At 39.1% G+C, this 144,179-nt stretch overlaps 1 long non-coding RNA gene across 2 annotated transcripts; it reads right to left on the bottom strand.

The window, feature by feature from the left end:
• Positions 1-31,470: 31,470 nt before the first annotated feature.
• Positions 31,471-98,163, bottom strand: LOC129060941 (uncharacterized). 2 transcript variants are annotated; one of them, XR_008527850.2, is made up of 7 exons: positions 98,035-98,163; positions 52,095-52,178; positions 37,181-37,287; positions 36,811-36,991; positions 34,311-34,394; positions 32,313-32,447; positions 31,471-31,989 (listed from the first exon to the last, which is right to left on the bottom strand). It is a non-coding gene; the product is annotated as an uncharacterized LOC129060941 (long non-coding RNA). The 2 variants fall into 2 exon arrangements; XR_008527851.2 differs by lacking the exon at positions 37,181-37,287.
• Positions 98,164-144,179: the final 46,016 nt, after the last annotated feature.

Below are 144,179 nucleotides of genomic sequence, written 5' to 3'. Positions count from 1 at the left end.
CCCAGAGGGTTTGGTGTGGGAACTTCTACACTGGAGCACAGCCAGGGATGCCTATCCCTCAAGGTTTGCTATGCTCCTCTGGGTGGTTTTACCCTTTGGGTGACCATTGGACCTGGACAAAGCAGGGCAATCTTGCCCATGGGACAGGGCCAGTTCAATCTGAGCTCCCCTCTGTCTGTTGGCCTTTCCTGGGGCCCCAGCCTGGCCATGCCCACTTGCAGTGCAGCCTCAGATGCCCAGCCAGGGTGCTTCCCAGGAGCCCTCATTATAGCTCCTTCACCAGCAGACTACTCCTAACTATTGGAGAGTTCCAGAAAATCAGCTCCTGCCAACATGCACCAACCTACCTGCAGCCTTTTCCCACTACAACCTCCAACTCTGCCAATATGCACTCACCCACGGCTGCCCCCCACTACTTTGCTGGCATGAGCACATTGGTGAACTTTGCCTCACCTCTCCCACTGGTGCATATTATGTGTGTACACCCTGCCACCCTCCCTACTGCTGGCACAAGCGTACTCTGCCACCCCACCCCCATTGGCACCTCACCCCCACTGATACAGAGGCAACCCACTACACCACTGCTGCATGTGCAAGTGTATGCACAGATGCTGGCACTCCACATCCTTCCCCAGCTGACACACATGCATCCCACCATGCCGTGGCAGCTACTGACATGGATCCCACTCCTGCCACCCCAAGGAAGCACTTTGGCTAGCACCTCTCATCAAATTGCTGTTGCTAGTGGACCAGGAACATCTGGGTCCCTAGTACAGCAGGTTCCTAACCTTGAGGGGCCAGAGAAAAAAGCAGGGGGCCTGGTACCAGTGCCCCAGAGTAAGAGTATGCAGCAAGGCAGTGCTGAGCGGAGACTTGCCCCCTTGAAATCTTCCAGAAATGAAGCCAGTTGACTGAACCCACCTTACACCACAATCAAACTCCCAAGGGCATCAAAGAAGATAAAAAGCAAAATACCCCATCCAAATGACAAGTAACTTTTAAGATTAAAGGAACATTAATACAGATGAGAAAGAACCAAGAATTCTGGCAACTCAAAAAGTCAGTTTCTTCTTACCTCCAAATGAGATAATGGTTACCTCCCCACTAGTTCCCCAACAATGGTTCTTAGCCAGACTGAAATAAGACATAGAATTCAAAATACGGACAGGAACAAAGATCATCAATACTCAGGAGAAAGTCTAAACCCAATCCAAAGAATCTAAGGAATACAATAAAATGATACAGGAGCTGAAAGACAAAATTGCCATTTTAAGAAAGAACTAAACTGATAAGATAGAGCTGAAAAACTCACTACAGGCATTTATAATACAATTGCAAGTATTAACAGCTGAATAGACCAAGCTGAGGAAAGAATCTCAGAGCCCAAAGACTGGTTCTTCAAATTAACTCAGTCAGACAAAAATAAAGAAAAAATAATTCAAAAGAATAAACAAAACCTCGGAAAAATATGGGATTATGTAAGGAGACCAATTCTATGACCCATTGGTGTCCCTGAAAGAGAGGAAGAAAGCAAGCAACTTGGAAAACATTTTCAAGGATATCGTCTACGAAGATTTCCCCAACCTCACTGGAGAGGCCAACATTCAAATTCAAGAAATGCCAAGAACCCTGTGAGATACTACTACACAAGACGACCATCCCCAAGACACATAGTCATCAGGTTCTCCAAGATCAAAATGAAAGAAAAAATATTAAAGGCAGCTAGAGAGAAGGGGCAGGTCACCAACACAGGGAACCCCATCAAGCTAATGGCAGACCTTTCAGCAGCAATCCTACAAGCCAGAAGAGATTAGGGACATATATTCAACATTATTAAAGGAAAGAAATTCTAACTGAAATTTCATATCCAGCCAAATTAAGCTTCATAAGTGAAGGAGAAATAAGATCACTTTCAGAAAAGCAAATGCTAAGGGAATTCATTACTACCAGACCAGCCTTACAAGACAGCCTTAAGGCAGTGCTAAATACGGCAACAAAAGACCATCATGGCCACCACAAAAACACACTTAAGTACAAAGACCATTGACGCTATAAAGCAACTACAAAATGAAGTCTGCGTAATAATCAGCTAACAGCATGATTACAGGATCAAATTCACACATATCAATATTAACTTTGACTGTAAATTGGCTAATTGCTTCAATTAAAATGCACAGAGCAGCAAGTTAGATAAAGAAGAAAGACACAACTGTATACTGTGTTCAAGAGACCCATCTCACATATAATGACATCCACTGGCTCAAAGTTAAGGGATACAGAAAAATCTGAACACTTGACCAAATGGACCTTACAGACATCTACAGAACTCTCCACTGAAAAATAATATAATCTTCATTCTTCTCATCTGCACATGGCACATACTCTAAAATTGATCATGCAATTGGCCGTAAAACAATCCTTAGCAAAGTCAAACAAGTCATACCAACCACACTCTTGGACCACAGCACAATAGAAACAGAAATCAATACTAAGATCACTCAAAACCATACAATTACATGGAAATTACACAACCTGCTCCTAAATGACTTTTGGGTAAACAATAAAACTATGGCAGAAATCAAGAAATTCTTTGAAACTAATGAGAATAAAGATGCAACATACTAGAATCTCTGAGACGAAGCTAAAACAGTGTTAAGAGGAAAATTTATAGTGCTAAATGCCCATATCAAAAAGTTCAAAAGATCTCAAATTAACAACCTAACATCACACCTAGAGGAACTAGAAAAACAAAAACGAATCAACCTCAAGGCTTGCAAAAGACAAGAAATAACTGAAATCAGCTGAACTGAATGAAATTGACAAGCAAAAAACCATCCAAAAGATTAATGAATCCAGGAAGTGGTTCTTTGAAAGAGTGAGATTGACAGGCAACTATCTAACCCAACAAAGAAAAAAGAGAAAAGATCCAAATAAACTCAATCACAAATGACAAAGGGGACATTACCACTGACTCCAAAGAAATACAAAAAGCCCTTAGAGACTATTACAAACACCTCTATGCACACAAGCAAGAAAACCTACAAGAAACTGACACATTGTGGAAACATACAACCTCCCAAGATTGAACCAAGAAGAAATTGAAACCATGAAAAGGCCAATAACAAGATCCAAAATTAAATCAGTAAAAAGCCTACCAACCAGAAAAAGCCCAGGACCAGAAGAATTAACTACCAAATTCTGCCAGATCTGTAAAGAAGAGCTGGTACCATTAGTAATTAAGCTACTCCAAAAAATTGAAGAGGACAAACTCCTCCCTAACTCATTCTATGAGTCCAGCATCATCCTGATACCAAAACCTGGCAGAGACACAACAAAAAAAATAAAACTTTAGGCCAATATCCTTGACTAACATATGTGAAAATCATCAACAAAATACTAGCAAACTGAATCCAGCAGCAAATCACAAAGCTAATCCATGATGATCAAGCAGGCTTTATTCCTGCGATGCAAGGTTGGTTAAACATATGCAAATCAATAGATGTGATTTATCACATAAACAGAACTAAAAATAAAAGCCATATGATCATCTAAATAGATGCAGAAAAGGCTTTTGATAAAATTCAACATCCCTTCATTAAAACATTCAATAACCCTGGCATTGAAGGAGCATACCTCTAAATAACAAGAGCCATCTATAACAAACCAACAACCAACATCATATTCAACAGGCAAAAGCTGGAAGCATTCCACTTGAGAACCAGAACAAGACAAGGATGCCCACTCTCTCCAGCCATATTCAACATAGTACTGGAAGTCGTCATCAGAGCAATCAGGCAAGAGAAAGAAATAAAAGGCATTCAAATAGGACAAGAGAAACTCAAACGATCTCTGTTCACAGATGGTATGATTTCATACTTAGAAAACACCATAGTCTCTGACCCAAAACTCCTATATCTGATAAATAACTTTAGCAAAGTTTCAGGATACAAAATAAATACACAAAAATCAGTAGCATTCCTGTACATTAACAACATCCAAGCTGAGGGCCAAATAAAGAATGCTACCCCATTCACAATAGCTCTAAAAAAAATGAAACACCTAGGAATACAGCTAATAAAGGAGGTAAAATATTTTTATGACAAGAATTATAAAACATTGCTGATAGAGAAAAGAGATGACACAAACAAATGGAAAAACACTCCATGCTCATGGATTGGAAGACAACATTGCTAAAATGACCATACTGACGAAAGCAATCTACAGATTCATTGCTATTTCTATCAAACTACTAATGACATTCTTCACAGAATTAGAAAAACACTTTCAAAATTCATATGGAACCAAAAAAGAGCCTAAGTAGCCAATGTAATCCTAAGCAAAAAGAACAAAGGCATCACTTTATCTTACTTCAAACTATATTACAAGGCTACAGTACCCAAAACAGCATGGCACTGGTACAAAAACAGATACATACACCAATGGAACAGAATACAGAGTCCAGAATTAAAGCCACACACCTACAACCATCTGAACTTATACAAAGTTGAAAAAAACAAGCAAGGGGGAAGGACTACCTACTCAATAAATGATGCTGGGATAACTGGCTAGCCATACACAGAAGATTGAAACTGGACCCCTTTCCCTACACCATATACAAAAATCAACTCAAGATGAATTAGACTTAAGTGTGAAACCTAAAACTATAAAAACCCTGGAAGATAACCTAGGAAATACCATTCTGGACATAGATCCTGGCAAAGATTTCATGACAAAGATGCCAAACGCAATTGCAACAGAAACAGAAATTGGCAAATGGGACCTAATTAAACTAAAGAGCTTATGCATGGCAAAAGAAACTATCAAACAGTAAACAGATTACCTACAGAATGGGAGAAAATATCTGCAAAGTATGCATCTGACAAGAGTTTAATATCCAGAATTTATAAGCAACGTAAACAAATTAACAAGCAAAAAATGAACAACCCCATTAAAAAGTGGGCAAAGTACATGAACAGGCGTTTTTCAAAAGAAGACATACATGCAGCCAACAAGCGTATGAAAATATGCTCAACATCACCAATCATTAGAGAAATACAAATCAAAACCACAATGAGACACCATCTCACACTAGTCAGAATGGCTATTATTAAAAAGTCAAAAAACAACAAATGCTGGCGAGGTTGTAAAGAAAAATGAATGTTCATACAATTCTGGTGAAAGTGTAAATTAGTTCAACCATTGTGGAAAGCAGTTTGGCTATTTCTCCAAAAACTGAGAAGAGAACTACCATTTGACACAGTAATCCCATTATTGGTTATATATCAAAAGGAATATAAATCATTCTATCATAAAGACACATGCACATGTATCATCATCACAGCACTAGTCACAATAGCAAAGACATGGAAATCAATCTAAATTCCCATCAATTGTAGACTGGATAAAGAAAATGTGGTACATATGCACTATGGAATACTATGCAGCCATAAAAAAGAATGAGATCACGTCCTTTGCAGCAGCATGGTTGGAGTTAGAGGCCCTTATCCTAAATGAACTAAACACAGGAAAAGAAAACAAAATACTGTATGTTCTCACTTATAAGTGAGAACTAAACATTGAGTACCTATGGGAACAAAGCAGGGAAGAATAGATACTGGGGCCTACTTGAGGATGCAGTGTGGGAGAAGGATAAGGATTGAAAAACTAACTATAGAGTACTCATGCTTATTACCTGGGTTTTGAAATAATCTGTACACCAAACCTCTGTGACTTGCAATTTACCTACATAACAAATCTGCACATATATTCTTGAAACTTAAATAAAAGTTAAAAAATAAAAGAATAGGCCAGGCATGATGGCTCATGCCTGTAACCCCAGGCACTTTGGGAGGCCGAGGCGGGCGAATCACCTGAGGTTAGGAGTTTGAGACCAGCCTGACCAACATGACGAAACCCCATCTTTACTAAAAATACAAAAATTAAATGGGCACAGTGGCACCTATAATCCCAGATACTCGGGGGGCTGAGGCAGGAGAATCACTTGAACCGGGGAGGCAGAGGTTGCAGTAAGCCAAGATCACACCACTGCACTCCAGCCTGGGTGACAGAGTGAGACTCTGCCTCAAAAAAATAAATAAATAAATAAATAATAAATAGAAAATTTCAAAGTTACAGTAGTTGATTCTGCCATCCATCTCTCCATAATTGATTCAAGAATTAGTTAGAAAAAAAGCATTAAAGACGTAGAAAGTGTGACCAGCATAATTAATCACCATGATATAATTGACAATTACAAAACACTAACTCCAATTATTGCAAAATGCATATTCTTTTCAAGTATAGCTGGTTCATTTATCAGGTCAGATCATATTAATGCATAAAACAATGTAAAAGGATCAAAATTGCATGGAATATTCTATGATTAAAATGGTATTAAATTAGAAATCAATATTACTGTGATATAGGAAAATCCTATATATCTGGAAATTAAATAGCATACTTCTACATAACTAATGAGTAATGAAATCACCAGAGAAATGAGAAAACATCTAGAACTTTAATGACAATTAAAACATCAAAATTAGTGAAGTTAGCCAAAGCAGTGCTTAGAGATAAACTTATGACTTTAAATGCTTATATTAGAAAAAAAGAAATATAAAAAGTCAATCAGCTAAGTATCCACCTTAAATAACTGGAAAATGTAGAGTAGGTAAATTGAAGGTAAGTAAAAGGAAGGAAAGAATAAAGAAAATAATAGAAATCAATAAAATAAAAAATGCAGACAATAGAAAACATTCACAAAGCCCAAAGCTGGTATTTTGAGAGGAAAAACAAAATTGACAACCCCCTAGCTAGACTAATAAAAAAAATTAAAGGGAGAACACAAATCACAAATACCAAGAATGAAAAGTATTTTATCATGGCAGATCCTACACATGTTAAAAAAGTAACTCCATCAACAAACCAATAAATTTGACAATTTACCTGAAAAAGACAATTTTTTCTAAAACATACTACTCACAAAATTGATACATGAAGAAGCAGGAAATCTGAATATAATTATTAGAGAAATTAAATTTGGTATCAAAAACATTCCTTACAAAAAAAAAAAAAAAACAACTGGAAGACCAGATGATTTTACTGGTGAATTCTACTGAACATTCAAGAAAGACATAATACCAGTCTTACATAAAATCTTTCAGATATTGGGATCCACTGCCCAGCAGAAGAGGGACACCTCTCCAACAAAATTATATGAGGCTAGTGTAATCCTAACACCAACGCCAGACCAAGACATTACAAATACCTCTCATAAATATAGATGCAAATGCCCTTGACAAAATATTAGTTAAATTCAACCGTGTATGAAAACAATAATAAATCATTAAGAAGTAAGTTTTATTCTCAGAGTACAAAGTTGGTTTAAGGATCAAAATTCAGTGGATATAATGAATTAAATTTACAGCATAAAGAAGAAAATCCATGACCATTTTAATAGATGCTATCCAGAATTAGACAGACTCAAGGTTAAGGGTGCAATACTCTGAAATGCCACGTCTGCTTAAGACTTCTAACATGAACTGCAACGAATCTTGCAAACTGCAAAGCCTCAGAGAACACTCCCTGAAAAACTGCCCTCACTTCGGGCCCCAGCAACAAGTTCAGGGGTCCTCAGGGCTGCTCTCACTTTTGACCATCTGGCTACAAATGTGGGGTCCCCACAGACTCCCTCTGGTTCTATAATTCACTATAATGACTCAGAGAACTCAATAGAGCACTATGCCATTACAAACCTTTATTACAGTGAAAGGATACAAATTAGAACCAGCCAAAGGAAGAAACGAATGGGACAAAGTCTCAAAGAGGTCCAGATGTAAAACTTTCATCGTCCTCAGGGACACATTACTCTCAGCATCCATGTGTATGTAGCAATACACTTGGAGTATTACCAACATAGGAAACTCACATGAACTTTGGTGTCCAGAGTTTTCACTGGGGTTTTATTACATACATATGATTGAATGAATCATTGCCCATGTGGTTGAACACAATCTCCATGTTCCCTTGGTTCTCAGAGATTAGGCTGATAAAACATAGCTTGAAGCCCTGATCTTCTTAATCCCATGGCTGGTCTTCCTGAAGAGGTCATCCCTCACTCTAAGTCACCTTGTTAGCAAAAACTATCATATATGGCCCAAGGAGCCCACTACCAATAACAAAGTAAGACACTTCTATCACTTAGAAAACTCCATGCTTTTAGAGGTAACCTCGCAGAAGCCAGAACAATAGCCAGACCTCTCTTTAGATGAGTAAAAATTTCTTACTAAATAGATGCATAAAAAGCATTTGACAAAATTCAACACCCATTCATAATATGAAAAAAAAAAAAAAACCTCTCAGTAAACTTGGATTACAGGGAATTTTCAAGTTTCTAAAGGACCTCAACAAAAAACCTGCATCCAACGTCACACTTCATAGTGAAACACAAATTATTTCCCTCATGAGATTGAGAAAAAGACAAGGATACCTGCTTTCATTACTTCTATTCCACATTGTGCTGGAGGCGCTAGTCATTGCAATTAGGCAAGAAAAAGAAATAAAGATGTGCAAGGAGGACATGAAATTTTACCTATTTGGAGATTATGTGATTATTTGTGAGGAAAATACCAGGAATCTACCAAGCAACTGGGCGAATAATTTGAACAGGTATTTAATAGAAGAAAGTTTGCAAATGGCCAATAAGCACCTGAAAAGATGCTTAACATCACTAGTAAGCAGGGAAAAGCAAATTAAAGTCACATTAAAATAGCACTGAACACCCATTGTATTGGCTAAAATTAAGAAGCTGGACCACATCAAGTATGGTTGTGAAACCACACTCAGTGAGGTTGTGAAAAAACTGGAACTGTCATACATTGCTGATGAGAAAGTAAAATTGTACAACTACTTTGGATAATGATTTGTCAATTTTGTAAAATGTTAAATATGTGCCTACTAAGGTATTTACCCTAGAGAAACAAAAAGACAGGTCCACACAAAGACATGTACAAAAGTGTTCATGGCAGCTCTATTTTCAGCAGCCCAAAACTAGAAACAATACAACTGTCCATCAACAGGCAAATGTATAAACAGACTATGGTATATCCATGCAATGGAATACTATTTAGCAATTAAAAATATAGTAACTATTGATACACACAACAATGTGAATGAAACTCAAAATCATTTTTCTCAGTTAAATAAATTGGACAAAACGTGGTAAAAGGAATCACACATCCCATATGATTTAATTTATACAAAAATCTAACAATGCAAACTTATCTATATTGACAGAAATTTAAAATATGTCACTTGATTATCTCTATATATGCAGAAGAGGCCTTTGATAAAATTCAGCAGCCCTTCATACTAAAAACATTCAATAAACTAGGTATTGATGGAATATATCTCAAAATAACAAGAGCTATTTATGACAAACCCACAGCCACTATCATACTGAATGGGAAAAAGCTGGAAGCATTCCCTTTGAAAACCAACACAAGACAAGGATGCCCTCTCTCACCACTCCTATTTGACATAGTACTGGAAGTTCTGGCCAGGGCAATCAGGCAAGAGAAAGAAATAAAGCGTATTCAAATAGGAAGAGAGGAAGTCAAATTTTCTCTATTTGCAGATGACATGATTGTATATTTAGAAAACCCCACTGTCTCAGCCCAAAAACTCCTTAAGCTGAGAAGCAACTTCAGCCAAGTCTCAGGATACAAAATCAATGTGCAAAAATCACAAGCATTCCTATACACCAATAATAGACAAACAGAGAGCCAAATCATAAGTGAACTCCCATTCACAATTGCTACAAAGAAAATAAAATACCTAGAATCCAACTTACAAGGGATGTGAAGGACCTCTTCAAGGAGAACTGCAAACCACTGCTCAACAAAATAAGATAGGACACAAACAAATGGAAAAATATTCCATGCTCATGGATAGGAAAAATCAATATCGTGAAAATGGCCATACTGCCCAAACTAATTTACAGATTCAATGCTATTCCCATCAAGCTACCAATGACTTTCTTCACTTAATTAGATAAAACTACTTTAAATTTCATATGGAACCAAAAAAGAGCCCATATAGCCAAGACAATCCTAAGCAAAAAGAACAAAGCTGGAGGTATCATGCTACCTGACTATGAACTATACTACAAGGCTACAGTAATCAAAAAAGCATGGTACTGGTACCAAAACAGATATATAGACCAACGGGAAGAGAGGCCTCAGATATAACACCACACACCTACAACCATCTGATCTTTGACCAACCTGACAAAAACAAGCAATGGGGAAAGGATTCCCTATTTGATAAATGGTGTTAGGAAAAATGGCTAGCCATATGCAGAAAACTGAAACTGGATCCCTTCCTTACACCTTATACAAAAATTAACTCAAGATGGATGAAAGACTTAAACGTAAGACCTAAAACCATAAAAACCCCTAGAAGAAAACCTAGGCAATACCATTCAGGACATAGACATGGGCAAAGACTTCATGACTAAAACACCAAAGCAATGGCAACAAAAGCTAAAATAGACAAATGGGATCTAATTAAACTAAAGGGCCTCTACACAGCAAAAGAAACTATCATCAGGTAAACAGGCAACCTACAAAACAGGAGAAAATTTTTACAATCTCTCTATCTGGCAAAGGGCTAATATCCAGAATCTACAAGGAACTTAACAAATCTACAGGAAAAAAACAATCCCACCAAAAAGTGGGTGAAGGATATGACCAGACGCTTCTCAAAAGAAGACATTTACGTGGCCAACAAACATATGAAAAAAAGCTCATCATCATTTGTCATTAAGGAAATGCAAATCAAAAGCACAGTGAGATACCATCTCACACCAGTTAGAATGGCAATCATTAAAAAGTCAAAAAACAGATGCTGCAGAGGATGTGGAGAAATAGGAACACTTTCACACTGTTGGTGGGAGTGGAAATTAGTTCAACCATTGTGGAAGACACTGTGGCAATCCCTCAAGGATCTAGAACCAGAAATACCATTTGACCCAGCAATCCCATTACTGAGTATATACCCAAAGGATTATAAATAATTCTACTATAAAGACACATATACACATATGTTTATTGCAGCACTATTTACAATAGCAAAGACTTGGAACCAACCCAAATGACCATCAATGATAGACTGGATAAAGCAAATGTGGCACACATATACCATGGAATGCTATGCAGCCATAAAAGAGAATGAGTTCATGTCCTTTGCAGGGATGTGGATGAAGCTGGAAACCATCAATCTCAGCAAACTAACACAAGAACAGAAAACCAAACACCTCATGTTCTCACTGATAAGTGGGAGCTGAACAATGAGAACACATGGACACAGAAAGGGGAATATCACACACCGGGGCCTGTCGGGGGTGGGGGTCAAGGGGAGGGAGAGCATTAGGAGAAATACCTAATGTAGAAAACGGATTGATGGGTGCAGCAAACCACCATGGCATATATATACCTATGTAACAAAACTGCACATTCTGCACATGTATCCCAGAACTTAAAGTATAATAAAAAATATATATATACATATATATGTTTGCTCAATAATGGGATGATTGATGTATTAAAAGGGCTCCAAAGGAAACTTTTGAGGGTGATAGAAATGTTTATTTGTATTATATGAACAGTTTCTCAAGTATATACATATGTCAAAACTGATAAAATTATACACTTTAAATATGTGCACTTCGATTACACATCAATTATGTTGGGAGAAAAAAAGCAAAAAAAAATAAAGCTTGTTTTGTCAGATCTGTCAATATTACCTTATATATATTCTTCATATATACATTTTATATATATTATTCTGTTTCAATGCTAAAATAGTTCTTTGTCATACTTAAGTGCGATGTTCATTATGACTTGATTTAAAAAAAAATAGCTGTTTACTCATAATAGAATTTAAGTGAGAACTTAGAAAACAAACTGACCTTAAAGGTACAGTGGAAGAACAGAGAGACTATTGAGTCATACTCATTTCTCATTTAGCATTTGGAAATAAAATTCTTAGTGAGCTAAAAATCTTCAGTGAGGAGAATTCACCTTTAACTGGTTAATTAGAAGTGCAGTAACATGCTTCTTTGTCAAAATGAGAGAGAAGTGTCTCAATTGCCCTGCAAGCATCTGGATGTGTCACAATTAGCTAATTATTGAGGACATTATTTTTGCACTTGATTAGATAGGCAGGTAGTCATTAGGAAAGAAAATGGTAGCCTCAAAAATCCAAATCCAGAACTCCTAGAAGTTAACTTTTGTTTTCATGTTTAAGTAAAGGAAAAAATATTGATAAGGGATGGGAGAAGAAAGGGGGTATGTTTATAGTCACCAATCACACTGTTTTAGAAAATTTTTGTTTGAATTGGGAACAAAAGTCATAGATTTTGCAGTTGTCCTTATTTCAAATATTCTGTTCTACTTCATTCACAAACCATCAAAACCTTTCCACATTTTAATTGTCTCCCCAACTTTTCTAGTATCCAAATGGACACAAACATATAAGTAAAAATGGTAACCAAAATATAATTCCTAGGTTAAAAAAAAAAAAAAGGTGTAGATAAGGCAAAATCATTCTAGATTCTGTTAGAAAATCCCTTAACAACAATATACTATCTGCTATTTTTGAGTGTTATGGTATCCCAAATCTTACTGGTCATTACCTCCTGACAATACAAGTTAATTTTGAAATACTGAATTTAGAGGTAGTTTGTGACTTTTCCACAGTGGGCCTAGACATGTCTCCCACTGAGCTGCATTGTCACAACAAAGAGAATCTAAGATGACCCATGGTATTCTATACAGGGAACATTTTAGAATTTGGCATCAGACTGTTAAAGCAAACTAAATATGGCCTGAGAAGGACTCTGTACTTCTATATCCGAGTACTTGTGGATGAACTTCAACCTAACTTAATAGGTAGACAAGATTGAAAACCTAATTTAGGAGTATGCATCTGTAACAATAGCTGAGTCTTGGCCAGTCCCAGCAGTCATACTTCAACCAGACATACACTGCCAAATGTTTAAACTGTGTTCAAATAACGCAAACACTGAGTTGTAACCAATCCAGCTGTTTCTGTACCTCACTTCCGATCTCTGCATGTCACATCCCTTTTTCTGTCTATAAATTTGTTCTGACCACAAGGGCATCCCTGGAGTCTCCCTCAATCTGCTGTGATTCTGGGGGCTGCCCGATTAATGAATCATTCATTGCTCAATTAAACTCCTTTAAATTCAACTGAAGTTTTTCTTTTAACTAGACCCAAAAGCAAATCAAGTCGTTTGCTTTTTAAAATACATTTAGTTGTTCAACTCTTTGAACTACAATTTTCTTATCATAACACGTACAAAGTAATGCCTGATTTGCAGTGTAAGTATTCAAACTATACTATATGTAGTTGCTGTCCATAAATTAAGATTTACTGTATTGAAATTCATGGAATAATTCCATAGTTTTGTATATCTTATATCCTCCAGTGTTTTGGGATCACTTGTTGCTTTGTTATTCAAATAAAATGACTCAAGTTTCCATTCCATGTAACTATTGTAGGCCCAAAACCATATCAAGTATTTCTGATGATTCCCTAGCGGTAAGGGCTTCCATTTCCTTTGTTGCTAACTGTAGTCCATTTTTTTGAATGCTAGTGATACAGGAGCTAAAGAGAAATTATTTAGGCAGTTAGTGAGGGTAAGAAAGTCCTCAGCAAGGTTTCCCTTTTAATAAAAAGCAGCCCCCAAATTATTTCTTTTCTAACAAAAAGAAGCCTGAAAAAATCAAGCTGCAGGTATAGATAAGCAAGCTAAATGATTGCAAAGGTAAATGTCGGCAGCTGTGCACACAGAAAAGGCTACCTGGGGGCCAGGCATGTTCAACATGGCGGCTCCATCTTCCCTTTTCTTTGTCAACCACAGGCACAGTAAGGAACAGAAAATATGGTGCCAGCCAGGTAGAGAATCCATCTGCATAATAAAAGATTAGGGTGGGATGGCCAACTTCTTCATGCTGGCCCGTCATGCCTGGTCCGACCAATCTCTCGGGCCCTATGTAAATCAGACACGACCTCCTCAGCTCGTCTATAAAACTCCATGCACTTCACCTTGAAACCTGAAGACCCACTCGGGAGCCTCTCTCTCAGCAGGAGAGAGAGCTATTCTCTTTTCTCTTTCCTCTTTCTTTTGCCTATTAAACCTCCACTCAAACTCATTTCTTGTGTGTCCACATCCTCAATTCCCTTGGCGTGAGATGACGAAACTTGAGTATTCACCCCAGACAAATGATGCCGCTTCACTAGCTCCAAACTTCCTCTTGACCAATTCCTTCTTCTTCACTTTCCATAGTTAATGTTCTTTCCTACAGACTTCACCCTTCATCCAAGCATGAAAACACCCCCTTCTCTTTCATTGCCATGAAACACTGCTAACATAAGGCTGTTGTGTATAATCAACTTCCACTCAAGGTTTAAACTGAGAAATATTTATGAATATATTCTTATATGTGTAAAATATGATATACAAAATGCCATCACTCTGGCTCAGAGCTCTGAAATGGAGTTGGGAAGGACTCCATTCTAAGAAGGACTACATGCACGACCTATAGCCTTGCAAATTAAAAAAATTTAAATTTGAATTTAAAAACCTTGCAAAAAAAATAAACAAAAAGAATCAAAACTTGCCATGAACTTCTGAACTGGGTCATACTTCCATGATCATATCCTGAGAAATGACTAAACTTTACCATTGCTGCAGCTCCTGAATGACCAGTGAACTATGAACTCGTGTACTAAGCCAGCCACCTCCACCAATGATAATTCTTTCAGAATAACTTGTGTAATCACCCTTATCTTCCTTTTAAAAATCCCTACTCCTTTTCCTCTCTTTGAATCACAATTTGGCCTCTAGCTGAATCTGTGTCTCCCAAATTGCAATTCCTAAGACGCCAATCAATGCCTTGTCTTACAGTGTTGCAGTCTGATCTTTTGCCTCATCTTGGTTAACATATGCAGACACCAATAACTGCTAATCCCATAACCATTATCTGAAAAATAGCCCTGATTGTTATTCACCTCCATCTACCATTTTTGCCTAAATAGTCAATTACAATAAACTGATTAATTTTCACCCCATGCCTACTCTGTGGTGTTAAGTGGGTCCCATTACCTTCTTCTCTTTTGTAAAAGGAAACAAAGAACTCATAAGGTATAAGCCCAAGTCATAAAAGTCCACTTTGTGACAAAAATAACCTAATAGATGAGTCCCTTCATTAGATGGCATTAGTGCAACTACACTATTCTTTCATGCAAAAATATTTCTCAATGGCCTGCAAAATGCAGAGTAGTACAGTGCTAGGTTTTAGAAATAATGGTAAATAAAACAGTAATGATTCTTGCCCTGATAGAGCAGGTAGTCCTGTGAATATAGTCACATAAAATAAAACTGGAAAGGACTTTGGAAATCATTTGTCACCCAAAAGACCACCAGGATGGCTAAGTAGTAGAAAGGAGAGCTTTACTGGTGATAGCGGTTTGCAAACCAAGAAGAGAGTCTGGCCGGGCACAGTGGCTCACGCCTGTAATCCCAGCACTTTGGAAGGCCGACGCGGGAGGCGAATCACGAGGTCAGGAGTTCGATACCAGCCTGGCCAACATGGTGAAACCCCATCTCCAGTAAAAATACAAAAAATTAGCTAGGCATAGTGGCGGACACCTGTAATCCCAGCTACCAGGGAGGCTGAGGTGGAGGTTACAGTGAGCCGTGATCATGCCACTGCACTCCAGCCTAGGCAACAGAGCAAGACTCCGTCTCAAAAAAAAAAAAAAAAAAAAAGAGACAGAGTCTCCAGTGTGTACAGAAGGTACTCTTTCCTCAAAAAACAGAAAGGGCAGGTTGGGTTTTATGCCTCACAGGGGCTGTAATACACAACAGAGTCATACATATTCAGCAGGTTTGGGGAAAAGCTACACATTTTTATGAAATCAATTGAGCACATGTGCAACAGGCAAACATATATGTAGCATACATCCCATGTTCACTTGGGGCAGGGTTTTACCAATAAAATGAGGTGGAATTTGGCTTTTTATGTCAAAAGGCTTACTAAAGGACAGAAAGACAGTTCATGGCACAGTCTCTATAAGCAGGCCAAAACTGGCTTAAGGTCTGCAGTTGCTTATTAGGAAAGAATGTTTGTAAGGCCATTCCTCTTTAGTGGGTCTGGGTTGAAAAAATCAGAGTTAGGAGGGGTCTGATAACTGACTGGCCTGATAGCTTCTATTGCTAGGGGGTTTTGCAAGAGTTTAGTTTTTCTTATGGCCAAAGGAGTTTAGGAAGTTGCCATACAGGCCAATCCCTGAATCCTCCACTCTCCATCCGTAGCTAACTTTTGTTTCCTTAACCTTAGGGTCCATGTTAGTTGATACAGAGGTGTTTATTTTAGCCTCTCAGATCACATAACAAAAACCCCTCAAGTTACCAATGAAGCCCACAGAAGTGAAATTACTTGTTTAAGGCCACACAAGTTGGTGACTAAACCCAGATTTGCATCTTCATTATGAAGAACTTAATCTCATCTTTAACATCATGTAATTGTATTTATACAACCTGCACAGTTTGAGTTTCAGACATCCAATGGGGGTCTTGGTACTTATCCCCTTTAGATAAGGGGGGGACTACAGTATTTTAACTCTTGGTGTATGACTTTTCCTTTTCTACAGCTAATTTGAGTCTTATTACAGTTGACACACCCAATGCTGTGCTTGTCATAGGTACTCAATGACTGGGTATATTAACCCATGTATTATTTTTTGGTTTAGCAGGGGAAAAAGTCATCATTACTGCTATCCCCAGTCACCACTGTGGTTTGCTCTAGTTAAACTGAGGACTCTTCCTGAGAATTTGATCCAGGACATGTTTTTTTAAAACTCGTATTTCATAGCTTCCAGCTGTTCTTTATACTATTAATGGTAACTCAGGGCTAATAGTCAATTTAAATTTAGCACAGCACATTAGTGAGTTTTTGGATATGCAAATGATGGCTGTTATTGAAAGATTTTTTTTTTACCTAAGGCTGAATTTTAATGAATCTTTGTCACTCACACATTCCCGTCTTTTACTGTTATGTGGTCTAGCAGAGTAAAAAATGTTTCCACTCCTCTAAATGCTTTTTCATCACCATACTTTCTCCAACTCTTTCCTGAACTCATCTCTTTCTTGCAATATCTTCCTAATGACAGCCCATAACAACCAATACACACTCCTAACACACTGCTTTGCTACAGGCTCAATAAACACCAGACTGACTTCAGATTTTCTCAGGTTGATGGTTCTAGCAAAAATATTGTCACTGAATAAGATGGAACTCTAGTTCTTCTGCCTGTGATGTCAATTTTCTCACTACCCAACTGCTAAGCCAATGCCATATATTATAGGTTTTTGTTACAATAGCACGCCACTTAAATAACATAGGAATTTACCTCAAAATCAACACCAGCCACTCTAACCTATGAATTCCAAAATTTCACTACCAAAGCTTATTTCTCAGTCACATAAAATGTATTTGTTGCCAGGAGGAAACTCCATTCCATGCAGTCATTCAAGGCCCAGATAGACAAAGGTCATGCCATCTTCTACATATATATAGCTTGCATGGTTTCCAAGATTGCCCTGGGTATTGTCATCCCCTGGAATATTGGGAAGAAAACATGGAGAGTCATGAAGATTTTATGGACCAGATCTGAAAAATTATATGCATAGTTTATCCCTATAGAGTCCATAAGCAAGAACTCCATTACCTGGCCATAATTAACTTCTTGGCAGGCTTAGAAGTGTAGTCTGGCCATGGCCCAGAAGGAAAAAGAGCCATATTTAAAGAATCTCTCATCCTTGTTATTGATATGGAGACTCATGGACTTGGAATAAACTTTATAACTTCATGACTTGAAAAGCAATACCTTATAGTGGAAGGAGCTTGGCCTTTGACATCAGACAGATCTAGGCTCAGCCACTCACTAAGTATGTGAACTTGACTGAGTTTATTCACCTCTCTGAAACTTGATTTTTTCATCTGTAAAATGGTACTATAGCACCTACTTCATAGAGCTATAATGAAATGTAAGTGAAATACTATATTTAAGACTTCATTAAGTACTTGCCACAATATAAATGCTCCAAAACTATAAGCTACTGTTTATATCAGAATTACAAGTACTTAACTAAGTACTTGCCACAATATAAATGCTCCAAAACTATAAGCTACTATTTATATCAGAATTACAGGAAGAATTTTTTCAGGGATCAGGAGTACAACCTGATATCAGTTTTACTTTCCTTATTTACACAAAATTTTTTAATTTTTTCAACAATGGTGACAAGAACACACAATGGAGAAAGGACAGTCTCTTCCATAAATAATGATGGGAAAACTGGATATTCATATGCAGAAGAATGAAACTACATCTCTACCTCTCACCATATACAAAAATCAACTCAAAATGGATTGAAGACTTAAATATAAAACCTGAAACTAGAAGAAAACATAGGGGAAAGCTCCATAACATTGGTCTGGGCAGAGATTTCTTGGCTAGGACCCCTAAAGCATAGGCAATGACAAAGGAACTTGCATTGAACTAAAAGGCACAGCAAAGGAAACAATTAATAGGATGAGGAGACAACCCACAGATTGGGAGAAAATATTTGCAAATTACACACTGGAAAAGGGGCTAATATCCAAAATCTATAAGGAACTCCATTTAGTCAATAACAAGAAAACAAACACCCTAGTGAAAAGATGGGCAAATGACTTGAATAGACATTTCTCAAAAGAAGACATTGAAATGGCATATATACATATATAGTTTTTTGTTTTTTTGTTTTTTTGAGATGAAGTCTCACTCTGTCACCCAGGCTGGAGTACGGTGACATGATCTCAGCTCACTGCAACCTCTGCTGCCCCAATTCAAGCAATTCTCCTGCCTCAGCCTCCTGAGTAGCTGGGATTACAGGCGTCTGCTACCACACCTGGCTAATTTTTGTAGTTTTTAGTAGAGACAGGGTTTCACCATCTTGGCCATGCTGGTCTTGAACTCCTGACCTCGTGATCCACCCACCTTGGCCTCCCAAAGTGCTGGGATTACAGGCATGATCCACCGTGCCTGGCCTAATAGATATATTTTTAAATGCACAACATTACTAATCATCAGAGAGATGCAAATTAAAACCACAGTGATTACTATTGCACACATGTAAAAATAGCTATTATCAAAAAGATGAAAGATAACAAATGTTGTCCAGGACATGAAGAAAAGGGAACACTGTTGGTGATACTGTAAATTAGTGCAGCCATTATGGAAAACAGTATGAAGTTTCCCCAAAAAGCTGAAATTAGAATTACCATATGATTCAGCAATCCCACTATTGGGTATATACTCAAAGGAATTGAAATCAGTATGCCAAAGACATGCCTGCATTTCCATGTTCATTACAGCATTATTCACAATAGCCAAGATATGGAATCAACCTAGGTGTCTATCAATGGATGAGTGGAGTTTTAAAATGTGATATATATACACAATGGAATACAATTTGGCCTTGAAAAGTCAGGAAATTCTGTCATTTGCAACAACGTGGATGAACCTAGAGGACAGTATTTTGAGTGAAATAAACCAGGCACGGAGAGACAAATACCATATGATATCATTTATATGCAGAATCAAAAAAAGTCAGACTCATGGAAATAAACCAGGCACAGAGAGACAAATACCATATGATCTCATTTATATGCGGAATCAAAAAAAGTCAGACTCTGTAATCCCAGCACTTTGGGAGTCCAAGGCGGGCAGATCACGACATCAGGAGATCAAGACCATCCTGGCTAACACAGTGAAACCCCGTCTCTACTAAAAAATACAAAAAAATAGCCAGGCGTGGCAGCGGGCGCCTGTAGTCCCAGCTACTTGGGAGGCTAAGGCAGGAGAATGGCGTGAACCCAGGAAGCGGAGCTGGCAGTGAGCCGAGATCGTGCCACTGCACTCTAGCCTGGGCGACACAGCAAGACTCTGTCCCCCAAAAAAAAAAAGTCAGATTCATGGAAGTAGACAACAGAATAGAGGTTACCAGAGGCTGGGGATTGGGGTGGGACAGGAAAAGACAAGACACTGGTCAACAAGTATGAATTTACAGTTAAAAGATAGAAGTTCTGGTGTTCTATTGCACAGCACAGTGTTATAGTTAATAATAATGTATGGTATATTTCAAAAGAGGTAAAAGGGAGGATTTTATTTTATTTTTATTTTTATTTTTTTGAGATAGAGTCTCACTCTTGTCACCCAGGCTGGAGAGCAGTGCCGCGATCTCAGCTCACTACAACCTCTGCCTTCCTGGGTTCAAGCCATTCTCCTGCCTCAGCCTCCCAAGTAGCTCGGATTACAGGCACCTGTCACCATGCCCGGCTAATTTTTGTATTTTTATTGGAGATGGGGTTTCGCCATGTTGGCCAGGTTGGTGTCAAACTCCTGACCTCAGGTGATTTGCCCACCTTGGCCTCCCAAAGTGCTGGAAATACAGACGTGAGCCACCGCACCTGGCAAGAGAGGATTTTAAATGTTCTCACTACAAAGAAATGATAAATATTTGAGATGACAGATATGCTAATTAGCCTGACAATCATTCCACAATGCATACATGTATTGAAACATCACATTGTATCCCATAAATATATACAATTATTACTTGTCAATTAAAAATAAAATGAAACTTTTAAAAAATTACCTGACACAAGGTAAATGTCCCAAAAATATAAGCTACTACACACCTCAGAATTATTAAAAGAATTTTGTGATGAATCAGAAGTACAACCTCATATCAGATTTACCTTCCTTAAACAAAACTTTTTAACTTAGCACTGCTAATTGTGAAATTTGCAGTTATCAAATCAATTCTTCCTACTATGAAGAAATAATTTGGCTCCCAAAAATCAATGGAAAGGAATTTGAATATTTTTATTTTACTTTTTTACCTTTTATTTCACTAGCTTTAGGGTACAAGTAGATTTTGGTTATATAGATGAATTGTATAGTGGTGAAGTCTGAGATTTTAGTGCACCCCACACTCAAGTAGTGTACACTGTACCCAATAGGTAGTTTTTTATCCTTCACTGCCCTCCCAGTCTCCTCACTTCTGAGTCTCCAATGACCATTATAACATTCTATAGGCCTTTACGTACCCACAGCTTAGCTCCTACTTATAAGTGAGAAGCTATTTCACTTAGAATAATGGCTTCCAACTCCATCCAAGTTGCTGTGAAAGATATTATTTCATTCTTTTTTATGGATGAGTAGTGTTTCGTGTATATATACCACATTTTCTTTATCTACTTGTCAGCTGATAGACACCCAGGTTGGTTCCATATCTTTGCAATTGTGGATTGTGCTGTGATAAACATATGCATGCGGGTGTCCTTTTGATATAATGACTTCTTTTCCTTTGGGTAGATTCCGATTGCTGGGTCAAATGGTAATCTGCTTTAAGCTCTTTGAGAAATCTCCATACTGTCTAGTGGAAGAGAATTTGAAGCAGTTTATATAAAGATAAATGTTGGTTTACAGATGTTCTAAGTAAAATAAAACAATAAATCATTTAAAAATACTTGCTTAAGAGTCAGAATTTGTAACTTTGTAGTGGTGTACCTCAAGGTGGCAGAGATATTTCTACTTAAGGAAAGTTGACAAGGTTTGTTATCTTGCTTTTGTCTCAAGATAAAATTATCTGGGGGGGACAAAAACTAAAGCATTTTCTTTCACTTACAAATAGAAAATTATTGCCTATGAGCAAGAACAGGCCCCAAACACCACACACTCCAGGTGACCAAAGCTTCAGAAGTCTTCATGAATCTCAAGAAAAGCTCATGGCGCTCATACCTGTGATCATATCCTGCCCAGGAATGTGCACTGCCTCTTTGCACCAAAGCAATAAACCGGTATTGTTGCTATGTGTAGATTTTATTTATACTGAGATTTCGGGAAGATCATTCTCCAGCACCCACTGTTTCTCTTTTCCATCTATGGACTGAACGTTTAGTTCTTGATTGTCTTAAGAATGTTTACTCATTCCCAGATGCTGGTTTTGTTCCATTTGGCAGAAGGAGAGACAGAGGAGGGTGCTTAGGCACAAGAGAGGCAGATGACATGGCAGTATTTTCTTTCTCTATTTTGGTACAGTAGTGATATTCACAGGGTATGACTCAATTTATGAAGCTGCTATGTTGACTCATGAAAATCGGTTTTTTCCCAACTTCTGTCCTCCTTATCATTGCTCTAAGGATGAGAGTTTAAAGCTATTTGGGATCATCTACTGACAACAACTGTCTTTGGAATTATCTTAAAATGCTAAATGCCTACATGTAAAGTTGAAAGACTTATATCAAGGCAATGTCCTAGCCACAGTGGGAAATAAGCCCAAACAGGAAATGAATATGAATTCATTCTGATCACATTAAGTAGGAAAATCTGGGCACACAGTGGGAAGAGCTTAGCTAGGTACAGCAAAGGGTTGGCAAGGATTAATCTTATTTTGGTACTGTGAGTATTAAGCAGGCTAACATCAGGCTCAAGATCAACCACTTGGTAGTTAGGAAGAGCTTCACTAAGCTTGGTTATACCCCCAAAAAGCACTTCTATTACAAGGCAGCATGTTGAGGAACCCCTCAATGAAGACTTTAACCATGGATAAAAACTAGTAAGTAAACCTTTCTTGATACCTTCACTTTTACAGTGCCCTACAACTGTTAGGACTTTGTATGAGTACATTTTGTTTATGCTTCACAATAATCCTATAAAATCTCATATTAGAGATCACTAACCCCATTTTCAGGTGGTAGAACCTAGGTCTCTTAAACTGTCAAGGTTGGTTTCATATCTTTGCAATTGTTAAAACGAAAGATCCAGAGCTAGAATTCAGCTCTCCTAACTCCTGGCCCAGTAATTTCAAGCAGTTGTCTCTCCTTCATAAAGGGAAAGCATCTTCCATTCTCACAGGAAGTGCCATAACATTCAATCAGGCTTGAATTCCACTGGAGGGCATGTAGTATATGTAACCTCCCCTGAGGCCCTCCACAGAAGAGACTCTGCCCTCCCAGACATGTCAGCACTAGGGTCCCCGTTTTCCAGGTCTCTGTTATTCCCTGGAGTCTGGATAGGAGCCCTGAGCAACACAAATCATAACAGGTCCGAGGAGCAAAATGTCATGTCATTTTTCCTCACCACGAGCATTTGCTTTTTGCACGGCCTTTGGGAATCCCACAGATTCAATTTGGTTCATTTCAACAAATACATAAGGAGAATTTAGTCTTTCATCCTAATAACCAACCTGTCAGTCAAAATGAATAGGAATATGAGGAACAGAGAAGATCTCAAGGACTAATATTGTTTGTAAGCCACTTGTGGTGAAAAGTATTTTCCAGAGATGACCACAGCAGCGTCTCCCATCTCACCTCCCTTCTTACCATGTAATCATCACATTAAGTGGTGGGTCTGCTGGTTCCTGTTCAGATGAATATGGGTGAAACTTTACAATAGCTTTTACCAATAGGGTACAACAAAAATTAACCTATCTGCTAGATCATTAAAACGCCATTCACTTTTACCTTGTTCTCTTGGGGCACTCGCTCACAAAACCCAGTCTCCATGCTATGAGGAAGCACAAACTACCACACAAAGAGACTCAATGAAGATGCCACCTGTAAATACTCTAGTCAGACAGCCCAGCTGAGGTCTCAGGCAAACATGAGCATCAACCACCAGACACGTGAGTGACATGCTCCAAATATTTCTAGCGTCCAGCTATTGAGTCACTCCAACTTCAAGATGGAGCCAAGATCCCTTCTTAGGGGCCTACAGTTCCCCACTCCAGGCATGGAAATAAAGGAAAATCTTGATTTCCTTCAAGGAAAATTCCAAGCACCTAGCCAGCCTTGAAAAGTAAACAAGCAACCTGATAAGGAAAAAGGTAATAGTAGCTTAAGTCAATAGCCAGGGAAGTTAGAGTCACAAGATATTTGGTTCCAGTACAGAAACTAATGATCACATCTTAACATATGTCCCTGTCTTGTATTTCAGAAACGTGGACTCCCATCAAATGGATCCATCAGCAGGGAGACCTCAGGAAAGAGAGAATTTGGGGACTGAACTCTGACTGCGATTCTTTTTTCTTCCTGAGGGGCCCAGAGCTCACACCTGTGAGCTGGAGCTAGTATTCTTTTCTGCTGACCCCAAATGTTTAAACAAAGCTTATCATCCTAAACCAATTGCAAATCAGAAAATTTCTGAAGCTGCCTATGACCTGTAAGCCCCCACTTCAAGATAGTCCACCTTTTTAGGCCAAAACCAATGTGTACCCTCCATGTATTGATTTATAATTTTGCCTCAAGTTTCTGCTTTCCTGAAATTTACCTGTCTTTAAAAACCCTTACCTCCCAGTCATTGGGGAGTTCAGGATTTAAGCATTAACTGTCTGATCCTTTCTTCTTGGAGCCCTGCAAATAAACACCTTTCTTTCTACCAATGCAAACCTCAGTGTAGATATATGATCTTACTGCACCAGGAAAGCAGACCCCGGTTTGGTCTGTAACTTTTTTTTTTTTTTTTTTTGAGAGGAAGTCTCACTCTCACCCAGGCTGGAGTGCAGTGGTACAATCTCGGCTCACTGCAACCTCCGCCTTCTTGGTTCAAGCAATTCTCCTGTCTCAGCCTCCAGAGTAGCTGGGATTACAGGCATACACCACCATGCCCAGCTAAGTTTTGTATTTTTAGTAGAGACGGGGTTTCACCATATTGGTCAGGCTGGTCTTAAACTCCTGTCTTCAGGTGATCCACATGCCTCGGCCTCCCACAGTGCTGGGATTACAGGCGTGAGGCACCACACCCAGCCTTGTTCTGTAACATTTTTAGTGACTTAGTTTAGGCACCAGAAAAGTAGAGCAGAAGCAAGCTACCCTAACTCTACTCTGTCCAAATTACTGACCCACAGAATGCATGAGCCTAAGGTTTTACCCCACTAAGTGCGGGGGTAGTTGTTACAGCAGTAATAGCTGAAATAGTTGTTACAGCAGTAATAGCTGAAATAGTTGTTACAGCAGTAATAGCTGAAATTCTGTCCCTAATATGTGGTTCAAAAAAGGTTTTCTCTCAACATAACCCCAATCTGCAAATAAGTGGGTGAATTGGATGAGACCACATTTAAAACTCCAACAGGCTTCTATCAGACCTCAGAAACAGGAAAAAACTGTCCCTTGCTTGATGACATCAGCACACCTTGTTATTGGCTGTAAGTCATGCTGAACATTATTTTAACCACTGTGAGATCCCTCCCTCTCATTTTATAATTAGACCTTTGCTGAATCAGCCTTTCCTCAAATGATCAACCAAGGGAAATTTTTATCTTCCCCAGAGCCACAATCCTGCAGCAGTTTTGAGCAAATTACTGCAGAAGCAGTATTTCTTCTAGGCCCATGGCAATTTTAATCTCTCATTATTTGCCAAATAACTAATGAATTTTGAGAATCTAGGTATCAGGGAGAGGCAGGGACAATTTTGAATCTTTTTCCTACAGTATGAGATAATGTATGCAAAGCATTAACATTTGTTAGATTGGGCTCCCCGGAAAACAAAACCTGGAATCGAGACATATGTAAAGTTTTACTGGGAAGTGATTTCAGGAGAGTTAAACCTATAAGGAAGGCAGGAATGGGCAGAGGGAGAGGCTGAACTGCAGTGTGAATGCAGCTAGTACTGTGGTTGATCTTACATTGAGATCTGGAACTAGCATGTCCCTACAGATACGTCCCAAACAGACGTATGATTTGTAATCCTGGAACCACCAGTAATTTGTTACTGGTAAACATCTGATGGTATATGTGGCATAAACCTGGGTAAGGCAGTTACTTGTGGCCGAGTACAATTCTCATCAAGAGATGAGCTGTGAGCTATCAGCAGCTGATATTTCCAGCAGTTGAAGGATGGATATCTCAGTCCTCAAGAGGGGATCTGGGCAGAGCACCCCAGTATCTATTACAGTGCACACCTTATACCACTGTTATTCACTTCTTTTTTATTATGTTTTCTAGAAACAGGGTCTTGCTCTGTCACCCAGGTTGGAGTACAGTGGAGCAATTATAGCTCACTGCAACCTTGGACTCCTGAATTCAAGTGATCTTCCCACCTCAGCCTCCTGAGTAGCTGGCACTATTGGAGCACACCACCATGCCTGGCTAAATTCTTTTTAAATTTTTTTGTAGAGACGGGGTCTCACTGTGTTGCCTAGGCTAGTCTTGAATTCCTAGCCTTTACCACCAGATGGATGGTCTGGTGACCAGACATATCCTGGAAAATGGTGCCCCATCTTCTAAGGGGGTCATTTCCAAGCTGGCACCACAGCTGTGTCTCTGAGAAAGCTTTCTGTCACTCTGTCAAGGCAGCAGACCCAGACCCCTACAAACTTCACTGGGGTGGTAGGCCCCTGAATTTCCACAGGTTTATCACCCATCCTTGGAAGCACACGTGTCTTACCAAGTACTTGTCACTTCTTGTCATCTAGCTCAATGACTATGTCATCAACATGGTGAATGAATCTGATGTTCTACAGAATTTACAGATGATTACAGATCCCTTTGGACTACATCATGACTGAAGGTGGAAAGGTTAACACAGACATGGGGAAAGACTATAAAAATATACTCTCCTCCGTCTCATACGAATGAAAACTGCTTATGTGTCTCCTTCCTGAGAGAGACAAAAAATAATATATGTGCTGGGTAAATGTGTGCATATCCTATGCCAGAGGCTGTGTTAATCTGCTCCAGCAAAAGTACTGCATCCAGTACTTGCTTGTTTGCAGCAGTTGAACCATCTTGTTTCTGCAGGGATCAGACTAGTGGACTTCTCCAGTGATTCACTTGGGAAATTTCTATTTCCTGCCTCTGCAATCTCTGCAGGTCTCAGGGCCTTGATTGTTACAGGGGAAATGCACTTTCACTAGATTTGACAGAGACCACCATCCTTGCATTCTTTAGGTATTTTAAGGAGTGGCATTAATCTTTCCTCAGCATTAAAAATGTCCAGGGTTGCAGGACATGGTATTTACTTTGATTCACTCTCTGGGCCAGGGATAAATTGGGAAAAGGGGTCAGATTCAGAGCCTTTCATTTTGCCTTCACTTCTATGAGCTTTCTTACCCCCCAGGTCAAGGAACCAATGTGAGTGTTCTGCCAGCTACTAAGTCTGGCCTTTCCAATTATACTTTAGAGGACAAAAGAAATAGCATCTTCATAGGTCCATGGGCTAGATGGACTCACAGTTAGCCAGTCCTGAGTCAAGACTCCATCTACCACCCACTGGGGGTCAGGGTGCCACTTTGAGTCTCCAGGTACTAATAAAGTCAGACTCTGTGCCCAACAATCCTCACAAGTCTGGGTGTCCTCCTTTCCCCAGTGCATGTTTTCCTAGTAAATGTCCATAGGTCTATTTGGGGAAAGATACAGAGGATTACATGGTATTGCAGTGTGTTTCCTTATAGGATGCTGGCCTTTCCTTCAATCAATGGGTTTAGAGTCTGAGAGTTGGCCCAAGTTCAAAAACTGAGCAATAGATCATGACTTTTATTGAGGTGATTGCCCTTAGTTTCCCAATCATCCATCCTTGGTTTGTTTTGATTGTATAAATTAAGTAGTATCCTTTCGGCTGCCTCACTCTCCTGCCTCTAGGAATACAGTGTCCCATTCAGCATCTCCAAGCTTTCTGCAGATTGAGACCCCTGGCTGCCACTCTGGTTTTGTCACTTATTGTCATATTTGTTTGTATCTTTCTTCCAAGGGTTAAAATGCCATCTGGTCTCTAATATTTCAGATTTTTATCACCCCATTGCTTTTAGGAGCCCAGCTCTTTAATAGCATCTGAGCCTCTCAGTGGTTCCAGTGTCCGTCCCAGCAACACCTTCTTATTACGTGATTAAACTGAGTGTCTTCTGGGTTCTCCCACAGAAAACTGTTGGGTTTTCTGGCTCTAAGTGGTGTACCCACTATCCTATTCCCACTTTCCTGAATCATTTGACCCCTTCTGTATTAATCTGTTCTTGCAATGCAATAAAGAAATACCTGAGACTGGGTAACTTACAAAGAAAAGAGGTTTAATTGGCTCATGGGTTCTGCCGGCTACATAAGAAGCATAGTGGCTTCTGCTTCTGGGGAAGCCTCAGGAAACTTACAATCATGGCAGAAGGTGAAGGGGTAAGCAGGCACATCTTACATGGGTGGAGCAGAAGAAAGATAGAGAGACGTGGGGGAGGGGCTACACACTTTTAAACAACCATATCTCACAGAGCTATAACACAAGAACAGCATTGCGGGATGGCGATAAACCATTCATGAGAAGCCACCCCCCTCCCCACCCTGCCCCACATGATCCAATCACCTCCCACCAGGCCCTACCTCCAGATTAGGGATTGCATTTGAACATGAGATTTGGGTGAGGACACAGATCCAAACCAAATCCCCTTCCTTCACCACCTGCCAGTAAATCTTAACTTTTATTATCTTAAGCAACTCAACCTCAGTATTCTACCTATTCCTAGTTTCCATTAGTAATTCAGATGGACAGAGAAATAATGGTAAGCAGTTTGGGAGACAAGCTCCTAGAATACATAGATATAATTAAGACAAATTTCATTTCTATTTCAACTTATATTGCTTGTCATGTCTTCAGCGAGCAAGAAAATAGCTGTCTTGGAAAATCTACCAAATGAGTTCTTTTTATTGAGAAATTGTGTCTTTATTTATTGATGCTTCAGTGAAAACCTAATAGAACTCCATCTGCCATATAGAAAGTAATTACCTTCCAATGATCTGATGATTTTATAGATATGCAGCTAATATTAGAAATTTGCTGTAGAAACTGAAAAAATTGTTGAATACCACCTTGAGCCCCGCAAAAATCAATGAAATATATGTTTGCTTTTATCCTGGAGCAAAACTGAAATAGTTTACTTCCTTGTCTGTATTGGACCTGCTGCTAAAACAGGACTTGATTTTACCCTTGTGATTGGCCTGTTCCATTCTGGTATTTCGTCAGATATTGCCAAGTGAATTTCATTCTTAATCTTCATGGGCTAGCAGCCTACAATAACACAGAACAACTCTACCACCCTTTCGTCTAAGCAGGGGCTATCCAAAATTGTAAATGCTTTATTCCATTTTAACCAAGCAGAAAGTCAGATTCTCATAGGAGTATGTTGCTTAGACCTGTAAATCAGCTTAGAAAATTCACTGATTGTTAACTGAATGTTTCCTGAAAAACAAAGTTAACCAGTAGAAGAAGGGGTGAGAGAAACGTTGGGCTAAATGGGCTACATCTTCCATGACCAGATTTGGAAAACGTTTATATATTTACATCCATTTCTTAAGAGTAAATTTCATAAAAACAGGCCATTTGCTGATCTGATATCCTTTCTTTAGGGAAATAACCTGTGCATCTAAATGAAAGTGCTCCCCCTCCACACACACACACACACACACACACACACACACACACACACACACACACACACACACAAAAGAAACACAGGACAATCTTTGTTAGTTTCCATCTAGCTTTCAGGTTAAAAAGACAGTCCTAAAGGCTACGCATGGTGGTTTATGCCTGTAATCCCAGCATGTTGGGAGGCTGAGGTGGGAGGATAGCTTGAGTTCAGGAGGTCAATGCTGCAGTGAGCTATGATTACACTACTGTACTCCAGCCTGGGTGATAGAGCGAGACCTTGTCTGAAACAAACAAACAAACAAAAAACAGTCTATCTGTTCTGCTGGCTCACCAGCCATTAAAGCTGGAATCCAGCTGTCTGAAAGTGAACTGAAAGACACTCTTACTTCATCTCATAGATGGATTCTGGTATCATTTTGGCTTGATTTTAGCAGGGAATGTTGTGGGAACAGGACCAGACTAAGAACCAGCCCTGAGAAGTTCCTGCCAGGTTCTCCATGTGGGTTAAGAAATGGAGCTAGGAAAAATGGGAGGAAATCCTTTGGAAAAACACAGAATAAAATAAACGGATTTCTTTAAATTGCCAGTCAGACTCAGTGGACATATGAACATCGCAAAGGCAAAGGAGAACCTTGCAGTGTACTGTCTGTTTCCCAAATTATTTTTCTCTCCCCTTGAGCTTCAAGAAAGTGATATTCCTATTTCTGGCAAGGTTCAAGTGAATTCTATTTGGGGTTGGTTTGCAGCACTTAAATTGCTTCAGGGCCTGTTATGATTGGAATTCTGTTTCCTCAGTGACACTGCAACAAAATACAATCTCCTTAAAGTAATAATTATCAGAAAATCAGGACCATACCACTTAGCCAGCACTATGCAGAGGATAAGGGGAGATTGTAGTGGTTTCTTAGCTTTCTCCAACCACTCTTGTTAACACAAGGTAATTTGGGGGTCTTTTGATGCCTGGAAAAACATGACATCATTGGGGGTAATCTCTTTTATCACGTATGCTGAGGCATCCAAATGGGTCTTTGGAGAGGACTTAATTAGCAACTGTGGCCCTCAGCTCCATATGTATCCTGATGACACTCAGATTTATCTTTCTCTCCCTTAAGACATTAGTGAGGAACATGAAAAATGAACAGTCCTTGCTAAATGCACAGTCCTTAGAGCTCGCAGGAAATAAATATCCTGTCTCCAAAATAAGAACTATCTAAAGAAGATAAACTTGTTGCTTCCCCTCAGTTCCCCTGATTCTCACTCTACTTCCTGTTTGCTTTTTCCATTGTTTTGTTTCAGTATTTATATACAGTATCTGTAATGGGATATAGTCAAAGAATAGATTTAATATCCCCAAAGGCAGTGAGCTACATGCCAAAATGAGAGGTTGATTTTCAGGCCTAAGTCAACCGATTGAATAACCTAAAGTAAGGGAAGAAAATAACTCATTGTGTACATTGGGAATTGTGTTAGCTGCAAGTAACAGAAAACCAACCTAAAAGAAACTTAAACCAATAAAGTTGTAATCTGTTCTTGGATTAGCTGACTGTTGGCATAGGATTAGCAGCTCAATACTGTTAGGACTTTGGTCTTTGAAACTGTTTTGACCCTTCACTCAGAGTTTCAAGGTGACTGTTGCAGCTCCAAGTATCATGTCCTCACTCAAAACAGGAAGAAGAGAAGTCAGTACCAAAATATTTGTAAAATTCCCCAGAAAATACTCTGTGGCCAAAAGTACTTAGCATGGCCAATCCTGGCTTCAAGGGTGGCTGCAAAAGTATTTCACTTTCCTGGCCTCTGTAACAAAATGTGACAAAAGGCAAGCTGATTGGGAATGACTCTTTTGCCAACACAGTCAAGAGTCTGCCACATCCAGGATGTTGTTTTCTTCAACAGTTCAGCCATAAGAACAGAAGAAGAACAGTTCAACCATAAGAATCATTTTTATTTCAGAAAACATTTTAGAATAAAAGAGGTGACACTGTTCAGAATTGTGCCAAAAAATAGAAGCTAATCAAGACTGTCTTGGGGAAATTGGCATATATGGCTACCCTAGTTATAAACAAAATAGTCTGAGAAATGAGCCCATCTTTCTTTAGCAGCTTGATTGGACAACTGAAAATCTGCTTCTTTAATGAGGAGAGTCTCTCAGGCTGAATCCAAAGTTGTCCAATGTCCTTTTCTGTTTATGCCTCCCAGCTGCCCTCAGTTTTGGAGAAGGCCAGACCACTTTTCTACGGGAGCCTTTGTCATGATAATGTCTTAGTCCATTTGTGTTGCTGTAAAGGAAATACCTGAGGCGGGGTAATTTATAAAGAAAATAGACTTGTTTGGCTCATGGCTCTGCAGGCTATAAAACAAGAACGGCGCCAGCATCTGCATCTGGTGAGGACTTCATGGAGCTTCCACTCAAGGTGGAAGGTGAAGGAAAGCAGCATCACATGGCTGAAAGAGAGTGAGGGAAGGCAGGTGTCTGACTCTTAACCAACCAGATCTCACATAAACTAAGAGGGAGAATTCACTGGATTCCATGAGAATGGCGGGAAGCCATTCATGAGGGATCCTCCCCGATGAATGGGAGGCCCCAAATACCTCCCACTAGGCCTCACCTCCAACATGAGAGATAAAATTTCAACATGAGATTTGGAGGGGACACGTATCCAAATGATAACAGACCATTTAGCAAATAATGCTCAGAGGCCCTTTCTCCTCTTGCTTTTATGCAGATGAAGACTTTCGAGTACATATTGTCCTTGCCTTTCACTTACCTGCCATCCTGCCTGTGTCCATGAAGATGACAGTGCTCCACAAGACAGAGAGTCTCAGAAATTAGACATTTCTGTCATTTAAAGAGAATGGAGGTGCTGTCTCCCCACCTGACTGGCTTCATAAGTGGGGTTCTCCTTAAAGACAAACAAGAAGTTTACCAGTAGCATAAATGGAAACTTACCTGAGCATTTGACTTTTCTATCCTTACTTTATACCCTTATTCATTCATAAGGACAACAAATAATGTTGGAGTGGAATTTTGTCCCTGGCACCCTGATTCCAAGGTGGTATAAGGTTATTTCTACTCTTATAGTTAGAAATAGTTTCTGATGCCAAAGCATATCACTGGAATACTAATAAATGTATGACTCTATCTTGAATTCTAGTTATTTTTATATAACTTATCTTTCTAACTTGATGAAGGTTTTTATTTTCCTCTCAAAAACTTTTTTGGCTTTTCAAATTTTCTACTATAAGCAAAATGCAATGTTCCTTTTATTTCTCATTTTTTCTGCGATTTTTCCTGAATTTTTAAGGAATGCGTACTTGGAAGAAATCAAATATCACAGAAATAAAGAGTAAAAAGTGAAGGTTATCTATAGTTGTATCCTACCACCTTTGCTAACTATCAGAGATAACCACGATTAATATTTGGTATAAATATATATATATGTATTTTTAATGCATTACTGACATATATGCATATAAAATTTGTTTCTGTGAGATGCATACAATTTAATTTTTCAGTCTATGAGTATATTGTACATCATTCTTTTTAATGACTATAATGTGTGCCATTATCACTAATGGTGTGAGAAATTCTTTGGATATTGAAGCCACTGTGGATTGTGGCAGTTCTTTTGGACGGGAAAGATAGGAAAATTTTACATGGCTATAGTAGCAAAACTATTAGAGAATTATACTTTACAATGGAACAAAGTATACAAATAGGCTATAGTTTTCTCCCATAAAATATTATTATGAAGCAAGATTTTTCCAAAATATCTTCTATTTCCAGAGTGAGGACAGAACTAGCTTTGCATGAATGCCACATTCTGTGGTTTTTACTTATCCTTGAAGTGACATTCATCCTATTAAAATTGTTAACTAAATTTAACACATTCATCCTATTAAAACTGTTAATTTATTTATTTAACAGTTTTAATAGGATGAATATCACTTCAAGGATCTTTTATTTTTCAAAACAACAAAAAATAACCATTTCCATAGTCTAGATATAATTATATACATTAAAATAAGCCATTCTCTTAAATAAAATGTTAACATTCCCCCACATATTTGACATTTTTCCTCTAATGAATACACTGTTGCATTGGCATTTTCTTATAATGTGTTATTTTAAGGTCTCCTTTTTCTAACATTGTAAATTTAACCAGCATGAGCTAATTAATGAGCTCAAGTTAACCTTCCTTTCCCTCCAAACCTTAACTACCCACCCAGTCTTTTAGAATTCATTCCCAGGCTTTAAGACCACTTAGAATTTAGAAAACTTTTTTCTTTTGACTGCACTGTGATTATTTCCCTACTTGTTTAATCATTTTCTTTCTCTACTAATACTTCCATAGCACAAAATTCACATTTTTTTGTAATTTTGCAGCTTTTTCCCCCAAACCCCCAAAGCATAAACTACATGAATCTGAAATATGTGTATTTGTTTGTTTGACACTAATTCTCTTTCTCCCACTGGTATACAATCTTACTCCTAAGTTTATGAGGCCATATTCTCTGTTCATGGAGCACTTGGTATGTTATTGACTTAAAATTACAGAGTAGTTTAGGAAAGATCAAAACAGAATCCTCAAGGAAGTCCATTTAACCTCTTAGTATCTCTTTTAACTTTTCAGTAATGTGCGTTTGTAAAATCTAGTGTTTGCTTTATTTAATCCCTTCATTTGTGTCATCCAGTCTCCAGTAATGGAAAGTGTGATACAGACACAAAAGCTTAAGGACCAGTGTGCTATAAAACTTATACTTACCCTCTAGGGCAGCAGTCCTCAAAATGTGGCACACAGAGCCCAAGGGTCCCCAGGAAACTTTCAGGAACTCTGTCTGCAGAAACACTTTCAGAGGGTCCACAGGGTCAAAATTATTTTCATAATAATACTAAGACATTATTTTCCTTTTTGTTGTGTTGATATTTGCATTGATGATGCAAAAGTAATGGTGGACAGAACTGCCAGTACCTTACAAAATCAAGGCATAACATGTATTTGAAAAAAAAAAAAAAAAAAAGCCAGTTTCACTTAAGAATGTCCTTGATGAAGCAAGACTTTTGATATTATTAAATCTCAACCCTTGAGGTACACTCTTTAATACTTTGTGTGCCAAAATGGGAAGTATGCATATCTAAGTACAATTATTGTCTTGAGGGAAACTGTTGTGCAATTGATTTTTAACCTGAACTACCTATTTCTTCCTGGAACACCAATTTTATCAGAAAGAATAACGGCAGACAAATAATGATTATTTGGACTTGGATATTTGCAAAATATTTTCTCAAAAAAAGAATGAAAGAAGCCTGTCACTTCTAGGAAAACCAGTTGCATTTGTTGCTAATGATAATACTTAAACTTTCTATCAAAAATTGGTACTATGGAAAATATTTGCCTGCCATGAGTTTGACAACTTCCCAAGATTTAGAGATTTTTCTGATATCAGTGCTGAAAGTGACTTTTTTATATTTTAAAATTATGTCAACATTTTGAAGATCTGTATAACCTGCTGAACCAACATTTTCCAAATGATCAAGACATAATATTACAAAGTCATGTATGAGTAAAAAGACCATTCAAAGTGTAGTGTAGACTAATGGGTTTTTACATGACAGAGTACAAAAAGTTGATTGATATGGTTTTAGAGTTTATTTGTAACTAATCTTTAAGAAACTATAACTTGTCGGCCGGGCGCGGTGGCTCACACCTGTAATCCCAGCACTTTGGGAGGCCGAGGCGGGCAGATCACGAGGTCAGGAAATCGAGACCATCCTGGCTAACACCATGAAACCCCGTCTCTACTAAAAATACAAAAAAATTGGCCAGGCATGGTGGCGGGTGCCTGAGGCAGGAGAATGGCGTGAAGTCGGGAGGCGGAGCTTGCAGTGAGTCAAGATCGTGCCACTGCACTCCAGCCTGGGAGACAGCAAGACTCCATCTCAAAAGAAAAAAAAAAAAAAAAAGAAACTATAACTTGTCAAATTTAGGTATAATAAAGGAAAATATCCACAACTATCTGAAAAGTCTATTAAAATTCTCCTTTTTTTCTCCCATTAGCCTGTGTTAGCCTGAATTTTCTTCATAAACTTCAATTAATAGGACATATTGCAACAGACTAAATATGCATTTGAGAATCCTGCTGTCTTTTATCAGTTCAGACATTTAAAATATTTGCAAAAATAAAGCAATGCTACCCTATTCAGTATTGTTTTGCTAGATAGGGTTTTCTTTGCTTAAAGAACATATTTTTATATTACCATATAATGAGTTTTTTATTTTTAAATAAATAAGAAAATATTTTTAATTATCAGTTTTAACTTTAATATAGTAAATATTGATAGATATAATGCATATAAACAAAAGTTATTTCAGACCTTCAATTTTTAAGAGTATAAAGCGCTCTCGAGATTAAAAACATTAAGAAATGTTGTTCTAGTAAAATGTTCATAAAGGGAAAAAAGTGAGTATACAAATTTCATTGACTAATGTAGGAACCAAATGATAAGAAATCAAATAAATTTTTACTAGGTCTTTCTATTGCTCAGGTTCATTTGGTTGCAAACAACCAGCTCATGGAAAGATCACATCAACCAGGACTACTATACGTTTTAGCTTCAGCAATCATCATCAATTAACAATGTCCCTGTGGATGTATTAGTTCAAATTTGTGAGAGATCAAGCCTATTTGTCTCAGCTAACAATTATCATCTCTGGGAAGATTCCTCCATCTGAAAGCCTGCCATAGTTCACTGTTTAGCCTATGGTTGGGCCATCCCTGAGTGGTTACATCAGTGGCCACTCTAGAGGAAAGAAGATCCCACCATTGTTTTGGAGAAAAGAAGACTTTGAGTGAGACCAGTAAGAGCCAGAAGGAAAAATCAAGTGTAACAGGAAAATGGAGTGACATGTTCAAAAACTCTGTTTCATAGTCTAATACAGCACACACATGAGAGGTTACTGTGACTTACTTAGACCAGGCTTGCAAAATTAAGGCTAGGACTGAGAATAAAATCCAAGTCTCAACTTGCCTTCCAGAACCTTTGCAATTAATTCATGTTTTGAAATCTTTCTCAGTCTTTGATGCATTAGGGGTCATCCTCCAACCACTGCCCACCCTAGCATCAACCAGTCCTGTCACATGTTGACCCTAAACTGCCCACCTTAACCCTCTTTGAACTATACTCCTATTTCTGTAGAAATAAGCCAGCCATTTGTATTCCTCTCTCCACCATAACTAACCACAAGAATAAAAAAATAAGGATACCTTGAGTCATCAAAGATAGAAAATGCTGAGGTTGTACAGAATAAAGCCCAGTATTTCATCCCACTTTGTTTTTTTCTGAAGCCTTTAGATCTGCATGTTTTTTTCTCCCTCCTTCTCTCCTGTCTTCTTAGAAATAACGTGGACTCTCCCTAGGGGATGCTGAAGAGCAGACACACGGATCCTTTGACAAATCAATAATAGCCAAAAAAATGTATTAGTTAACAAGATTACTAGTTCCCCCTTTTCAGGAAAAAATCATATTGTATCATATTGTTTCCCAAGAGCTTTAGAAGCACCACTGACTAGCAACACAGAGAAAGCTACAGTCAGAGCAAACCTTTTCAAACATTTGATAGTTGACAGTCCTTACCACGGAGGTTGGGGAAGCAGAATTGGTGTGATTGACCTTGAAGCATCTCCTTTCCCTCCATTCACTCCTTTCTCAGAACATAAAATTGCTTCACTTTGACACTAAGGCTTACCAAGGCAAAACCAGACAAAATAAAGGTCTTTTAAGAACTTAAATGACACCGAAATTTTCCAATTGCACTTCAGAATAATACATTAGTTTTATTGTGACAAGTAGTCCTTCTCAATTCTCACTCACACTTTCTTTTCTCTCTGCAGCAGAAACCACTTTTATTAAGTATAAATCCATTCTCACTTTTTTCAGTATTGTCCAATTGAAGGGCATCTCTTCCCTCAACCAGGACCTGGCCCAGTGGCTGGCAATGTAGTGGATACAATATGTTTGTGTGAAATGAAAGAATTTAACATAGCATTCATTTTGATATACTCTAGGTCTTTACTTTCATTAAGAAAACATTAAGGGTACAAATGTGAGATAATTATAAGGAAGAGAAGGTGAAGGGGTACCAAAAAAGTTTTTTAAAGTTATTTGTTTAGATAAAGTTGGTCTAAAAAATAACATGAAACTAACAGTTTTTTCTTTTTTTTATTTTGAGACTGAGTCTCACTGTATCGCCCAGGCTGGAGTGCAGTGGCACAATCTCAGCTCACTGCAACATCTGCCTCCAGGATTCAAGTGATTCTCGTGCCTCAGCCTCCCAAACAGCTGCGATTAGAGGCGCCCGCCACCATACCCAGCTAATTTTTGTATTTTTAGTAGTGATGGGATTTCACCACGTTGGCCAGGCTGGTCTCGAACTCCTGACCTCTAGTGATCCACCCGCCTCAGCCTCCCAAAGTGCTGGGATTATAGGTGTGAGCCACCACACCCAGCCAAAACTAACAGTTTTTAAACTAAAAAGTAAATCAGTTTAATCTGCTAGTGCTCAGCATTTCTCCTTGGATAGGCCACCTATGTTTTTGTGCATCATTTTTATTTCATCAGCTAGTGCATCAAGTTATTTAAGAATTGTTTCAATGCATATAACAACCATATGCCTCAGATTTCCTAGGGCTGTCCAAATTTCATGCACTTGCATTCTTTTCCATAACATCATTGTGCTTAAAACAGTGTTATTTACCTCTCTTGGACCTTCGCTTTAATTAAAAAATCAAAAAAACTTATCCTCAGACTCTATCACTTTATCCCGTTTTTCTCTTCCCAAGTAAGTAGCACAGAGCCCTCCACAGAACAGAAGTTCATCATGTTTATTGATTAATTAATCAATTAATCAATTAGTGGATATATGCATTACATGGTGACTTCCCTAAAAACTCATTCCCATCATGGAAAACATAAATCAAGTATTATTTATGTATTCATTTATTTTACTTTAAGTTCTGGGATACATGTGCAAAACACGCAGGTTTGTTACGTAGGTATACATGTGCCATGGTGGTTTGCTGCGCCCATCAACCCATCATTTGGTTTTAAGCCCTGCATGAATTAGGTATTTGTCCTAATGCTCTCCCTCCCCTTGCTCCCAACCCCCCAACAGGCCCTGGTGTGTGATGTTCCCTTCCCTGTGTCCATGTGTTCTCACTGTTCAACTCCCACTTATGAGTGAGAACACGCAGTGTTTGGTTTTCTGTTCCTGTGTTAGTTTGCTGAGAATGATGGTTTCCAGCTTCATCCATGTCCCTACAAAGGACATGAACTCATTCTTTTTTATGGCTGCATAGTATTTCATGGTGTATATGTGCCACATTATCTTTATCCAGTCTATCACTGGGTATTTGGACATTTGGGTTGGTTCCAAGTCTTTGCTATTGTACATAGTGCTGCAATAAACATACGTGTGCATGTGTCTTTATAGTAGAGTGATTTATAATCCTTTAGGTATATACCCAGTAATAGGATTGCTGGGTCAAATGGTATTTCTGGTTCTAGATCCTTGAGGAATTGCCACACTGTCTTCCACAATGGTTGAACTAATTTACACTCCCACCAACAGTGTGAAAGCATTCCTATTTCTCCACATCCTCTCCAGCATCCGCTGTTTCCTGACTTTTTAATGATCACCATTCTAACTGGCATGAGATGGTATCTCATTGTGGTTTTGATTTGCCTTTCTCTAACAACCAGTGATGATGAGGTTTTTCTCATATGTTTGTTGGCCACATAAATGTCTTCTTTTCTGCACATTGTGCACATGTACTCTAGAATTTAAAGTATAATAAAAAAAGAAAGTGTCTGTTCATATCCTTTGCCCACTTTTTAATGGGGTTGTTTTTTTCTTGTAAATTTGTTTAAGTTCCTTGTAGATTCTGGATATTAGCACTTTGTCAGATAGATAGACTGCAAAAATTTTCTCCCATTCTGTATGTTGCCTGTTAACTCTGATGATAGTTTCTTTTGCTGTGTAGAAGCTCTTTAGTTTGATTAGATCCCTCAAACATTCTTTCATTTTAAAATACCCTTAAGGAAGAAGATAATACTGTAAAATGGCTAAGAAGACAGCCTCTGGACTGAAAATTTGAAAGTATTTCTTCTCTATGCACTCCCCTATTCACCTGCTATAATAAACTCAACACCCATTTTCCTAGACATAATATAACTGAACTCTCAAAGGGGGCCAAAGTGGAAAGATGCATGATTATAAAAGTTTGCTGAAAGTTATGTTCCATTGTTTACAAACTTATAGAAAGAAGGAAGAAAAGGATAGGAGAAGAGTATGCCAGACGTCTGCTCTGAGTTACTCAGGGTTCTTCAGAGAGACAAAACCAACAAGATATGTAAGAGAGTGGGTTATCAGGGAATTGGCTCACACAAACGCAGAGGTAGAGAAGCATCACCATAGGCTGTCAGCAAGCTAGAAAACAGGAGAAGCCAGTAGCAAGGCTTAGTCCAACTCTAGAAGCCTCAGAAACAGAGAAGCCAACGATGAAGCCCTCAGTCTGTGCCTGAAGGCTCAAGAGCCCCTGGGAGGCTGCAAGTGCAAGTCCCAGAGTCCAAAAGCTGAAGAACCTAGAGTCTGATGTCCAAGGGCAGGAGGAGAAAAAGCAGGGAAGGGAGAGGGCAAGAGCAGAGTAAGTATCCCTATTCTTCCCTATGTTTGTCCCAAGCAAGGCTCCCAGCTGATTGGGTGGTACCCCCACATTGAGAGCTGGAAATCCTCTTTCAGTCCACTGACTCACAGCAATCTCCCCTGAAAGCACGTCTGAAAGCAGACATACCCAGAAACAATGCTTCACCAGCCATCAAGGCATCCCTCAACCCAGTCAAGTTGTCCCCTAAAATTAATCATCATGTCTTCTCAAATGGTGTTTAACATTCCTTCACTAGTTACTTCCAAATTTCCACCAAAATGCCTAAAAAGACACAAAGAAGATAAAACTTACCAATATCAAATAATGAGGCTGATTGTCAACCTATTGCCAACTATGAGAGTAGCTTTCACTGTCTAGGAAGCTAATGGTCTCAGAGTCAACCCTGCAGCTTCCATGGCCCCACTCCTCTTCAGAGAAAGGCACTCTAGAGCTTCACCGTCAGTGCCCAATAGTCACCTGTGGCATTTTACATTTTAATTTAAAGTGATTAAAATTGAATAAAATTTAAAGTCTAGTTCCTCAGTACTAGATAGCCACAGTGGCTAGTGGAGGCCACATTGAACAGCACAGATACAGAACATGTCCATCATCACCTGAGGCTCTATTAGCCAGGCATACTTTTAGAACAGGACTTCGTTGGCTCTGCCTTTCAATCCTGATCACTCCCCTTTGTGTATGCTCTATGCAAAACATTTTCTTTGTTTTTTTGTTTGTTTGTTTGTTTGTTTAAGATGGAGTCTCCTTCTGTCGCCTAGGCTAGAGTACAGTAGCACGACCTTGGCTTACTGTAACCTCCACCTCCCAGGTTCAAGCAATTCTCCTACCTCAGCCTCCCGAGATTACAGGCACCCACCACCACACCCAGCTAATTTTTATATTTTTAGTAGAGACGGGGTTTCACCATGTTGGCCATGGTTGGCCAGGCTGGTCTCAAACTCCTAAGCTCAGGTGATCTGCCCTCCTTGGCCTCCCCAAGTGCTGGGATTGTAGGTGTGAGCCACCGTGCCTAGCCCATTTTCTTTGAATCTTATTTTGGCTCCACAGTGATTCCTTTGAACTAGGTATTTCAAATCCTTCCCTGCTTCTTGATCGGCCTCTATCCAGGAAACTAGCGCCATTTTCCCTGTTTATGCCCTGCCCATGTCTACACAGAGACCAAGTTGTCCCTGCCACCACTGTCTATTATCTGCTGAGTGGAGGAAGTTTGGATAGTAAATCATAGAGGACTCATGGCTAGCGATTTCCACTGATTCTCCCCAGTTTCCTTCCTTGCCCAGGCACCTGACCCTATCCTGATGAGGGACACAGGCCTGACTCTCTGAGGTGAAATTTTCTGTCCAAACAAGGAGATGTAACTAGGTATCTATAATTCTGGCACACAAGCTTCCAGAAACTAGTTGCTAAAGGTGAGAATTAGAGATATCAGAAGGGGCCGAGCGCAGTGGCTTATGCCTATAATCCCAGCACTTTGGGAGGTCGAGGCAGGCGGATCACAAGGTCTGGAGTTCGAGGCCATTCTGGCCAACATGGTGAAACCCCATCTCTACTAAAAAATACAAAAAAATGAGCCAGGTGTGGTGGCGCGTGCCTGTAGTCTTAGCTACTCGGGAGGCTGAGGCAGAAGAATTGCTTGAACCCAGGAGGTGAAGGTTGCAGTGAGCCGAGATCACGTCACTGAACTCCGGCCTGGTGACAGAGCGAGACTACATCTAAAAAAAAAAACAAACAAACAAACAAACCAAAAATATATATATATATATATCAGAAGGAACTCTAGCCATCCTGTGAGCCAATAACAGGTATAAAAAAGCATGGAGGAAAAACATCTGCAATACAAAGCATATAGATGAAAACAGCTCATCACATAATAAAAAAGATTAATGAGAAAAGACCCACACCCAGATTTTTTTTTTTAATTATTATACTTTAAGTTCTAGGGTACATGTACACAACATGCAGGTTTGTTACATATGTATACATGTGCCATGTTGGTGTGCTGCACCCATTAACTCGTCATTTACATTAGGTATTTCTCTTAATTCTATCTTTCCCCCATCCCCCCACTCCATGACAGGCTCCAGTGCGTGATGTTCCCCACCCTGTGTCCAATTGTTCTCACTGTTCAATTCCCACCTATGAGTGAGAATATGTGGTATTTGGTTTTCTGTCCTTGCAATAGTTTCCTCAGAATGATGGTTTCCAGCTTCATCCGTGTCCCTACAAAGGATATGAACTCATCCTTTTTTACGGCTGCATAGTATTCCATGGTGTGTATGTGCCACATTTTCTTAATCCAGTCTATCATTGATGGACATCTGGGTTGATTCCAAGTCTTTGCTATTGTGAATAGTGCCGAAATAAACATACGTCACACCCAGATATTTCATGGTTATTGATTAAAAGGAAAAAGTATTTAAAGCATCCAGATCTTTAGAGATAGGTAATCTGAAAAGAAATAAAAATCAAACTGGCCTTAGACTTCTCTGAAATAAATACTGGATTTCGATAGAGCAATGTCAACATTATTTTGAAAGAAAAATTCTTTACTCTCACTAGCTGAGTTATTCATAAGTGATGAAAATGAAAAGATACAAAGTAAACTGCTTGCATTCCTGTATTAAAGTAAGTTTCAATAACTAGCGGTTGGGGAAGATGGAAGAGTAGAAAGCACCAGGAGTCTGTCCATGCTCCAAGACAAAAATTATACTGGCAAAATCTGTCTAATGTAACTATTTTTGCAACTCTGGAGTCTACTGTAAGCTTGCAAATTCCAGGGGAAGGTATGAAGGTAAAAGCACAATTAATTTTAGTTTTAGCTCTTAGAACAGTAGCAGCTACCCATCCCCCAGTTCCTGGAGCAACTTGCATGCAGCCTATGGGATCCAGGGTGGGCAAAAAGGATGTTGTCTTCCAAATATTAGAAATCTGCATCCAATCACTGATTGCTACTTCTGATCACAGAGGTGCAGACAAGAAGGTGGGCAAACTTTGTTGTTGTACCTCCCTGAATTGTTGCAGGCTCCTTCCCATCTGGTTGAAGTGACTCCCAGAGGATTCAAAGGGCCAGCACCCTTTTTGTTTCCTCCCTTCATTTTTCCCCTTTTGAGAACCAGTGATTAGAAACTAGGATATCAAAAAAAAAAACAAAAAACAAAACAGTTACATATACAGGAAAAATTAGAAAATGATCTCACATGCCCATAGAAAGGCACAGGCTCAGAAAAGACTTGAGAAGATCTTAAGTTTACATTTCAAACTGGCACAGAGTTAGCCTACAACAATCAAAAAACAATAACAAAAAAAACAGCAAACCTGAGCAAAGAGGAGAATCTGATTTCCAAAGATACATTATCAAATTCAAATATTGTTTTCAACAAAAAAAACACAAGATATACAAAGAAACAAGAATGTATGGCACATTCAAAGGAGAAAAAAATTAATCAACAGAAACTGGCCTTGAAAAGACCTGATGACAGATTCACTACACAAAGATGCTCAAAGAACTTAAGGAATATGTGGAGAAAGTCCAGAAAACCATGTTATTAACAAGATAGAAATATCAATAAAGATGGAGAAAATCTAAAAAGAAAACAAAAAGAAATTCTGGAGCTGAAAAGTACAACTGAAATAAAAACTCACTAAAGCAATTAAAAGCCAGATTTTAGGAGGCATAAAAAAGAATCAGTGAACTTCAACATAGGACAATGGAAATTATTGGGTATGAAGAACAGAAAGAAAAAGGGTTGAAGAAAGTGAACAGAACCTAAGGGATATGTGTGACACCATCAAAAAGAACAACTTATGCATTATTAGAATTTCACAAGGAGAAAAGAGGGAAAGAGATAAAGAAAATATTTGAAGAAATAATAATAGAAAAAGAAAACCTCCCAGACTTAATGAAAGAAATGAACACAGATGTACAAGAAGCTCAACAAACTCCAAGAAAGATGAATTCAAAGAGAATTACACCAAGCCACATTAAGAGAGAATCTTGAGAGCAGCAAGAGAAAAGCTACTTGTCACATAAAAGAGATACTCAATAAAATTAACAGCAGATTTCTCACTAGAAATTTTGGAAGCGAGAAGTCTGTGGGCTCATACACTCAAAGTGCTGAAAGAAAAACACTGTCAACCAAGAATTCTATTAATCTATCTGGCAAAACTGTCCTTTAAAAGTGGGGGAGAAAATAAGATATTCCCAGATAAACAAAAGCTGGGGGAATTCATTACCACTAGACTTGCCCTGCAAGAAATTATAAATGGAGTCCTACAAGGTAAAATGAAAGGACACTGGCTCAAAGCCATATGAAGAAATATAGATCTCAATAAAGGTTAATATATGGGCAACTGTAAAAGCTAGTATTGTTGTAACAAGGGTAACTTCTTTCTGTGTTCTACATGATTTAAGAGACTAATACATTTTAAGAAAAACAGTTATTAGTCTAAAAGCAAGTATTATCGTAACTTTGGTTTCTATTAATAACTCCACATTTTGATTGTTACATAACTTAAGAGATAATACATTTGAAAGAACTATTTTATGTTTTGTGGCATACAATCTATAAGGATGTAATTTTGCGACTTCAACAACTGAAAGGGGTAGGCACAGAGCTGTAAAGGAGCAGTTTTTTATATGTTATTGAAGTTAAGATAGTATAAATCCAAAATAGAATGTTATAACATTAGACTATTAAACATAATCCCCATGGTAGCCACAAAGAAAATAGCTATAGAATATACACAAAAAAGAAATGAGGAAGAAATTTAAGCATTTCACTAAAATCAAAAATTTACATATAAAAGAAGACAGTTAAATAGAAAATGAGGGACAAAAAAAGCTATAAGGCATATAGTAAGCAAATGGCAAAATGACAGAAGTCCTTCCTATTATGCATTACTTTAAATGTAAATGGATTAAACTATCCAATCAAAAGACAGAAATTGGCAGAATCCCTAAAAACACATATCCAACTACATGTTGTCTACAAGAGACTCATTTTTGATCTAAGGACACAAATAGGTTAAAAGTGAAAGTATGGAAAAAGACATCCCACACAAATAGTAACCAAATCAGATCGGGGTGGCTATACTAATATCAGACAAAGTAGACTTTGAGTCAAAAAAGTTTACAAGAGACAAAGAAGGACATTGTATACATTTTTAAAGTTCAATACAACAAGAAGATATAACAATTATAAACACTTACATACCTAATGTGTAAATCAAAATCCAAATACATAAAGCAAAAACTGACAGAATTAAGGGAAAAATAGGTCTACAATAATAGTTGAAGAATTCAATAGCCCATTCCCAATAATAGAACTATCAGAGAGAAGATAAGAAAATAAAGAACTTAAACAACACAATAAACCAACAAGATCTAACAGAAACATCAGAACACCATACCCAATGACAACAGTATCACATTCTTCTCAAGTATACATGGCTATTGGATAGCCATGGATAGTGCACATGGACATTTTCCAGGCTAGATCCTATGTTAAGGCACAGATTAAGTCTCAATAGATTTTAAAAGATAAATATTATATGAAATGTCTTCTCCAACCACAACAGGATGAAGTTAAAAGTGAAAAACAGAAGGAAAATTGCAAATCCACAAATATTTGAAAATTAAACAATATACTCTTAAACAACCAATGGATCAAAGAAGAAAACACAAGAGAAATTAGGAAATTAGAGATGAATGACAACAAAAACACAATATACCAAAATATATGAAATTCAGTGAAAGCAGTACTAAGGCAGAAATTTATAGCTATAAATGTTTATATTAAAAAACAAGAAAGATTTCAAATCATAAACCTAACTTTGTAAACTTAAGGAACTAGAAAAACAAGAACAAACTAAACCCAAAGCTAGTAGAAGGAAGTAAATAATTAAGAGTTGAGCAGAGACAAATAAAATAGTGAAGAGAAAAACAGTACATAAAGTCAATGAAACCAAAAGTTGTTTCTTTGAGAGGATCAACAAAATTGACAAACTTTTAGCTACATGGACTAAGAAAAAAAGAGGAAAGATGCAAAAAAAGAGGAAAGATGCAAGTTGGGCATTGGGATTATTATGAACAATTTTACACCAACAAACGGAATAACTTAGATGAAATAGACAAATTCCTAAAAACACAAAACCTTCCAAGACTAAATCAAAGGAATAGAACATTAGAATAGACCTGTAACTAACAGAGCGATGGAATTAGTAATCAAAAATCTTTCAACAAATAAGAGCCTTGTATTGCTGGCTTCACTGTCGAATTCTACCAAACATTTTGAAAATAACTAACACCAATCTTTCTCAAACTTTCACAAAAAACTGAAAAGTAGGGAACACTTTCTAACTCATTCTATGAAACCAGCACTACCCTGATACCAATACCAGACAAACACACTGCACTAAAACTACAAACCAATATCCCTTCTAAACTTTAATGCAAAAATTCTCAACAAAATACTAACAAACCAAATTCAGCTGCATATTAGAAGGATTATACACCATAACCAAGTGTGATTTATTCCTGGAATGCAGTGGCTTATTCCTGGAAGGAGTTTGTATGTGCAACATACAAAAAGAGATCAATGTAATATATCACATTAACAGAATTAAGGGGGGGAAAAAACACATGACCATCTCAATAAATGCAGAAAAGGCATTTGACAAAATACACTTTCATGATTTAAGAAAACACTGGATAAACTAAGACTAGAGGAAACTACCTCAACATAATAAAATTCATGTTTGAAAAACCTACAGGAAACATCATCATCATACTCAATGATGAAAAACTGAAAGCTTTTTCTCTAAGACCAGGAATAAAGCAGGAATGCCTGCTTTCTCCACTTCTCCATTTCTATTCAACATAGTATTGGAAGTTCTAGCCAGAGCAAATAGGTAAGAAAAAGAAAATGCATCAAAATTGGAAAAGATGAAGTAAAATGACCTTTATTCACAGATGCTATGATATTATATATAGAAATCTTAAATATTTCACAGAATAACTGTTAAAACTAATAAGTGAATTACAATATGGATGAACCTTGAGGACATTATGCTAAGTGAAATAAGCCAGTCACAAAAAAAATACTTTGTGATTCCACTTAGATATGTGCTTACAGTAGACAAAATCATAAAGACAAACAGAAGAATGGTGATTGTCAGGGCCTGGGGTGAAAGGGAAAGAAGTGATTTAATGGATAGAATTTCAGTTTTACAAGATGAAAAAAGTGTGGAGATGGATGGTAATGATGGTTGCAGAACATTACAAATGTATTTGATACCACTGAACTGTACGCTAAAAAAGGTTAAAATGGTAAATTTTATGTTATGTGCATTTCAACACAATAGAAAACATGGAAAAAATAACTAACGGTCATAAAGTGTGTTTGACAATGAACATTTTCAATAATGTACATATAAAAGTATATAAATGTATAAGTATATACATCTTATATTAATATACATATTAACTTACATTTTATATACCTAAAATGTAAAAAAATGATAAAAATAAACCTGACAAATTCTTATGTTATAAAAATAAATTCTACATTTGGCTTAAGAAAACAAAAGTGGTATAATTTTCTTGCCTTCAATAGAGAGGTCTCAAAAGATAATATTTTATAGTTTATTGACAAAAAATATAGAGCAAAGTATCCTTTTGAAAGTTAAAATTAATCATTGAATTTGTCACTAATGAAAATATAAACTGTGTGAATAATATCAACTGTATTAATCATTAAATTTATCACTAATCAAAATTAGAAGTCATAAAAATATACAGAAAAATAAAAAATGAAAAAACTAAGAAGAAAAAATAAACAAAAAATGGAGAAAATGTAAGCAAGTAAATAAGATAAGACACAAAAAGAAAATAAATGAAACAGAAGACAGAAACAAAGATAACTGCACTAGGAAAAATACTGATTTGAAATGTCAACTTTATCATAGACTAAACTCCTATACATAGTAAGATTTATATGTATATTCTTCTATTGCACTACATTAGTTATATTATTATATCTTTGTTATTTGTTTTAAAAGTCACTTCTCAATAACAACAAAAAAAGTTTTTTAAGATTTTGAAATTAAATGAAGACAAATATTTTATTCAACATAGTACTGGAAGTCCTAGCCAGAGCAATCAGGCAAGAGAAAGAAAGCCATCCAAATAGGAAAAAAGGAAGTCGAGCTATCCCTGTTTGCAAACTATATGATTCTTTACCTGGAAAACCCCATAGTCTCTACCCGAAAGCTCCCTGACCTGAAAAACAACCTCAGCAAAGTTTTAGGATATAAAATCAATATACAAAAATTCAGGAGCACCAACAACATCCAAGCTGAGAGCCAAATCAAGAACACAATCCCATTCACAATAGCCACAAAAAGAATAAAATAGCTAGAAACACAGCTAACCTGGGAGGTAAAAGATCTCTACAACAAGAATTACAAAACACTACTCAGAGAAATCAGAGATGACACAAACAAATGGAAAAACACTTCATGCTCATGAATAGGAAGAATTAATATTGTTAAAATAGCCATATTGCCCAAAGCAATTTACAGATTCAATGTTATTTCTATCAAACTACCAATCACATTCTTCACAGAATTAGAAAACTCTTGTTTTAAAATTCATATGGAGGCCAGCTCACACCTGTAATCCCAGCACTTTGGGAGGCCAGGGTGGGAGGATCACTTGACTCCAGAAGTTCAAGACCGGCCTGGGAAACATGGCAAAACCTCATCTCTACAAAAAACACAAAAATTAACTAGGCATATTGGTGTGCACCTGTAGTCCTGGCTACCTGGGAGGCTGAGGTGGGAGGATCACCTGAGCCCAGGGAGGTCAAGGCTACAGTGTGCTGTGATCACACCCCTGCACTTCAGCCTGAGTGACAAGAGTAAGATCCTATCACACATATACACAAAAACAAAATTCGTATGGAACTATAGAAGAGCCTGAATAACCAAGATAATCCTAAGCAAAAAGAACAAAGCTGAAGGCATCGCTCTACCTGACTTCAAACTTTACTACAAGGCTGCAGTAACCAAAACAGCACGGTACTGGTACAAAAATAGGCACATAGACCAATGGAACAGCATAGAGATCTCAGAAATAAGACCGCACACCTACAGCCATCTGATCTTTGGCAAACCTGACAAAAACAAGCAATGGGGAAAGGATTCCCTATTTAATAAATGGTGCTGGGAGAAGTGACTAGCCATATGCAGAAAAGTGAAACTGGACCACTTCCTCACACCTTATACAAAAATTGACTCAAGATGGATTAAAGGCTTAAATGTAAAACCCAAAACTATAAAAACCCTAAAAGAAAATCTAACCAATGTAATTCAGGACATAGGCATGGACAAAGATTCATTAAAATGTCAAAAACATGCCTGGGTAACAAAGCAAGACTCCATCTCAAAAAAAAGAAAAAAAAAGTTAAGAAACAACAGATGCTAGTGAGGCTGTGGAGAAATAGGAATGCTTTTACACTGTTGGTGGGAATGTAAATTAGTTCAACCATTGTGAAAGACAGTGTGGTGATTTCTCAAAGACCTAGAACCAGAAATACCATTTGACCCAGCAATCCCAGTACTGGGTATATACCCAAAGGAATATAAATCATTCTTTTATAAAGATACATTCACACATATGTTCATTGCAGCACTATTCACAATGTCAAAGACTTGGAACCAACCCAAATGCCCATCAATGATAGATTGGATTAAAAAAAAATGTGGTACGTATACACCATGGAATACTATGCAGCCATAAAAAAAGAATGAGATCATGTCCTTTGCAGGGACATGGATGGAGCTGAAAGCTATTTTCCTCAGCAAACTAACACAAGAACAGAAAACCAAACACCACATGCTCTTACTTATAAGTGGGAGCTGAACAATAAGAACACATGGACACAGGGGGGGAAAAATACACACTGGGGCCTGCCGTGGGGTTGGGGGCAGGGAGAGGGAGAGCATCAGGAAAAATAGTTAATGCATGCTGGGCTTAGTACCCAGGTAATGGGTTGATAGGTACAGCAAACCACCATGGCACATGTTTACCTATGTAACAAACCTGCAGATCCTGCACATGTATCCCAGAACTTAAAATAAAATAAAATAAAAATACCGAATGGTTAAAAAGAGAGAAAAAAACAAACATTTCTAACAAAACAAGAAAGTGATTAATACAACATACCACATGCATAAATGAAATACTGTATTTCACATATATTAAAATTCAGTTTTCCACAAATTTAAAACACAATGAGATATATATTTAAAAAACCAGGATACATATAGAATATGTATATATTTTGTACATATTAATGGTTCTCACTAGAAATGAGATTTATAACTGGTATCATTTTAAACATTTCTGTTACTGTTTTCTACATGTCTATATTGCTTTTAAAATCAGAAAAAAACAGACTTTTTATCTGATGTAAAACTAAAATTATGAATTCAGCATCCAAATGGCTGCACCCTGTGACTGAGTCCATGTGAGATTCATTACCCCAATGTGACAGCTAATTTTTCATCAAACCCACTTGTGAATAAGCCTCCATGACTTCCTCTATTGCGTTCCACACAATTTAGCACTTGATGATATGCTGCTTTGTGTGCTATTTGAGGCTTTTTACTATCAATGCATGTGTGTTAGTATTACTGAATTCAGTAAATGTTTACAAAGCACCATTCTGTTGCAGACTCTGTTATGCTACTATGTTCATTTGTTTTGTATTTAATTATCACCACTTTAATATACTCATAAGATTCGATAATTTTTAAAGATGTTAAAAGGTAAAGTGACTTGCTCAAACTCAGAGTGGCAGAACTGAAATTTCATCATAGGTCTCCTATTTCCAGGCTTGAATAGTTGTTCCACGAAAAAGAGTTTGCACTCTAAGAGAATCAGCGTTACACCTTTTACTTAGTCCACTCACCTAAGGTGACCAGAACACTTCACACAGTGCTCTGTAGGTTAATTTCCTAATGGATATTACCATACAGAAGTAGTGTAATGATCCTCTACTTTCCAATCTGTGCATAAAACTGAGCAGTGCTTATCAAATCCTGGATTTGTGCTGCTTTGCTGAGACAGTGAGACAGCCATTCAGAGACTTATCCCAAAAATGTGCCAGTGTGCTGAATGAATGGCAGATGCAAATGGAGGTGCGGCCTGATAGATGAAAGCAAGCACCACATTAGGCAGGGCAGGCAGGAAGCTGATTTTATTAGGGAAATTTACAAGCAGAAAGTGTATAAGAAGAGGCACACAGTTCTCCACGTTGTGGGCAACCCATGGAGAGGTACGTGGGGGCTGAGACATACTGTGGGCTACGCTCCGAGAGGGGCTCCCCTGCCCCCCTGAAACTCCATTTCATATAAGACAAACGAGCAAGCACATAAAGAAATAATAATCTGAGTTGTCATGCCAGCCATTCCTGAGGGTTGCATGCCTGTGCTTATATCACCTGGAGGCCTTGAGAAGCAACAGACTATGTGCAGCCACCCAGGCAGAGAGAGGAAGTGTAGCCACCGGTTCCTTCTATAGCTTTGGCTGGCTTTGCCTGACCAGGTATCTGGGATCATCCCCAGGGCAACGATCTTACCACGGAAGACTTAAGCCTTGATGTTTTATGTGACATGAAATAATTTAATCTTTCTGTTCTTCCACCATAAAATGAGAAGGTTATATGAGCTGAAAGCCCACCATGGCGTCCCAGCCTAGATTAATTGGGTGCCCCACCAGTGTGCTCTGTCACCCTTTGACACTCCTATCATGGAAACATGCATACCTGTGTATTTGTGTGATTCCTCTTTCAAGAACACAAGACTTCCTTTGGGTTGCTCTGATTTTTTCACCAAGGCATCCTCAGCCTCTAACACAAGCCAATTATAGAGAATCAATTAATATGGAGTTATTAAAAATAAATTTTAATAAATATTTAAAATATTTAATAAATTAAATAATTATTTTAAAATTTATTTTAAAATAATACACTTCAAAATAAATTTAAATTTATTAAATAACAAATTATTTAATGAACAAATTATTAAATAAATAATAAATTTATTTAATTTTATTAAATAATTTAATAAACAAATTTTAATAAATAATTTATTTATTAAAAATGTATAAGTAAATGGAGGGATCCCTTTCAGCTCTTATATTCATACTTCAATCACACCGGCAAAACAGGCTTCTGGTAGCTACAGGCAGCAGCATCTAAGCCAACTTAAGAAAAGACCCTTGGGTAACTGTGTCCCTTAATCCTACTTACCTCACTGTACCTTCCCTTGCTCTTCAAAGTTCTCCCCACCTGAAGGCTTATCTAGTCCCAGGGTCAAGACTAAACTGCATTTAAACATGGTAGCCTAATATTCTGTTAGGCTGTAGCACAAGTATTGTTTTGTTTGTCACAGTGAAAATATCAATTTATATGTTCACGTTTGAGATTTATTTCAAGACTCGCCTTAAAAGCTATTGTGTAGTCAAATAGTTTCTTAAATGATTCAAGTTTCACAAAATTTTGAATTTGATTAGTTTTCTGGACTGAAAACTTCTACAATGAGTGGAAAGTTTTCATAAATGAGACAGCCACTTTACTTTCAAGAAGCGATTTTCTGGCCTGTTTTTAATTCTGCAGTGACACCAGCTCCTTTTCAATAAATTAGTTGCTAGATGTAATAGAAACAAATGTGCCATTATTTCTATAGTGAAGGAAAATATTTTGTAGTTCTGTACTTTGCCATGTTTCTTTCTGAGTAATCTCTTTTTCCTTCCCCTAAAGCATTTTGGACACTAAAGCTTAGCCATGGAGGTAATTTATCACAGATGGAGTGACCAACCATTCCAGTCTGCCCAGAACAGAAGGGTTTCCCAGGAGACAAGACTTCATGTTCTAAAACCAGGACGGTCCCAGGGAAACCAGGGTAGTTGGTCATCCTAAGTCTACAGGGCCTAAGAGGGGAGGTACAATAGGAACAACAGGCATCTGCTTGAAGAAAAGGAGATGAAGGCAGCCCCTACAAGGAAAATAGGAAAAGTAGAAATTCTATCAGCAAGAAGAGGAAGAGATTTAAAAGTGAGAATGAGGATTAGGACTATGCCAAGGTCTCTCATGATCTAGTATCCCCAACCCTAGAGTCTCTACTCTAAGACCTGGACTGAGGGAGTATTTAAGAACATAGAAGCCCCAGAGAGTTGGGGACAATAAAGTAGAAGAACTTGTGCCCTACCTCCTATTTGGTTCCTTGGGAGGAGAGCACCTTTTAAGTTAACTCTGGGCCAAGGTGGGGCAGCTGCATCAGAACAGAAATGGCAGTGTGTCGGGCACAGGTGAGGCCTGGAGATGGTACACCATGTCAAGGCAGTGAGCGGAGGGCCCACGCAAGGGACTGGAGAGAGAACCTGTGTAAAACTTGGAAGCTCGGTACTAAAAAAACCCAGAGGGGCTTACATCAGCAGTGGGGCAGAGAAGGTTGTCTGTAGCCATGCAGAGAGCATAGAGCTCACATAAAAATAGTCACAGTCACCCAGAGACCAGAGATAAACCAGGTATCAGCAGGAGCCAGCAGAGAAGAACAGAACTTGTACCAAGGGGCTGTCTCCCTCCTTACAGGCTGTCAGGCTTCTCTACGCACGCAATGCCAAATTGCAAAGGAGACTGGAAGATGAGGGGAGACCTTTTGGAGAAGAGAAATAGCCCTGATAAGGAAACTGGCTATTAAACTGACTTGAAATTGATTGGACACCGTGTTCCCTTCAGGGATACGTTTTTTGGGGTTTAATTTTCCCAGCAGCAATAAACAGTAAGGATTCTGATGACCTTTCCCTGCCACTCCCAATTATAATAAAGGACATTACTTTTTGTGCATATCTCAGTTACAATATAAAAAAAAATTAAACCCTGCCACATTTTCATGGTGTTCAATTCTACCTTCTTTACTATTTATTGTTCTCTGAATTAGTTCCAAATATAGCCTTCAAATCAAGAAGTGATTTCTATTTCGCAACTGTGAGTTACTGAGATTGAAAAGATCATGCCATAAAAATAGTAACAACAAAGACCGTAAATATCAGAATCATCATGAAATTGGAAGTCTTCCCCCTTTCAAAAGGAATCTTGGCATCTGTCTTGTAACTGGCATGCCTAACTCATAGCCATATTATCGTTACCGTTCTTCCTTGGCTGAAACAAGATTTTTCCTACAGCATATTTTCTTGCTTTCCTTTTTGCTCTACATCTTTGTTTCACGTATTTACAATATAGTACTTTACAGACACCATAATTTTGGAAATATCAAGCATTTATGTAAATTTTAAAGGAAAAAGATTTTCAATAGCTGGACCATTCCATTGCTCACCTCTTGTAACATGGGAACTTATCAACTTGGCTTATACTTAGGCCAAAATGTACTATTGCCTTGGCAGGAAAATAGAATTTGCTTTTGACTAAGAATGGATTAAAGTCTTCTTTCTAGAAAGCACGCTCACAATGGCACTCTGTTCAGAATCAGGTCTGTGCAGGTGTGACTTGGCAGGATTTGGGAGGCATAATAATAGGAGACATTGTTGTAATTGGAGTCATTTTACTAAAAGTGTAGAGGATAAATTTCTAATCTACTCAAGCAATTAAGATTGAATAAAATACAAAAAGCATCTTTCTCAAGAGGCATGGTTTCTATGAAAAATAGCGACCTCTTGAGGCTCATAAGTTATCCCAGCGTTAATTTCCTCCATCCTGCTGTCTCAGCTTAGCCATACCTGGGGGCTTGCATTCCTTCTCAACTAGACCTAATTTTATGCTCTGACAATTTCCCCAGAAATTTGCTTCCAACGTAGCCAGGGTTGTACACGTAATTGCAAGTCCTGATGCCTAAATATTTTCCTTGACAAAGCATCAGCTTTGACTCTAGCACAGCCTTCTTCCTTTTGCAGTGTTAACCCCTGGGAAAGCATGTTGTCAAGCAACCTTGGTGAAAGCATCATAGACTCTATAGTGTGTCTCCACAAAGATCAAAGTGCTTGAGGAAAATATGATGCCATTAGCAGACAGCCAGGAACTCTGACTTCAGTAGGATTTGGTTAACAGTCTACAGAACAGAGGTTGGCACACTATACAGCCCATGGGCTAAATCCAGCCTGCTGCCTGTCTTTGTAAATAAAGCTTTATTGGAGCACAGTCACTAATTTTGTTTTCAAATGAGAGTATTTTTGTAATATATACGGGTGCTTTCACACTACAATGGCGATGCTAAGTAGTTGCAACAATGACTGTATGACCAGAAAAGCTTAAAATGCTTACTATCTGGCCTTTTACAGAAAAAGTTTGACAACCTCCATCTAGAATCTGACTGGTGGACCTTTCCCCTTGAAATTACTAATCAACCAAGGACCATCTTCCCACTGAAATTGTTATGACTTCAGAATCCTTCCCAGTGTAGACAGACACCAATATTCACTCCAAGTTGCCACCCTCGACCTAGAATTTTAAAACTCTAGAGTCATATGGGGCAACAGAAAGGAAAGCCCATTCCTCACAAGCTAGGTAATCTAAAGATTAAACACAGGTTGTTCTCTCACTATCCATTTTTCTATCTTTCTACAAAGTTAGGTATACTGTCTACCAGGTCTGGTATTCTAAACAAGATCACTGGGCTGGGAGAAACCAGAATGGAGCATTTTGTTCTTCCTTCTATCTTAATCCATTCAGGCTGCTATAACATAATGCTACAGACTGAGAAATGTATAAAGAACAGAAACTTATTTCTCACAGTTCTGGAGGGTGGGAAGTCCACGATCAAGGCACCAGCAGATTCAGCAACTGGTGAGGGTTGGCTTCCCAATTTATAGATGGCTGTATCTTCACTTGGGAGAAGGGCAAGGAGCCTCTCTCAGGACCCTTTTATAAGGGCACTAAACCCATTCATGAGGGCTCCGCCTCCACAACCTAATAACCTCTCAAAAGTCCTACCTCCTAATACTATCACATTGGAGATTAGGTTTCAATGTATGAATCTGGGGGGAACATAAACATTTGGTCTGTGGCACCTTCTGTCTTCAAGTTTTCCTACAACTTAGTAATCATACCCCCAATAAGTGAACCAAACCATTTCAAAAAGTTGCTAAGAAATTTTGTAATCATTAGGAAAAGAACAGGTTACCTTCCATAGCAACCTTAGACTGTCTAATGAATCTCTATATTTGTTTTTTCTTTTCTTTTTTTTTTTTTTACTTTGAACCAATTTCATCACTCTCTGTCACTATAGAAAGGTCATCATCCTCAGTACTTTCCCTCTTAATCAATTACCTTGCCACAAAGTTTTTTTGTTTTTTAAGAATCAGGCTTGTGAGAAAATTTTCATACTGGTGCTTTCTAGCCAAGGAAAGAAAACATAATTGCATTTTTCCTTAACTGCCCCCTTTTCTCTGAGCGTATGCCCAGAAAAGCTACAGGGGAAGAATAATTTATATTCAAGTCTTAAAATGAGGATTCTTCAGCAGCTACTTTACTCTTCCCTAACTAAATGTGAAAGCACTTAACAAAAGCACTTTAAAGTGTCGTAGAATACCCATGATACCAAAAAGAATTATTTATCCTCCACTTAAGTACCACATAATGAGATATTATTAATAAATGAAAATTGATCCACTTTGTGAATGACAAAGCTCAAATCTCTTTCCTACCAATGATGAGGTCTCTTTCTCAATGCCAGCCCACAAAGGAAAAGCGATTTCACTTTAGGTAGCTCCAGTAATGTAAACCAAAGGTTTCATGGCTATGCTGCTGGGCTCTCTAGTGATGTATTTCGCTGGTATCAAAATTATAAGCATCTGAATCAGTAAGCAATGAAGGCTATTAAAGGTCCCCACATTCCCAGCATACCTGAACAGTAAAATAATCACTGAGGAATAGATATTGCTTCATTAAACTTATTTTCCCCAAAATAATGTTAGCAATAGTTCAATTAGCATGAGTTACTCTTATTTCTTCATATTCTTTGTATCTGTATTCTGTAATCTGCACTTTCAAACCTCAAGCTAAAGAATGCAAGCCTTACTTCTGCAGTAAATAGGACCAGAAAATGGCTAATTCTCTGAGACTTTGAGATTCCAAAATTTTAAGGTGTTTAAAAGTAAATCGGTATGGAAATTGAGATTTGGTTTTAAGCTCCAAAATACCTCTTACATGCATAGTCACTGAATTGCCACTTTTTCATAGTTGAGTTCTCCACTTTTTTTTTTTTTTTCATTTTCCTTATGAGGAGAGGAACAGAAAAGACAGCAAATCCCTATATCCATGTGAAAGGCTCTTAAAGTATCTGTGAAGTTTATTTTTACATTTTATCAGATGACCCAAACACTAGAGGTCCTACGCCTAAAATCCTGCCATAAAGATAAGGCCATGCTGTCCTAAGGAAGGCAGAGAGTCATGCACCATTAATATGGGAAATCAAACAACAGGGATATGAAAGCTTGGATAACTCAAATCTAAGAGTAAACTTGACAGATTATTCAGCATGAAGGTTAAATGATTTGTTGAAGGTCACAGAAGAGGCTACAAAGCAGGGACTGCATCACAATTTTTTAGGCATTTCTGTCTCCACTTTCCGGCATTTCCCAAAGACAGTCAATCCTATCTATAGTGTCTGGTAACTAATGACCACAGAAATCACCAACACTGGCAGGTGAATTCTACACTACAGCAAATTACTGTTCTACATTTGACCAAAGAAAGTAAACTGTTCCAGGCCCTTCCAAACCTCCCTAGATCATTGGATGGGAAAATAACCTAGTTATTCCCATGCTTTCGTTCTAGAATTGTATTGTAACATAAAAACTCCCTAAACCTCCAAAAATTGGGCTTTTACGTTTAATCAAAGTTTGATTATTAAAATCTGAATTCTTCCATCCATTACCTGCTGTCAGTTTCCCACAGATTCCTTTTTTTACATTTTTAATCATCTTTGTTCTATTATGAACAGAGATGCTTACTGATGAAGATCCAGGCAAGTGGGCTGAGGAAAAAGACATTTTAAGGACAAATGACCTGAGGAAATAGAGAGTGAAGTTTGAGGTAGAAAAGCAAACTGAAGCAAGCATTAAAAACTCTCTCCGGCATCATCAAATTTTCCCTGTCTGTGGGATTATTCTTTTTGCCTGCTTATTTCTCTCCTCTTAATAACGAGCAAACAAAAATAGATCAAAATCCTTCCCCTGCCAGCCACAGCCACATTTCCTTGCAAAATTCTTCAAAAGAGTTTTCTGCACATGCCATTTCACTGTCTCTAAGCCCTCTTCTCCCCACTGTCTTCAACCTACTTTTCAAAATCTTTTTTGTTTGTTTGTTTCAGGGGTACATGTGCCAGTTTGTTATATAGGTAAACTCATGTCACAGGGTTTGGTGTACACATAATTTTGTCACCTGGGTAATAAGCATAGTACCCGATAGGTATATTTTCTGATCCTCTCCCTGCTACCACCCTCCACCCTCAAGTAGGCCCCAGTGTCTGTTGTTCCCCTACACATATCCATGTGTTCTCTTTGTTAAGCTCTTACTTACAAGTGAGAACACATATTATTTGGTTTTGTATTCCTGTGTTAGTTTGCTTAGGACAATGGCCTTCAGCTCCATCCATGTTGCTGCAAAGAACATGATCTTGTTCTTTATCATGGCTGCATAATATTCCATGGTGTATATCATACCACATTTTCTTTATCCAGTCTACTGTTGACAGGCATTTAGGTTGATTCCATGTCTTTGTTATTGTGAATAGTACTGCAGTGAACATACGCATGACTGTATCTTTACAACTTCACCCATCGAGCAAATGAAAACACTTTTCTGTATGAAGGTCACCAGAACTACCCACCCTGCTAAATCCAACAGCCGATTCTCAGTCCCTTTTTTTTTTAGCTACCCTATTAACTTATCAGTCTCTTTTGTACTTGACTTCTCAGCAGCATCTAATACAGTTTAGTTCTCCCTCCTAGTACACTTTCTGCACTAGGCTACCAGATCCCCACATTCTCTTAGGTTTTGCCCTAATTCCTTGGCCTCTAGTCTCTTTCTCTTCAGCTAGTTGCCCTTCCTCACCCTGACCTCCCTAACCCTGGTATACCCCAGGCACTTCAAAGCCTCTTTTCTATCTTTAATCACTTCCTGGGCCATCTCAACTAGACTCACAACTGTAAATGCAATCAGTATGTGTCAGCTCTCAAACTTATAACTCCAGCCCACACTTCAACTCCATATAAATTTCCCATAGATATCACAAGTTTAAAATATCCAAAACCAAACTTTTGGTCTTCCCCTGCCTCTAAAAGCCTGCTCTGCATGCAGTCATCACCATTTCTGCCTGCTACATTCTTCCACTGTTGGGACCCAAACCCTGGGAGTCGTGCTTGACTTCCATCATTTTTTTCTTTTTTTTTTTAGATGGAGTCTCACTCTGTCACTAGGCTGGAGTGCAGTGGCACCATTTCAGCTCACTGCAACCTCCACCTCACATGTTCAAGCGATTCTCCTGCCTCAGCCTCCCGAGTAGCTGGGACTACAGGTGTGCACCACCATGCCTGGCTAATTTTTGTATTTTTAGTAGAGACAGGATTTCACCATGTTGGCCAGGATGGTCTCAATCTCTTGACCTCGTGATCCACCCGCCTCAGCCTCCCAAAGTGCTGGGATTACAGACATGAGCCACCGCGTCCATCCCCATCTTTCTCTTAAATTTTACATTCAGTCTGTCAACAAATGCAATCCCTTTCACTGTTCACACATGGCCAAAGTTAATCATAGTTCTCACCTTTTTGACACAATAAAATCCTAACTGGTCTCTCTTCTTCTTTACTTGCTCCCTAGCAGTCTATCTCATCATAGGTGCCCATTGAAGGGAGAGCAAAAAGCTAATGTTATTCTGATGGTGTACAAAGTTCCAAGAGCCTGTCTTTCCCCTAGCTTTGGCCTTCCCTCCACTCCTTGCCATTAACTCTCAAAATTCCTGTCCTGTTACTTTTCCCCATGCTCACTTCACTCCAGCCACTCAGGTCTCTTTGCTGTCCCCCAAGTGCCCCAGGAATGCTCCTGCCCTGGGGCATTTGCACTGGCTATGCCCTCTGTCTAGAGCTGTCTTTCCAGAGGTCAGCCTGACATGCTCCTTTCCCTTCCTTAATTTCTGCTCAGATGTCACCATCCTATGGAGGTCTTTTCTGAAAACCACATTCAAGATTACAACCACCCCATGTCAACAATTCAGTGTCCCTCATCCTGCTCTGTTCTTTTCCTTGACAATATTTATCAATTCCCAACTTTCCTTGACAATACTTATCAATTCCCAACATACCATTTAATTCACTTATTGATTACACTTATTGTTTATCATCGGCCTTCCTCCATTACAATGCAAGCTCCATGAAGACAGGGATTTTTGTTGGTTTTGCTAATGCATGCATCACAAATACCCAGGAGAGATTTGGCATGCGATTAATGCTCAATAAATGTGTTGAAAAATGAATGGTGAATCAAAAAAAAAAAGGGCTAGAAAGAGAACCTGTGAATAGGAGAAATCACATTACATAAAACAAAAGAAAATCAGCCTATTCTGATTTTTGACTATAGGTCTTGACTTACAATGTTTGTCTTCTTTCTAGAACTTCTCTGTGATCTCATTGCACTTTCTCCTTCAAAATAACTAAACATTCACAGTATTCCCCTTGAGCATGGAGGTGACAACACACACCTTTACTCTTTGGGGCTAATGAATATCTCTGGAGAGCAGGGGTTTCCTCTATTCCAGGGGCTTTGAACAAATAAGAGGTGGCACTCCAGCAAACTTGAACTCTTCCAGTAAGCAAATATGAAAACATTATTTTATCATTGCTAGGTCAGGATTTTTTTCCCTTAACAATAAAACCTAAATGGCTTTCACGGTGTTAGGTTTGTGTCAAAACTTCAAGCACTTGGAAGAAGTGAACTGATTACTCTCATATAGAAAATGACAAATGGTAGCACCAAAAACTAGTTTCCTGGAATAATAACATAACTGGGTGTATTAAAGGCCAGAGGCATGAATCAATTGACTAAGCCAAATAATTCTCTTAACCTAAGTCACCCTTTCTATTGTTAAAGATCAGATAGCTCAAGATGTGCAATTACAAACCTGATGCTTTTTTAAACAAAGAAAACTGATCAATTTCTTCTTTTTTCTTTGTTGAACTGACAAGCATGACTCATTCAATTGAGATAAAGGCAAACATTAGGAAATTGACCCAAATAGTTTCTGAAGCAGCACTCTACTCTAAGAAAGGCAGCAAACCCACTTGAGACATTCAAAATTACATTGTACTTACCAGCCTGTCATACTAAGCATCGGATGAGAAAGATGAAGATGGCTAATAAAAAAGAATGAAAGGATGATGCCATACAACAGTGAAAAAAATCAACTTATTTAAGAAAAGAAAGTTAAAGTCTTAAAGTCTTACTTTCCCCTGAGTTCTAACTATTGGTTTAACTGCCTCAAAAGATTACAATTTTTTCATTTGTCCACATTTATACTTCTGTAAAATGTCTGTATAGGTCTTTTACCCAATTTTCTATCAGATCATTTATCTTTTCTTACTGAATCATAGATAATATATATATTTTATAAATATTACAAATAGTTATGTATCAATTCTCTTCTTCCAATTTATTACTTATATTTTCATCTGCATTACGTATCTTTAGATGGACAGAGATTCTTTGTTTTAACATGGTTAATTAACACGGTTATAGAAGAATTCTCCATGATCCCAGAGCAGGAAAAGGATTTTTTTAAAGCAATATATAAAAAGAAAAAAACATAAATGCTGTTCTCTTTATATATTGCTTTAAAAAGCCCTTTCCTGCTCTGGAATCATGGAGATATTCTCCTATATTTTCTTCTAAACATTTTAAGTATTTGTTTTTCACAGTTATGTCTTTGCTCTGTCTGGGACTGATCTGTGTATATGGCAGTATATAGGAATCCTCACTGCTTTTTTCCTATGGTTAAGTCTCCCAGCAGCATTTATTGAATAGCTCTGCCATACATCAGGTTTTCAAATACACTTGGTTCTGTTTCTGGACTTTTATTCTGCCCCATCTATCTGTTCTATATCCTATGCCAATACCACACCATTTTCATCAGTGTGGCTGTATACTAATTCTTGCTCTCTGGTAGACCAGTTCACCACCTCCACCGCCACCTGCTTCATCTTCTCAAGGAGCATCTTGACTATTCATCAATCTTTGCTCTTTCATACAAACTTTAAAGTCAGCTTGTCAAATTCCACAAAATTCCGATTAGGATTTTGACTTAGTTGCTTTGAATCTATAGGTCAATTAGAGGAAAACTGACATCTTTATGATACTGACTCTACCTATCCATGAACGTGATATATTGATTAATTCAGGTCTTCCATAATTCTTCCAACAAAATTGCACATCTGTTGTTAGAATTGTTCCTGGCATTTTACATTCTTGTTGCTATTGTAAATGATACCATCATTTTCATTGAATTTTCTAACTCTTAATACTCTACATAAAATGGGATTCCATTTTTAAAATATTGATCATGTATTTAGATAGGCTATTTCTCAGCCTTTCTTGGAGTTAGGTGGAGCCATATGTTTGAGTTCCAGAAAATGAATATGGATGGAAGTGAAAAAAGCCGCCTTCAGCCTATGTCATATAAACTCCCCATGTGATCTTTCATGCTTTCTTCCCCTGTCTACCAGCTAGTGTTTGATACTCAGCATGATCTTGGAAATTGTATATTATGACCATCTGTTTTCCTGGGCCCCTAAATGGCCACAGTGCACAGAAGCCCTACATACCACCTACACACTCTCTTACCAATTAGGAACACTTGTGTTAGGCTATTTATTTAAACAAGAAATAAACCTAGAATGTTTTAAGCCATTGAAATTTTAAAATTTGTAAAAATTATGTGGTTCAGATCTATTCTCTTACTGTTGTCTGCTTATCTTAACATTTACAAAGAGAGTATATGAAAACCTCTCTAATTTTTTTTATTTCTCCTTATATCGTGTAAATTTTTATTTTATGTATTTCAAAACTATGTTAATAGGAACATTCAAGATTAGAATGTTAAAACTTCCTGATTATTTCAAACTTTTATCAATGGTGATTCTCTTTGTCTCTAGAAATGCTTTATGCCTTAATATTTTACTTTGTCAGACATTAATACAGTCGTGCCAGCTTTGGTAGAGGGATAGTATTTAAATGGTATTACCTTTTTCCGTATTTGACCTACAATCTGTCTCTTTATGTTTTGGCTATGTTTTTCACAGATAGTATACAACCCAGCTTTAAATGTTTCTATCAAGCTTAAGAGTTTTTGTCTTTTAAGAATTTCATTTATATTACTCGTAATTACAAATAGCCCATCTTATTTTTTTACTTTCTATTTGCCTTGTTTTCCACAACTCCTTCTTGCTTTCTTTTGGATAGACTCTGGGCTTCAATACCCTTTATCCTTGTTTTATTTTTTCTCTACTTCTTTTGTAATTATTTCACCACATTTCTATTAGTTGCTCTGGAGATTTTAGTATTATTGATTAGATTTACAAAGTCCAAAGTTAATTAATATGAAACAAGACCAGAACCTTAGAACCTTTTTTACTCCACTTACCACCTTCTCAATTGTTGCCCAGGATTTTAGTTCTATTTTATTTGTTTAACCCCATCAAGCCTAATTTTTCTAAGAACTTATTCTAATAATTATTATTTTGTGCAAGCTCTGCATAGATTTACTATCTTAATCACTCATTTGTTAGCATGGGCTCTTAAGTGAACATTTCATAAACCAAAGATGCACAAAAAGTAAATTAAGAAAAGAAGTGAAAAAATACAAAAATGATGTAGTATCAGATTGGCTCCCATTTCACAAATGGCTTTAAGAAGTAACCATCCTGTGGAATAGTGCATGGAAAAGGGAAAAAAGAGAAAATTTATATACTCAGCTGTTTTCGGTTTTTTGTTGTTTTTGTTTTTTGTTTTTTGTTTATTTGAGATAAAGTTTCGCTTTTGTCACCCAGGCTGGAGTGCAGTGGCACAATCTCGGCTCACTGCAACCTCCACCTCCCAGCTTCAAGCAATTCTTGTGCCTCAGCCTCTCGAATAGCTGAGATTACAGGCGTCTGCCATCATGACCGGCTAATTTTCTGTATTTTTAATAGAGACGGTGTTTCGCCATGTTAGGCAGGCTGGTCTTAAACTTCTGACATCATGTGATCCGCCTGGCTCGGCCTCCCAAAGTGCTGGGATCACAGGCTTGAGTCACCGCACCTGGCCATACTCAGCTGTTTTATGTCTCTTGTTTATAGTAGCTTAACTTTACCATAATGAAAATTAATTCCCCCTGCACTTCCAAATTTCTCATCTGGCCCTATGAGTAACACCTTAGGATGCAGACTCCACACCCTGTCATGCAGAATTTTATCCAAGTCTGGAAGTGGTGGAAATAGCCAGAGACACCAGGCATACAGCTGTTTATTCTGGTGGCACAACAGCATCCAAGAAGGGTAAGTCATTAGCTGTCTCCAAGCAGTGGAACTACACAAGCCAGAAAGAAATACATAGGATGTATGTAGCAGCTGTGAAGGTGTATCTAAGTTGTATTTATTTTCTAATCTACCTGGTCAAGTTTGATAGTATTGTTTCTCACGTTATACTTCCATACAATCTTTTAATTTCATAAACATATTAAACACAGTTATTTTATGATTGTAATATCCACAATCGTTGCATGCCTGTTTCTGTGGTCTTCTGTTTTGCTGATACAAGGATTTGTTCCCTATTTATTGTTTTTATCATAAATTTATGTTCCTTGGCACCCCTTTTGTGGAAATTCTTTGAGGTCTAGGCTGATGATAAATTTCTTCAAGCAGAATTTGTGTTTATTTCTTACAGGTGCATTCAACACCAATAACCTGGGACCACTTTAAACTACATTTTCAACTTAGAGCTTTCGGGATCATACATATAGTGTGAATTCCAGCCTCATACGCCCAGGGGATTTTTCTTTTTCTAGCTTGCCTACAGCCAAAGCTAAGAAAGATATATTTATACATACCCCCTATCTCCCTAGATGAAGTGAGTTTTGTTTTTCTGTTTTGTCAACTAACACTGCCACTTCTGGAAACACTGTGCTATTGGCAAAGAAGGAGTCTCCAATCAGACTTCATACCCTGATCCTGACCTTTTTCTTTTGTTTTCCACAGATATGGTTACTAAACACACATTCTAGACCACCCAGAATGAACAAATAACCTACAGCAAATGCAAGCTCCAATGCTGGCTTAGCCATTTCAGTTCATCTTTCTCCTGATTTCTTGCTTCAGATTAAATCTTTTACTTTCCTGACAGCATAGACATGCAAAAATGTTTTTCCGTATATCCATCATAAATTTTTATCAGAAAAGGGTTCTATGGACATCTAATTTGCTGCCATATAAATGGCATTTTAACTGATATGCCAGCCAAGATTCAAAATCTCAGGAAAAAAATCTACAATTGACCTAGTTTGTGTGGCATGCCCACTCCTTGTTCAGAAGAAAGTGAGGTCCCTTAGTTAACAATTCTACCATATCCAATAAGGGGTAAATATTCAAAACAATATCAGCAGTTATTATAAGGAGAAGAGGAAATAGAGCCTGTTCAGTCAAAAAAAAAAAAAAAGAGGAGGATGAAAGGCATTTCCTTGGCTGTAATAATATTTATTAGTACATAATAAAATGAGTGCATTTTTTGAGTCAGAAAGACCTGGGAATAAAATCCTGGCTATAAGACTATCTATGTAACTACATTAATTTTCTATTGCTACCATAACAAATTATCACACTTAGTAGCTTAAAGCAACACAAATTTATTATATTAAAGTTCTGTAAGTCAGAAATGTAATTCATGTGTCTCTGAGCTAAATCCAAGGTGTCCACAGGGCTGCATTCATCTCTGGAAACCCTAGAGGACAAGCTGTTTCCTGGACTTTTTCAGCCTCTGGGGACAACCACATTCATTGGCTTATAGCCCTCTTCGTCTATTTTCAAAGCCAGCAATGTTGCATATTTCTCACCTCCTCCTCTCTTCACATCTGTCTATAACCACAGCTGGAAAAGTTTTTCACTTTTAAGGACTCATGTGATTAGATTGGGGCCACATGGATAAGCCAGGCTAATCTCTCCATTATAAGCCAGGCTAATCTCTCCATTATAAGATCCTTAACCTTAATCACATCATCAAAATCCTTTTTTCCATGTAAGGTAACATATTCACAGGTTCTGGAAATTAAGATGTAGACATCTTAGGAAAGACCTACAACAGTAACTTTAGCAGAGTTAAATAAATGTTTCCTAGTCTCAGTTTTCTCATCTGTAAAATGGAAGTAATTATACCAGTGCTCATAGTAGTGGGAATATCATGGGTGAATAGTAGTGGGCATTTCATAAATACTTATTAAATGAAAGAATAAATACGTACATTGTGTGCTTGTTGAGAGTATTAAATGAGATAATATTAGAAAAAAACTAAATACAGTGCTTAGAACATAGACTCACTCAAAAATTGGCTGTTCCTGTTGTATATATGGCACCATTCTGGATGCTTTAAAGAAATAATCAAAGTGCATAGTCCATAAAGCTTTAGAATTTTATAAAAATGATGTAAACATGAAACCTCACTGAAGACAGCTTGCAATATTAACAAGCAAAATATTATTTTTAAAAGCACCCAACTACATAGAAACAAATATAGACCAATGGAACAGAAAAAAGAGCCAAGAAATAAATCCACACACTTACGGTCAACTGATCTTCAACAAGGATGTCAGGAACACACAATGGAGAAAGGATCGTTTCTTCAACAAATGATGTTGGAGAAACTGGACATTCACATGCCAAGGAATGAAAATGGACCTTTATCTTATACCGCACACAAAAGTCAACTCAAAATGTATAAAAGACTTAAATGTAAGACCTGAAACTATAAAACTACTAGAAGAAAACATAGGAGAAAAGCTTCTTGACATTGGTCTTGGCAAAGATTTTTTTGGCCATGACACCAAAGCACAGGCAACAAAACAAAAATAGACAAGTGGGATTCCATCGAACTAAAAAGCTTCTGCACAGCAAAAAAAATAAAAATAAAAATAAATAAATAAATAAACAATTAACAGAGTTAAAGGCAACTTAATGGGAGAAAGTATTTGCAAACCGTATATCTGACAAGAGCTAATACTCAAAATATATAAGGAATTCATACAACTCAATAGCAGAAAACAAAAAAAACTAATTTTAAAATGAGCAAAAGGTCTAACTAGACGTTTTTCTGAAGAAGACATACAAATAGCCAATAGTTACACAAAAAGCTGTATGGAGATTCCTCAAAAAATTAAAAATAGAACTACCATATGATCCAGCAATCCCACTTCTGGGTGTATAAGGATTCTTCAAAAAGTTCATGGGAAATGCATATTTTGAAAAAATTACGCAAGGATTTCAAAATTATTTTGCACCAAAATAAACTTCTACTAACTTGTTATAACATATCTGAACAGGATCTCATTTGAGACACTGAGAAGGATAATACATCAGTTTGAAAACAGCCCCTATGACAGCAACATGATTTCTGCTAAAATCTAACCAGAACAAACATCAAGTTTATGGTGAAGTTTTGGTGGAAGAATGGTAAAATCACTGAGGCTTTATGAAAAGTGTATGGGAACAATTCCCCAAAGAAATCAGCAGTTTACAAATGGGTACTTTGTTTTAAGAAGGGATTAATTGTTGTTGAAGTGAATTGTTGCTCTTAGCAAACCATCCACTTCAATTTTTGAGGAAAAAATTCATCCTGTTCGTGCCTTAACTGAAGATGACTGATGATTAACTGTAGAAACAATAGCCAACACCAGAGACATCTCAACTGGTTCAGTTTACACAATTCTGACTGAAACATTTAAATTAAACAAACTTTCCACTTAATGAGTGTCAAAACCAACTGTTGTACCCAGATCAGCTGCAGACAAGAGCAGAGTTTCCAATGGAAATTTTAAACAAGTGGTGTCAACATTCTTAAACATTTATTTGAAAAATTGTAACAGTAAATGTACCATGGCTTTACTAGTACAATCCTGAAGGCAAGGCACAATCAAAGCAATGCTACCAAGAGGTAGATGTGGTCCAGCGAAAGCAAAAGGACCAGTCAAGAGCAAAGGTCATAGCAACAGTTTTTTGGGATGCTCAAAGCATTTTGCTGGTTGACTTTCCAGAGGGCCAAAGAATGGCAACACTTGCTTATTATGAGAGTGTTTTGAGAAAGTTAGCCAAAGTTTTAGCAGTAAAACACCCAGAAAGCTTCACCAGAGTCCTTCTCCACCATGACAATGCTCCTTCTCATTCCTCTCATCAAACAAGGACAATTTTACAAGCATTTCTGTGAGAAATATTAGGCAGCTACCTTACAGTCCTGATTTAGCCAAAGTCCTTCTGAATTCTTTTGCTTCCTAATCTTAAAGCAAATCTATAAAAAGCACCTATTTTCTTTAGTTAATAATCTAAAACTCCACATTGACGTGGTTAAATTCCCAGGACCCTTAGTTCTTTAGGGATGGACTAAACAGCTGGCATCATCGCTTACAAAAATGTCTTGAACTTGAGAGTGCTTATGTTGAGAAAAAAAGTTTACATTTTTATTTTTATCTTTTAGTTTCATTTCTCCATGAACTTTATGAAGTCCCCTCATATATCCAAAGGAAATTAAATCAGGACCTCAAAGAGATATCTATACCCCATGTTCATTGAAGCATTATTCACAATAGCCAAAATATGGAAACAACCTAAATGCCAGTTGACAGATGAGTGGATAGAGAAAATGTGGTGTGCATGTGTGTGTGCGAGTGTGTACACACAACATAATATTATTCTGCCTTTAAAAAGAATGAAATCCCACCATTTGTGACAACATGAACCTGGAGGATGTTATGCTAAGTGAAATAATCCAGACACAGAAAGACACTTCAGGATCTCACTTATATGTGGAATCTAAAATAGTCGAACTCATAGAAGCAGAGAGTAGAATGGTGGTTGCCAGGGACTGTGGAATGGGGAGATGTTGGTCAAAGGGCATGCAATTTCAGTTATGCAAGATGAATGAGTTTTGGAGATCTAATGTACAGCATGGTGACTACAGTTAATAATACCGTATTGTATGTTGAAATTTGCAAAGAGGGTAGATTTTAAGTGTTCTCAATACACACACACACACACACACACAAAATGGTAACTATGTGAGGTGATGGATATCTTAATTAACTTGATTGTGATAATCATTTCACCATGTATACACATATCAAAACATCGAGTTGTACACCTTAAATATAAACAATTCTTGTCAATTATACCTCGATAAAGCTAAAAAAATTTAAAAAAAATAAAGCACCCAGCTATGTGTTGAACTCTAGTTTAAACTAAACTAATGCTATTCATGCATAAATATGTTAGCATATGGCCGGGCACGGGGGCTCTCACCTGTAATCCCAGCACTTTGGGAGGCCCAGATGGGTTGATCACTTGAGGTCAGGGGTTTGAGACCAGCCTGGCCAACATGGTAAAACCCTATCTCTACTAAAAATATAAAAATTAGCTGGGCATGCTGGTGGTTGCCTATAATCCCAGCTACTTGAGAGGCTGAGGCAGGAGAATCGCTTGAATCCAGGAGGCGGAGGTTGCAGTGAGCCAAGATTGAACCAGGCCACTGCACTCCAGCTGGAACAATAGAGTAAGACTCAGTCTCAAAACAAAGAAAAAACAATGTTAGCATTAAATTTGCTTTGGCTTATCTCATAAGGCAAAACTACTAACAACTGAGCATGTCTCTCAGGTTCACCATCTGCCTAATGTTAATGTTAATGATACAAAGTCCCTTGCTTGAGACTAAATAATCTTTTTTTCACTGGATTAAGCAACTGCCACAGATGAAAGACAATTATCCTGGTAGGTTCCATTCTGACATCTCTCCAACCCTCTTGGCTACCGTATGCTTCTCTGAGCTTAAAAAACATCGTGATATTAAACAGAATTATGTTCTCTATGACCAAATAAGAGCTTATTCCGAATGATCTCCCAGTGACTAGCTATCTTCCTAACTGTGGATTGATGCTATCCCTCAATATATTCCAGAAAGCAAAATAATTGTTCCTTGACATGAATTTCAATGCGGTTTTGTTGATCTCCATTCACGTGGTATGATTGTTATCACTTGCCAATTCATTTAATTCTAAACATTCAAATATTCAAAACATTTCAGAGCACACTGTATGGACCAGAAACTCTCTTAAATACACCAGACAGGTTTTTGCTCTCAAAATAATGAAGTCTAATTGAGTATCCAGGTATATTTTTTATCTATAATATAAATCGGAGTGTGAAAAATTCTTAAACAACATATACTTTAAGATTAGAGAGAAGGTGGTGATTCTTAGTTTGTTTTTTAAAATTCCCATCATAATCATTCTGTACACCACCCCGAGTTTGGATATTTCTAATCAAATAGCCTGGGAGTTTCAAGATGTATGAGTCAAACACAGGGGGAGATACGATATTTACAGTCTGTAAATAAATAAATGTATAATTAATTATGCTAAGCAATTATTAAATACAGCTATCTAGTAGAGCAAATGGCAAACCTATTTAATTTTAATTCCCTTTCCATTCATCTTAATTGTATAAGGTGTCATATATAGAAACATAGCTCTGTGATATTTCATCATCTATTTCCTCATACACTTTCCCCATGGCCTCCTATAAGGTGGTGACAATTCCAGAGAATCAGATGTACCCTGACATTCTGAATTTTTTTCAATCTAGGTAAGGAAACAACAGCCCACTCTATTGGTCATGATAGTCTGGTTTATGCTATTGTAATAACCCCAAAATCACATGCCCCAAAATCATAGAGGCTTACTTTGACACACCCTCATCATCTTCACTGAGGGGTGCGGGCTGATGAGGCCTCCTCCATCTGGAACATTGCCAGTCAGTGGAACATGGATTAAGACACTTGGAAACTCCCAGTTTTGTTCCAACAGACTTCTGCCAGAAAAGACTCTCATCACTTCAGCTATCTTTCTATTGGCCACGTCGAATCACAGATCCATGTCTAACTTCAATGCCTGGAATGTGTCTGGAAGGCAGGCAGAATGATTGGTGAACATCCTTCATGACTATGGCCATTTTCCAGTCAGAATTAGCTTCCACATAGAGTTACGTAACCTCTCTCTGATGCTGTGCTTTTTACTCTTTCAACTATTTACATCCTTCAGAATCCTCATTTAAGATGCTCCTCTCCAAACACATTAAGACTTGACTTCCTAAGCTGCTAACCTCTAGAATACTACTGTACCTATTTAGACACCATAATTTATATATATAGCATAATGTCTTATGCATAAATGCAGACTTGCTGTTCAGGTCAAATAAAATCCAAACAGTGTTGGCACTTAGTCATAAAGCTCCTATTATATTTCAGGAAAGCATTCATTGCCAGTTTGACATATTATCATATTTTACTTCCTAATAGTATCAGCTAAGAATTCAGAGGACATAGAGAGCAAGGGCACAGCCCTGTTGGAAACTGGAATTCAAGCTGAGCCAAAATGGACTTCCTGACTTCACAGGGTGAGTCTGCAACACAGTCTCCCAATCACTAAGCATTAAGATGATTTTTACATGTTTTTCTTCTAAAGAGAAGGTCAAAGCACTATCCTAAAGATTAAAATTACACTTCACCTCCGAAAAGCTAGTTTTTAAGATGATACAGAAGTAATTAACATGGTGATAACAGCATAAATAGACTTACTCAACTATGGGATCTAATACCACACATAGAATGTGATAACCCTTCAGTAATTTTATGGACGTTCTCAGGGATGATCAAGAATTTTACACACCACTGGGTGTGGTGGCTCACAGGTGTAATCTCAGGACTTTGGGAGGCCAAGGCAGGCAGATCACTTAAGGCTAGGAGTTCAAGAACAGCCTGGCCAACATGAAACCCTATCTCTACTAAAAATACAAAAATTCTCAACTTGGTGGCAGGTGCCTGTAGCCCCAGCTATCCAGGAGGCCAAAGTATGAGAATGGCTTGAACCCGGGAGGCAGAGGTTGCAGTGAGCTGAGATCATTCCACTGCACTTCATCCTGAGAGACAGAGTGAGATCTTGTCTCAAAAAAAAAAAAGAATATTACATGAAGTATTCAAGGAGTTTTAACTCTCATATTCTGAACTCTCCCCTCCAAGAGGTACATTCTTCTGCTTCCATTTATTTTGTTTCATTTCTTTTACTACTAAAGATAGTTTGTGGGGGCTCTATTCAGGTGTAAACCAGCATAACTGTGCTATGGGAAAACCCAAACTAGATGAAGATCGATGAATAACAGAGGAAGAATATTGCATACTGACCAAAAGTCAATTTAATGGAGCACAACATTTAACAATTGATGAAATACCTAGTACTTCCGCTTCTAATAGCTTTGTTTGTTTGTTTGATTGATTGATTTGGGGGAAGGAAGATTATACTTTCTTGGAAACTTAGATAAGCCTCACAGAAACAGCTGGGAATTTAGCACTGCTAGCAACACAACAAAACGGACACTCGAAAGCTAAAAAGCAAGTTGGGTCAGTCGGATGGAGAAGCCCACCAGGAAGGTTGGGGATGGGGAAACAGGATGTTTCAGACAGAGAAATTAGCACATGCAAGGCAGCAGAAGTAACAAGATGGGTGAGCATTACATGTACAAGTATCTGAAAGATGTTCAGGAAGGCCAGTTGCAGAGACTTAAGAGGTAAGAGAGGGGTGTTGAGTTCAGACCTTGCACAGCTTTTTAAACTTTAGTCCAGAATTTAGACTTAATTCAAATTGCAAAGAAAACCACTAAAGGATGTTAAGCAGAGACATGGCATGATTAGGATCCTTGTTATGTTGTTGCTTAATGTAAAAACAACACAAATTTAAAATAGTCATGCTCTAACTTATTCCATTTTCATTAGGAAAAACTGATTGTGTCTGGAGTTGCATTTGAAATCCCATCTTGGCTTAAGAGGCGCTTTTCCCCATCTACTGGGAGTCTGAGTGTATGCCATCCCATCAGGAGAGGAAAGCCGTGATGCAGTTAACTTCACAATTGCACAACTTGCCATGTAACTGCCAATGCTCCCTTCACAGTATTCATGTTGACCTAGTTTTAGCTGCACAGTTTATAACAGTGAAAATTTCATTTGGTCTTCCCTCCACAACATCAGTTTGTTTGCATTGCTTTTATTTCCTTGGTATTTTCTGTTCTGTTAGGATATTTTAAGTTTAAATTGCTAACCATTGAATATCCTATGTGGGCTCCAGTAGTAAGCATACTCTTAAAAGAACATAATCATTATAAAAGAAATTAACAAAAGCAGACACACAACTGTATGATAGTGATTAAGGCAGAGAAAATTATTTACTTGTGTATGCTAAGGTAACCAATGTTATCCTGATATTAACTATTAAAATCATCAACTGCTGGATTCATTTAACAAAATTTGTCATTCTAGTATCAAATGAGTGCCCATTTGGGGTTTTAGTGATGCATAGAAGTATCTGTCATTTTTAAATAACGGTAATTACATCTTTTTATTTTCTAGATGATGCACACTGCTTTCGGGAAATTTTATCAAGCAGATGGTAAAAGATGTTCCTTTGCCAGGATTTCCCAGTGGCCACACTGTTGACATGATTTGGGCCAGATCATTGTTGTGGGGCTTTCCTGTGCACTGGAGAATGTTTATCAGCATCCCAGGTCTCTACCCACGAGATGCCAGTAGCATCTCGCCCCAGTCGTGACAATCAGAAATGCCTTCAGATCTTGCCTAAGAGCCCCTGGTTTCTGAGAACCACTGCCCTAAACCAGCTCAGTGACTGATGCAGTAGCTACAATAGGTGGCTTTACTGCAGGAGCAGCTGCAGGAATGGAGCTGAGTCAGGTACACTGAGGAGTATTTGGGAGGAAGGGACATCTGGATCGGTGACCGATAGGATGTGGGAGACACTAGAGAAAAGGAAATGAGGTTGACGGTGAGGTTTATACCATGAGCAACTGCATGGCGCCATCTACTGAGCTAAAAGAATAAGAGGAGGAGTAGGATGGCGGATATCAAAATCATGAATGTAATTTATTCATGTTGATTTCAGATATCTAAGGCATACCAAAATCAAGAATTTTGTTAATAATGCAAACGTTTGGGACAATTTTTTTGTTGTTTATAAGACTTTTTATTTTTGTTGTCTATTTAACAGCAAGTACTTTATTCTAGATAGACGGCAATTTTTAAATTTATATTAGGAAACAACCATGCCATGAGCAAATGTTTTTGTCAGGGCTCTTTTAAATGTATAAATGGGCCAGGTGTGGTGGCTCATGCCTGTAATCCCAGCACTTTGGGAGGCAGAGGTGGGCGGATCACCTGAGGTCAGGAGTTCAAGACCAGCCTGGCCAACATGGCAAAACCCCATCTCTACTAAAAATACAAAAATTAGCTAAGCATGGTGGTGGGCACCTGTAATCCTAGCTCTTTGGGAGGCTGAGGCAGGAGAATTGCTTGAACCCAGGAGGTGAAGGTTGCAGTGAGCCGAGATCATGTCATTGCACTCCAGCCTGGGCAAGAAGAGCGAAACTCTGTCACAAAAAAAAAAAAAAAAAAGTATAAATGAACACTAGTATCTTTTTTCTTTTTATTCTGAGCGAACTTCAAACTTACAGAAATATTGCAAGAATAGTGCAAAGAATTCCCGTGTACCCTTTACCCAGATCACCAATACTGAATATTTTGCTAAATGTGACTTTTTGTTTTTGAAAAAATGTCAGACTTACAGAAAAATTTCAAGAATAGTACAGAGAATTCTTGTTTACTTGTCTGTAGTTTCCCTCAATCTTATGAGTTTACTTGCTTTATCCTTTTCTCTATTAATGTGCATATTTTTTTCTGAGCTATTTGCAAGTAAGTTACAGGCATGATGTTCCTTTACTCCTAAATGAACCATGTGTATTTTCTAAAAGCAAGCTCAGTTATAAAAGTCAGGAAATTAACATGGTTGTTGTTATAATACTATCATCTTATCTATAGACCTTACTCAAATTTTTGCCCATTCTTTTAATGTTGTCCTTTATAGCCAAAGAAAAATAAATTTAGATCCAGGATCCAGTTTGGGAACTGCATTTTCTTCTCATGCCTGATCTTGGTGTCTTTAAGCATACATCATTTTGTTTGTTTGTTTTTTACTTTTATTTTAGGTTCAAAGGTACACGTTCAGGTTTGTTATATAGGTAAACTCATGTCACGGGAATTTGGTGTACAGATTATTTCATCACCCAGGTACTGAGCCTATGCCCAATAGTTATTTTTTCTTGATCCTCTCCCTTCTCCCATCCTCCATCCTTAAGTAGGCCCCAGTGTCTGTTGTTCCCCTCTGTGTCCATGAGTTCTCATCATTTAGCTCCCACTTATAAGTGAGAACATGTGGTATTTGGCTTTCTGTTCCTGAGTTAGTTTACTAAGGATAGTGGCCTCCAGCTCCAACCACGTTTCTGCAAAAGACATGATGTCGTTCTTTGTTATGGTATATATGTACCATATACATATACATATAGCCGGGCATGGGGGCACAGCAGTCTGTGGTTCTAGCTACTCAGGAGGCTGAGGCAGAAGAATCGCTTGAACCTGGAAGGCGGAGGTTGCAGTGAACTGAGATTGTGCCACTGCACTCCAGCCTGGGCAACAAAAGCGAAACTCTGTCTCCAAAAAAAAGAAGATGAAGAAGAAAAGGGAAAGAAAAAAGAAAACACAGTGTCTTCCCTCTCAATGCCAGCTTCCTGGGTGCTGCTGCTGTCACAGCATCCCAACTCCTTGCTTAATTTTCTCACAGTCTACCTGAGTGCCAGTGTATATTCCCACAAGAGAGCAATCAAGTTCTATTTGTAAAAAGCCGGGGAGGGAGGGCATTGTTCTTTATGTCCCTAAGCCTTCATCCTTCCACCCTCAGATTTCTTTTCTTTTATGCAACTGGGACAATAATTTTAATGTCCAGTTTTACTGTCATGATTCCTAATCTATTTGCTAGGAATTGCTTACTCAGATTCTATCTCTAGATTTCCTCCTCCATCAACTCTGCAACTGTGAACTCTGCAACTGTGAACATAACTGAGAATTTCACTTTCAGCCCTTTTCTCCATATGCTTCTTTCCAACCTTAGATCTCAAATATCATTACCGTGCATAACATTATAACCCCTCTATTAATGAATATTATAACATTAATTCTTTATGTAAAAAAATTGCCGAAACATCATGCACTTGAAAATCTAAATCTTTCTGAATTTTCCTCAAGTTATATCCACAGACTAGCATTCCCTTTCCTCTTCCTCTTCCTTCCAGGCGGTGAAACCCATTTATCTTCTTCAGATCTAATTCAAATGCCACATTCCCTGTGGAGTTCACTATCCTATCTGTGAGAAATTAGTAACTCCTTCCACTGTTCTCTGGCAGCCCTGACATAGGCACTTCCATCACAGCACCTAACACCATCAGAGCTAGAGTAAAACAACTTTATATATAGCATGCCTAGTAAATGATGAGCATCTTGAGGGATAGAAACTGACTTGTTCATCTTCATAAGTGTCCCATGAGGCCTGGAAAATTATCTGAATATATATGCTTTTAATAGATATTTGTTAAATTAAAATACGGGAATAGATAAGCCTCTAGGGTAATCTGAACTGGTGACTTTGAAGAACTAGTGCTAGCTAGTAGAATAAGGGGAAAGAAGGGTTGTCAGTGTACCCAACTGATTAAATGACTGTTACCAAAACAGGTGTTTACTCCAACAGAGCCTAAGACTCTATTACAGTAAATTAACTAGTGGCCTAATTCACTGTTAAGAAGCTAAGAAGCCAAGAACAACTCCTCTAATGTGACTGAGAAGCTTGAAAACAAACTGGCTGGGCACAGTGGCTCATGCCTGTAATCCCAACAATTTGGGAGGGAGGATCGCTTGATGCCAGAATTTGAGGCCAGCCTGGGCAACATAACAAGACCCTGTCTCCACAAAACACAAAAAATTAGCTGAGTGTGGTGGTGCACTCCTGTAGTCCCAGTTACTTGCAAGGCTGAGGCAGGAGGATTGCTTGAACCCAGGAGTTCAAGGCTGCAGTGAGCTACAATCATGCCATTGCCTCCAGCTTGGACAACAGAGCAAGATCCTATCTCAAAAAATAAATAAATACATAATAAAAACAAACAAAACTAAGGGCTGCAAAGAACTAAAAAAAAAATTGCTCCATCAAAGTTGCTCCCTACCCTAGCCTGAATATTTGTGCCCCCAAAATTCAGTTGAAATCCTAACCCCCTATGTAATGATACCACAAGGTGGGGCCTGGCCTCAGGGAGGTCATAAAGTTAGAGCCTTTATGAATGGGATTGGTTCCCTTCATGAAGGAGACCCCAAAATGCTCCCTGGCCTACTGCACCATGTTAGGACACAGAAAAGACAACTGTCTATGAACCAGGAAGCAGGCCCTCACTAGACACTGAATCTGCCAGCGACTTGATCTTGGACTTCCCAACCTCCAAAACTGTGAGAAATCCATTTCTGTGGTTTATGAGCCACGCAGTCTGTGGTATTCTGTGATAGCAGTCCAAATAGACTAATATACTCCCCAAATGCAGAGGAGCACCATCATGAGGAAACAAATAAGACTTCATTCTCAACTGGCCATATTAGAAAATACATTGTTGGCCAGGTGCGGTTGCTCATGCCTATAATCCCAGCACTTTGGGAGGCCGAGGTGGGTGGGTCGCCTGAGGTCAGGAGTTTGAGACCAGCCTGGCCAGTAGAGACTGGTGAAACTCCATCTCTACTAAAAATACAAAAAATTAGCTGGGCATGGGGGCACAGCAGTCTGTGGTTCTAGCTACTCAGGAGACTGAGGCAGAAGAATCGCTTGAACCTGGAAGGCGGAGGTTGCAGTGAACTGAGATTGTGCCACTGCACTCCAGCCTGGGCAACAAAAGCGAAACTCTGTCTCCAAAAAAAAAGAAAAAAAAAAAAAAAAAGAAGAAGCAGAAGAAAAGGGAAAGAAAAAAGAAAATACAGTGTCTTCCTTCTCAATGTCAGCTTCCTGGGTGCTGCTGCTGTCACAGCATCCCAACTCCTTGCTTAATTTTCTCACAGTCTACCTGAATGCCAGTGTATATTCCCACAAGAGAGCAATCAAGTTCTATTTGTAAAAATCCGGGGAGGGAGGGCGTTGTTCTTTATGTCCCTAAGCCTTCATCCTTCCACCCTCAGATAATACTATTCAAGGGAAGAAAGTGAAAGGATCCACCCTGTGCTCTCAAGTACAAAGTAATCACAGAAAAATACACTTACCTAAAGTTGCTGAATGACACAAGTCTGTTAGATGCTGTTGCTTATTTTTAGGTGCTGCCATAATACATCTAAATACAAGCACAGTAGCCTGCAAGAAGCTGTGATGTGGTAGAAAGAGCAGTGATCTCAGGGATCTGCCACTAGAGAAATGTGGGGTGAGTGGCTTCTGAATCACAGCTAAGATGAGAATCACACAGCCCATCTCACGTGGAAATGGGGTAATGGATATGACGGCACCTTTTGGTCCTAGAGCCCAATCTAAATGTTAAGAATCACTACAACAACTTTTGTTGCCTTCCTGAAAATTAAATAGTAATCATAAAGTTGTGGTAGAGAAATAGACTATTTTATATTGGTCTTGTACCAGATAGAACATCAAATTCCTAAACCTCTAGTAATTCCCAAATGTCAAAATCCTTAAACATGAAAAAAATTTACAGTGTATGAATTCAATAAGTGTATCAATTGCAATTACATTTATTTGAGAAAAAACCAACCTATCATATTGGTAAGTAGAATATACTTTCTGTCCTTTTGGAGCCCCTGGAGGTTGTTAATTTTCTGAAAAATTGAAGGATGCATACTTATTTTATTTATCAATTAAAAAATATGAAATCACATAAGTATGGTAGTTCTTGCTTTTTTTTTTTTTTTTTTTTCTTTTTTGAGACAGGGTCTCACTCTGTCACCCAGTCTCAAGTGCAGTTACATGATCTTGGCTCACTGCAGCCTCAATCTCCTGGGCTCAAGTGATCCTCCCACCTCAGCCTTCTAAGTAGCTGAGAGTACAGGCACATAGCACCACACCCCGCTAATTTTGTTTTTGTTTTTGTTTTTGTTTTTTCAGAGACAAGGTTTCACTATGTTTCCCAGGATGGTCTTGAATTCCTGGGCTTAAGTGATCCTCCCGCCTTGGCTTCCCAAAGTGCTGGGATTATAGACGTGAGCCACTGTGCCCAGCCAATTCTTACATTCTTAACAATAAATTAGGCCTCTTGATCTTTTTTATTCTAATAACATCCATTGCTAAGTATTACCAAAGATCAAGTTGAAAGGCAAGTCATGTTATTCAATAAATAGGAAGACCCGCTCCTACCTTATTCCATTACTGGCAGTTGCATCCACCTATTACATAATGATATCACCTGGCACACACTAAGCACAAATCATTTGTCAGAAACTATTTGAAGTTTTCCACACATATTAACTCATTTGTATTGTTATGTACTAACTGTGAACAGTTTTCTATTTTAACTAACTTGGAATAATTTTCTTTTTACGACTTTATATTTTGTCTACAATTTTGCCATTCTGAGAGTGAATGAGAAATGTTTTCACCTACCATCAAAAGGGAGTTCCACTCAGCAAAGGAGACAGTCAGCAGAGTAATAGGGCAACCTTCCAAATGGAGGAAAATATTTGCAAACCACATATCTGATAAGGGGTTGATTTCCAAAATATATAGAGAATTCCTAAAAATAGCAAAAATAATAATAATAAATTTAAAAATGGGCAAAGGATTTGAATAGACATTTCTCCAAAGAAGACATACAAATGACCAAAAGGTATATGAAAGATGCTCAACATTGCTAATTATCAGGGAAATCTAAGTTAAAATGACAATGAAGGCCAGGCACAGTGGCTCATGCCTGTAATCCCAGCACTTTGGGATACCAAGGCAGGCAGATCACCTGAGGTCAGGAGTTCAAGACCAGCCTAGCTAACGTGGTGAAACCTTGTTTCTACTAAAAATACAAAATGGTGCATGCCTGAAGTCCCAGCTACTTGGTAGTCTGAGGAAGGAGAACCGCTTGAATCTGGGAGGTGGAGGCTGCAGTGAGCTGAGATCATGCCACTTTACTTCAGCCTGGGTGACAGAGCAAGACCCCATCTCAAAAAAAAAAAAAGGCAACGAGATATTACCTCATATCTCTTAGGATGGTTATTATCAAAAATAATAATAATAATAATGTGTTGGTGAGGTGGCAGAGAAATTGGAACCCTTGTACACTGTCGGGTGGAATATAAAATGGTGTAGCCACTATCAAAAAGTGTGAAGGATGCTCAAATAACTAAAAACAGAACTACTATACTATCCAGCAATCCCATTTTGGGGTATATCCAAAACAATTGAAATCAGGATCTCAAAAAGATACCTACATTCCCATGCTTATTGCAACATTATTCACAGTAGCCAAGATTTGAGGGATGAATAGATAAAGAAAATGTGGTATATCCATACAAAGGAATATTCTTCAGCCTTATAAAAGGAAATCCTACCTCTGGTGACAACATGGATGGATCTAGAAGGGATTATTCTAAGGAAGTCAGTAATGGAAGGTTGAATACATGATTCCTCTTATAGGAGATATCTAATATCATGAAAGATAAAGACGTAGACAGTAGAATCATGGAGACGGGGGAGGGGATATGAGAAGCCATCATTCAATGGCTATAAAATTGCAGTTAGGCCACACATGTTGGCTCACGCCTGTAATCCCAGCACTTCAGGAGGCCAAGGCAGGAGATCACTTGAGCCCAGGAATTGAGGACCAGCCTGGGCAACATATGGAGACTCTATCTCTACAAAAAAAATTTTAACTTGTCAGGCATGGTGGTGCCCACCTATGGTCCCAAATACTTGGCAAGCTGAGGCAAGAAGAATACTCGAGCCCAGAAGATCCAGGCTGCATTGAGCTGTGTTGACACCACTGCACTACAGCTTGGGCAACAGAGTAAGACTCTGTCTCAAGAAACAAACAAATAAATAAAGTTACAGTTATACTGGATAAGTAAGTTCCTCAGATCTACTGTATGACAAAGTACCTGTAGTTAACAATAAGGTATTGTGCACTTAAAATTTTGTTGGCTATGCATTTGCAGAAAATTAAAACTAGACCCCTTTCTCACACCTTATACAAAATTAACTCAAGATAGACTAAAGACTTAAATGTAAAACCCAAAATTATAAAAACCCTAGAAGAAAATCTAGGCAGTACCCTTCAGGACATAGTCATGGGCAAAGATTTTATGATGAAATTGCCAAAAGCAATTGTAACAAAAGAAAAATTTACAATTGGGATCTAAGCAAACTAAAGAACTATTGTAAAGCAAAAGAAACTATCATCAGAGTGAACAGGCAACCTACAGAGTGGGAAAAAAAATTTTGCAATCTACCCATCTGACAAAGTCTAATATCCAGAATCACAAGGAACTCAAACAAATTTACAAGAAAAAAAAACCCCGTCAACAAGTGGGCAAAGGACATGAACAGACACTTCTCAAAAGAAGACATTCATGCAGCCAACAAACACAAAAAAATCTCTATATCAGTGATCATTAGAGAAATGCAAATCAAAACCACAATGAGATACTATCTCAGGCCAGTCAGAACAGCCCTTATTAAAAAGTCAGGAAACAATAGATGCTGGCGAGGTTGTGAAGAAATAGGAAGGCTTTTACACTATTGGTGGGAATGTAAATTAGTTCAACCATTGTGGAAGACAGTATGGCAATTCCTCAGAGATCTAGACCCAGAAATACCATTTGACCCAGCAATTCCATTACTGGGTATACACCCAAGGGAATATAAAACATTCTATTACAAAGATACACGCACACGTTATGTTCATTGCAGCACTATTCACAATAGCAAGGACATGGAATCAACCCAAATGCCTATCAATGATATACTGCATAAAGAAAATGTGGTACATATACACCACGGAATACTATGAATCCATAAAAAGGAATGAGATCATGTCCTTTGCAGGGACATGGATGAAGCTAAAAGCCATTATCTTCAGCAAACTAATGCAGGAACAGAAAACCAAACACCTCATGTTCTTACTTCTAAGTGGGAGCTGAACAATGAGAACACATGGACACAGGGAGGGGAACAACACACACTGGGGCCTGTTGGGGGAAAGGGGAGTTGGGGGGAGAGTATTTGGAAAAATAGTTAATGCATGCTGGGCTTAATACCTAGGTGATGGGTTGATAGGTGCAGCAAACCACCATGGCACACGTTTACCTATGTAACAAAACTGCCCATCCTGCACATGCACCCCAGAACTAAAAATAAAATAAAATAAAATTTTATTAAGAGCATAGAGCTCATGTTAAGTATTCTTACACACAAAAAAGGGAGGATTTACCAGGAAACTTTTGGAGGTGATAGATATGTTTATCACCTGGATTGTGGTGGTGGCAACACGAGTGTATACATAGTCCAAATTCACCAAATGGCACATAATTCACCAAATTAATTATGTGCAGTTTTTTAAATATCAGTTATACCTCAATAAAGCTGGAAAAAATAAAGTCATAAGGTAATGTATCAAAAGGTAATAGAATGTTAAGTGGCACTGACATTCATAAAAAGGGACCATTTGTTTGCAAAAGTAATAACACTTTTATCCAAAGCCATGGCCTAAGTAACCTAGCATGCATTCACTGCCTACTGGATTTTTTTTCTGAACATGCTTGATTGCATGATTACGATTTAAAAATGGCAAATTGAGCATATGTCCTCATTATCTGTGAATAAACTGTCAAGTTGGTTGACTGACAAAAAAGAGAGTTCCACCCCAGTACAATGAAATGACATATATTTATGTCAAGAACTCTAAAGAACTCCAAGTTTATTTCAAGTTTTGTCTATAAAAATAAAAAAAGAGGCTGGGCATGATGGGTCACACTTGTTATCCCAGCACTTTGGGAGGCCGAGGCGGGTGGATCACGAGATCAGGAGTTTGAGACCAACCTGGCTAAGATGGTAAAACCCTGTCTCTACTAAAAATACAAAAATTAGCCAGGCATCGTGGCCAGTGCCTGTAATTTCAGCTACTCGGGAGGCTGAGGCAGGAGAATTGCTTGAACCCATGAGGTGGAGGCTGCAGTGAGCCGAGATCGCGCCACTGCACTCTAACCTGGACAACAGAGCAAGACTCTGTCTCAAAAAAATAATAATAAAATAAAAAATAAAAATAAAAAGAGTGGGTGGGCGCAGTAGCTCACACCTATAGTCCTAGCACTTTGGGAACCCAAGGCAGGTGGATCAGGACTTTGAGACCAGCCTGGCCAACAGGGTGAAACCCTGTCTCTACTAAAAATATAAAAATTAGCTGAGTGTGGTGGTGCATGCTTGTAATCCCAGCTACTCAGGAGGCTGAGGCATGAGAATCACTTGAACCCGAGAGGCAGAGGCTACATTGAGTGGAGATTGCGCCACTGCCCACTGCACTCCAGCCTGGGCAATAGAGCGAGACTGTGCCTCAATAAATTAATTAATTAAAAAGTGTAATTTATCCCCATCATAGTAAATAGGTTAGTTAATTGAGCTAAAAATATTATATAATTACTGAATTCAAGTTTTCAAAGAAAAGTTCAGGAATGGATATCTTTATATAAACAGACAAAAATATATACTACTTCTAATTAATGTTTCAAGATAGTAATCATTTTTTCTCTGAAAAATTGAAACTCTATAAGCAACTCTATAGCTAAAATTCCAAGAACATAATTTCCATCAGATATAATTGTCTAAGACATATCTCTACTGAGATTAATCAGGGAGATAAACTGAAAAGAAGTGGACAAATGCAGATGGTTTAAAATATCCACCAAACCCAAGAAGCGAATTCTACACCCACATGAAAAACATCTCATTTCAAATACAAAATTGAAAAGCTCAGATCAGTGCATTTAAAGGACTCACCAAACCTGCAGGCTTACGACAGTCACCTGCTCACTGCTTACTGGCTTCTGACCATTAATGACAACGTGGGCAGAAGCATCCCAAAGCCCCCCTTACCCTCCCTGCAGGAAGGCTGCTGTAAAGAGGAAGCTGGAGATGTTTCTTGAAGCCAGGTAGCCAGTAAGAAAGGCACGAAGCACTTGGCAAATGCTGTGCCTAGCAAGTTACTTGTCATTATCTCAATTCTTTCAATGTCATCGGTGAAATACTAGTTACAACCACTCTCTATATTTCACAATGAAGAAACGGAGGCTTAGATGGGTCAAATACTTTATCAAAGTTCTCGCAGTAAGGGACAAAGAACAAAATCACATGCAAGTCTGTATGATTCCGAAGTCCACTTTCTTAACCACAACACGATATAGCCTAAATGTGATGGCCTCCACCATAGAAAATTATCACTTGAATATCAACTGCTTAATTCAGGCTACTCATACATCTTCTTTTGTAGAAGAGTGTATCTCACATTAAAGAGAATGACCCATCTTTTGAGACAATTATCTTTTTTAAAAAGAAAAAATATAAGTCTAAATCTAAAAATCTCTGTTGATTTTGAAGTGTGTGTATTAAGGATAATGTTTGTTCCAAATATAAACTTTGGTTACTCTTATATGCTATTGAACTACTTATTTATTAAATTATTTAGTTATGATTTAAACTCATCAACAATATCCATGTCTAATTAACAATTCTAAACAGCTCTATAGTAATAATCTTGCTAAATATTTGTATTGTTTTCCCCATGTTATTTTTAAAATTATCTTAATTTAGAGTTTTGAGTATCATACTAGAATTTAGAAAACTAGGTAGCCCTCTTTAGCTCCATTACTTAATTCCCCCTAGGTAGCCCTCTTTAGCTCCATTACTTAATTCCCCCTAAAATATGAGGTACTTCAATTTAAATGTCCTGCACATTGAGAAACGTAACAGGCAAAATAAGTAGACTGTGTGTGTGTGTGTGTGATTAAATTCTAAATAATATTATTTTATTGTTAATTCAAGAACTTATGTGACCTTAATTTCCAAGGTAAAATAAATTTGCCTAAGTTCAGTGGGAAAAAAAGACACTTACTTGCTGATATGGTTTGGCCATGTCCCCACCCAAATCTCATGTTGTAGTTCCCATAACCCCCATGTGTCATGGGAGGGATCCAGTGGGAGGTAATTTATTCATGGGGGCAATTACCCTCATGCTATTCTCATGATAGTGAGTTCTCACAAGAGCTGATGGCTTTATAAGGGGCCTTTCCCCTCTAGCTCAGCACTTCTCCTTGCTGCCACCATGTGAAGAAGGAGGTGTTTGCTTTCCCTTCCACCATCATTTTAAGTTTCCTGGGGCCTCCCAGCCATGCTGAACTATAAGTCAATTAAACCTCTTTCATTTGTAAATTATCCAGTCTCAGGTATGTCTTTATTAGCAGCGTGAGAACAGACTAATACACTTGCATACCTTGCTATTTGCATAGTTGATTTATTACCTACTTTAAGTTTTCCTCAAATGCTAAAATCCCCAGTCCTTCTTGTGACAGCATGATGCAAATTCCAGAGGTAGCCCATGCTGGCCACCAAATACAAACAGCAAGGATGTTTTGCAGGTGCAAGAAACCTGGTCTTGGTAATAGTCACAATCCTGAGTTTGACTTTAATTCTGATTACCGATGTCCTCATGAAGATGGTGGCATTGGTCAACCATGACCTACCTACTTCCACGACTCTGGTTGTTCACCTCAGTGATGAGCTTCTCTACAAAACTTTTAGGTTTACATTCTAGAATTGGAAGAAATGTCAGGGATCATCTCTATATACCAAGCTGCTTATTTTATAAATGAAAAATTGAGATTGGGGGATATAATTTACCAAAGGTCACTCTATTTATAGCTTCAATTTTGGGTGCTAAGATTGCTGGAATAACATGAGAAGTAAGCTGAGTGGAAGAGGATCAGTGTAGCTTCTGGAGAAGCTCAAATTTAGGAATGTCTAGATTAAAAAGCAGGTCAGTTGGGTGAGTTTTAATTCTGGTTCCATCCATTTCTAACCTTGGGGAATTCACTTAAATTCATGAATCTCCGTTTTCTACTCTACAAGATAAGCAATCAAAGACTCTCAAAATCTCCAATAACCTTGAGCAAATGAGGAAGGTAAAATGTGTATTCCTCATTGTTGAATAGAGAACAAAATTTGTGATAACCCCAAGACTGGAAGTGTTAGAATATAATAATAGCTAACTTTTATTGATCATTTACTATTTTCTAAATATGATGGTAGATGCTCTACGTGCATTTTTTTATTTAATCATCTCAACTTTCAGATAGATTCTAATATTATGTTGATGTTGCAGGGGAGGAATGGAGACTTAGGTTAAGTAACTGATTCAAGGTTTCTACCTATTAAGTGGGACAATAAGGATTTTAGCCCAGGTTGTCTAACTCTAAAGCAATGCTTTAAATACTGCACTGCCCTTTGGATAACTCATTTTGCTGGCATGTTTCTCAACAAGTCACTTTCCTGGACTTTTTTCTCTGAAAACAAACACGCTTCTCCATGACTCCTGATAAAATCCAATTCCTAGCTCTGCGGGCAGCCATTCACTCCATTTCCATTCCCACTGGCATCTGTAAATTAGCCTCTGGTAATTATCTGTGTGGGAAGCAGCCAGCAGCACACAGAACACTGTAACTGTTGGTCAGCTTCCAACATGGGAATGGCCTGAGTCATAAATCAACCGACCATGGCCCAACTTGAGGATGTGTTTGCTCATGCTTTAAAAATAGGCTTAAATTCCATAGTGGTGGGCAAATACACCTTTTGATATTTACCTGAAATACTAAATCCTCCATCCAAAAGAAAGAACAGGTGTTCACACCTTGCCCTCAAAGACAATTGATTCCCACTCTATTTGACCAGATGGTGAGTACAATTTGGGAGCATCTGTCCCCTCTTGAGAATGTCTTGTCTCTAGTTCCAGAAGTCATATTCCACGACCAGAAATGCTGCCTTAGAAACAGCTTTAAGTAACTCAGAAGTTAAGGTTTAGGCATGATAGCAGGAGAATAACTTATTCCCTAAGAGGCCTAAAATTTCACAGAGTTCTATTTTGTTACATCACTGGACACTGGAACACTTTTTTTATAGTGTTTCATTTTAGAGGAACTGAAGCACATGGGGAAGATGAAACTAGAACTACCCAAAAGAATAGGGAATTGTGGGCTTATGTCAGGTGTGTCTGCAAACTACAGTATGTGGGCCAATCTGCCTGCTGCCTGTTTTAGTAAATAAAGATTTATTAGAACTCAGCCACATCCATTTGTTGGTATATTGTCTATGGCTGCTTTCATATGACACAGCGGAGTTGAGTAGTTACAGCAGAGATTGTATAATACGTAAAGCCTAAAATATTTATTATATAGCCCTTTACAGAAAATGTTTGCTGACCACTGGCTTAAGGCATGGAGAATGGGAAAGTTTAATGTACTTACTTCTTTGGAAGTTTTTATAAGATTTTTTATCATTTTATCTTTAAAGGAAAAAGCAGAAGTACTCAGATCAGGTTACCCATTGTATCTCATTTAAGAAACTGCAAACTAGATATCTGGAGACTACATATTGAACTGGGCCAGCAGGAGGAAAGGGGAGAGTATCAGCTGTTCTAAATGGCATCAGTTCTATTAGCAGATGGTCACAGTGCCACTCCCGTAACAAGGAACAAAACTTCAAACTCTACCATTAAAACACCTCAATACTCTGTGAGAGGTATCCCACAATAGCAAGCTGTACTTATTGACATAAGAAGGGAAGAGAAAGAAAGGGTGCCAGACTTATGGAAGACACATCTGAGGGCACTAAAGACATATTTATCTCATAGCAATGTCTAGGCCTGGCCATGTAATTGTCTTTAAAAGTATGTGGAAATGGGCCAAGAAGAACCTAAACAAACAGGTCTTGCTGGGTGTTCCCCTCAGTAGTATGTTAGTATTAGATCATACCCTTTCTGTCTAATCACATTTCTACATGGCTGTCCATACTTTGTTGAACCTAAGAATAAACATGGACAATTTTTAAAAATAGAACTGGCATATTATCTAGCAATGCCACTACTGGGTATTTATCCAAAGGAAAAGAAATCAGTATATCAAAAGAATAGCTGCACTCCCATGCTTATCCTGACACTATTCGACTATTCACAATAGCAAATATATGGAATCAATGAAAAGATAAGGAAAATATGGTATGTATACACAATTAAATGTTATTCTGCCATAAAAAAATAAAATCATATCATTTGCAGTAACATGGATGAAACTGACGGTAATTAAGTGAAATAATCCAGGCACAGAAGGACATATATTACATGTTCTCACTTATATGTGGGAGCTGGAAGAAAGTTGATCTCATGGAGATAGAGAATAGAAAGATACCAGAGGCTAGGAAGGGTTTGTGGCTGGAATTGAAGAGACTGGTTAGTGGGTGCAAACACACAGCTAGATAGAAGAAATAAGCTCCAATATTCTATAGCAGAGTAGAATGACTACCGTTAGCAACAGTGTACTGTATATTTCAAAGTAGCTAGAACAAAGGACTTGAGATGTTATGTTACCAACACATAGAAATGATAAATACTCAAGGTGATGGACACTCCAAATACCCTCGCTTGGTCACTACACATTCTATGCATGTAGCAAATACTCACATGTAGCCCACCAATATGTAAAATACTTTGTATCAATTTTTCTTCAAATGGACACTTTTCTGTGTCTCTTTGGGTTTTCTTTTTTTTTTTTTTTTTTTTTTTCTTTTATTATTATTATTATTATTATCATTATTATACTTTAGGTTTTATGGTACATGTGCGCAATGGACTCTTTGGGTTTTCATTCTGAAGGCTCCCATGTCACGTAAAACTATAACCAAGTAAACTCTTTGGGTTTTCATTCTGAAGGCTCCCATGTCACGTAAAACTATAACCAAGTAAATTTGTATGCCTTTTTTTCTTTCCTATTAAAAACTGTGAAAAAAAAATAAGAAACCATGTAAAATAAGTCTTTTCTGAGGGCTGAGATTCAGACCCTAAAAGTAAAGAACAAAAAACACGATTGATTCTTTGGTCTAAGCAGGAGATGAAGAACAGATTTAAAGAGACAGCACTGAAGATAAATAAACCAGATCCTAAAATAAAAGACGGTTATAATTTTCTACTGAGAATCTAGTCTTCAACATTTGTATTTCAAAATACCTCAGTCTCTTTATTCCTGAATGATCTCGGGATTCCACTGAGAAAGTAGCAACTTAGATTGGCAGGTGATTAAGGAAATGACCGAATTAATTTTTACCTTCAAAACAGTATCCCAGAAATTCTCAAATTTAAAAATTTACTGAAGCACCAATTGGTACTGCATGTTGACTTGGTGAACTGAAATTAGTCCTTTAAGCAATGAATTAGCATATGTGACAGCCCAGTGCTCCCATCCCAAAGTAGCTTGATAGTTCTCAGTTCACCTTCTACATAAAGCAACATTGAAAAATTGATTATAAAAATAGCTCTCCAAGGAAAGCCACCTGCTAGTGCTAGTAGAAAAAAAAAAGTAAAGAAGGCTAAGAAAATGATAGCTTTCTAAAGCTATAAAATAGAAAGCTGTTGGCTACATGCTATATTGTGATAGTCATGAATGTGGGCATTTCAAAGTGCTATTAGCTATATCCCATGCTCATGTCAAATGAGGTATCAGGGCAGGGAGGGGTATAAAGAAGTCCAGTTGTGGTACTGTATCCTCTGGGACTTGTAGTGTATCATATACACATTGGTCCAAAATATCAATTAATTTAGCAGTGGGTTTTGAATGCCTCCTTGGTAGAGGAGGACCATGTTCATCAATGTTAGATTCTAGAGGTGAATGTAACCATAAACCAAGTGCAGACAGTGGGAGCAAATACAATCTCCACATACTACTATGTTGCGATACAGTGACTTTGAAACAATTCAGCATATTTGACAGTCAATAGTAAAGAAAAACTAATGTGGAGGCTTTAGGGGACAATATTTCAAGACGGTAAAAGATACAGTCCTTCTGGAAGATCAAATGAAGAGCAAATACCTGGAAGTTATCTACTACAGCATCCAACAGGAAACTTCAGAGAACTATTTGGTATTCTCAGTAAAATGTATTTTTTAATTTTCTACTATAAAATAATAGAGTGCTGCTATCTGGAGAGAACAGGCCAGAATAAGAAATTTAAAATGTGTTGAAAATGGTAAAAATTTGTAAAAAAAAAATAGATGAAATGAAAATGAAAAATGTAATGAGACACAGATGAATATGCAGGAGTTTAGAATTCTACTCTGAGAATTCACAGGGGCATACATGTCTGCTCATCAGTTTTCATTATTTTTATTACTTGCATGTCTTTGGATGGAAATATGTATGCATTTTTAGGATATAAGCCAGTCACTGGGTTATAGAGTATATGCACATTCGATGTTAGTAAATACTGTCGAACAATTTCCAAAGTGGCTGTACTAATTTGCATTCCCATCAGCAGTGTATGAGAGAGTTCCAATTACCCCCATCCTTGACAACACTTGACTTTTAGAGTAGCCACTTTTTCAAAACTAGAATTGGTGGGTGTGTGTGTGTGTGTGTGTGTGTGTGTATGTGTGTGTGTATTTGTATCAATTTCTGGTTTTAATTTGCATTTCTCTGATGCCTAGTAAATGTGACCAACATTTTATATGTTTCCTACCCCTTGGATATACTTTTTTGGGTTCACATCTTTTATCCATTTTCTACTGGACATTCTACCTTTTTCTTATTAACTTGTAGGAGTTCTTTACATATTATGAATACAAGTCCCATTCTGAAGCTTGCCTTTGCATTTTAATAATTTTGATGAACACAATAATTTATCAATTTCCCCTTATAATTGGATCTTTTTGTTTACCATTTTGAATGCTATTTAAGAAATTTTTGCCTAGATTTCTTAGGCAAATTGTTTAGAATGTTTTCCCCCTCCCAGATCAAAATTGTATGTATTTTTTTCTAAGAGCTTTATTGTTTTACTTTGCCTATCAAGATCTATGATTCATCTGGAATTTATTTTTGTGCATCAAGAGTCAAGAGACACTTTTCTATATTGATACCCAGTTGAACCAACACTATTAGCAATGAAAAACCTTTGACCATCAATATGGTCACCAATCAAATGACCACATATGTGAGTCATCATTGACATTTGTATGATGTTGAATCTTCTTATCTACTGGTTCTGACCTAAAGCTAATTCTGGTGAATCTAGAACACTTAGTGCAGTCTTCAGATCACAGTGGAAGTTCATGGAAGCCACATGACAAAAGGAGTTACAACCTAAGTCCACCACATGGTTGGCCCAATGGGATGCTGAACCTATTCCTCAGATATTTTTTTAGTTTCTGTGTATATGGCTGGAATAAACAATCAGCAGCTGACAAAACATCCACATTGGCTTCCTAATACATTAAGAATTATTATGCAAAGAAGAGCCAGTGTATCTCCCTCTCCCTACCAAAATATTAAACCAAAAGTAATATATCTTCATGGAAAATTCTGAATTTAATGCTACCATAAATAATTTGAAAGATACAGGACTGATGACTCCTGTCATACCACCATTTGAATCACCATTTGAATCACCATTTGGTCTATGCAAGAAGACAACTGGAGTTTGGGAGATAGCATTAAATCATTGATAACTCAACTAGGTGATGATTTTAATTGGAGCTGCTCTTCCAGATGTGGTCTCTTTATTGTGATCAAGTCACAGTAAAAAAAAAATAAAATAAAATAAATAAAAGGGAACAAAACCCCTATTACGTAGTAGCAGATATTATCCTGGTAAATGCTTTTTTTCTATCCCATGAAACAAAAATTACCAGAAATATTTTGGGTTTTGTTTTTTTTTTACTTTTTAAGATTTATTTTTAACTGACAAATAATAATTGTACATATTCATGGGGTACATATGGTGACAAATAATAATTGTACATATTCATGGGGTACATATTGTACATGGGGTACATTTGGTATATATATGGTGATCAGATCAGGGTAATTAGTATATCCATCTCATTTATCAGTTTTTTTTTTAAAAAAAAAACTTTTTTTAACCTTTTAAGTTCAGGGGTACACGTGCAGAATTTGTTGCATAGGTAAGCTTGTGTCATGGGGTTTGTTGTAGAGATTATTTCATCACCCAGGTATTAAGCCTAGTACTCATTATTTTTCCTGATGCTCTCCTTTGTCCCAACCTCCACCCTCCAATAGACCCCAGTGTGTGTTGTTCCCCAATACATGTCCATGTGGTCTCATCATTTAGCTCCCACTTATAAGCGAGAACATATCATATTTGGCTTTCTGTTCCTGCATTACTTTGCTGAGGGTAATGCCTTCCAGCTCCTTTCATGTCCCTGCAAATGTCATGATCTCATTATTTTTTATGGCTGCACAGTATTCCATGGTGCATATGTACCACATTTTCTTTATCTAGTCTGTCATTGATGGGCATTTAGGTTGATTCCATGTCTTAGCTCTTAGCATTTTGTTTTCATTTGGTAGGGTGAGAAGCACAACTTTTCAAAAATTTGGCACAATGATGTCTCACCTGTCCAAAACCAAAGGCTTCAGCTTCCCACAGTGACATTACACTGGTCTACTGTATCCTGCTAAATGAACCTGACAAGCAGGAAGTAGCAGACACCAAGATGCATGCCAACAGATGAAAAACAAATTATTGAAGAATTGCCACACTGTCTTCCACAATGGTTGAACTAGTTTGCAGTCCCACCAACAGTGTAAAAGTGTTCCTATTTCTCCACATCCTCTCCAACACCTGTTGTTTCCTAACTTTTTAATGATTGCCATTCTAACTGGTGTGAGATGGTATCTCATTATGGTTTTGATTTGCATTTCTCTGATGGCCAGTGATAATGAACATTTTTTCATGTGTCTGTTGGCTGCATAAATGTCTCTCATAAAAGAGAAGTGTCTGTTCATATCCTTTGCCCACTTTTTGATGGGATTGTTTGATTTTTTCTCATAAATTTAAGTTCTTTGTCGATTCTGGATATTAGCCCTTTGTCAGATGGGTTGATTGTAAAAATAACCATCATTCTGAGCAAACTATCGCAAGGACAGAAAACCAAGCACCGCATGTTCTCACTCATAGGTGGGAATTGAACAATGAGGGCACTTGGACACAGGATGGGGAACATCACACACCAGGGCCTGTCGTAGGGTGGGGGGAGGGGGGAGGGATAGCATTAGGAGATATACCTAATGTAAGTGATGAGTTAATAGGTGCAGCACACCAACATGGCACATTTATACATATGTAACAAAACTGCACGTTGTGCACATGTACCCTAGAACTTAAATTAAAAAAAAAAAAGAAAAGAAAAAGAAATTCAATGTAGAGGCTGGGTCAGTAAAGTTTCTAAGGACTCCAATGGTCTGAGTCATACTAGAATAGCCCTTTCAACATGAAAGGCAATTTGCTGCACATTAGTCTCACCAACGGAGTATTGATCATTTTTGTGGCCCACTTTAATTTTAAGAAAAACATGTACCATACTGAGATGTGATATGCTGACCTATTTATTGAGCATTCTAAAAGACTGTCAAACATGAGTGGGCTCAGAGCAAGAGAAGGCTTGTTTGTTGTTCGTTGCAGAGCATGCAACTCCGCCACTTGAGCTTTATGACCCAGCAAAGTCAGCAGTTCTCAGATGTGCACAATCAGGATACTGTGTGAAAATTGTAGCAAGCCCCAGTAGAGTACTCCTAGAGGATTTTGCTGTAATTATTCTTTTGATTAAAACATTTTGGTGGCTAGTGGACCTTGTAGAGTCAATGCTTCAACATGGGACACCCAATGAACATACAAGTGGAGTTATCTATCCTGAACTGGGTATTAGCTGATCCCCTAAGCCATAAGTCTAGGGTCCCCAGCCAAGACTCCATAATCAAGTGGAAGAGGTAAATATATGAAATTGAATTCAAATAGATGTTAAGGCACAAAATATGAGTTTGCTTTCTATTTCCAGTGTGCATACTCATACTGCAATGTAATTTTGCCAACAACTTGGGGTACATAGTGATGTTTTGATACATATAATATCAAAACATAAGGAGGGCCCTACATTAAGTTGATTGAGAAGGAAAATACTATTTCCTGCTTTACCAGCTAGCTCTGGATTATATGAGAGTAAATCAGAATTTCCAACAGCATGTTGTTGCCCACTTTATTCAGAAAAAAAATGGTCTGAGGTGTGACTCTTTCTCATTTCTTGAGAAATAGCTAATAGTTTGTCCATATATATATGTACGTATATATATATATGCTAAAAAGCTAATAGAGGAATTAAGAATACCTGATTAACACAAAACAAAAGGACATAAGACAGATAAGACAAATAGAAAAATAGCAAAGTGATGGAACTAAGTATAACTGTATCAGTAACCACATCAAATGTAAATGGTCTAGATATCTCTAAAGACAGATTAATTTTAAAAAGGAAGACCCAACTGCCTACTGTCTGCAGGAAACACACTTCAAACACAAAGGCATAAATAAATTGAATGTTAAAGGATAGAATATCATACAAACACTAATCAAAAGAAATCCAGAATGGCTACATTAATTTCAGAAAAAATAAACTTTAAGACAAGGAATATTATTAGATCCAAAAAGGAAATTTTATAATGATAGAAGGGTTAATAAAATCAGGGAGATATAACAAATGTAAAGGTATATGCCCCTAAGAGCTTTAATATACATGAAAGGAATAAAGTAAAAAAAGGAATAAATGGAGAATTCAAAACATTTTTTAATATACCTCTTATAGTAATTGATCAAATGACTAGGCAAAATGTCATTAAAGATAAAAAAAAAGATGTAAAAAACGTTATCCACCACTTTAATTTAGTACTATAAATTAAAAGTCTTAAAAGTACACATTTTGATCAAATAATTACATTCCTAGGAATCTAAAGAATCAGAAATAGGAACAAACCTGTAACACAAAATATCCATCTAACTTCATTTCTAATGGTAAGAAATAGATATAACCTAAATTTCTTATTTTTGTTTTTTAGAGATGGGGGTCTCACTATGTTGTCCAAGCTGGACCAGAACTCCTGAACTCAAGTGATGCTCCCAGAGGTACCAGCCTCTCGAGTAGCTGGGTCCACAGGTGTACACCACTGTGCCTGGCTCTAAATTATTAATAACACTGAATTTTAGGCATTGCAAATGATCATATGTATATACAAACACTAAAAATTTTTATGAAAATATGTTAACCTAAGTATTTTATGTAACACTATCTGAGAAAAAGATAAACTTTTAACAATAGTCTTAGGCAGGTAGTGGGGAGGTAAGGGAACTTTGACCTTCTGTAGTTTATATTTCTATAATATTAAAATTTCAAAATTAAATCTATATTACTTTTCTAATCAGAAAAAAGTATTAAGAAAAAGCAGAATGTGAAATTGAATACACAGAAGAATTAACTATGTAAAGCTTAGCTATGAATACATAGAGAATATGGCCCCTTCCCTTAAGAGGCTTAGAGCTGTAGGGGCAGCTGAGAGATACTCAGGTATAGAGTGATTACAGCTGCCATGAAAGTACATGATGTGGCACCTGCCTGAGATTGGGATGGGAGCGGGTGAGCAGTATGTGGGAAGCTTTGGAGAAACAATCTTTACGGAAAAGCTAAGACAGAGAAAGTTACTCATTTGACCCATCTGCAGCATTTGGCTGTTGGCAATTTCCTTCTTCTTAATTTCAAACACTCCTGGTTTCATCTTACATGTCTGACCACTTCTCTGTCTCTTTGATTCGCTCATCTTTTTCTACCTGCCTTTAAATCTTGAAGTTCCGCAAAACTTGGTGTGGGAGATTCTAAAAATGGCTACAATGCTAAGTAAATACAGAGATGCTGAGGAAACTGAGATGGCATGGAAGGAGCCTAGAGACAGTATACAATTCTTTCCCCTCTTTACAATTTTGAAGTTTTATTATTATTACTATTATTTTGAGATGGAGTGTCACTCTGTTGCCCCAGCTGGAGTGCAATTTGTTATCACAACAATATGAAAACAGGCCAGGAGTGGTGGCTCACACCTGTAATCCCAGCACTTTGGGAGGCTGAGGCGGGCAGATTATCTGAGGTCAAGAGTTCAAGATCAGCCTGGCCAACATGGTGAAACCCCATCTCTGCTAAAAATACAAAAATTAGCCAGGCAAGGTGGCAGGTGCCTGCAGTCTCAGCTACTCAAGAAGCTGAGGCAGGAGAATTGCTTGAACCCGGGAGGCAGAGGTTGCAGTGAGCCGAGATCGCCCCACTGCATTCCAGCCTGGAAGAAAGAGCCAGACTCCATCTCAAAAGAAAAAAAAAGCTTAAGAAATCAAATAATATAAAACTAAGCATGAAAAGAGGCATCTCTCCTCCACCCATCTGTAGCCTTCTTCTCCTCCAGTATCATCCCGGTGTAGTTCTAGCCCAGCTGTAAACTAAATCATGATATAATGTTTCCATCATTAGGAGTGCATTAAGAAAGGTCTTGTAATTACATTTCTTTCTTGTCCTGTTTTCTGGGTTTTGGAAAAATTATTAATGCCTCTTGCTTTTTTTTTTTCTAATTAGAAAGTCTCAGGTTCTGCCACACGTTCGTAAATCCTCATCAAAACTATTTTCTGTGTGGTCAAATGCATCAGATAATCTATGTTTCTAAAACCACACCCTCTCCATTTTAAATTCTCTGTAGTTAGAGAATGATTTCTGACTCCTGAGGCGGGCAAGGGTGGTTGGCTGGCTTCTCAGGTGGGGAGGTGGGCACGGGGGATGGCGTCAGAATGTATGACAGAAACTTTCAGGTAACCCCCTCTGCTTTTAGTCCCATGACTTAACCTCATCCTCCATGGAGCCTGCTGCTACCAAATCCTGAAAAGGTCTCAATTCTCACCAACAGTGCTGGGTTTCCATCTTCCTCTGTTCTGCCTTCAATCTTAGAAAAATGTGTTTACATCTCTCCCATCCATTATTGCCTCTTCTCTTTCTCTAAAATCTTATGGTTTGACTTATTTTACTGTCAATTTAGTGAGAATTGGGAAGGGCAGAAAGAGGAATGTCTTCGGTCCATCATTGAACAGCACTCCTATCCTTACCTTTTTAATCAACTTGTACCAAAGCTACCTTTTCTTCTGTACAATTCCTTTCTCAGCGACCCATGTACCTGTGTGCACCCCTCCTAACCCATGTAGTCAAGTTCCCACTTCCCTTCTTCCCTCACCTGGCCGATCTTGACCTCCTATTAACCTTTTCCTGTGGAATAATGTCCTGGACATCAGATGCAGACAAGAAGAAACAAAAGAAACTTGAAAATATTTTGAACATGGTTGTTGTTCTCTGAGAAGTCATCTGGCTCCTTCCCTGAAGGAGAGGCCACTTACCTAACGCAACGTCCTCAGGAAAAAGTTAGCCTTAGTGGGTCACCCATCATCCCTTCATCATGCATGGCTCCCAGGTCACAATGAGGTCCAGCCAGCTGACCTGCAACACATTCTCATTCCTGGAATGTTCACATCTCCCTGGTAACAATTTCCATGGGTTCTCACTTCTTTTTAGGTTGCCATTTAACAGAGTATTGAAAGCTGCAAACTTTTCTGGAATTGTTACTGAAATTACTTTCATTTGGGGACATTATACTAATCCCATCATATAGCAGGCTCAAATTTCTAAAAGGGTCCTTGGGCACACATACTACGAAATAGCCACATGTATGCCTATCTTCTCTATCTGTACTCACTCCTCGGGTGCCCTCATCCCATTTATGCTTTTACACGCCACCTCTGTGCTGGTGGTGTACACATTTATTTCTAAAGTCCTGGCCTCAACATGTGTATATTTGACTGTCTACTCTACTTTTCTACTTGGTTGTCTAATACGTATCTCCTAACACAATCAAAACCAAGCTGTCAGTGCAGCAAACTTTATCTCCGGTAATCTTTTCATTATTAGATTATAAATGATTTTTTAAAGTTCTTTTATCTGTATATATCACCAGCATCTGACTGAGAAATTGACTGTATTTTGGTTTCTTAGTCGTGGACTCATCAGGTATCCATCTCATCAATGTATCTATCTTAGGGCTGTTTTGAAGGTCTGGGCTTTTATGACCCCATGGTAGATCTAAGGGACTTTTGTTTAAAACAAAAAAAAACACCAGCAACAACAAAAGCAGGTTTTCTGAGGCATGGTTGAAAATAAAAAAGGCTGCCGGGTATGGTGGCTCATGCCTGTAATCCCAGCACTTTGGGAGGCCAAGGCAGGCAGATTACCTGAGGTCAGGAGTTCAAGACCAGCCTAGCCAACATGGTGAAACCCTGTCTCTACAAAACATACAAAAATTAACCGGGCATGACGACGCATGCCTGTAATCCCAGCTACTTGAGAGGCTGAGGCAGGAGAATTGCTTGAGCCTGGGAGGTGGAGGCTGCAGTGATCTGAGATCATGCCACTGCACTCCAGCCTGGGTCACAGAGCAAGACTGTCTCAAAAAAAAAGAAAAAGAAAAGAAAATAGAGAATGCTTACGGAGTCGACATGGGATGTGGAGGTGGAAGAATGGGAGGAAAAATGGTGAGTTCCTTAAAGGGTGTACATGCCCCCAACACTTGGAGATAAACCAAATATATTTAACTACTTATATTAATTCTAAATATATATTTAAATATTAATATTAATTTCATTTAACATTATAATACAAACAAAAGTTCTTTCTAAGTATAATTTTAAATGGCTGTTCTGTATGGATCTAATACAATTTACCTTCATCATTTCCTGTTCGGTGGATATTTAACTTGTTTCTATTTTTCACAGTTATGAATGATGCTACAATTAATATATTTTGTGGAAATCTGCATTTTGGATTATTTCCTTAGGATAGATTCTGAGAACTGGAAGTGCCAAATCAGACAATATTAACAGTTTGAGAGTTTTCAATGTATACAATCAAAGTGTAATACAAGCATGTAATTACAATTTAAAATTTAAACAAGTATGCTCAAGCATTAGACATTTGCTGTTTGATAACTGCATACTTAAAATAGTATCTCATTGTTTTATTTTACATTCATCTGATTATTATTTTTTTGCCAGGGGACAAGGTCTCACTCTAGCACTCAGACTGTAGTGCAGTGGGGCAATCAGGGCTCACTGCAGCCTGGACATCCCGGGCTTAGGCTATTCTGCTGCCTCAGCCTCCTGAGCAGCTCAAACTACAGGGGCATGCCACCATGCTCGGCTAAGTTTTTTATTTTTTGGTAGAAATGGGGTCTAGTTATTTTGACTAGGCTGGTCACAAACTCCTGGGCTCAAGTGATCCTCTTGCCTCAGCTTCCCAAAGTGCTGGGATTACAGGCATGAGTCACCAATTCAGAGTAAAATTTTTAATATTTCTTGGGTAATTCTCTGAATTGTTCACAATTTTTCTCTTTTCCTGAACTTGAGTCTCAATATATTTTTATTGATTTGTGTGATTTATTTATATACTAAACATGATATTCCCTTAGAGAGCTGTTAAATATACTTTCCTTCTTTGTTATTGGTTTTTTACTTCGTATTGTTTTGTTTTAAATTTTTAAGTCAAAACAATTTTTTAATTTTCTTTAGGTAAGAAATCAAATCAACCAGTCTTCTCTTTCATTGCCTTTGGGCTAAATATCCTGTCCAATCTCTGGATCAGAAGACTATTCATTTTTATTTACATTTTGTTGTTTTTAAATGCAGTCTTTTAATCCATCAGAAAATAGGTGAGCATTTAGTAAAATAATTCTAAACAGACTATTTTGTAATTACTTTATAAGTAATCATTAAATAATCCTACCGTTTATTACTTATTTATGTTACATCATTTATCAGATATTACATTTTATTTGTATCACATTCTTCTTCTGAATTATCTTTCTACTTATCTGCCAGTACTGTGCAGATATAATTGCTATGCTTTATAATAAGTAATATTTTCATACAATCCAGTAAGCTTGTTTCTGCCTCATTATATTTTTTCAGCATTTTCTTAATGTTGTTATATTTCACCTGTTTATCCTTCTAAGTGATACTAAAAAAATTGGCAATTTTCAAAAGCAAAAAGAAATCTCCAATTTAATTTTTATAGTAATTACATTAAAACTTTAATTTGGGAAGAATTGACATTTCCACATTAATCATGCTTCTCTTCAGAAACATTTTACGTGTCTACATCATTCAAATTATTTTCTGTCTCTCAGATAAATTTCATCATTTTCTCCATAAAGATTCACAGGTTTCGTTTTAGTGTTATTCATAGACATTTTCTCTTTTTTGTTGCTAATGCAAACAGAATCTTTTTTTTATTATAACTGCTAACTGGTTACTGCCACAGAAATTAGCCACAATAATTGTAACCACAAAAACTTTTAAAGTAAGTATTAGCAAATGCTCACTCATGTAAAAGAGAACAAAATTCTCTGTAAAATCCTCATTATGCATCTAACTTCAAGAGCTGTAATTTTCTGGTGAATCCTCTAAAATAAACTTTATATACCCCAAGGTAATTAAGTAAGTTGATTTGTTCAATTATTTAAACAATCAACTTTTGGATAAAATATACTACTTACTAAAACAACCATTATTAGTTGAAATGGTTGACCTGGGATCATAATTTTTGCCAATGATCAGATACAGAGCCAGTTGTGTACTGAGATTTCTCCTAGTCTGTGATAATAAAGCCATGCAATCTGCATAAGGAAGAATGCTTAACCTTTTCTCCTCTCTTACAGGGAGATGCAGGGAAGAGGGCAGGTGTCCCCCTTGTTTGAATGTGGTACAGTCTCTAAGAGACATATGTCATACAGAGGAAAGGCCAGAATGTGTCCTTGTTGTAAGGGCACATTTCCCATGAAAATGAATTAATCTGGGCAGACTGTCAATGACTGTCAGTGATTACACATGACAAAATTTCAACTCAACCCAGCTTACAGCAAAAAAAAAAACAACAAAAAAAAACAATTTATTTACTCGAATCACTGGGAAGCCCAACAGGAGACCAGGCACACTCAGGGTCTTCGTCTCCCTCCTGGCTTCATCTGCCTCCTCATTTTTCCTTTCGGTTCTGCTTGTCTATGCTTCTTCCTTATTGGCTTCACTCTCCAATGGAGATAAGTACGGTTTATCTTTAACCCTGAAACTCATATGTCTTCCCATATACTTGCCATGTGTATTAGTCTGTTCTCATGCTGCTAATAAAGACATACCCAAGACTGGGTAATTTATAAAAGAAAGAGGTTTAATGGACTCACAGTTTCACATGGCTGGGGATGCCTCACAATCATGGCAGAAGGCAAAGGAGGAGCAAAGTCACATCTTACATGGGAGCAAGCAAGAGGGCTTGTGCAGGGGAACTCCCATTTATAAAACCATCAGATCTTGTGAGACTTATTCACTACCAGGAGAACAGTATAGAGGAAACTGCCCCCGTGATTCAATTATCTCCACCTGGCCCCACCCTTGACATGTGTGGATTATTACAATTCAAAGTGATATTTGGGTGGAGACACAGCCAGACTATATCACCATGTACTTCTCATTTTCTCTGGTTAACATATCATTAATACAATAGACCAATATGAAGTTCTGAACAAAGTCCAGATAATCCGAGTCCCTTCAGACTGTATTACAACAGAGGCAAAGACAGCATAGTCCAGACGAAAGACCATAAATGCATACTGTGGTTCAATCCACAAAAATTAAAACTGGTTCTCAACTTTCTTCTTGATAATGGAAAGAATATATTCACCATACTGATAGCTGTAAACCATTTATCCAACACTATGTTAATGTGTTCTAGCAAAAGTATATCAGGCATTGCAACTACCAATGATGCTACTATGTGATTAAATTTGTGGTAGTCCACCATCATCTACCAGAAATTATTTGGTTTTTGTAAGATTAAAGCTGGTGAACTAAATGGAAATATGATGGGATGACCACTTCTACCTTTTTTAAGTCTTTGCATAGGGGTGTTAATCTCTGGAATATACCTAGCTTGCAATATTTTTTTTCATTTACTCTCTTGACCACGAAGTAGGACAGTTTCTAAGGCTTCCAGTTGGCCTCTCCATGTAACCTCTCCTCTTAACCCAAAAGCCAAGAAACCAATATGAGAATGCTACCAACTTCCATATATGTCCATTCTAAGAAGACTTTTCTTCTTTTCTAATGTAATCATTGAAAGCTAGAAATTCCACTCTAAGCATTATATCTTACAATTTTGATGTTGTAGTTTCAATACCACTCCATCTGAAACATTTCCTAACTTGCCTTGTAATTTCATTTGAAACACATGGATTCCTTTGAAGTGTGCCCATTATAATTAATTATTTTAGAAAACGGGAAATGACTACTGAATGGGTTTGTGGATCCTTTTTGAGCTGGACTTGGCCAAGACTCCATTCATTACCTAGATCCCATATGCTATCATTCTGAGAGACATAATAATGCTTTTGGTCCCCAGATATCAATGTCAACTTGGACCCTGTGTCCGAGAGTCTTCAAAATGTTGAAGTATTCCGCTTTACACAGGGTGGGGTTTTCCCAGTGCAGCACTACCTGAGTAAAAAGCCACCATCTTCTTGGAAAGAACTTGGAAACTAATTAATGCATACACCTGCCATGGCACTTCTGCATGCTTCCTCACAGGACAGACTTTCTCCTTCAGTCAGTGTCTGGGAAGTGACTCCATCCAAAAATTGGGCAAGAATAGTGACTTTTTTTTTTTTTTTTTTGAGACAAGAGTCTCACTCTGTCACCCAGGCTGGAGTGCAGTGGCGCGATCTCGGCTCACTGCAAGCTCCACCTCCTGGGCTCAGGTCATTCTCCTGCCTCAGCCTCCCGAGTAGCTGAGACCACAGGCACACGCCACCATGCCCAGCTAATTTTTGTATTTTTAGTAGACACGGGGTTTCACCATGTTGGCCAGGATGGTCTCAAATTCCTGACCTCATGATCTGCCCACCTTGGCTTTCCAAAGTGCTGGGATTATAGGCGTGAGCCACCGCACCCAGCTCCTGAGCATTCATCCTGATTTCTTTTGCTTATATATTAACAAATGAAGCAATACTCTTATCAATGGCCATTTCTCTTTACCCTAGTAACATCATGTGCTATTAAACATTTCCATAACTCTCTGAAGTTCAAGCCTGCCTGGCTACCATTCCAAGCCTGCTACTAATTGAGAGGTGAAGCCATCTGGACTTCCTGGGTGGAGTGGGTACTTGGAAAACTTTTCTGTCTTACAAGGGAATTGTAAAATGCACCAATCAGTGCTCTGTAAAAATGCACCAATCAACATTCTGTGGCTAGCTAGAGGTTTGTAAAATGGACCAATCAGCACTCTAAAATGGACCAATTAGCACTCTGTAAAATGAACCAATCAGCAGGACATGGGCGGGGACAAATAAGGGAATAAAAGCTGACCACCCCAGCTAGCAGTGGCCACCTCAGCCAGGCCACCAGTTCGGGTTCCTTTCCATGCTGTGGAAGTTTTGTTCTTTCGTTCTTCACAATAAATCTTGCTGCTGCTCACCCTTTGGGTCCATCCCATCTTTAACAGCTGTAACACTCACCACAAAGGTTCACAGATTCATTCTTGAAGTCAGCGAGACCACGAACCCACCAGAATGAACCAACTCCAGACCCATTATTACAATAATTGCACCCATTTTGCTTTCAATGAGTAAGCAGTGCCACCTGGCCTCTATCACGAAGGTCAGTTCTGTGACAGCATCTCTTGCTATGAGTTCTGACCTACAACGCTCTCAACAGAGGCCATAGCTGATCCTGTGATGAATCCTGTGATCTGGACATTGGATGAGTCTTCAGGGTTGTCCCAGATTAAGGCAAGTTGGCCATTCCTTTGTACCCCTGAATTGACCAGTCATTGGCTGCAGACTGTACAAATACCCCCAGGAGAAAGTGTAACTTTTGGTGGAGGAGCTCCCTTCAGCCCACAACTCCCAAAAAGAGAGGGAGCTGGGAGCTGTGACCAGCCAGCACTCCCAGCAGCTGGGAAAATGAGGGCCTTGGTACAGAAGTGGGGGATCCGAAAGTGAGTGCCAGCATTCACCACAGCAGCAGACATTTGAGGAATGGTTAAATATATATGTATATATTTCTTTAGAGGGTAGGAGAACAGAAAAATCCCTTTTTTTAAAAAGAAAAATTGAATTACAGTCTAGCTCAAGCCAGCTGAAGCCATTTCCACTGAGTTAACAAATAAACAAATTCAGGAGATTAGGCACATAGTTCCAAAGTAGTCATTTAATAACTCACATGGCAGGAAACTTTCTGTGATATTGTGATTTATAATAAGAAATACACATTTGATCTTCATCTAGGTTCCAAATTTCAGAAGTGATACATGTCTTTTTGTATGTTAATGAGATGACTGATGGTGGGGGGGACATTTGGTAGCCTCAGGATGAGGGTTGATTGCCAGGGGAGCCAACCAAGTGATTGGAGGGTTGGAACTTTCAGCCCCACCCCTTTACCCCTGGGAGAGGAGAGGAGCTGAAGGTTGAGTTGATTGCCAATCGCCAATGATTTAATCAACCATGCCTATGCAATGAAGCCTCCATCAAAACCCAAAAGGGCAGGGCCAGGAGAGCTTCTGGGTTGCTGAACATATCCAAATTCCGGAAGAGTGGTGCACCCCAGCTCCACGGGGACAGAAGCTCCTGTGTTCTCGACCTTCTGAACCTCTCCTATGTATCCCTTCATCTGGCTGTCCCTTTGTATCCATTAAAATATCCTTTGTAATAAATCAGCAATAGTAAGTAGGGTGTTTCCCTGAGTTTTGAGCCACTCTAGCAAGTGTAAATCCGAGGAAGGGGTGATGGGAACCTCCAATTTATAGTTAGTTGTCAGAATTTGCAATTGGCATCAGAAGTGGGAGGCAGCCTTGTGGGACAGATCCCTTAGCCTGTGGTTTCTGACTCTCTAGGTAGATAGTGTCAGAGCTGAATTACATTGTAGGACACTCAGTGTCAGAGAATCAGTTGGTGTGGAAGAAAAACCCAACACATCCAGCTCTGTGTTGAGTGTGAGAGTAGCAAAAACAATCTAGTTTCTCCTATCTCCTGGACCTTTTCTGGGTACATTCTTTCACTTCAGCTTTATGAAGAACTAGGGTATTTGGATTGCACACTGGTGCCCTAAAAGTCCAAAGATGTCCACAGATGTATTTTGATTGGCACACAGAGTGTTTTCTAAAAATTTAATTTGTTGCAGTTAACATCAGTAAATCTTTAAAATATGGTTGTTGATTTCTCTTGAAAAATGGCAGCTCTAGGAACACTGGTCCAACAAGAGTACATTTTGAGGAGTAGGCTGCCCTCTCCCCAGTGTTATACTCAATGGCCAGCACCCAGCCAAGATGGCCAGTCCCTGTTGGTGAAAGCTCTTTTGATTGCCCAGGGCATAACAGATCGGAGTTGGCAGAGGTTCAGGCTGCAATGAGTTTGTACCACTGAACAGCCAAGAGCCTGGAGTGTATTTTTTTTATTTCCTAGGCTTGCAAATCATCCCTAATAGAATTTACAAACACTTAGATCCATCTAATTCTTTAAAACCTCTAATCTCTAAAGGCCAACGATGTAAACAGACAGAGGCTGAGACAACATGCCAAGGTTAAAAGAGAACTGATCACATTTTTGGACAGTCCACAATATCCTCCTTTAAATGTAGTAATAAACAGAAATTATGCTGTATCCCATAATGCTGGCTTCTGGGCCAGATTTTTTTTTTAATTTCCCCCAGATTATCTCCCACTCTACCATTTAGTATTAAAAGTTATTTTGTAAGAACTTTTCCATTTTAAATATGAGCATCTTTATGAAACGAGGAGTAGGACAATCCTCCTGCTCAAAACAAGGTTGTCACTGGACACAAAGCATGCTATGGCATTCAGATTCCTGAGATTCATAACTGTGTTGCATAATATGTACAGTTGACCAATGAATTTTGAGTGACCGTGTACTCAAATAGACAGCAAGCACCTTGCCAAAAGGAAATTTAAACCTTAAGAGCAATCACACCTAAACGACGGGGTAACCAAATAAGAAATGGCATGCACAGATTCCCATCACTTAAGACTGGGATTGGGACGCAGCCTTCTCAACGTGAACAGGGAAAATTGTGGTTACTTTTATTTCTAACAAAGTGCGTTGGGTTTTCTTCCCTCATCACAGAGGGGGACAAAGTTCAAAACCTTGACCATGGTCTGAAACAGAAATCTCTTGAAATGAATAGCACTCAGAAAACAAACAGTGGCTCACGCCTGTAATCCCAACACTTTAGGAGGCCAAGGTGGGAGGATCGTTTGAGACCAGGAGTTTGAGATCAGCCAGGGAAACATAATCAGACCCGCGTCTCCACAAAAAATTTAAAAAATTAGCGGGGCATGGTGGTGCATGCCTGTAGTCCTAGCTACTGGGAAGACTAAGACAGGAGGATCACTTGAGCCCAGGAGTTCAAGGCTACAGTGAGCTACGATTGCACCACTGCACTCCTGGCTGGGTGACAAAGTGAGACCCTGTCTCTAAAAATAAATAAATAAAAATAACAGAAAAAAATAAAAACAAGCCATCAGGATATTTATATACAAACCCCAAATGGTGACTAGTAAAGTCTTCCTCCTAGGGGTCAGGTAGGTGTTTCCTAATAACCCTGTTTCTTTGGTAATAATGGATTTGGCTGATGCAAGCAGAACAAGGAGAAAGATGATGTGATGCCCTGGGAAAACCAGGAAGGATCCCAACATTGGACACTTTCCAATGGTAAGATGAACCCATCTCACTGCAGTCTTGTGGGAATGAGGTAATCAAAATTATGCTATGGCCTATTATGCATAGAATGATGAACAGATGTTTTTGATCTCCTCGGAGGAGCCAGCACATAGGAAAGGGCACACACGGCATGCAGTCGCGTTTCTGCAGCCTTAATGCGCATCACCATCACCCACGGAGTCAGTCTCTCAGGGCGGGGCCCAGGAATTCACATTTTTTGGCAAACAGCATAGGTGACTCAAATAGAGGTGGTCTGTGGACCCTGTTTGCATAAACCTTGCATATAAGTGAACCAGAAGGAAGAATTTTCTAGAAATTGGGAGCTAAATCTCTAGAGCTTTCCTAGTGACCTGCACAGTGTCTGGAAAGCAGAGGAAGGGGATTTGAGACAAAGTGCCTTGTTTTTTTGAGACAGGGTCTGGCTCTGTTGCTCAGGCTGGAGTGCAGTGGCACCATCACGGCTCACTGCAGCCTTGAACTCCCTAGCCAAAGCAATCCTCCTGCCTGGACCTCCCAAAGCAGTGGGATTACAGGCATGAGTCACCACACCCAGCCTCAAAGTAGCCCTTTTTTTAGAATAAAACCTAATTGGCTACATCAGCAGGAGGCCAAGAAGTAAAAATTATAGTGGAAAGAGGTCTAGAGTAAGAATAATGTTGTTGGAGTTCTTGTCTCCCATCAACTCTGACCGAGTAAACTTTAACAAATCATGTTACTATTTGTGTTTCTTTGAACGTGATTTTCTACATGAATAAAATGAGATTGGCCTACATTATTTGGGTGCCCCATCTTTATTTTCTATTGCTTCCTAACGAATTACCACAAAATTAATGGCTTGTGTATTAGTCCATTCTCACACTGCTAGTAAAGACATACCAAAGACTGGGTAATTTATAACAAAAAAGAGGTTTAATGGACTCACAGTTCCACATGGCTGAGGAGGTCTCACAATCATGGAGAAGGCGAAGCAGGAGCAAAGGTATGTCCTACATGGCAGCAGGCAAGACAGTGTGTGCAGGGGAACTGCCTTTTATAAAACCATCAGATCTCGTGAGACTTATTCACTATCACAAGAACAACACAGCAAAACCCACCCCCATGATTCAGTTACCTCCCACCAGGTCCCTCCCATGACACGTGGGGACTATGGAGCTACAATTCAATAGAGATTTAGGTGGGGACACAGCCAAACCATATCAGCTTGAAACAGCAAAAGTGTATTATCTCACAGATTCTGACGGCTGGAAGTCTGGGCTTGGCAAGGCTGGGTTATCTGCTCAGAGTCTCACTGAGCTGTAATCAAGGTGTCAGTCTGGGCTGCCAACCTGAATTCTAATCTAGAGTTCAGGGTCTTCTTTTGTTATGGACTGAATTGTGTTCCTCCAGAACCCATACATTGAAACCCCAGCTCCCAACGTAACTTTTATTTGGAGGTAGGACCTATAACGAAAAGGACTGGTGTTCTTATACGAAGAGGCAGCGGCCAGATGTGATGGCTGATGTCTGTAATCCCAGCACATTGGGAGGCTGAGGCAGGAGGATCACTTGAGACCAGGAGGAGTTTGAGGTTGCAGTGACCTATGATCGCACCACTACACTCCAGCCTGGGTGACAGAGTGAGACTCTGTCTCTAAATAAAATATAAATATTAAGACTTTTTAGAAATAAAAATAAAAAGAGGAGGTGATACCAAAAATAATCTCTCCCCCTTCACTCCCACATGCTGCATGCAAAGGAAAGGCTGCAGGAGGGCACAGTGAGATGGTGTCTGACTGCAAGCCAAGAAGAGAAGCCTCACCAGAAATCAACACTGCCAGCACCTTGATTTTGTACTTCCAGCCTCCAGAACTGTGAATAAACAAATTCCTATTGTCCAGGCCACCCAGTCTATGGTATCTTGTTATGGAATCCCAAGTGGACTAATTCATCTTTGAAGCTCACATGGTTGTGGCATAATTCAGTTCCCTGTGGCTGTAAGACTGAGGTTCTGTTTCTGTGCTGGCTGTCAGCCAGGAGCTGCCCTCAACCCCTAGAAGGCGCCTACATTCCTCACCAGGGTCCCTTGCCTCTTCAAGTCAGCGATGGAGAAATTCCCACACACTGAATCCTCTTGGTGCTTCACAACTTTGTCTTCCTCTGTCTCTGACCTCTGTATCTTGATCTAGATCTAGATTTAAAAAGCTAGTGTGATTAGGTAAGTCTCACTCTGATAATCTGTCCACTGTAAGGTCAGCTGATATGGGATCTTAATTACATCTGGACATATCTCTCTAAGCAATCCATACATTCATGTTTAATTAAACAATGGGGAAGAGGTGTGGGTGCACCAGGGTGCAGGAATCTTGGGGCCATGTTAGAATTCTGCCTACCATATACCTTCCAAAAAAATCAGCTAAGCTCTAATATTGTATAGTTTTATAATGTAAAGAAATTTCATTATTTTTTATTTCATTTATAATGTCATATTTCTAGCAAATCTGGACGTACTATATAGTACCATTGTAAAGTTTCTAATCTTATGTTTTTCTCCTCAAAAAAATAACATCTGTGGTCACGGACCTTTTTAAAATTTTTTATTTTGTATTTTCATGGGTACATAGGTGTATATATTTATGGGGTACATGAGATGTTTTGATACAGGCATGCAATGTGAAATAAACAAATCATGAAGAATGGGGCATCCATCCCCTCAAGCATTTACCCTTTGAGTTGCAGATAATCCCATTACACTCTTTAGGTTATTTTTAAATGTATAGCTATTATTCACTATAGTCACCCTGATGTGCTATCAGATAGTAGGTCTTATTCATTCTTTCTAGTTTTTTGTACCCATTAACCATTCCCACCTCCCCAACAGCCCTTACTATCCTTCCAGCCTCTGGTAACTATCCTTCTACTTTCTATATCCACAAGTTCAATTGTTCTGATTTTCAGATCCCACAAATAAATGAGAACATGTGATGTTTATCTTTCTGTGCCTGACTTATTTCACTTAATGATTTCCAGTTCCATCCATGTTGTTGCAAATGACTGGATCTCATTCATTTTTTATGCCTGAATAGTACTCCATTGTGTATATGTATCACATTTTCTTTATCCACACATCTGTTGATGGACACTTAGGTTGCTTCCAAATCTTAGCTATTGCTTTTTTATTAAAGAGGTTAACCAGAGTAGAGATTAAAGGTTAGTAGGTTTTTCTTCCCAAAACTTCAAAAATAAGCAGAAAAATACATTTGGTCTACTAATTTCCATCTTTAAAAGGATAAAACTGAAGATATTTAAAATCATTTGATCCACTAGTTTTAAAATATTTCTTTAGCTGAGGTATTCTTAATCAAGTGAAATCCTACATAGAACCACAGATAACAATTAGGCTACTCTGCTGAAGTAAAAGATGGAGTTCCACTTGGTCCACAGTAAATATAAAAGCATATCTGTGCATAAAAATCATCTGAAAGTCACCAATGTAATTCTATTCCCCTGCTATACTGAGACTTTCAAGTGTAGAGACAGGATATGTCTTGTCAAGAGAAGACTATATTTTAAAATCAGAGGTAAAGTCAGACCTAGAACTCAGATTTCCCAAGTCTTGGTTTCATGTCCTTTACAGTCAGCATGTGTAGTAAACTCTGGTTCTTTCCCTGAATCTTTTCCCCCTCCTCAGCTTTATGTATCCATCTTATAATTATCGGAAAGGTAGATTAAGTCCACTTAGAGGGAGAGAGCCTGATTATTTGAACCTAATCAAGGTAGTCCCTTTACAGTTAACTACTTAAGGTAAACCAGACCTAAGCCACTGTATAAATAGCATTCCTTGGGCCAACATGATTGTGTCAGAAATTAGCATATAACCCCATACAGGCCATTTAATCCTGAAGGGAACATTACTGACAAAGAAAATCCCTGGCTGAGTGCAGTGGCTCACGCCTGTAACCACAACACTTTGGGAGGCTGAGTCAGGAAGAATTATTTGAGCCCAGGAGTTTGAGACCAGCCCAGGCAACAAGGTGAAACTCTATCTCTACAAAAAATACAAAAAATTAGCTGGGCATGGTGGCACACACCCATAGCCCCAGTTACCTGAGAGACTGAGGTAGGAGAATCACCTGAGCCTGGGTGGTTGAGGCTGCAGTGAGCCATGACTGCACCACTGCACTCCAGTCTGGGCAACAGACATAGACCTTGTCTTAAAAAAAGAAAGAAAAAAAAATTCCTCAGTCTCTTGAATCAGTAAAAGCCAGTCCTCATGAAGATTGATGCTGAGCTTTGAAACATCTCAGTATCTAACTGGATTAAGGTAATCAGCCCATCCTGCATGTCTTTCAGAAGCAAAAGTAAATCATGACCTGAGAAAGACAACATTGCCCAGTCTCAACTTTTTATTATAATTTTTCATACACCACATAGAACATTCAACCTAAATTTGCCAGACATCAAATAGACAAGAATTGTCTGTAGTTAAGAAATAAACAGACAACAGAAACAAACCCACAGAAAACGCAGATATTTTTACTTGTTAGACACAAAATTTAAAATAACTGTGGTTGATATATTGAATTTAATAAGGCATGATGGAAATTCTCACAACTGAAAAGTATTTTAAAAATCAAATGAAAATTTTGAAACTGAAAACCACAATTATTTATATGACTCAACTGAAGATAGAATAAATGACAAAAAGATAATTCACAAGAAAATATCTGGAATGGATTATAGAGAGAAAAAAACTGGAAAATACAAAAAGAGTTTAAGAAATCTAAGGAATATGATTAAAATGTGTAACAAATATAATTGGGCTTCCAGAATATGAGAGAAGAATGGGAATTAAGTGATATTTTATGTCATAGTGCTAAGGATTTTCCAAAAATAATGAAAGACATCAATCCACAAATTCAAAAGGAACTATATACCCTAAGGAGGATAAATACAAAGAAAGTCATATCTAGGTACATCAAAGTAAAACTGCTGAAAATCAAAGGAGAAAATTTTTAAAGAAACCAAAGTTTAAAAAAAAATTGGCTGGGCGCAGCGGCTCATACCTGTAATGCCAGGACTTTGGGAAGCCAAGTGGGTGAATCATGAGATCAGGAGATTGAGACCATCCTATCTAACACGGTGAAACCCCATCTCTACTAAAAATACAAAAAAATTAGCCGGGCATGGTGGCATGCGCCTGTAGTCCCAGCTACTCAGGGGGCTGAGGCAGGAGAATCTCTTGAACCCGGGAGGCGGAGGTGGCAGTGAGCCGAGATAGCACCACTGCACTCTAGCCTGGGTGACAGAGTTAGACTCTGTCTAAAATAAATAAATAAATAAAATAAAATAAAATAAAATAATAAAAAAAAATTACCTTCAAAGGAAAAAACAGTAAGGCTTGGGCTAACTTTTCAGAAGAAAGAATGGAAGCCAAAAGATGATGGGATATCTTCAAGTGCTCTAACATAACATTTTATACACAATAAAAATACCTTTTAAAAGTGAAATTCAATAAACTTATGCTTAAACAAATGAGAATTGAGAAATTTCACTAGCAGCAGACCCATAAAACAGGAAAATAGAGAGGGAGAAAGAATGAATTGGAAAAATATAAAACAAATAAGATGCTAGATTTAAACACAAATATTTAAGTAGTTATACTAAGTTCACTCTGACTAAATACTCCAACTAGGAGACAAACATTAGATATACAGATAAACACATAGATTTAAAAAACAAAATAAAAAAAGTATCTCTATACTCCTTATAAGAGATACATCTTAAGTATAACAACATAAAAGGCTTAAAGCAAATGTTGTAATAAGATGCACTATGCAAATACTAACCAAAGGAGAGTTTGTATACCTATACAAATACCATATGAAGGCGACATTCTGGCGATAAGCATAATTACAGGTGTATAATAACAAAGAGACCATTTTAGCAGGAAGTTGTAACAATTTTGAATGTGTACACACCTATTGATATAACCTAAAAATAAATAAATAAAACCTTGACAGAACTAAAAGAAGGAAGTAGACAAATACACAATCATGAGATTAACATACCTTTCTGAATCATTGATAGGACAAGCAGAGAAAAAATAATCAAAGATAGAAAAATTTGAACACAATTAAATGTATCTACTAATATAGAACACTGACCTTAGCAACCACAGAAGACTCGTGGAAGACTACCAAAATTAAACATAAGCTGGGTCATAGAGCAAGTCTCAAAAATTTCAAAGGATTAAAATCAATCAATATGTTCTCTGGTTATAATGAAATTAAACTAGGACTCAATAACAGAAATGCAACTAGAAATTACTCACATTTTTCAAATTACACATTTCAAAATTACCCCTGAGTCAAAGAAGAAATGACAAAGTTAGAAAATACTTTTAGCTAAATTAATAATGTTCACAAAGATGCAAACATAATAAAAATTGTGACAAACAGCTAAAACCATACTTAGGAAGAAATTTTTGGCCTTAAATAAATATCAGAAAATAAAAGAGACCAAAAATGAATTATCTTATCCATACAAGGACCCCAGCCATTGAACTTTGGGTCCACCCTCATTTGATGTGACCTCATTTTGACTTAATTATATCTGCAAAGAACCTATTTCAACTAAGGTAATATTCACAGGTATGGGGGTTAAAACTTCCACATATCTTTTGGGGTAACATCATTCAATTCACAATACTTAATTGAAAATATGGCCTTTCTATCACATTTGTGTATAGATTTAATGCTCTCTCAATCAAAATTGGGGCAGATTTGCTGTGGAAATTGACAAGATGATTCTAAAATTATATGGAAATAAAAGCACCAAGAATAATCAAGGCAATTTGAAAGAAAAAAAAAGTCAAAGAGCTTACACACATTCTACAATATCTAAAATAAAAACATTGACATTGACAAGCATTAGCAAGAATGGAAGCAAGGGGAGCCCTCATAGGCTACTGTTGGAAGGATAAATTGGAACTATCACTGTGGAAGATTGTTTGGTAGTGAGATAACACAAAGAATTGAAAAATCACGCTTCAAAGATTCAGAGATCTTACCCCACCATCAACAAATAATCACAAGGATATAGGTAATTGTGAGACACAGGAAAAGCAAGACGAGATGGTTGATTACCAACGCCATTCTCCAGTTTCTTACTTGTCATGTTAGGGGGCCTATAAGCAATGCATATGTGGCATCATGTTTACAAATAGAAGTTATTTCCGTTATGAAACATCTATACTTTATATTCTTTTTTTTTTTTTTTTTTTTTGAGACGGAGTCTCGCTCTGTCACCCAGGCTGGAGTGCAGTGGCGAGATCTCGGCTCACTGCAAGCTCCGCCTCCCGGGTTCATGCCATTCTCCTGCCTCAGCCTCCCGAGTAGCTGGGACTACAGGCGCCCGCCAACACGCCCAGCTAATTTTTTTTTGTATTTTTAGTAGAGAGGGGGTTTCACCATGTAAGCCAGGATGGTCTCGATCTCCTGACCTTGTGATCCGCCCACCTCGGCCTCCCAAAGTGCTGGGATTACAGGCGTGAGCCACCGCTCCCGGCCTATACTTTATATTCTAATAATTACATTGCTTGGTTGACATTTTCCTGGAATCTGTGTTCTGTAGAGACATGCATTCCAGGTACATTCACAAAAAGCAACATGAATTGTTCTAGTATATCCTGCTAAAAAGAATTCCCTAGATAAGGATTCTGCCACCAGTAATTACCATTAATGTCTTTGCCAGGAGGTCTTTCATTAATGCATTTACTAGATGATTTACCTGAGTCACTCTTCCTTTTTTCCCAGGCATCCCCAATAAAGGGAGAAAACTGATTGCAGAATTGCTGCCAACTCTTTCCTTCCCAGGTACCATTTATGAAAGCAGAACATATGCACAACCTGAATGCTCAGTATTTCCACTCCTATATCCTATTCAACAGTAATTAATTATATGGGCACCAAAACACATGTAGCATGCTTTATATAACAATCCCACTTGTGGTAGCCTAAACTGGAAGCAACCCAAATGTCTATCAACAATAAAAAAGAAAAATAAATTGTGGTATATTCATAGATGGAACACTAAATAGCAATGCAAATTAATGAATTATTTCTATACCTAACAACATGGATGAATCTTGAAAACACAATCTTGAGCAAAAGAAAGGAAGCATCAAAGAGTGCACACTATATTATACCATTCAAATAAAGAACCCATAAAAGGCCAAATTAAACTATGGTGTTGTAAGTCAGGTGATGGTTACTTTAAAGAGTATTAGCAACTTGTTAGGGGAATGGTAAGGGTTTCTAGGGTGCTAGTAGTATTCCATTTCTTTATATGAGTGGTAGTTACATGAGTGGAATTTCACTTTGTAACAATTTATTGATCAGCATAGATATGATTTGTGTGCTTTTCTGTATGCATTTTAACATTTAATTTTAAAGTTTGTTTCTTAAATTCCTCATTCTTCACTAACCCTGCCTGAACACCCACCATCTCATTGTGAGTAGATGATTTTGGATCCTACTTCACAGAGAAAAGAGAGGGCATTGGTAAGAATGCTTCTACTTTCTGGCTGCCTGATCAATCACTCTCCCTGCCAAACTCGTCTGCATCTAAACCTAACCCAGCTTCCTCTCCAGGGACAGTGGAAGAGCTAGATCATGCTTGCTCAGAAAAAAAAACTGGTCTCTCTCTATTCAAGGTTGCCTCCTGGGGAACTTCATCCAATGTCCTGGTCTCCTCCTCTCATCTTTTCTCACTGTTTTGTTTTTCCCAATAGCATCTACACTTATCAATTAGGAAAAAACAGACTATGGTCTTAGGTCTTCCTCTTATTCTCCTTCCCCCATACAGCTCCATGAAAGACCTATCTGTGCTTGCTTTATCTATTTCATTATCTTAAATTTGCTATCACATCATTGCAATCTAATTTCATCCATGCCATTCTACAAGATGTGCCCTGACCCTGTTTGCTAGATTATAAAACTGGTATTTCTCATCCCTTGTTGTGCTTTATTTCTATGAAGCATTTGGCATCCTCCTCTTTAAAAGCTACTGTACATTCTTCTCTCCACATTTCTTGACTGCACAGAAAGCTCACAACTAGGTTGTTTGCATCTTCAATGTCAACAGGAGAGTGTCGGCTGCTACTAGTCTGTTTTAAAGGCTACCTAATTAGTCCAGACCCACTCAGAACAATCTCCCTTTTGCTTAACTCAAAGTCAACTGATTAGGAACCTCAATTACATCTGCAAAATTCTTCTACCTTTTCCATACAATGTAACATAATCAAAGAAGTGATATCACGTCATATTCGTAGATTTGCCTGCACTCAAGAGGAGGAGATTATACAAGATCCTGGGTCACTGGTGGTCACCTTGGAATCCTGCCAACCACAAGGGCCATGACTGGGAAAGACCTCCTAGGGAATGAATTTTTTATGGGGAACTTGTAGGATGAATATGAGATTTCACCAGTATGATGGTTAATTTATGTGTCAGCTTGGCTGGGCTACAGTGTCCAGATAAATGGCCAAACATTATTCTGGATGTTTCTGTGGCTGTGTGTTTTTTAAGCAATTAGTATGTAAATCAGTGGACATTGAGTAAAGGAGATTACCCTCCCTAATGTGGATGGGCATTATCCAATCAGTTGAAGGCCTGAATAGAACAAGACTGACTCCCTCAAACAAGAGAGAATTCTGCAGCAGATGGCCTTCAGATGGCAAAATCAGCTCTTCCTTGGATCTCCAGCCTGTGCTGCAGATTTTGGACTTGCAAGTGTTCATAATCACATGAGCCAATTCTTTAAAATACAGCTTTCTATATACACACATTGCTATAGCCTGATTGCTTCCTCCCAAAATGCAGAAGTTGAAATTTAATCACCAATGTGATAGTATTAAGAGGTGGGACAGAGCCCTCAGGAATGAGATTAATGATATTATAGAAGAAGTGCAAGGGAGCTGTTTGGTCCTTTTGCTCTTCTGTCCTTTCCACCATGTGATGACATGGCATTCGTCCCTTCCGGAGGATGCAGCAGAAAGGCATCATTTTGAGAGCAGAGAGCAGCCTTCACCAGACATCAAATGTGTTGGTGCCTTGATCTTGGAACTTCCCAGCCTCCAGAACTGTGAGAAATAAATGTCTGTTTTTTATGAATTACCCAGTTTTAGGTATTTTGTTATAGCAGCACAAATGTGCTAAGACACGCATCCTAGTGGTTCTATTTCTCTGGAGAACCCTAATACAACCAGAAAATAAGTCAAGGGAAGGATTGTGGATAGAGAGAACAGCAAATTCGAATACTAGAAGGTAAAGAGAAATATGGTTCTATTGCTTATAAAACAGCAGAGTTCAGTGTGGATGAAAAATAAGCATTCTATGGGGAGCCATGCTGTTATAAGATACAGGTTTTTGTCCATAGTTCCTGGTTCAGAACTCCCATATCCCTTGTTACAGTCTTTTGTTATTATGTTGAGTGTATTAGGCCTCAGGGGCAGACCTCAGGAATCTCTTGGGCCTTCTCCTGCCTTCTTTTCACCTGCACCAAGGCAGGACTCTAATCTTCCCCCACCTTGCTGATTATAGGTCTTAAGACCCTTCCCTGAGAGGGTCCTTCCTCATACCCTAGAGGAAAGAATGCTGACACCATGAAGCTTCCATAAAAATCCAACAGGACTGGGTTTGGAGAGCTTCTTGACAGCTGAACACACGTAGATTCCGGGAGGGTAGTGCCCAGGGAGGGCATGGAAGCTCCACGTTCCTTTCCCCATACCTCACCCCAGGCATCTCTTCATCTATATCCCTTGTCATATTAACAAACCGGTAAACCTAAGTAAGTGTTTCCCTAAGTTCTGTGAGCCACATCAGCAGATTAATTGAACCCAAAGAGGGGTCATGGGAACCCCAATTTTAAGCTGGTTGGTCAGAAGTTCTGGAGGCCTGGACTTGTAACTGGTATCTGGGAGGTGGTGGGGGGCAGTCTTGGGGACTGAGTTTCCAACCAGTGAGCTCCCAACCTGCGTTGAATTGGAGGAGGCCTAGCTGGTGTACACTGCGTGATGTGTGGGGAAAACTCCCCTACATTTAGGTCACGGAAGTCTTCTATTCTGCTGATTGTTGTGGTGGTGGTGGTGAGAGCAAATGAAGACATAGTTTGAGAAAGGTCTTCCCTACATCTTTCTCAAACAGCAGCAAAAAGATAGGCGACATGGAGAAAACATGACTTTACTAAAAATACAAAAATTGGACAGGCATGGCGGCACGTGCCTGTAATCCCAACTACTTAGGAGCCTGAGGCAGGAGAGTTGCTTGAACCCAGGAAGCAGAGATTGCAGTGAACAGAAATTGCACCACTGCACACCAGCCTGGGCAACAGAGTGGGACTGCCAGGGAAGGGGAAGGGAGGGAAGGGGAGGGAAGGGGAGGGAAGGGGAGGAAAGGGGAGGAAAGGGGAGGGGAGGGACGACTACACAATTTAACCAGAGCTTAGTTATGGGAGATTTTGCCTTCAGACTAAAGAGCTTGGACTTTGTTATTTAGACCAGTGTTCCCCTCCATTTGTCTCATCGTGAAAAATACAGAAAATAATATTTGAGTAACAGAACGGAGAAAGCTACTCCAGCTTCTCCAGATCCCACTCAGTTGCTCAGAGTTTGCTGAGAGGATCATTTTCTTTCCACCCCTAAGAGCCAACACAAGTTCCAAAGTGCCTTGTCACAGGGCTCAGAAGTCGTGCCTTCTGCAGCGACTAGCCTTTGGATGGGAAACGTTCCCCTCAAGGCAATGCCCAGGGAGTGGGGAATGGGCAGGGGGACAGGGAATCAAACTCTAGAAAAGAATGTGAGAGATTTTAAAATATATATATTCCTCAAAAGGTCTCATGAGAAATGTTGCATTTGGTATTTTTGCAGAAATACATAAATGCTTACTCAAATGTAAGTGAGAGGGGGATAGCATAAAAGCAAGGGCAGAGGATTGAGCTCAGGAGAGCTCCTGCAGCCGCCCACCCACCGCTTCCTCCCCAAGGCTGAGCAGCGTCCCAGGCATAATGCGTGACAGTATCAGCTACTGGTTATGGAGCTCCAACTAAGCAGTCTGCACTGGGCATAGAGCTTGATGCAAGCTGTCATAGCCTCTCAGCAACAACAGGAGGTAAATTATGATTGTCAGCAGCCTGTAAGTGAGGAAACTCGTAAAGTAAGTTGTCCAAAAATACCAGCTAGTGAGTGACTTTGCTGGATTTAGCCTGCATTTGTCTGACCCCAGAGGTTGCATTCTTAAATGTGATGCCAAATCCCTACCAAATAATCCCAAGCACCAGCTCTGTGCCTCACAAGTCTAAAGGCTTGATGGCATCAATTCATTCATGCCTCCAGACAGCTCCGTGTGTAGACAGCAGGGCTATGTTACAGTTAAGAAGACAGAAAGCACCTTCCCCAGAGATGTAAGTGCCAAAATCAGACCTCAAATTCTGATCTCCTTAAAGTCAAAGTCTGAATTATTTCCATATTTAGAGTCTTCCTTTTGTAAGTGAGAAAAAAAATAAAAACCAAAATCTAGAGGCTACTAAGCAGACCTGGACTTGCTAATTACGAAGGTGAGAGTTCGTCCTATGTCTCCTTCCTTTCTCCACATCCTTCCTCCCCTTTAGCCTTTTATCTTACCCCATCCCAGACTCATTTCCTTGAAGCACCTACATGCAAAACAATTCATCTAATCCCAGGTACTCAGAAAGCTAAGGGAAGATCACTTGAGCCCAGGAGTTCAAGGCTGCAGTGAGCTATGCTCGTACCACTGCACTCTAGCCTGGGCAACAGAGTGAGACCCCACCCCTAAAAAATTAAAATTTTAAATAATCGTCTTTTACACCTTGGTATACACTCAAGACAATACTTTACCTTTCTAGGGATATTCAATTTTAAGCCTCATTTCCAAACTGTGGAATAAACAGCCTCTCCCCCTGTTAGTTAGGGAATTTTAGGCAAAGATAGGTAGAAATTGATAGGAAAGACTCCAGAAGTTTTGCCATCAATTGTCAACTCACGTTTCTCTGGCTCTCTGCAATTGGCTGTCTAATAATTTTCTAAATAAGAATACTTATTATACATAACAGAAGTTTTGTTTTTGTTTCTTTTCAGGACAATTGGGAATAATGAGAAAAAAATATTATCTAGTCTTCTGTGTTAGGGCTTCAACTCCCCCAGTATCATTGAAATAATCCTGAAACATTCACCAAAACAAAACCCTGTTATTCTGCCCTTGGACACAACTTAGGCCTGTGCTGTTTTCTACACTGGTACAGCTTCTAGAAATTTTTCTAAACAGAGAAATGTTGGGTGTTCCCAGCTACAGTGGAAAAGATCAGCCTTCCAGAATGCTGGCATCTTCTCTTCTCGTTCTGCTTTAGAGACATCGTCATCACCTTCAGCATGATTTGCCCTTACTGAGAGTCAGGCATTCAATGCACACAACCTTTCATCCTCACGCGCCAGAGCAACCTCCGGAATTACGAATTAGCTCATTTTATAACGAGGAATCTGAGACTCCTGCATTGAGAACCTGCCCTCTCTTCCACCTCTCTCTCACCTCACTCCAGACTAAGGGGCACATTAGATACAGGGCTCTCAGGGGAAAAAGCAACTTGCCTAATTAAGGAACAAAATTTGATCACTGTAGTTATTTGGCACCTGGTTGTCTAAATGAAGCTTTATTGACTGAAATCTCAAATCAAGTGTCCTGGACGGGGAGGGCACGAAAAGGCACTAAGCTTGTATAAGACACACATCACACAGTAAATGCCCAAACTGATTATTCAAAACAAAGGGTAATTCTTTTTACGTTTCCATCCTCTCATTTATGCATAGAGGCTAATGTTTGCTTCTATTTCCTCCTTTTTATATTCTATTATATATTTACATATCTTTATAGAATATATTTTTCTATTCTGTTTCCTTGTTATATTGCTTCCTTTTGATAACAATGTCAGAGAAGGAAACGGCTGGTGAGTTGGTTTGCGCATTTGTGAATTGAGCCTGCCCTCCAGTGGTGAATATAGAAACTGCAGACACGCACAGTGTACGGTACGAGGTTAGGGCATGACAGTTAGTTAAGCCTGATTTTCCCAGAGCCATTTCTCCTTGTCTCTGCTAATTGCAACTTCCAGCTCCAAGACAGGAAACCATTTCTGGAAAACAGTTCCTTTAATCCCAAAGTACACTTATCTTTGACTTTGTTGAGCGGAAGAGAGAAAGCAGATGGAGAGTGGGGCTTAATGGATAGAGATGTCAGTGGAGAGAGACTCAGTGCCAAGTTTTAGGTTCCCCTTTCAGCCCTAAACCCTCCTGATATGGCTTGGCTGTGTCCCCACCCAAACCTCATCCCCAACTGTAGCTGCCATAATTCCCATGTGTTGTGGGAGGAACCCGATGGGAGATAATTGAATCATGAGGGTGGTTTCCCCCATACTGTTCTCATGGTGGTGAATAATTCTCACAAGATCTGATTTTTACAAGGGGAAACCCATTTCACTTGGTTCTCATTCTTTCTTGCCTGCTGCCATGTAAGATGTGCCTTTCCCCTTCCGCCGTGATTGAGGTCTCCCCCACCATGTGGAGCTATGAGTCCATTAAACCTTTGTTCTTTATAAATTACCCAGTCTCAGGTATGTCTTTATTAGCAGCTTGAGAACAGACTAATAATACACCTCCCTCACTTCTGCCGTCTCCATGCACTGAGGGTGTCAGCAGATGCCTGTCTGTCCAAAACTTCCACCTGCTGCCAAACTTCATCCACCGCCAACCTCCACCCACCACTGCCAGTGCTGCCCGAACAATCATTCCCTCACTCAATTCCTTGTAAGCACACAGAACTCAAATCCGCCAAGCTCATTATCTTTTCCCCCAAACTCATTCCTTCGCTGGGGTTTGCTCTCTCAGCAAATGGCACCACCATCTGGTTACCCCATGACCTAGACATCTTCCTGTCCCACGGCACTCCCATCTGACCGGCACGAGTCCAGCCCAGGGGCCACTTGACTGTCCCCAGTTTCCCCATACCTCTCTTTTGCCACTATTAGTAAAGCCCTAAATGATCTTTCTGTCCCTATCCCTCTCCCATACGCATCCCTCACTCTGTTGTCTAGGTTGCTATCCAATCAACTTTGTGCAGTCTGTGTTCCTTCTGTCTAACCATATTAGACAATGCAGCTAGGCATAATTTAAGGGGGGGAACAAAATATTTCTCACAATATGTATGAGATCAACCAAAAAAGTGAAAATGTAGATGATCGATGCATGTGTGTATGTGCTGTACATATGCACACACAGACTGACACATAGGTGCATCAGAGTGGAAAAGACCTTTCTTAACATAATACAAATACAGAAGCCATAAGGAGAAGAGCAATAAACTTGACTGCAGACCAATTTTAAAATTTAGTAAAGAAAAATTATATAATAAAGGTATGTGAGGGATTTCTTGGCCAAATATCAGAGGATATGCCCTTTCCTTTGGTATATTTTAACATAAATATATGGCAATAAAAAAATCAGAATTCTAAAAGGCATCAGTCAAAATCTAGTATTCAAATGATTAATATCTACTCAAATTATTATTAAGCAATAATCAGGTATCACAAAAGCTGCTTTCTCAAACTTCTGCTAAGAGGGGCTCTTTCTTTTCATCTATATGTCTGGATGATGGAGACCTCCATCCACCTGTCTTAAGAAGGACCAACGGAGAGGTTTGTCCACCACCTAAGCCCCAAGGATGAGAACGGTTTCTTCTTACCCAACAGTGAAGTTACCCAACCCCCTTTTAGAATCAAGTGGATAAGGAGGATGAGATGAAATTATAGCTCTTCTTACTGGGCTCACTTAAACCTGACTGAGCTTTCTCTAACAGTGATATTACAGAGTAATAATTCCTCAATGAGCAAAAGACTTTAGAAATTTGGAGTATATTTTATTCTTCTGTTATTTTCTCTTCTTATAACTTGAGTAAATTTATTTTTCAGAATGAAATTGCTCAGGTCTTGCTCAAAGAACAAAAAATGACAGTCTATGAAGACTCTCTCTCTCCAGGAAAAAAAGACTGTCAAGTGTATAATAAGGCAAAGAAATGTAAAAGGCCAATACCGTATGCCCTGGCCATGCAGGATTTTTCCAGAAAGAATCTCCTCACACAAATACCAAATTGTCAGCTTGAATAACAACTTCTCCACGAGCCCTGAAGGCCCCAGGAGAGGTCTGACCTGACTTAACTACCTACAGACATAACACAGAAAAGTTAAAACACAGGAGAGTACAGAACAGGGAAACCTGTGACACCAAACTGAGAAGACAAAGCTTAGTAAAAAGCTCTGTAGGAGCCGGAGACAGGAAATTATGCCATGCTTGAGCAGTGACCTCTGGGTAACTTAACCTCTCCTGACAGAAACACTTGATCCCAACAAGATGAGCCCCTCCCTGAAAGCAGGAATGGTGGAGGAGAAATTCCCTTCATAACAGCAAAAATTACAATGCAAAAGCCTTCCCTTCACCACTACCACCAGTAGCACCTCCCAATTAACACACGCACACATACACGCACACAGCCTTTCCTCTTTTACCTCAGCACCATAACAACCAAATTCAACATGGCTGCCTCTCTCAGGGGAGGAAGCCCACAGCATGTCAGGGAACTCTTGCTTCCTCTTTCAACCGACCTCTCCATCCATACCTAACCCTGATTCCTTGGGCTCATGTGGTTGAGATTTGTGTACCTAAAGGCTCTGAAATGGTCCAAACTGAATGTTTACTAAATTAACTTCAAGGCCAAACTGCACCCTGAACCAAAACTCACCCTACCTCTTTCCCATCTCAAATCATGCCTTGCTGCATGGTCTAATCTACCTCACCAAAAAGTGTGCAAGGAACACAAAGGACATTTTTAAATCCCCAAATTCTTTAGCAACTATATAACAGAATGTACCAAATTGAAACAATATGAATCTCTTCAAGTAGTAAGTGGATAGAGAGAAAACAGGCTCCAGAAATAAATCCTCTTATATATTATAGCTGAAAAAAATCAATCCCAAAATTTTCACCCTCTTCAAAATTCTTATTCTGCTTAGCCTTAGACAGGGAGTCTCACACTGATGCCTGGGAGGGTCAGGCCTCTGCTTCAGGAGACACAACCTGAAATGTCACAAAATAAGCGCCTTCATCACTTCCCAAGTTGAATTAACCAAACTCAAATCTCTCCCTTAAACTACTTATCCAAAGAATCAAAGTAAATAGAAAAATAAGACAGCAAGCCCTACCACCCCAGGCACAAACTGTAGAGAACACAAACAAATAACCAAGCCCCACCGTAGTTACTCCAAACAAATTATCTTCCCAAAATCTAGTATTTAACACAATCCAGAATCACATTAGGAGAAATATAACATAAAAAAAGCTAACTGTGGCCGGGCACAGTGGCTCACTTCTGTAATGCCAGCACTTTGGGAGGCTGAGGCAGGAGGATGACTTGAGCCCAGGAGTTCAAGACCAGTCTGGACAAGATGGAGGGATCCTATCTCTACAAAAAATTTAAAAAATAAAGCTAATTGTGAGGGGATGCACACCTTTTGCTAGGTAAAATAATTCACCTGTACATACTGCACCCTCTCCCAGAAGGACGTTTGAAACATCTCTGCCTTCCAGCAAAATACAGATATTTTTAAGGTGGTGCCTCCAAGTCTCCAGGTCTTCTCTGAGACTTCACTCTCCCAGCAATGCCCACCTTATCTATTTTAAAGCCTTTTCTTTTTTTTTTTTTTTTTTCCTGAGACAGATCCTTGCTGTGTTGCCTAGGCTGGAGTACAGTGGCACACTCTCGGCTCACCGCAACCTCTGCCTCCCGAGTTCAAGCAATTCTCCCTGCCTCAGCCTCTCGAGTAGCTGGGATTACGGGCACCCACCATCACGCCCAGCTATTTTTGTATTTTTTAGTAGAGACAGGGTTTCGCCATGTTGGCCAGGCTGGTCTTGAACTCCTAAACTCAGGTAATCCGTCCACCTCGGCCTACCAAAGTACTGGGATTAGAGGTATGAGCCACCAAGCCCAGGCTATTTTAAAGCCTTTTAATGTCCAGTTTCCCTTTGAGCCTTGTGTTCATACCACCTTCATACCTAATTGGTTCAGAATTCAGACAGGGAACAGTGACATTTATAAATGGGATGCCCTTCAAACAACAATCTTAACTATAATAAGATCCCCCTTCCCAAGCCCCATCTGTAAAGAAACACAGATATGACATATTTCATATCTGTCTGACCTGACTTGTAAGACCTCAACTTGTCTCCTAAGAAAATTCTTTCCTTCCTCCAGCTCAATTAACAACCTTTCCTTAGTTTTCCTTTCACTTCCCAAGTATTTCCATTCTAAAGTCAAACCCAAAGCCTCATTTTTAAACCATCTTATTTCTCCTTCAGTTTCAAGACAAACCTGATTCTTCCATTTCCTTTCATTTCCTTCTAAATTTTAGAGTTCAGAGTAATTCAAATGAATTTATTCTTGGCAGGGCATCGTGGCTCATGCCTGTAATCCCAACACTTTGGGAGGCTGAGGAGAAAAGATTGCTTGAAGCCAGGAGTTCAAGACCAGCCTGGGCATCATAGCAAGACGCTGTCTTGCTATGTCTTGTATAGACGTTGTATGTCTTGTATAGACGTTGTCTATACAAAAAATAAAAAAATTAGCCAGGCATGGTGGCACACATCTGTAGTCCTAGCTACTTGAGAGGCTGAGGTAGGAGAATCACTTGAGCCCAGGAGTTTGAGGCTGCAATGAGCTATGATGGGACCACTACACTCCAGCCTGGGCAACAGAGCAAGACCCTGCCTCTTAAAAAATTTTTTTAATTTTAACAAATTTACTCTCATCTTCAGCATAAAAAGAAGAGGTAACCCCTATACTTCAATGACCTTCAGTGACCCTTGAGTTTATAACATTTGACACAAAACAATTGTAAAATGCAATGGTAACAGTAATTAAAGGAAATATGTGGGTTGTATGAGACCCGGCATCTCAAGAGGTAGTTTTGCTCCACCAATCAGTTTGTGCATATTTTTTTCCTCTAGAATTAATGGATCTCTTAAGCATATTTATACTGTCCTTCCTCAAAGGAAAGATCAGTATCTTCCCTTTTTTTATTTCCAGCTTTAAGCATAATATCCTACATGTAGAAAAGGCTCTGTGGAGTCAAGCACAGTGGCTCATGCCTGTAATCCCAGCACTTTGGGAGGCTGAGGCAGGTGAATCACTTGAGTTCAGGAGTTCAAGACCAGCCTGGCCAACATGGCAAAACCTTGTCTCTACTAAAAATACAAAAATTAGCCAGGTATGGTGGCAGGCACCCGTAATCCCAGCTACTTGGGAGGCTGAGACAGGAGAATTGCTTGAACCCAGAAGGCAGAGGTTGCAGTCAGCCGAGGCCGTGCCACTGTACTCCAGACTGGGCGAAAGACTGAGACTCCATCACAAAAAAAAAAAAAAAAAAAAAAGCTCTGTGGACCAGGCATGGCGGCTCACAGCAGGACTACAAGTGTGAGCCACCACACCCAGCCCACAGCACTTTGGGAGGCTGAGTTAGGAGGATCGCTTGAGTACAGAAGGTTGAGGCTGCAGTGAGCTAAGATGGTGCCACTGTGTTTCAGCCTGGGTGACAGAGCAAGGCCCTGTCTCAAAAAAAAAAAAAAAGGAAATAAGAAAGGGCTCCGTGACTTGGGAAGCACTCCTATGCCTCCTAACAACAGCTAAAATCTGAGCCCTATATTCGTTGTGACCAATTTTCCCTGCACTTGTCTCTGAACCAAGAGAGCAGGGTCTGCTTTCTGCCCAGGAAGTAAGTGGTTGCATAACTCTGGAGGGTGCTTTCACCTCAGCAGGGCTTGCTTGCCTCAGTTATAAAATAAGTGGATGGAACTTGAGCTATCTCCAGCATCTCTTCCAGCTCTGTGTTGCCACAAGAATTACTCTTCCATCTTTTAAAGAAGTGGGTGTTATGTTTGGTTTTGTTTTAACAGCATCTCGCTCTGTCGCCAGGCTAGAGTGCAGTGGCGAGATCTCAGCTCACTGCAACCTCTGCCTCCCAGGTTCAAGTGATTCTCCTGCCTCAGCATCCCGAGTAGCTGGGACTACAGGCATGCGCCACCAGGCCCAGCTAATTTTTGTATTTTAAGTAGAGACAGGGTTTCACCATGGTGAGCAGGCTAGTCTCGAACTCCTGACCTCAAGTGATCCACCTGCCTCGGCCTCCCAAAGTGCTAGGGTTATAGGCATGAGCCACCATACCAGGCCAGAAGTGTGCATTTTGACAGTTAAGATGTTATACCTGTGGGAAGAATATAAGTCATTGTGAAATTCTCATATAAGAACATTGATTGTTCACGCAGAGCAGTTAGCAGAGGTTCAAAAAGTACATATGTCATTAGACAGGGAAATATTGAGTTTAAAGTAGGAAAAAGTGGTACATGAATGTAGCTACCCTTCAGTAGAATTGTGAGCAGGCAACAGGCAGCCTGAGGCGCCCAGTGCTTCAGAAGGCTTATCCACAGAGGCAGAGGTTCTCAGGGGAAGGTAGCATGGAGACCTGGGCCATCCTCATGCTTGGCACAAGTCTACCAAGGGGCAGCCTTAGTTCTGCAAAGAAGAGGGAGTCGAACTGATTATTTACCTCTAACATGAACCAGGAAGCTAGCATTTGCAGATTCCCTTCCTTTTTTCTTTAGGTAGGTCAATAATTCTTTCATAACCGTGCTTTTCTGTCTTGCGTTCCTGCACTTTATCGGATCTGACTGTTGCCTTTAATAATTCAGCCCACAGTGGCATCCTCACACAGCTGGGTTCTCTCTAAGTGTTCTATAAATTGACATACTAATATCTATGGGGCTTCTCACAGCACATCTGCTTCCTTGGACTTTCAAACACCCCACCTTGGTGAGAATGCCCTCTCTTCCAATAAAGGACTAGGTGTCACGGCATTTCAAAATACAAGTCCTCGACACACACACACAGCACACTGTTGGTTCAGGATATCAAAGGGGCTACTGGGGAGGAAAGCTATTAGGGACAGCTGGCAGGCCTGATTCTATAAAACAGCAGGGTTAATGGCACATTTATCCAACAGCTAAGATCAGGAATTAAACCTTAATACTCTATAAGAAGAGCAAACAGAAACTCGATCAGGCTTAAAGAAAAATTGTGTATCACTGAGAAGTGAAAAATAAATCAATTCTTCAATCACATTCACAAAGTTTCCCAGGGAGAAACTCAGAGGGTTTTTTTTGTTGTTTTTTTTTTAATCTATAGGCCCAAATTCTACTCACTGTACTCAACATGCACAAACACACAGACATGGACACACACATTCACATACGGCTACAAAATATTTAAATCCCACCAATTTCATTTACATACTTGATTATACCAGTCAACATTTTAGTGCTGATAAATACACAAAATTGTGTTTCAAATTTTTTTTATTCTATTTCTTCTTGCAATATTAAGTACACTGAATGGTGTTTTTGTATTGTTTTGGTTTGGTTTTTTGAGACAGTCTTTGTCACTCAGACTGGAGTGCAGTGGAGTGATCAGGGCTCACTGCAGCCTCGACCTCCTAGTGAGAGGTGACAGCGTGCTGGCTGCCCTCACAGCCTTCCCTCACTCTCGGCGCCCCCTCGGCCTTCGTGCCCACTCTGGCGCTCTTGAGGAGCCCTTCAGCCCGCCACTGCACTGTGGGAGCCCCCTTTCTGGGCTGGCCAAGGCGGGAGCCGGCTCCCCCAGCTTGCGGGAAGGTGTGGAGGGAGAGGCGCGGGCAGGAACCGGGGCTGCGCCCAGCGCTTGCGGGCCAGTGCGAGTTCCGTGTGGGCGTGGGCTCAGTGGCCCGCACTGGGAGCCGCCAGCAGCCCCGCAGGCCCCGGAAAGTGAGGGGCTTAACACCTGGGCCAGCAGCTGCTGTGCTGGATTTCTCGCAGGGCGTTAGCTGTCTCCCCGTGGGGCAGGGCTGGGGACCTGCAGCCCGCCATGCCTGAGCCTCCCCCTCCACCCACCGTGCCGTGGGCTCCTGCGCGGCGGAGCCTCCCCGACAAGCACCGCTCCCTGCTCCACATCGCCCAGTCCCATCCACCACCCAAGGGCTGAAGAGTGCAGGCTAACGGCAGGGACCGGCAGGCAGCTCCACCTGAGGCACCTGTGCAGGATCCACTGGGTGAAGCCAGCTGGACTCCTGAGTTTAGTGGGGACTTGGAGAACCTTTATGTCTAGCTAAGGGATTGTAAACACACCAATCAGCACTCTGTGTCTAGCTCAGGGTTTGAAAATGCACCAATCAGCACTCTGTAGTTAATCTGGTGGGGACTTGGAGAATCTTTTTCTACCTAAGGGATTGTGAATGCACCAATTGACACTTTATATCTAGCTCATCTAGTGGGGACGTGGAGAACTTTTGTGTCTAGCTCAGGGACTGTGAACGCACCAATCAGCACCCTGTCAAAACGGACCAATCAGTTCCCTGTAAAACAGACCAATTGGCTCTCTGTAAAAGGGACCAATCAGCAGGATGTGGGTGGGGCCAGATAAGGGAATAAAAGCAGGCTGCCCAGGCAGCAGTGGCAACTGGGTGTGGTTCCCTTCTGCGGTGTGGAGGCTTTGTTCTTATGCTCTTTGCTATAAATTTTGCTGCTGCTCACTGTTTGGGTCCACACTGCTTTTGTGAGCTGTAACACTCACTGTGAAGGTCTGCAGCTTCACTTCTGAAGCCAGCGAGACCGCGAACCCACCAGGAGGAACGAACAACTCCAGATGCGCCGCCTTAAGAACTGTAATAACACTCACCATGAAGGTCTGCAGCTTCACTACCGAGCCAGCGAGACCATGAACCCGCCAGAAGGAAGAAACTCCGAACGCATCTGAACATCAGAAGGAACAAACTCCAGACACACCACCTTTAAGAACTGTAATATTCACTGCGAGGGTCCACGGCTTCATTCTTGAAGTCAGTGAGACCAAGAACCTACCAATTCCAAACACACTAGGCTTAAGCCTCCTAAATAGCTGGGACTACCGGTGCACCAGCCTACCCAGCTAATTTTTTTATTTTTATACAGATGAGGCCTCACTTTGCTGCCCCGGCTGGTCTGGAACTCCTGGGCTCAACAATCCTCCTATCTCAGCCTCCCAAAGTGCTAAGATGACAGGCGTGAGCCACCGCACCCAGCTGAGTGGTGTTTTTTTAAGCTTACTGAATACTCAAGTCATAGGTCCCTCATCTTCATCAATAAGTCAGATCACATATTTTCCATGTAACCAATAGCTTTCAATTTAGTGTCCTAGATTACTACTTACAATCAAAAACTTCTCACCAGAAGAGGTTTTCCATTAGCTTTAGACTTCATGTAGAGATTTGCCAAAACTCTGATGGAAATTCCAAGACAAACAGAGAGAGTGTCTTTCTCCATGTAGGAGATGGGGTCACTTGGAAGGGATACTTGTTAGATCAGAATCTTCATATGGAGGCTTTACTGTGAGACAGGGGAAAGGAAAAATGCTAAACACAACACTCTACGAGCCCTTCAAAGCAATAAACCCTCTAAACATAAAAAGTCACACAACCGGGCTGGGCACGGTGGCTCACGCCTATAATCCCAGCACTTCGGGAGGCCGAGGCAGGCAGATCACGAGGTCAGGGGTTCGAGACCAGCCTGACCAACATGGTGAAACCCCATCTCTACTAAAAATACAAAATTTAGTCGGGCTTGGTGGTGCGCACCTATAATCCCAGCTACTCAGGAGGCTGAGGTAGGAGAATCACTTGATGCTGGTAGGCGGAAGTTGCAGTGAGCCGAGATCTCGCCACTGCACTCCAGCCTGGGTGACAGAGCAAGCCTGTTTCAAAGGTCACACAACCATGTGCAAATAACCAGAACACACACAGGAATAATCCTACACCAACTCTTACCCAATCGTACATCCATCCACCACCTCAACTCCTTCCTCATGTCCCATCCAGTTGCAAAGATGTGACTGCCATCTGGTATGAAAAGACAATTATGATCTTGATTCCTCCTGGTACCTTCATACAGCCAGGTTCCTTCCATGTTTTCCATGAGTAACACACAGATATCCATGGGACTCTGCCAGCCACTTGCAGGCAACTCCCTCAACCATTGCACATCAGTGCAAAACACTCAGGACTTGATTCCACTCACTTCCTGTTAGTCAATCACATGCTGGAGGTAGGATCTTTAAGCCTGCTTATGAAAATAACACCACGGTTTGAACTATTCTGGGCTGAGGAACCCAGGAAAAGTAATCTCTTTTACAACTTCTTAACTGGTTAACATAAAACTTGCATTTTAGATATCATAGGATTGGGTATAAAACAATGAAGTTACTATTTAAACACTGATGCTCTTACAATCATAAGTAGTCTGACTACCTTATTTTTTTTCTTAAAGTCACCCAGGCTGGAGTGCAGTGCCGCCATCATAGCTCACCACAGCCTTGAACCCCTGTCTTCAAGCAATCTTCCCACTCATACCCCAAACTAGCTAGGAATACAGGCACACACCACCGTGCCCAACTACAGGGATTCACTACATTGCCCAGGCTGGTCTCAAATGCCTGGGCTCACATGATCCACCCACCTCAGCTTCCCAAAGTGCTGGAATTACAGGTATGAGCCACCACGTCCAGCTATTTCTTTTCTTTTGGCTTATAAGTACACCCCTTATCTTTTTACAAAACGAGTAGCAGAATAGAAGTAATTCTTAAGCTGTATGTTAGTTATATCCGTATGCATGTAAATCAAGTTACAAATAATTAAATCATTTTAAGTGGTCTCACGAGAAGGTTTTTTTGAAAGTAAACACCTATAATTTGTGATACAATGATGCCCCTAAATTTATACCATTGACAAATTTCTATCTTTATTTCCTAAGATATTATTTTAAAGTGAAACCTGCTTGTATCAACTAAAAAATAAGAACCAATCATGAACTAGGACCTCTGACAACAAAAGAAAATTCATCTCTCTTATCCTCCAATGCCGGCAGTCATCTCAGAGAAAATGTTTTTGGATTTTAGGTGTAAGAAAATATAGGAAGGCCAAAGTAGGAGGATTGCTTGAGGCCAGGAGTTCCAGACCAGCCTGGGCAACATAGCAAGACCTTGTTTCCACAAAGAAACAATTTTTGATTAGCTACACATGGTGGCATGCAACTGTAGTCCCAGTTGCTCAGGAGGCTACAGCAGGAGGATCATTTGACCCAAGAAGTTCAAAGATGCAGTGAGCTATGAATACACCACTGCACTCCAGCCTGGGCAACAGAGCAAGACCCTGTCTCAAAAAAGAAAGAAAAGAAAAAGAAAATATATGTAACTCTACTTTTTTCAACTAAAGATACAACAGGAACTTCCCCTGGAGAGCTTCGTCACAGTAACACTCCACTAGCAGAAAAGCCCACCATTCTGAGCCTCAAGGAAACTGAGAAAGACCTGAAGGATAGTTCCCACCTTGTTGCTGCAAAAGGCTAAAAAAAAATAAAAAATAAAAAGCAAAGTTCTGGATCACCCATCCTCACTTTTTTCTATGGCCTCTTAAAAAGAAGCTCCTTAAGACGTTTGCTCAGTTTAAAACTTTTAATAGTAAATGTTATTTAAAGCTATTTTAGGCCAGGTGCAGTGGCTCACACCTGTAAAGCCAGCACTTTGCGGGGCTGAGGCAGTCATATCGCTTGAGCTGAAGAGTTCAAGACTAGTCTGGGCAACATAAGGAAACCCCATCTCTAGAAAATATACAAAAATTAGCCAGGTGTGGTGGCACGTGCCTGTAGCCCCAGCTACTTGGGAGGCTAAAGTGAGAGAATCACTTTGAGCCCAGGAGGTCAAGTCTGAGTGAGTCATGGTTGTGTCACTGCACTCCAGCCTGGGCAACAGAGCAAGACTCTACCTCAAAAAATAGTAATAAAATAAAAATAAAGCTATTTTAGAGCACTGTCATAAGGAACAAAGCTACTGTTTTCACTTCTGCAACTGTCAGAGGCGCTCGAACCAGAGCGACTCCATTTTGAGTGAGGGCTAGGAAAATGAGGCTGAGATTTGCTGGGCTGCATTCCCAGAAAATTAGGTATTCCTAGCCTCTAGATGTTTATGGTTAAGGGAACAAATTTATAATGTTTACTAAAACAGACCCAGACTTGGGAGTGTCCAGATATTTCTATATCTGGAGAACAAACGCATTCCTAATTTTGCTTTAAAGATAATAATACCGATTCTTACAAAATATAGTAATTAAGAAAATTAATCCTTTATCACATCACTCTTGCAGCAGAACACATCTCCGCATATATACAAGTATTGTACTTAGGGTAGACGCGTTCCTCTTCTTACTTTCAGGAACGTCTTACTCTGTCTATGGAGTAGCTGTCCTTTCACCACTTTACTTCCTTAATAAACTTGCTTTTACTTTGCACTGCAGACTCACCTTGAATTCTTTCTTGTGCAAGATCCAAGAACTCTCTCTTGGGGTCTGGATCAGGATCCCTTTCCTGTAACACAATTGCTGTTCTGAAGCAACAAGCAGGGGTAGCTGAAGCTGACCTTGAACCGTGTGTTGCTCGAGATCACAGGTTCTGGCTTTGTAAGGCATGGCATGTTAAACCTTAAAGCAGATGGCCTGGGCAATGTCACATCTGCTGAAGACTTTTCCGGTCATCAGTTCAGAGACTAAAGTGTCCATCCAAGAAATGTAAGTTCCAACGCTCTTGGGAAGTGAACCTTCTGGTGACCCCGAGTGGGTGCCAAAATGGACATTTGTTCTGCAGACAGATTCTCTTCTCGTTGCTTTCCTCATGACCTTCCCAGGAAAGCATTTGGAGTTTGGATACTCACAAGATATTGAACAATTGGTGGGTTTCAAAGATGTGGAGGTTGGTGACTTACCACTATCTGAAAGAACATTAGTCTATGCTCCATAAACACCCTGGAAAATAGGAGACATCCACAGAGAACCCTAAGAAACAAGCATTAAAAGGCAGAAGCCTGCTTTTCCCCAAGAAGTGGGAACTTGTTTGAAAGAGAATGAGTCGTTCAGAAATAAAGATGACTTTCAGATGGAGTCTGAGGGGTTCCCCTGGAATCTGCTTAAGAAAGCTTGAGTGCCTTAAAAGTGGCCCCAGAAAAGGGAGTGAGTTACTCATTTCTCTCGTAGATTAAGCACGAGGAAAGCCCTGGCAGGCACCATTTATCATGACAAAAGGCAAGAAAGCCTCTGCTAATTACAGCCCTGGAGGGAGGCAGCACTTCCTGCCTCTACACTGGGCTGTCACACAAGTGAATCACCCTCTGCTGTAGCCACCCTGGGAGGCAGCTCAGGGTCCCCTGAAACTGCACTATCTGGAATAGCCTAAGACCAAACGGTGACCGAAGTGTGCCCTCATATCCCCACAAAGTGTCCTTTCCCTCCTGCTTTCGGCTCCTGGGCAGAAGCAGAACAGTAGCTCCTCTCACCTGAGATACAGGGCTTTTCTAGTTTGCCTTATTGCCAGGACATTTCTGGAAAAAAAAAATAGCCTAACTTCCACCTCTATACACTTCACAAGAACAGCTCCAATCCCAATCTACTTCTCTAGCCTGGAACTCACTCCTGAACTCCCAAATCTCTCCTGTTTCCAAAGGCAGTCTCTTCTACATTGCTATCTGGATATCTTTTGGTGTGGGAGGGTTGTTGAGATTGTGTGATTGTTTTGTTTTGTTTTTGTAGAGACAGGGTCTCCCTATGTTGCCCAGGCTGGCCTCGAACTCCTGGGCTCAAGTGATCATCTGCCTCGGCCTCCCGAATTGCCGGGATTACAGGCATGAGCCACTGCACGTGCAGTCAAAAATCCACATGTAATTTTTGACTCTCCAAAAACCTAAATACTCGTAGTCTGACTAGAAGCCTTGCTAATAACATGAACAGTCCTTTAACATATTTTGTGTGTTATATGTATTATATACTGTGTTCTTACAATAAAGCAAGCTAGAAAAAAGAAAATGTTATTAAGAAAATCCTAAGAAAGAGAAAATGTATTTACCATTCATTAAGTGGAAGTGGATCATCCTAAAGGTCTTCACCCTCATTGTCTTCACATTGAGTATGCAGAAGAGGAAGAGGGATTGGTTTTGCTGTCTCGGGGTGACAGAGGCAGAAGGAAATTCAAGTATGAGTGGACCCTCACAGCTCAAACTTATGTTGTTCAAGGGTCAACCACATATCATAAATCTGGAAGAAACTTGACACTCATGTCTACCAGGCAGGCCAGCACTTGACACCATGTTGCAGTTAGGGCCTAGGCTGGATATCTTCTACTTATTCTATTATATTTACTCTCAATCTTTCCCCATACCAATTGAGCTCAGGAGATTGACCCCCATGAGACAACATCGATGGGATCCTTTGCCTTCTGGCTTGTGAGAGGATGTGACCAGTGGAAGGCACTGGGGAGTAATAGGGGAGAGGAATAAAAAGGGGTTTGTCACTGCATGTTCTCACTCACAAGTGGGAGTTGAACTATGAAAACACATGGACACAGGGAAGGGAACATCACATACCGGAGCCTGTCGAGGGGTGGAGGGCAAGGGGAGGGAGAGCATTAGGACAAATGCCGAATGCATGTGGGGCTTAAAACCTAGATTGAGGGGTTGATAGGTGCAGCAAACCACCGTGGCACATATATACCTATGTAACAAACATGTACATTCAGCACATGTATCCCAGAACTTAAAGTAAAATTAAATCAAAATTAAAAAAGAAAGATGGACAAAGGGCCCTAGGCAGTTAATTAGCACAAATAAACTATGCACTGCCAATAAACAGAATAAATATGAAAGAAAGAAAGAGAGAAAGAAAGAGAGAGAGAGAGAAATGGTCTGTGGAGGGTAGAGCCAAGATGGCCGTATAAGAACAGCTCCAGTCTACAGCTCCCAGCATGAGCGACGCAGAAGACAGGTGATTTCTGCATTTCCAACTGAGGTACTGGGTTCATCTCACTAGGGAGTGTAGGAAAGTGGGTGCAGAACAGTGGGTGCAATGCACCGAGAGTAAGCCAAAGCAGGGCGAGGCATCGCCTCACCTGGGAAGTGCAAGGGGTCAGGGAATTCCCTTTCCTAGTCAAAAAAGGGGTGACAGATGGCACCTGGAAAATCAGGTCACTCCCACCCTAATACTGTGCTTTTCTAACGGGCTTAACAAACGGCACACCAGGAGATTATATCCTGTGCCTGGCTCAGAGGGACCTACGCCCACGGAGCCGTGGAGCCGCGCTCATTGCTAGCACAGCAGTCTGAGATCAAACTGCAAGGCAGCAGCAAGGCTGGGGGAGGGCGCCGGCCATTGCCGAGGCTTGAGTAGGTAAACAAAGTGGCGGGGAAGCTCAAACTGGGTGGAGCCCACCGCAGCTCAAGGAGGCCTGCCTGCCTCTGTAGACTCCACCTCTGGGGGCAGGGCATAGCCAAACAAAAGGCAGCTGAATCCTCTGCAGACTTAAATGTCCCTGTCTGACAGCTTTGAAGAGAGTAGTGGTTCTCCCAGCACGCAGCTGGAGATCTGAGAATGAACAGACTGCCTCCTCAAGTGGGTCCCTGATCCCCGAGTAGCCTAACTGGGAAGCACCCCCCAGTAGGGGCAGACTGACACCTCACACGGCCAGGTACTCCTCTGAGACAAAACTTCCAGAGGAATGATCAGGCAGCAACATTTGCTGCTCACCAATATCTGCTGTTCTGCAGCCTCTGCTGCTGATACCCAAGCAAACAGGGTCTGGAGTGGACCTCCAGCAAACTCCAACAGACCTGCAGCTGAGGGTCCTGGCTGTTAGAAGGAAAACTAACAAACAGAAAAGACATCCACACCGAAACCCCATCTGTACGTCACCATCATCAAAGACCAAAGGTAGATAAAACCACAAAGATGGGGAAAAAACAAAGCAGAAAAACTGGAAACTCCAGAAATCAGAGCGCCTCTCCTCCTCCAAAGGAACGCAGCTCCTCACCAGCAATGGAACAAAGTTGGACAGAGAATGACTTTGACGAGTTGAGAGAAGAGGGCTTCAGACGATCAAACTACTCTGAGCTAAAGGAGGAAGTTCAAACCCATGGCAAAGAAGTTAAAAACCTTGAAAAAAAATTAGACAAATGGCTAACTAGAATAACCAATGCAGAGAAGTCCTTAAAGGACCTGATGGAGCTGAAAACCATGGCACGAGAACTACATGATGAATGCACAAGCCTCAGTAGCCAATTCGATCAACTGGAAGAATGGGTATCAATGATGGAAGATCAAATGAATGAAATGAAGTGAGAAGAGAAGTTTAGAGAAAAAAGAATAAACAGAAATGAACAAAGCCCCCAAGAAATATGGGACTATGTGAAAAGACCAAATCTATGTCTCATTGGTGTACCTCAAAGTGACGGGGAGAATGGAACCAAGTTGGAAAGCACTCTGCAGGATATTATCCAGGAGAACTTCCCCAAACTAGCAAGGCAGGTCAACATTCAAATTCAGGAAATACAGAGAACGCCACAAAGACACTCCTCGAAAATAGCAACTCCAAGACAAATAACTGTCAGATTTACCAAAGTCGAAATGAAGGAAAAAATGTTAAGGGCAGCCAGAGAGAAAGGTCGGGCTACCCACAAAGGGAAGCCCATCAGACTAACAGCTGATCTCTCAGCAGAAACTCTACAAGCCAGAAGACAGTGGGGGCCAATATTCAACATTCTTAAAGAAAAGAATTTTCAACCCAGAATTTCATATCCCGCCAAACTAAGCTTCATAAGTGAAGGAGAAATAAAATACTTTACAGACAAGCAAATGCTGAGAGATTTTGTCACCACCAGGCCTGCCCTACAAGAGCTCCTGAAGGAAGCACTAAACATGGAAAGGAACAACTGGTACCAGCCACTGCAAAACCTGCCAAATTGTAAAGACCATTGAGGCTAGGAAGAAACTGCATCCACTAACGAGCAAAATAACCAGCTAACATCATAATGACAGAATCAAATTCACACATAACAATATTAACCATAAATGTCAATGGGCTAAATGCTCCCATTAAAAGACACAGACTGGCAAATTGGATAAAGACTCAAGACCCATCAGTGTGCTGTATTCAGGAAACCCATCTCACGTGCAGAGACACACATAGGCTCAAAATAAAAGGATGGAGGAAGATCTACCAAGCAAATGGAAAGCAAAAAAAGGCAGGGGTTGCGATCCTAGTCTCTGATAAAACAGACTTTAAACCAGTAAAGATCAAAAGAGACAAAGAAGGCCATTACATAGTGGTAAAGGGATCAACTCAACAAGAAGAGCTAACTATCTTAAATATATATGCACCCAATACAGGAGCACCCAGATTCATAAAGCAAGTCCTTAGAGACCTACAAAGAGACTTAGACTCCCACACTTTAATAATGGGAGACTTTAACACCCCACTGTCAACATTAGATAGATCAATGAGACAGAAAGTTAACAAGGATATCCAGGATTTGAAGTCAGCTCTGCACCAAGTGGACCTAATAGACATCTACAGAACTCTCCACCCCAAATCAACAGAATGTACGTTCTTTTCAGTACCACACCACACTTATTTCAAAATTGACCACATAGTTGGAAGTAAAGCACTCCTCAGCAAATGTAAAAGAACAGAAATTATAACAAACTATCTCTCAGACCACAGTGCAATTAAACTAGAACTCAGGATTAAGAAACTCACTCAAAACTGCTCAACTACATGGAAACTGAACAACCTGCTCCTGAATGACTACTGGGCACATAACAAAATGAAGGCAGAAATAAAGATGTTCTTTGAAACCAACAAGAACAAAGACACAACATACCAGAATCTCTAGTACACATTCAAAGCAGTGTGTAGAGGGAAATTTATAGCACTAAATGCCCACAAGAGAAAGCAAGAAAGATCTAAAATGGACACCCTAACATCACAATTAAAAGAACTAGAGAAGCAAGAGCAAAGACATTCAAAAGCTAGCAGAAGGCAAGAAATAACTAAGATCAGAGCAGAACTGAAGGAGATAGAGACACAGAAAGCCCTTCAAAAAATCAATGAATCCAGGAGCTGGTTTTTTGAAAAGATCAACAAAATGGATAGACCACCAGCAAGACTGATAAAGAAAAAAGAGAAGAATCAAATAGATGCAATAAAAAATGATAAAGGAGATATCACCACCAATCCCACAGAAATACAAACTACCATCAGAGAATACTATAAACACCTCTACACAAATAAACTAGAAAATCTAGAAGAAATGGATAAATTCTTCAACACATATACCCTCCCAAGACTAAACCAGGAAGAAGTTGACTCTCTGAATAGACCAATAACAGGCTCTGAAATTGAGGCAATAATTAATAGCTTACCAACCAAAAAAATTCCAGGACCAGATGGATTCACAGCCAAATTCTACCAGAGGTATAAGGAGGAGCTGGTACCATTCCTTCTGAAACTATTCCTATCAATAGAAAAAGAGGGAATCCTCCCTAACTCATTTTATGAGGCCAGCATCATCCTGATACCAAAGCCGGGCAGAGACACAACAAAAAAAGAGAATTTTAGACCAATATCCCTGATGAACATCGATGCAAAAATCCTCAATAAAATACTGGCAAACAGAATCCAGCAGCACATCAAAAAGCTTATCCACCATGATCAAGTGGGCTTCATCCCTGGGATGCAAGGCTGGTTCAACATACAAAAATCAATAAACATAATCCAGCATATAAACAGAACCAATGACACAAACCACATGATTGTCTCAATAGATGCAGAAAAGGCCTTTGACAAAATTCAACAACACTTCATGCTAAAAACTCTCAATAAATTAGGTACTGATGGGATGTATCTCAAAATAAAAAGAGCTATCTATGACAAACCAACAGCCAATATCATACTGAATGGGCAAAAACTGGAAGCATTCCCTTTGAAAACTGGCACAAGAGAGGGATGCCCTCTCTTACCACTCCTATTCAACATAGCATTGGAAGTTCTGGCCAGGGCAATTAGGCAGGAGAAGGAAATAATGGGTATTCAATCAGGAAAAGAGGAAGTCAAATTGTCCCTGTTTGCAGATGACATGATTGTGTATCTTTAAAACCCCATTGTCTCAGCCCAAAATCTCCTTAAGCTGATAAGCAACTTCAGCAGTCTCAGGATACAAAATCAATGTACAAAAATCACAAGCATTCTTATACACCAACAACAGACAAACAGAGAGCCAAATCATGAGTGAACTCCCATTCACAATTGCTTCAAAGAGAATAAAATACCTAGGAATCCAACTTACAAGGGATGTGAAGGACCTCTTCAAGGAGAACTACAAACCACTGCTCAAGGAAATAAAGAGGATACAAACAAATGGAAGAACATTCCATGCTCATGGGTAGGAAGAATCAATATCGTGAAAATGGCCATACTGCCCAAGGTAATTTATAGATTCAATGCCATCCCCATCAAGCTACCAATGACTTTCTTCACAGAATTGGAAAAAACTACTTTCAAGTTCATATGGAACCAAAAAAGAGCCCACATCGCCAAGTCAATCCTAAGCCAAAAGAACAAAGCTGGAGGCATCACACTACCTGACTTCAAACTATACTACAAGGCTACAGTAACCAAAACAGCATGGTGCTGGTACCAAAACAGAGATATAGATCAATGGAACAGAACACAGCCCTCAGAAATAACACTGCATATCTACAACTATCTGATCTTTGACAAACCTGAGAAAAACAAGCAATGGGGAAAGGATTCCCTATTTAATAAATGGTGCTGGGAAAACTGGCTAGCCATATGTAGAAAGCTGAAACTGGATCCCTTCCTTACACCTTATACAAAAATCAATTCAAGATGGATTAAAGACTTAAATGTTAGACCTAAAACAAGAAAAACCCTAGAAGAAAACCTAGACATTACATTCAGGACATAGGCATGGGCAAGGACTTCATTTCTAAAACACCAAAAGCAATGGCAACAAAAGCCAAAATTGACAAATGGGATCTAATTAAACTAAAGAGCTTCTGCACAGCAAAAGAAACTACCATCAGAATGAACAGGCAACCTACAAAATGGGAGAAAATTTTTGCAACCTACTCATCTGACAAAGGGCTAATGTCCAGAATCTACAATGAACTCAAACAAATTTACAAGAAAAAAAAAAAAAACCCCATCAAAAAGCGGGCAAAAGACATGAACAGACACTTCTCAAAAGAAGACATTTATGCGGCCAAAAAACACATGAAAAAATGCTCACCATCACTGGCCATCAGAGAAATGCAAATCAAAACCACAATGAGTTACCATCTCACACCAGTTAGAATGGCAATCATTAAAAAATCAGGAAACAACAGGTGCTGGAGAGGATGTGGAGAAACAGGAACACTTTTACACTGTTGGTGGGACTGTAAACTAGTTCAACCATTGTGGAAGTCAGTGTGGCGATTCCTCAGGGATCTAGAACTAGAAATACCATTTGACCCAGCCATCCCATTACTGGGTATATACCCAAAGGACTATAAATCATGCTACTATAAAGACACATGCACACGTATGTTTATTGCGGTATTATTCACACTAGCAAAGACTGGGATCCAACCCAAATGTCCAACAATGATAGACTGGATTAAGAAAATGTGGCACATATACACCATGGAATACTATGCAGCCATAAAAAATGATGAGTTCATGTCCTTTGTAGGGACATGGATGAAATTGGAAATCATCATTCTCAGTAAACTATCGCAAGAACAAAAAACCAAACACGGCATATTCTCACTCATAGGTGGGAACTGAACAATGAGAACACATGGACACAGGAAGGGGAATATCACACTCTGGGGACTGTTGTGGGGTGGGGGGAGGGGGGAGGGATAGCATTGGGAGGTATACCTAATGCTAGATGACGAGTTAGTGGGTGCAGTGCACCAGCATGGCACATGTATACATATGTAACTAACCTGCACATTGTGCACATGTACCCTAAAACTTAAAGTATAATAATAAAAAATAAATAAATAAATAAATATATAAAAAAGAAAATGTGGCACATATACACCATGGAATACTATGCAGCCATAAAAAATGATGAGTTCATGTCCTTTGTAGGGATTTGTATGAAGCTGGAAACCATCATTCTCAGCAAACTATCACAATGACAAAAAACCAAACACTGCATGTTCTCACTCATAGATGGGAATTGAACAATGAGAACACATGGACACAGAAAGAGGAACGTCACACACCAGGGCCTGTTGTGGGGTCAGGGGAGGGGGGAGGGATAGCATTAGGAGATATACCTAATGTTAAATGACGAGTTAATGGGTGCAGCACACCAACATGGCACATGTATACATATATAACTAACCTGCACATTGTGCACATGTACCCTAAAACTTAAAGTATAATTTTAAAAAAAAAAGAAAGAAAGAGAAAAGAAAAAGGAAAAAACAAAAATGAAAACAAAAAAGGTCAAAGGGTTTACTTTTCCTGCTCCCTCCTTTGAGTAGCTTCCTCCTTCTCCCAAAGGCCAAGCTTTGACAGGCAGGTATCTGCCCAGAGCTTCCCTCTGCAGATCCGGGACCATCCTCCCCTTGCCTCTTCCAGCCGGTGCTGTCAACTCCCCACAGTTACTAACCCGTAGTCCTATAATAGCATCGGCTAGCTTCCTCAAACCTTACCTGCACCTCTAGACATAGTCCCCTATTAAATCCTCTTCCAAATAACTAGTTTGGGCATGCCATTTGTTTCTTGACAGGACCCTGACTGATAGAGTCATTGTTGCCTGGAGTGAAACTAGGAAAAAGACTTTCAAAACAGGATTCTTGGTTGAGCTTATCATACATATTTGAGAAGCTCACAAATAACCTCCTTGTTAACCTCCTTGTTAAAAGGAACTGGGGTTCTAGTAACCCATGGCATGTGTTGGCATCACCATTACTTAGATTATCACAGGTAGGGATGGGATGAACTGCAGGTAGGAGGCAAGTTGCTGAAAAATAAACTGTCTGGGATATATCATTGCTATGGCAACAACAGTACTTATAAAACATGTAGAGCTGATTAAAAAGATTATGGGACCAGCTGGCTTTTTCTGATTTCCCTAGAGAGGATACTTACGGGAAAGAAGAAATTGGAGTTGGTAATCATTCAACTCAAAACAAACATAGAAAACCAGGCCAGGCACAGTGGCTCACACCTGTAATCCCAACACCTTGGGAAGCCAGGAGGTTCACTTGAGCCCAGGAGTTCAAAACCAGCCTAGGCAAAGTAGACCCTGGCTCTACAAAAAAAAAAAAAAAAAGTTTTTAATTAGTCAGGTGTGGTGGTACACACCTGTGGTCCCAGCTACTCAGGAGGCTGAGGGGGGAGGATTGCTTGAGCCCAAGAATTTGAGGCTGCAGTGAGCCATGATTCTACCACTGCACTCCAGCCTGGGTGACAGAGCAAGACTCTGTCTCAGTAGGAAGGAAGGAAGGAAGGAAGAAAGGAAGGAAGGAAAGAAGGTTGGTTGGTTAAGATTCCTTTGTCTTACACAGTAACAGAATGAATAGCTGAGGCCCAAGGGCAAGCCTGTTTTTAGGAGATGTAGAGTTGAAAAACCCACTAAGTGCTCAGCACTATCATGTCTGTTCACCAAGATA

Source organism: Pongo abelii, chromosome 7, assembly GCF_028885655.2.
Source record: "Pongo abelii isolate AG06213 chromosome 7, NHGRI_mPonAbe1-v2.0_pri, whole genome shotgun sequence".
Classification (NCBI taxonomy): Eukaryota; Metazoa; Chordata; class Mammalia; order Primates; family Hominidae; genus Pongo; species Pongo abelii.
Note: the sequence above shows the minus strand (reverse complement) of the source record. Positions and strands in the feature narration are given on the sequence as shown.